This window comes from Malurus melanocephalus, unplaced genomic scaffold, assembly GCF_030028575.1.
Source record: "Malurus melanocephalus ecotype Western Australia unplaced genomic scaffold, MMel_1.1 scaffold_298, whole genome shotgun sequence".
Classification (NCBI taxonomy): Eukaryota; Metazoa; Chordata; class Aves; order Passeriformes; family Maluridae; genus Malurus; species Malurus melanocephalus.
In genome coordinates this window covers 212110-335498 of record NW_026623530.1, presented here as the reverse complement: position 1 = coordinate 335498, position 123389 = coordinate 212110, and the positions used below count along the sequence as shown (strand labels likewise).

Below are 123389 nucleotides of genomic sequence, written 5' to 3'. Positions count from 1 at the left end.
GTGGCTGGGTATGGACAGTCCAGTGGGAACGAGATCCTGCAGCTGATCCCACCACCAACTCTGCTGACAAAGGAGACCCAGGTGGGTGTTGCAGCCACGGTGGCACCAGACCTCTCTGACCTCTTTGGCCTGATATTTTCAGAGACTAAGCCAGGGCTTGGTGRCCTTTATGAGCTGTTTCCTGTTGCTGTGACAAGAGCGTGGCCAGGGATTGAGCAGCTTTGGTTGAAAGGTAAAGCACATAGATCACCTGRTTGTTGTCCAGTCATGTTATCCTGCAGCTGCTCTGCAGGCATCTTGGGTTGTGGACACTTTGTCTCCAGGTGTGTGAATSAAAGCACTACATGGGGAAAGAGGAGAGATGAAAAGAGCAAGGCAAGTGAAGAGGGGACTTGTGGAACAGCCAGGCCTGGGGAACCACTCTGCAGAGCACCAAGGCTGGCCCTTGGGTGGGTTACCCCCACACTAGAGTAGAAGGTGGTGTTGGTCACTGGGGAAGCAGAAAGCTCCCAAGCCAGATGTGCCACAAACAGATGGCAACAAACATAGGCAGAGCTCTTGGCAGCAGCTTTCTCCACTTTTTCTTTAACTATTTTGGGATCCTTCAGTCCTGTATCTCATGTACAAAAAGGCAATACTGGAGAGAGAAGAGCTATACCAAGCAAAAGTGTGTCCTGCATCTCCATTATTTTTTGGGATAACTGAGCACAAGTTGTGCACGATTGTGTGAAGAAATGGCTTTGCCTCTGATTTCTAGGGCCTGTGTCCAGAGAGAGATTTCAAGGTAGAATGTGGTGGATTTTCGAAGCGCCCAGTGTACAGCCTGAAATGTGTGCCAGACACSAGGTATGACCACAAGCTCCTTCCCAGGGTGTACTGGAGGTGGAGAGGGGACGTATGCACTGAGAGCATGGTCCTGTTCCATGCCTGCTTCYCAACTCAGCTGGGCAATCCTGCCAGCTCTCAGAGTAGTGTGAGTCTGGTYGGGAGTTGCTGACCAGTGACACACCAAGAACTGCTGCTGGCTCACCTGGGATCCCTCCCTACCCCACTCCTGAGCAGCAGGTCCTGTAGAGTTTTCCTGCTCTGCCYTCCCTTCCTTCTGCATTTGGCAGCGTGGAGGGGCTCAGCAGCACAGTAGGACACTAATAGCTGGTGTCACTGCTCTTCAAGACCTTGTATGTGTAGATTCAGAAGTTTTTTTTTCCTGCTCTGGATTTAGACTAAACAAAACCTTACCTGTGATTTATATCCCTCGTTCAGTCTTCCCTCCCACACAAATTCCCATTGGCTACTTAGGGGCTCTCTGCACCGTCTTAGTCTAGTCCTTCTGAAAAATGTGATAATTAAATCACAGAATCATGGAATCATTTAGGTTGGAAAAGCCATCTGAGACCATTGATTCTAACCATTCCCCTAGCATTGCCAAGCTCACCAGTAGCTCATGTCCCCAGGTGCTACACATGGCTTCTAACATCCCTCCAGGGGTGGTGACTCCAGTCTTGCCCTGGGCAGCCTGTGCCAAGGCTGGACAACACTTTCAGGGAAGGAATTTTCCCAATATCCAGTCTAAACATCCCCTGATGCAAYTTGAGGCCTCTTCTTGTTGTCCTGTCCCTTGTTCCCTGGGAGTAGAGCCTGACCCCCACCTGGCTGCACCTTCCTGTCAGGGAGTTGTAGAGAGCAAAAAGGTGCCCCCTGATCCTCCTTTTCTCCAGGCTGAGCCCCCCCAGCTCCCTCAGCCACTCCTCATCAGATCCTCATAAAATATCTTCATAAATACCATTCCCTGGGACTGTGTTTGCATTGCCTGTGCGGAGCATCTCTGCATGAGGAGTTYTGGGATTATGGTATTTCCAGCTACCACTCTGCTTGATGCAAAGGAGCTCCTGCTTACATGCCCAGCAAGCTAGTTTGTCCCTGGCTGGGAAAAACGAGGCTTTTCTCTGCTCCTGAGAAGTTGAGACTCTTCCTGTTTCCTCAGCTTGCTGGTAACAAGTGGCCCACCTGAGAGCTCCCTTGAGGTCTGGCAGGTGTCAGCAGAGGATTCTGGTAAGGGTTTCTGAGGTCAAGTAGTTTCTTCATGTTGCTGTTGCATCAAACATCTCTAGCTTCCCCTTCTTCCTGTGTGTCAAATGAGGAGTGCCACTTCCATCTCCTGAGWGACCACCCGTGTGTGGCATGGGCTGGAGATGGGTACAGGACAAGGGTCTACACCAATTTTGGTGGTTTGGACTTAACAGCACAAACCTCACCAGGGAATTAGTATGTTTAGGCCTGTCACAGCAGCCTTGTACAGCATGCAGTTGGCACAGTGTCCCCTTAGTAACCCAAATGGTTAGAAATAAAGGAGCACAGTGTCCCCTTAGTAACTCAAATGGTTAGAAATAAAGGAGCTCCATCCATTGCCTTTTGGGACAGACCGTGATCCACCTCACTTCTTTCAAAAAGGATCACCATTGTTGAGGTTGCTACTGGGAAATACCTGTAAACCACCAGAAAGGAAGTACAAAATGTCATTAGAAAAAGAAGAAAACTTCTTCACTGAACATAGAAATCTCAATTCACAACTTTCCATGCATTTTGCTCAGCTTTTTATCAGTCCTTGCTGGATGGTTGGAAAGGGGTTTTATCCTGGAGAGGAGGTTAGGCATAATTAGATTTCTTACTGGTATTGTAGGTCAGTTTTAGCTTTGTGGGGCATTGTTGTGAAACAGCTTAATCTGATGTATTACTTGGCTCTCTGTGTGTTTTACAGCTGTTTCTTTCTCTTTCTAATAGATGTTATTAAATTGGTAAGCACCATAGCAACAGAAAATGGCACTGGGCAATCCTGGGCTAAAATTGCCACCATTTCAGCCAGAGCCCCGTGGGTCCTTCATGGTTCAAGACTTGACAGAGTCTATGTTACAGAGGTTGAATCAAGGAAAAATGTCTACACARCAGGTATTCAAAGGAAGCCTAATGTCTGATATTTGGAAAAGTGGTGCTTGGGTAAAGCAAGCCTAACTGCTTGGGTAAGCAAATGTTTCACTGAGCACGTACTTTGAGACATGTGCCAGTGGTTATAAAGACATTTGCTGCAAGTACATTTTCTTGAGGAAAGAGGTGACAATGGTCAGGTCCATCTCCAGCTGCTTACCACTCGAATGACACCTATTTCTCACATTTCTTCCCCAAATCTGGGCACTACCAGAATGCTGTGCATAGTTTCAGTGTGGAGAAGCGGGTTCGCTGAGGGCTGGTGTGTGTGCTGTGCCAAACAAGGGAGGGGACAGCCTGGTTACAACAGGTGGTGGGTGCAGGTCTGGTTTGCTTGGGATTCTGGGGACTCTCTGCCTTCACTTACACAGTGACACTCCATCCCCACAGAGCTCATCCCTSTGGAGGGAAGAGGGGATGTGTGTGTCCAGTGGCAGTATCACAGTGCTGAGCAAAACTAAGGTCTGTCACTGTTGCGGTGCCACGGGGACTCACAGAATCTTGGAGTGGTTTGGCTTGGAAAAGACATTTAAAGCATTTGATACCAACATCCTGCCATGAGCAGAGATATCTTCCACTAGTTCCAAGCTCCAGCCAATTTGCAGGCAGGGGCATCCACAACTTCTCTGGGCAGCCTGTGCCAGGGCCTCACCACCCTCACAGCCTGGAACTTCTGTCCAGKATCCCATTTAACCCTGTCCTCTGTCAGTGGGAAGCCATTCTCCCTTGCCCTGTCATTCCAGGCCCTTGYCCAAAGTCCCTCTCCCACTCTCTTGGAGTCCCATTAGGCAGTGGAAGGGGTTTCTTCTCTCTGGAGCCTTCTCCAGGCTGAACACSCCAAGCTCTCCCAGCCTGTYACCAGGGCAGAGGGGCTGTAGCTCTGAGAACCTTTCYATGGCCTCCTCTGGACTCATTCCAGCAGCTCTACATCCTTCTGATRCTGGGGCATCTGGAGCTGGACACATTACTCCTCAGTGTACATCCTGCTTTCTTTCTCAGGCAATATTGCAGCACAGAAATCCTGAAAATGCCCCTCATTGGACCTGAGAGCTACCTCTTTTCCAGCTTCCAGAGACAGCGAGAAGCTCAGCRGCCTGGCCTTCCTGGACTGCAACACGCTGCTCCTGTGCTGCGCCACGGGCCGGCTGTGCTTGGCCGACATCCGGCAGCCGCAGAGTCTCGTGGAGGCTGTGTCAGTTCCCTCGGCGTCGTGCAGCGAGCAGTGGTGCATGGGCACCAGGCATGGAGCTCAGGCTTTGGAGCTGAACTCCCAGCCTGTGGCTCGCCTCTCCAGCCGGGGCCTTCTCACCCTGACAGACCTCAGGAAAACCTCTGAGTCCTTGGCCTCGGCAAAGGCCACGATCCCCTCTCCTGACACAGGTGCGGAGTTCCTGTGTGTCTCCTGGGCTCCTGCTCTRGAAAGCTGTCTTGCCATTTCAGGTAGGTGCTTTGGGCAGACATCTCTTTTTCTGGGCACTTTTTTGATTTATATTTTTGTCGAGGCCCAGTTCACTCCACCTAAAACCTCCCAGTGACAGAGTGGCTTTTCAGAACTGCCCCTGGAGCCAGTGATGATGCCAACTAATCGTCCTTTGCAGCTGCCTCTCWCCAGCAACTCCGGAAGGGGCCTGGGTGGGTTCTGGGAGATGCCTGCTGCCCTTCAGGGAAATCAAAGACCCCGAGCTGACCACAAGCACTGCTCTTATAGTGCCAGTGACAGCCTRGCTGCAGGGTACAGCACTGATAACACCAACAGGCAGCAAGGCTGCTTCTTGCCCAGAGCCTTTCACGTTCACATTCGTGAATCCACAAACTTTTGGGATCTGCTCCRGGCTCTCCCCAGCAGCTGTTTCCTTGAGACACACTTYTCAGAGGCAGAGCTGCTTGCTTCTCATAGGTTTCTAGTCTGGCTGTTTTCCCTTGTTCCTGCTGGGAGGTGTTCCTGCTGGACTGGAGCAAAGCAATTACTTTCTGCACTCTCTTAATTCCCTTTTATCCAAGGTTTTGATGGCACCGTGCACGTGTATGACACACAGAGCTGGGACAACTCTGGCAGGGAAGCAGAGCCCATCTTCGTTCACAAAGGCCATGCGTTTGGTGGAGCAGGTGGCAGCAGGGACCCTCCCCTGGTTACTGTGCACACGTGGCATCTGCAGAAACCCAGAACTTTGTTGTCAGCAGCGAGTGATGGTTCCCTGCATGTCTGGGACTGGGTTCAACCCTGTGGGAAGTGCGGRTAGATGGTGTTTTGGTGAGATGGGGCATTTCCTGCCTCTGCTCTAGTTTGCGTGGGCTGCAGGGTGTCTGTTTGCCTGCAGATACTGTTTGGAGATGGCTGTAGTGAGCAGAACCAACTGTAAAAYTTCTATTTTAACAATAGTAAAAATTTTGTTTGTGTTACTTGTTCTCCTGTGTACTAGCCTTCAGATGAGAGCTGTGCCTGTGGTTCTGACTATGGCTGCTGGCAGAAAACATCTGCTATTTTTTCATCATAGGCTTGTGTCATGCCTGCAGAAAGGGAGGACAAAAAGGAGAGAGACTTGACAAGGGCCTGGAGTGACAGGACAAGGAATGGCTTCACATAGAGAGAGGGTTAAATGGGATATTGGGAAGAAATTCTTCCATGTGAGGGTAATGGGGCCCTGGCACAGGTTGCTCAGAGAAGTTGCTGCCTCCCCATCCCTGGATGTGTCCAAGGCCAAGCTGGATGGAWCKTTCAGCAGCCTGGTCTAGTGGAAGGTGTCCCTGCCCATGGCAGGGAGTTGGATCTGGATGACCTCCGAGGTCTCTTCCAAACCAAACCATTCTCTGATTTTATGAAAAAAACTCCAGGAGTTTGAGGAAACAGGCTTTTCTGTGGGATGTTTACCCACTGTATTCCAGGCCCAGAGCACCAAGGGGAAGCTGCACCCTTGAGGGGTGTTGACATCACATGCATGTGTGTTATAAGCTGTGGCCTCTGCTCAGGAAGTCACAGTGTGACCACAGCCTGCTTGCAGCCTGCAAAAGAACAGGAACAACCTTTGCAGCCCTAGCCTGTCCCAAGCTCTGCCCCTCCTCTCCGGATCCTGAAAGCATCTGGTCTGAGACAAGGCATTGGTGTCCTCTGGCTCTTCCCACCAACTGCAAGTTTAGATTTGATGGATCTGATGTGATTTGCTTGGCTGAGGAAATAGGCAATGACTCCTGCAACACCCACGCTGTTAAACAARGTGTTTGGAAGTAAAACCCTGCCTGCAAAGGGCTCCCTTCTGCTTTGGGTGTCAGCTGAGGTGAGGGGTGGTTGAAGACAGGCAAGGTGGGATGAAAGCTATACTTCAGGAGCACCTGGGGAAACCTTACACTGGGAATGCAGTGTACTGACCCACTCTGTGCCATGGCAACAGCTGTCTGCCTGGCAGCTGAGCCTGGAACTGCTCCATTCTTCTCCCAGGACAAGCCATGTGGGTGCTTTCACTCCAGTCCCAAAACTTCCCCCGGCAGCATGTGAAGTAGGGACATGCCCTGCCCAAGGCTGGGGATGTTGATGCTTTGTCACCTACTAAACCCCATGGGTCTGTGTCACCACCATCAGCGAAGGAAAAAGCCTTTTTGAGTCCTGGAGGAGCTGAGCTCTCCTACAGGAGTGCCTGAGCCTCTTTTCCACTGCCAAGGGTCCACAGCAAAACCAATCCAGCTGATCCAGAGCCAAACTGGGGGAAACAGATTCTGACCAAGAGCCTGGGACCATTTCTGCCCCAGTGAGGCCACCAGGGAAGGCTCCTAGCTCCCTAGTCTCTCCATCTGCTCAAGTCAGTTCCTTCTGGCTGTGGCAGAGCCGAGCGTGCCCTTCCCCTGCTCCAAGATCTGCAGGTTCCTGCATTTAGGAARTGTCTTTTCTGCCCCATGATTGGGACCTGGAGCAGCTTCAGGAAGGGCAGTGTGTAGTACAAACACAAAAAGTTCCCAGAGGGATCCTGGAGCTTAGTAGGTTTTCCTCAAGCACCCCTGGGAGCAGGTAATTTGGAAAACAGAAGGTGCAGACTCACACTGTTGCAGCTCCTCCTTCCTGTGGGAAGCACCCACAGGGGGAGGATCTGGCCTTGGAGGAGGTGGGCTCTGAGGTGGAGAGAAGACCACTGGAGCCTTTCCAGAACCCCAGCTACCTCTTCCTCATTGCCTCTTTTGCTGGGACGCGTGGAGGAGCTGACCCCCCTACCACATCACAGTGATGCAGATAGTGCAACAGGGACAGGGAACCAAATTCGCTTGGCTTTCAAAATGGGGCTTAMGCAATAGCACAGTTTGTACACGTCYAAACTTCCCTTTTTYTCTAAAATAGCTTAAGCCTTATTTTCCAGCTTGAACCAGATTTGACAGACGACTGGAGATGTCAAAAATACTAAATACTCACAGATGCTGTGGGAAGGGATTAGGCACATAAGAGGGATCTGGAGAATTGTGGTGGGCAACAGGGACATTGCTCCCAGGAGTGCACCACGTGGAGYCTCTGGCAATGCCCGCGTGGGACCAGTCTGACTGTGTGACTGTGGAGGCTYTGGCTTTGCTGGAGCCACATTTGTCCTTGGAGGGGAAGGTTGGGACAGCCTCTGGCACAAATGTTGATACACATGAAGTGGACCAAATTAAGGACAGTGTCTCCCCGCTCCCAGCATCAGCATGGCAAGGGGAGCTCGAGCTGCATGGGACATGAATGTGTCCAACTACTGCTCTCCCTGGRACCACACAATGGTCATCCAGGCCTGTCTTCACTGAGGCCATAGAGTTTTAACCCCATGGCAAGGTAACACAGCTGGGGACATAGAATCATGGAATCATTCATGTTGGAAAAGCTCTCTAAGATCATGAAGTCCAATCTTTACCCCTACCACAGCCAAGCCCACCACTAAACCATGCATGTCCTCAATTGCTACATCTAGACATCTGTTAAATCCCTTCAGGGATGGGAACTCYACCACTGCCTTGGGCAGCCTGTGCCAAGGCTGGACAATCCTTTCAGGGAAAGAATTTTCCCTAATATCCAATCTAAACCTCCCCTGGCACACCCTGARTTTCTCCTTTGGGGTTTCTCCTTTGYCTGTGAGGAGACATGCCACAACCCTTCAATGAGGGACTGTCTCCAGATTCAGGCCCATAAACGGAGGTGTTATTTGGGTCATCCCCTAGTCCTGGTTCTGCTGCTCTCAGAGAAGCTCCCTGAAGTATTACCAGATGTGTGGAAGTAGCACTTGGAGACATGATTTAGTGGCCTTGGCAGGCCTGGGGGAACCACTGGTCTCTATGATTTTAAATGTTTTTTTCAATTTCCGTGATTCTGTGATCCTTAAACCCATCAGCCCTGAGCAGTTCCTCAGCAGGACACAGACTGGACATGGCTTGTTTAACAAGCAGCTCCTTAGGGCCCTGTGCTCATCAGGTACTGCATGGCCATGCATTTAATTTCCAAAATAATGCCCAGTCCCTGCTGCAGGATAGAGAATCCTTCATCTCCTCCTTGGCTCTTWGTGTGTCTCTGCACGGCAGGGAGGCTGTCATCAGTGGAGCAGTGAGGTGGCATGAGCAGGGCAGGTGCTACTGCTCTCTGGTCCTTGGGCAGGAGGGAAGAAATTCTTTCCTGTGAGGGTGGTGAGGCCCTGGCACAARTTKCCTGGAGAAGCTGKGGCTGCCCCATCCMTGGARGTGTTCAAGGCCAGGTTGGATGAGRCTTGGAGGTTGGAACTGAGTAAGCTTCAAGGTCCCTCCCAAACCCAAACCATTCCATGGTTCTGTGACTTTTTGCCTGAGCCAGCTCCCCTGTCCTTAGACAACAGAAGTGTCCAGGCCAGTGACCGGACTGTATTTTACTATTTTTTTTCTTTTTTTCTTTTCTGAGTTTAATAAACTAGAATAATTTATTTGACAGAACACAGAAACATCACGGACAGGGTGGAGAAACCAAAGCAGCCGGTATCAATGATCAGTACAAAGGAACCACTTTACAAAAAGAAGTACCACGCTGCCCATCAGCTTTACCCAAAAATTACGGGGGGAGGGGGGTGGGCTCAGCTCAGCACCCCACAAACCCRGTTGGGGGGATGAAGCTATCCCCACAAAATGCTCTCAGATGACAATGCTGACCACAACAGCACAATAAATAGTGGGAATGGCCTCGGGTGGTGGGAGACCAGAGACCATTGTAGGGGGGAGGGCAGTCCAGGCACCACCAACCTAGGAGGTACAAGCATCTGTTGAAACAATTATAAGGGTGCCAAATGCCCCACTTCTCCCCCACCCCCAAACAGGTGCTAGATCCCATGCAGGCAGAGAGAAACATCAACCAGGAGGACTTTGCAGCTTGACAGGACAAAAGTATCCCTGGCAACAGCCCRCTGGGGACAAGGCAGTTCCACCACAACCCTGCCATGGCTGTGAAGAGGCATTTGAGGCCTCTCCCAGAGCAAGTGGTTGTGGCTGATGGCACGGACCCACAGGGTCCCCTCTGCCACCTTAACCTGGCCCCAGCAGCTCCCAGCTCTGAGCTGGTTTCCTCCAGGAAGGTTATACTGATGTGRAAATGGATGCAGCTGGGAGGACCCATGGGGTTGGCCATTTTGGGGGGACTTGGGGCAAGAGAAGGGCAGGTGCTGCCCACCYGCTTTGTTTGGAGCAGCTGGGGCAGGGGCCGAAGTCAAAGCCAGGCTCGTGCATCCCAGGGAAGGAACACATGCAGCAGGGCTGGACGGAGGGGGACTGGCCGTGGGCAAAAGGAGGGGACACTGAGGTGCACAGGTGCCCTTTCCCATGAGAAGGCTGCCTAAAAAAGATACCCCCCCACTCTGCTGCAACCCCCCTCCCCGCAGCAAACTGGTGTTGAGACTGGGCTTGTATAAAACATGTAAAAGAGGCAGCTCATAGGAAAGGGCTCTGGTAAGTGGCAGGGGGCTGGACAGGGACAGGGTTATAGTGGGCCCCGCTGCCTCCAGCACTCCCCTGGCTGTGCCCTGCACGGGAAACAGCAGCTCTGGCAGCTGGATGAAGTGACAACACGGCACAGTTGGACGGTTATAGGTCCTGTGGCCATCGGGCGATCCGTAGGCTCCCGGTACAGGTAGAAAACAAAATTAATTAATTATAGAAAAGAGAAGCAGCCTAATGTAGGGGTGTCCCTGGGGTGGGGTGGCGAGCAGGGTGGGGCTCGCTTATCTGTCATTGAGCTGGGGGGAGTTCGTCCGCTCCTCCTCATCCTCCTTGTCATCCTTCATGCCTTTGAGTCGCTGGCGGGCAAAGTCTTCGAACACAATGTCATCATCGCTAGCGGGGACACAAGGGAGAGGGGTTTAGGTGGGGTGAAAGGTGAAACACCTCCTGACCTGCAAAGCTGTCCCAGCTTGCCCAGTGAGCTCAACCTGCGCTGCCACGATGTTCCAGCAGCTCAGGGGGCTCCCAAACCCCCTATCCCTCAGCAAACGGCCTCAGTTTTCAAAGTCTTGTTAAYACTTGCCCAATGCACCAAAAACAAAGAGACCCCAAGCTCTCCAACTGGTCAGCATTACCAAGGCCATTGGCATTTGCCCCACTCTGGGGGGACCATAGGTCAGYAGGGAATAGCTGGGTAGGTAAAGTACCCCAAAAACTTCCAAACACATCACCAGCCATGGGGAATACTGTGGCGACAACCTCTCCCACCCCCAACACACGATCCCGGCCGGTTCTTACTGCAGTTTCTCCTGTTTTTTGGAAAGCCATGCAGGGAAGGGCAAAGGAAAAGAGAAGAGAGAGGGGGACAGCACGCGTCATGCTTTACAGGTGACATGCGTGGGGTTAATCACATGCCAATCCCATGGCACGGCAGGTGTTAGCGGGTTAGGGGGGTGCCATGCAACCACCATGTTTCACATACCCACACGGAATGTGGGAATTGGGGGAGGGATGTATTTTAGTCTCTTACTTTGTATCGAGCTCTATCAGATTTGTATCTATGGGTGCTTCGTTCTCTGGAACTGAACAAAGGGATGACATAGGGTTAGTCACAGAGTGGTCACTGGCATCCCACCCTGACACGTTCCCCAGGATCATCTCTGCTCTCCTACCAGGGTGGGTGAGACCCCCATGCAGTCGTCACCASCACCCCACTGGGGTGGCTGTGATTCCCCTGGGGCCATCACCACTGTCCCAGTGTGTGGATGCAACCCCCTGGAGTTTGGCTGCACTGGGGTGATGGGGGCACCCCCCCRGTTTTAACGCTGGGACCCTGTTAACAGAGTCAATGGGAGCCCAAAACCTCCCTCCACACAGACTCACTGGCCCCTTCTGCCCCCAGCCATCCCCAGGGATGCTGGCCCCGTCACCCAGGGCCAGACACTCACTGTCCCGGTGTACTGGTTCCTCCCTGGGTTTGGGATGCATCAGCGTGAAAGGCAGCTCCACTGCAACATCGCTGCAAGAGACACCAGGGTAAAGCACAAGCCTGCCTGCACTCTGCGTGCAGATCAAGGCAAATTTGCAGAGAGGGAGCAGAGCAACACCCCCCACTACAGCTGCTGTAGAGACCACAAAGTGGGRCAAACCCTGTGTTATTCCCCATGGAGCTGCTCAGCAGCTCTCATGCCTCTTGGCTGAGCTTGACCCCAGSATGGGGGATCAGCACAGGCCCCCTGGGAAGTACAGGGGCACAAGAAGGGAGACCAGCATGGCAAAAATCTGTCCTTTAGCAGTCTAAGGAAGGAGGGAGGATCCCCTTGGGTTTAGGTTGCAGACAGTGCCATGGGAATGGCAGGAGGTGCACCAAGTTTCCCAGTGCTCAGTGGGCATGGTGGTGGCATCAGGGCGCAACAGCCCGAGCACAACTCCGTGCTGCCCAGAGGTGGGTAGGACAGAGCCYAGACAGAGTCCCCAGCAGAGGACAACATGTGGGAGGGGAGTGACGTGAGGATGAAGACCTGGAAAGTCCCAGAGACTTGCTTTCCCACATAGAGGGAGCTACCTCTGTGCCCTGCTCACTCTCCCCAGCAGCACCCACGGGSCTCTTGCTCTGGTCCAAGAAGGATACAGGATCAAACCCTGCCAGCATTCCCAGCCTCACCACCCTAGGCTCACCTTGACCTTGCTTTTGGCTTTAAGTGAGACAGCACCCCCAACACAGTGGCATCCCAAGGACAGGCATGGGGTCAGGGTGGTAGCACCCTGAGAGTGCAATGAGGGGGCAATGGGGGAATGCAGTGAGGATTGGGGGCRCTGGGGGGAGTGGGGTGTTACCTGGAGGCGAGGTCTCCCAGCAGGCTGGCATGAGTCAAAGGATACAACACATTAGTCACTGTCCCCTCCCAAGGACACACAACCCCCACACACCTTTTATCCCRCCCATGCATGCTAAGTCCCAGGGGACCTTTAAGAGTCTTGGGTCCCATCTGTGCTACAGACCAGTCCCAAGGAGAGCAAGGTTAGAAAGGAAGTGGGAGAGGGGGTCCCCAATACTCACCCTCCTCGTGACACCACCAGCTTCACCTTCACCTTGTAGGAGACGATGATGCCCAGGATCTCCTTGTTAGCTCCATCTCTTAAGCTGGAGGAAGGGGCAGGTGGGATCAGCAAGGGAACAGCTATGGGGACCAACCCCCTGTCCTCCTGAAGGTCCCCCCATGGGATGTCCTCCACCCCAAGCATCACCCTGGAGCACAGGCTGGATGCCCACCAGGGCCAGGTCCTGCCCCCACATTGCAGGGGGGCAGGGACCCTGGGGGGYGGAGGGGCTCACAGCGTGCTGGATGCCAGGTTGGTGTCCTCATGCTTGAGCTTCCCATCCAGCGCCAGCCCTCGCTTCTCCCGGTTGTTGGCAAGGAAGGGGGTGAGGGTGTAGACTTTGCAGAATGTYGAGCTCGGGGCCACCATGTCACTGGAGATGACAGCCACCATCAGCTAGAGTCCCAGCTCCCACAGCCCCACAGGCCATCCAGATATCTCCATCTCAGCCTGGTGAACTTCACATATTCCCATCCCTGCCCCAGCCTGATGAACATATCCTTCCCAGGGGATGCAGAGGGTGATGTCCCCAAGATGCCACCAGAAAAAAGGTCTCCATCTTCCTGTTCCTCCCACCAGTCCTTGCTTGCCGAGTGCAACATCCCACTGGGGTTGCACTGGGGTAGGAGACCTCCAAGGCTCCTCCAAGATCCCCGTGAGGTCTCCAKGGCTCCTCACAATGTCCTCAAGGAGCCAGTACTTACTCAGCATCCTCCACGGCCACYGGGCACTTGTACTGGGCAGTGTTGAAGAGGCAGATATCGGCATACTGGCGCACTGGCACGAGACACAGGGAGAATGGAGGTCAGGGTGGGCCCTCATGGGGATGGGGATGGGGACATGGACACCAGTGGAGTGGGGGATGCGGCCCTACTCCTCACCTGAGATTTTGATCTTCTTCACAGTCTTGTTGGTGTTGTTGGTGACATGCACGTTGACACTGATGGGTTCCCCGTGGTAGTAGATCTGCAGGGGAGCAGAGCACGGSTAATGGTGAAATCCCCAGGGTCACCATGCCAGTGTGCACTCCTCAGTACCCTTGCCCACCTCCTTGTCCAGGGATGCCTCGAGGTGCAGTGGTTTGTCTGACATGAGGAACTGGCGGGTGGTTTCTGCCATGGGCTGGGGGCCRGGTCGCTCTGGTGCATACTGGACCTTACGGATCACCAGGCGCACTGAGTTCCTGGGGCAAGACAGTGAGACAAGAACTCAGGCTGCCTGCTRGCTACCCTGTTTCTTGGCCCATTCTGGGTCAAATCCCTCTTTGCTTCTGGTCTGCTGGGTCAGAAGGATGCCATGGAAAGTCTCATCTGGATGCCCACCAGGGCTACAAAGGGGAAGCCCCATGGTGGGGCCAGGTTTCCCACAGTAAGTTTTGGGTTCCTCACACAGTGGTGGATGTCTCCATCCCAACCCCAAGACATTCTTTTACCCATCCCTACTCTGAAGAACACCTCCATCCTGGAGAACATCCCCATCCCAGCCGTATCCTGGAAGACAACTCGATCCCAACCTTGAGAACATCTCACCCAAGGCGGGTAACAAACTGGGGTGCCCCTTTCCTGCWGCCAACACCAGGAGGATACCACTCCCATCCAGGCTGGACAGATCCTCTCTGCTTACCTCTTGTGGATCTTCTCCTCCAGGTTCTCAGCACAGAAAGCTTTGACCTCGTAGTCCACYCCACAGGCCTGGAAACCAGGAATCAGGGAGAAGGAGGCAGGGAAATCTCTTTGCACTCCCCAAAGAGGTGACCCCAGCAGTGGCCACTCATCACAGCCTGGTGGCACAGGAATATGGYGGAGACCTTACCTTCCCTGTGTCCTCTGGGCCCGGCTGCAGCGTGACGGAGCAAGGTAAATTGGGGGGGATCTGGAAGGGAAAGAGGGGTGAAGAGCTTTTTGGGGGGCTACCAGCACTTCCCTTTCCTGTCCACAACGGAAAGTGTTTTACTATCCCATTTCCCAAATCCCAAAGTGCTACAAAAATACATTCTTTTAGGTTTTAATTAATATGGGGGATTTTGAGAAATCAGGGCATCACAGCCATTTTTGAGGCCATGAGATTGAGCCCTGTAAAATGTCACAGAGYTCTAGAGGGGGTGGCCATCACTGCCAAAGCTGTGCAGGGAAAATTGGAGGAGCGGATGCATGAAGCAGGTGGTCTATCCCCACCCCATTCCTTGCTGGAACTGTCCAGTGCTGGCATGGATCCCCAGTGCCAGCATGGACCCCCTGGTGCTGACATGGATTGGCAGTTTCCCTATTGGTGACTGCTTTCTGCTCACAAGTTTGAAGATCCACCACCAAAAGCTGAGTCTTGATGACAGACGGCAGCATCTCACCCCCAACCAGGACCCCACGGGGCCAGATGGGACCCTGATGTTCCTGTCACATGGGTCAGTGTCCCTTCCAGCACCCCCAGAGCAACTGCTGTCACCCTACCTCGAAGGTGAAGGGGTAGGCATGCTCGCCCAGCTTCTTGATGAGCCGCTCCTGCAGCCGCGTCAGGGGCTTTTTGTCCTCGGGGACTGGGGGGAAGGCCTGGGAGTTGGCCACGAACAGGTCCTTGCGGAAGGTCAGCCCCAGAACGTCCAGGTCCTCACGGCCATAGCGGAAGGCGCAGGTCAATGTCACAAAGACTGGAGAGGGTTACAAGGGGAGGTTGGTAGCAGGGTGTGGGTCATGGAATCATGGAGTGGGGGCACCAAGGCAAGGTGGCATCCTGGCTCATGCCAGTCCCACCTCAAGCACGGCTTGAGAACGTGCCATGGTGACAAGATGGGGATGCCCACCACAGCAMCCCCATTCTCCACTGGACAGAGAACTCACCGTGGGTACAGGGGGCTGGAAAATGTCACCAAAAGGCCCAGAGATGCCAATGCCTGGGTAGAACTACATGGGGATGCCAGCCACACCCTATGGCAGTCACTTCCTTGGCCCCAGGGATCCCAGGGGTAGCCATTACCTTTTCTCTCCTTCAGGTATTCGGGATCCACCAGCACTACTCCATCTGCAAGGGAACAGCTGGGTCAGAAATGTGTCACCAGGACAGGGGGACACACTGGCAGGGTCAGGGAATGTGATGGCAGGATTAGGGGACATGATGGCAGGGTCAGGGGACRTGCCACTGGGATAGGAGGACACCACTGGTGGGGGAACACACACTGTCAGGGTAAGGGGACATGCTGGTAGGGTTAGGGGGGAATGTACAGGCAGGGTTTGGGGTGACACCAGCACAGTTAAGGAGGGGATGTGCCCCCCTTTACACAGAGAGGCATCACCTCCAAGCTGCCAGCCATGGCTGGGGGGAACACACTGCCAGCAGCGAACAGTCTGCACCTATCACACCCAGAGCATATGCAAAGCCGCAACAGGACATGAACATTATCCCAAACTAAGTGTTTTCTGCTCCCCAAAATCCTTCCTCCCAGACAGCCCAGCCCACCCTGGCATGCATCTCCCCACAAGTGAGATCCCCTTCCTGCCACCACATACCCACGGGGTCCACCACRTCGATGTGGTCCACGAAATCCCTCTTCCCAAGGTAGACAGTGAGCTGCAGGGGGGAACAGGGGGTCAGGGGTACACAGAGCAGAGCCCCAGGGTCCCTCAAGTTGTCATCACTCGCTGGGGTCCATGTTCCTCATCATCCCCAGTGTCACCCTGTCCCTGTAGTACYCAAAAGCCAACCCCACTCCATTTCAGGCAAAGCCTGGAACCTTTCCAGATRTCCCCAGAGCTGGAGATGCTTTGCATCTGGGGACTCGGGTGGTATCCCAGGGGTTTGTACCCCACTTTGGGGCAGGGATGAGCCCCCCAGTGTCACCGTCTCACCTTTCTCCTGATGGGGAAACAGAGGCACAGGGCAGGCAGCTGCCAGGCAAGTTTTCTTCATCAGCTCCTGCTGCCAGACCCAAAACCCCCACAGGCAGGGTCACCCGCACCCCAAGCACTCCAAAACCCATCTGCTTGACCTCTGTCTGTGGGAAAACCCCCCCCAGCCCCACTGTGCCTCAGTTTCTCTTTCCACTGCTGTGGCAGGATGCTGAGGCAGACAGCAGTGTGCAGGGTGGGTTTGGGGTTCAGGGACAAGCCTGTTTCCCACTCCCAGTCATGCTTGTGGCCCCATGGCTCCCCCMATCATGTCCCACTTACCTTCCCATTAGGACTGGCTTTCTTAAACACCCTGCAAAACAGCAAAGGAGGARTGAGTGCTGGAGCAGGGGACACCCTTCACTCCTGAAGCCCCCATTCTGCTCCTGGCTGTCCAGAATGCCCATGGAGCTGTCCAGCCCAACCTCAGGAAGGGTCCAACCCTCCACACTCACTGCCAGGACCCGTCTTTGAGTAACAGAGGCATCAAGACCCCAGCCCAGCTCTTCACATGAGGTTGGTGCCCAGAGACCACTGTGAAGGGCAGYAGCACCCCAGGACCCAGCTGGCCCTAGGGACCAGAGTGTGGAACCACAGGGTCAAGGCACCCAGGATGGGAGCATCCCACAGGATGAACCCACCTCACCACCATCTCACATGGATGCATCCCAAAGCCACTGGAGAGGCAAGAAAAGTCTGGAGTGCTCCTGCCCCTGGGGCTTTMTATTCCTCCTCCAAACCATATGACTAGCCCCCAGATACCCCTCTCAATTCCCAAAATCCCTCTGGAAGATCCCATAGAGACAAGGGAAAAAGCACGTGGGTTCAACATGCCACTGCTGGGAAATGCCAGAACATTCCCAGCCTGTCTGGTGCAGGCAGAGAGCAGGCAGAGGCAGGTAGGGTGCCTGGCACTGCCAGATTTTTCAGAGCCTGCCCTGGCATAAAGCCACCCATAATGGGTTCTCTTCAGATAATCCYTCCTTGCCTTTAAATTCCATTAAAACCATCCGGGAAGATTAGTAGTGGTAGTTCAGGCTGGGAAAAAAACAATTTTCCAGGGCAGCTGCTTGGCTCTGCCAAAATGCCTGGGGCTGCTATGGGATGATGGACCCTCAGCCACACCAGGAGGAACCCWGGGCCACCCCGCTGCCTGCAGCTGCCCATACCCAGCCAAGGGGCAGGCAAGGAAGGCAGTAACCAGTGGATGGGTGCCTGCTTGGGACTGACCACCACCCCAGTGATGGGGTAGGATGCATCAGGAAATGCGTGGGCACACCCCTCACTCCCATACCCCTGAAAATCTTGTGTCCCCACATCCCTGTGTCCCTGCATCTCCATAACCCTGCATATGTGTGTCCCTGCACTCCTGCATCCCTGCATTTCCAAGTCTSTACATTCCACCCTCCTGAGAGCCATGGGGACCAGCACAGCCTGGCCAAGCTCTGCCCAGGAAGCAGGATCCAGCCTGGATAAGGGAGTGTGGGGGCTGGGGGCCCTCATTCCCCTGTCCTCAGACAAGCCCCAGGAACCCTCTGCCGAAACACAAAATGCTGGGGACATCCTTSTGGCTGTCTCAAGCCACTGGGAATGTCAAGAACATTCTGCTGGCCATTCCTGGGTGGCTCTTCCCTGTGGGGGTTGGGGGATTGACTTTTCCAGCTGAAATGAGAAAGCACTTCCACAGAAGGATGTTTGTCATGAGAGTTTGTTGGTGAGGGTGGGATCCTGCACTGGTACAAGGAAAGATGGAATTAATGGGAATAGTGCCCCAATTAAATAAATGGGGAAGATAAAGGCCCCAACTTGCCATGGAATGACATCAGCACCCCACAATTATTTGGGTTTGAAAGCTACGGGGGGATTGGTCTTGAATCAGGAATGGAGGGGCAATGGATGCATCCTCCTGAGAACCCAGAGCAACTAACAGCAGGATTTTCATGGGTAATTAATGAGGCATTACATAAAAGCAGGATGAGGAGCATCCCCTGCCAGTCTGTCTCCCCCTTGTCACCCCACACCCCACAGAGCAGCTCCCAAGGCAGACCCCAGAGAGGTATGCTGGGAAGCCACAGGAACGAGAGCCAAGGCTGGAGGCTCAGTGGGTGCCGCTGGCAGCCTGCCAGAACACGGTGATGGTCCTGCCCAGCCCTGGGGACACTAACAGAGCTGCTAATGAACCCAGCGAGAGTGAGATCGATGACAGGCCTGCGGGAAGCCACTCCTCACCACTCCACCTGGCACACACTCAGACTGGCCCCACACTGGGGCAGGAGCCCCACAGAGCCTGAGACATGTCCAGCCCCACACTGCAGGTACAGGAGCCCCATGTTATGGGTGCAGAAGCTCCACAGAATTCAAGACCCACACAGCCCCAMGCTGTGTGTGCAGGAGTGCGGGCTGGCTCCACGCTGTGGGTRCAGGAGTATGGGGTGCCCTCATCTTGTCGGTGCAGCAGCCCTGCCTGGCCCCACACCATGGGTGCAGAAGCTCACATCTCCCCAAATGCACATCCTGGGGCCAGCTCTCTCCAAAAGCACCAGTGGGAAAAGGGAAGGGGCATGTGGGGACACGGTGGCCTCTTGCTGCCAGGGGGCTGACCCTCGCCCAACACCGGATGTAGAGGGAGGAAAGGAGGAAGTGTGAAGCCTTCCCTCCCCCTCCAGCCCTTCCTGGTGTCGAAACACTGGAGACACGAGGCAGGAAGTGGCCTCTGCCGCTGCCCATCAGGGGCTTGGGGCCTCACGCCATGGGTTGGCAGCCCCAGTGTCCCTTATGCCCCTGTCATGCTGTCACAAAGCCAGATCCCATCTCTCCTGCCCTCTCCCTGCCATGGATCCCATCCCTTAATGAGCTTGTTAGGCAYCCAGCCAGGGCTAACGATGGATTTATTGGGTGGCCAATAATTGAATGGGGTCTGCTGGATCTCGTTTGGGAAGACTTATGAGGATTTGATTCCCCTGGGCATGGGAACAGGATCTGACGGCAACACCACTGATTGCCTTTGAACCTGGGGYGGAGGAGCCAGCTCTTGCACTAACAAGGCTGGCTGGCGGATCTAATTAGCTAGAGCCACGTTAGAAGGGACCTCCAGGGATAACGGAACCACCAGCAACCACATCATACGCTCCGGCACAACCCCGCGGTGGCGGCCAGAGGCTCCATGCCAGCTGTGCTGGGATGAGCCWGGAGCACCACGCCAGCCGATCCCAAAGCAAGAGCATCCCACAGACCCAATGCTGCATCCTGCATCCCTGCTGCATCCATCCATTTATCCCCTGCCAGGCTCAGCAGCAGCATCCCCCAGCCGGGTCAGAGCTCCACCAACTTCCTTGGCAAGGAAACGCCTTGGCTGTGGGATCCGGGATGTGTCTGGATCCTGCTGTTATTACCAGAGTTTGCTCTCCAAACAACATCCAGGAAGCGGGAGTCTCCCCTCCTGGGCCACCTTCCAGAGCTCTTTCTCCTCCCACTGGAGAACCCTGCCCTGCTTCCAGATCCCATGGCTTCATCCAGGGGGATGAATGGGATGATAAAGGGATTGGGAATCCCTGGCATGGTGGGCTACTATAGAAGGGCTGGGTGGGACTATGGAGCCAGAGGAAGGGTGCAAGGGGTGCTTAATGCCAGCCAAGGTGGGCTCTGGTGTACCAGGACCACTGCAGCACTTCCCAGTCACCAGGAAACCATCCTCAAGACACAGGCTRGGAATCTCAGTGTCCAGGAATTCTAGTAGCTGGGCATCCCATGTGGGGTTGCAGATGCCCTGGGGGGGTGCTGGGTGGAAAGAGCCAGGAAAGGCAATCGATGGGTCCAACAGCCACCAACTCAGCTGTTTCCTCCAGCTCTTCCCACTGCAGAGTTTGGTGACTCCCAAGAAAAGTGGGGTGCCGCAGCAGGAATCAGCAAAAGTGGGCTTTTAGGGTATCAGATGGTTAATCAGCTTCCACAGCTGAACCTTCTGATCAAACCAAGTGATTTTGGGTTTGGAGATCCAAACTGGAGAGGGAGAGAGATTTGTCAACCTAAATCTTCCCCCTCCCAGCTCCCTCCGTACACGCTGCGTAGGCAGGGAGAAGATCAGCTCATGCCTCTCCCGCCGGCACGCCTGCCGAGGGGAATGCCGCTCACCAAGCTCCCCCRACACCTGAAAACCTCTGGAGGCCAAACCAGCTGCAACCCAGGGATGGTACCCAGCAACTGGGGGAACCCAGTGGGTGCTCCAGCCCCCCGACAGGACTGTCCACCTGCTTCACGGGTGCAACCTGAATTCTCAAATTCAGGACACTGAGYTGGAGGGAAGCGGATGCTGTCAGCTACAGCTAGGGCACCAACAGCTGGGCAGGCTAGCAGCAGCAACAGTCCCTTTCCAAAATGCTAGGCAAGTTCTACAGGAACCCACAACTCCCATTCTGCCACCCCAAAACGTTGCAATGTTTCTGGAAGGTTCTGCCCAGACAGGGCCAGACCCCCTCATCCTTCCCTCCTTCCATGGCCAGGGCAGGGGCAGCAGCTGCACCAAAGCCCCCTGATCCTGATTCCAAGGGGACATGGGGGTGAGCAAGGAGATGGCAACGGTGCTGAGGGGTGAGCGGGAGCACTCTGAAATCCCTGGTCCTCCATGATTAATGGCCAAGGGGACAGAAAGGGATTGGGGTGAGGAATGGGAGTGTCAACCCCTTAACCACTCTGCTGCCACAGCCAGAGCCGGCCGGCAAGTGTGTGTCACAGGAGACCCTCCCGGCCTCCCTGCATGGGTTCTCCGTCATATGCTGACAGTTCCTTGCACGATATACAGCCTGGCAGGTCCCTGCCGCGCTCTGCACTGGGGAGCCCTGAGGAGAGCAGATGGGGTCTCCATTCCCCTCGGCACGGGGGTCCCCAAAAGACAGCATTCCCATGGGATGAAGGCGTCGCACGCTGTCGTGTCACCGTGCTCCAGGGCTGGCACGTGTTCACGTGTTCCCTGACACCCCCAGCTGTGCCGCATGCCGGGAGTGACATCAGGGCCTGGATCCCCTGGGGTCACCGGGGTGAGCACACTCTGCCCCATCACAAATCCATCGAGGCTCCAAATCTGATGGGGAAGGAGCAGTGACGGCGGCGAGAACTCCACGGGCCCTCGGCGGAAGCCCCCAAACACCCCCCTACCACTCCCAGTCTCCGGGTCCCCACTACCCTCCGGGGGGCACCGTATCCCAGCAGCGGGGCAACCCCGGGGGACCGCCGGCAGCCCCAGCGCAGAGCACGGGCAGCGCCTGTCTCACCCACCCACCCCCGCCATGCCCGGGGATGCCCCCCGGGATGCTCCGSTCTGTCCCGGTCGTCACTCACCGGGTGCCTTTGTCTCCCATGGCCCCGCCGATCCTGTGGGCTCAGCCGGGAAGCGCCGGCCGGGCTTTGGAAAATTACTGGCCGGATGGTGGAGGGAGCGGCGACAGGGCGGGCGCGGGGCCCGTGTGCGGCCCTGCTCGGGGCCCGCTCGGAACCGCTCGAAACGCTCGGGCAGACTCGGAAACACTCGGAACCGCTCGGCTCGGCCCGAGCGGACGCCGCGCCGGCCGGTTCGAGGTCGTTCGGAACCGCTCGGGCAGGTTCGGAACCGCTCGGAGTCGCTCGGAACCGCTCGGAGCAGCTCGGAGTCTCTCGGAGTCGCTCGGAGCTGCTCGGCCCGTCCCGGTTCCGGTGCGGGCGCTGCCGCCGCCGCCGCCGCCGCCGCCTCCGCTCGCCCCTGAGCGGCGCGGCCCCGGGGCGGGGGGCGGCGGCGCGCACGGGCCGCACGGGCGGGGAGAGGACACGGGTGGAGGATACGGGGAGGGGACACGGGGCGGCCGGACAGGGGGTGGGAAGGAAGGCGGTGAGGGAGTAGAGGGGTGTGGGGCAGGGAACGCGCGGGAACACACGAGCACACACACACCACACGCACATACAGAGCGGCGGGACGCGCGTACGGCGCGGGGCGCCCCCCAGCGGCTGCTCGTGGATGTACAGGGACGGGGAGAAACCCGTGTGATCATACACAAACACGTGTGTGAACATACGGACACGGGTGTGATCATACACAAACACGGGTGTGATCATACACAGACACGTGTGTGAACATACGGACACGGGTGTGATCATACACAGACACGGGTGTGAACATACGGACACGGGTGCGATCATACACAGACACGGGTGTGAACATACGGACACGGGTGTGATCATACACAGACACGGGTGTGATCATACAGACACGTGTGTGAACATAGGAACATGTGTGTGATCATACACAGACACGGGTGTGATCATACACAGACACGGGTGTGATCATACACAGACACGGGTGTGATCATACGGACACGGGTGTGATCATACACAGACACGTGTGTGAACATAGGAACACGGGTGTGATCATACACAGACACGTGTGTGAACAGAGGAACACGGGTGTGATCATACACAGACACGTGTGTGAACACAGAGATACGGGTGTGAACACACAGACACGGGTGTGATCATACACAGACACGGGTGTGAGCACAGACACAGGTGTGAACACACAGACGTGTGTGAACATACAAACATGGGTCTGATCATACACAGACACGTGTGTGATCATACAGACACGGGTGTGAGCATAGAGACAGGGGTATGAACACACAGACATGGGTGTGATCATACAGACACGGGTGTGATCATACAGACACGTGTGTGATCATACACAGACACATGTGTGAGCATAGAGACACAGGTGTGAACACACAGACACGAGTGTGAACACAGATACGAGTGTGATCATACACAGACACAGATGTGGACACAGACATGTATGTGATCGTACAAAGACACAGATGTGGACACAGACACAGGTGTGATCATAGACGTGTGTGAACACAGACACATGTGAACACACAGAAACGTGTGATCATATACAGATGTGTGTAAACGCACAGACGTGTGTGATCATACACAGACATGTGTGAGCACACAGACACGTGTGTGATCATACAGATGTGTGTGATCATACACAGACGTGTGGGAACACACAGAGACACGTGTGATCACATAAACATGTGAACACAGAGACATGTGTGATCATACACAGACCTGTGGGAACACAGAGACATGTGTGCGATCATACATGGACATGCGTGGTCATACACAGACACGGATGTGGGCACACAGAGACATGGGTGTGMTAATGCAGAGACATGATCAGAGACATGGGTGTGAACATACACAGACACACGTGTGATCATGTAGGGATGTGTGTGAATTCAGACATGTGTTATCATGCAGGGATGTGATCACAAAGACACGTGTATGATCACAGACATGTGGGAACACACAGACACGTGTGATCACGCAGACACGTGTGATCATGCAGGGACACGTGTGAACAGAGACCTTTGTGTGAACGGAGACATGTTTGTGAACAGAGACCCGAGTGAACACAGATATTGGTATCTGTGAACACACAGACACAACTTGCACACACAGCACACACACCTTCATAAAACCAYKCACCCACCCACAYGTGCACACACRCACACGTGCACACACACGCATGCACACATGTCCGCGCACATCCATGTACATACACACACACACGCTTGCGCACAGCCCGCCCCCGAGGTGTCCCTCCCCTGCTCCGATGGAACCCRTCCTTCCCTGCAGGAACTCGCCCCGCCCTGCCCGCCGCTGGCTGCATCCCCTCCGCCCGGCTCCTGCCGCAGAGCAGCCTTGGGGACACGGGATCCGCGCGATTCTGGTGGCACCGCTGTCCCCAGGTGGAGCGTCCCCTCCCTGTCCCACCCGCACCGCCGCTGTGGGGCGGATGGACGGGAACCAAGGGTTGACGCGTGGTGTCTCCTCTAYCCCATCCTTGGGGACACCTGCCCCCCATCTTAGGGATGAGGCAGGACAAAAGGACAAAAAGCAATGCGGGGCAGGCCGTGGCTGCGGTGAGGATCYGGAGGGGTGGCCGTGATACCCTGATGTATCCAGGAAGGGCTGTCACTAAGGGCACGGAGYCATCGGTGGCAGAGGCAGGAGTGGGGCAGCTGCCTGGGGACCATAGGCCCTATTCTGGGACTGATTTGGAGAATTAAAGGATTTAATCCCAGGATTTGAACCGGGGCATGGAGCAGGACGGGGGCATTTGGTAGTTGGGGCAGTTTTGCACCCCAGTTTTGGCAGTTCCTACAGTGCCAGCGCGTGCCAGCACCAAAGCCTCTGGGGACTTTTCCTCTGGGTATCAAATGCCACAGCCTAGGATGAAGCTGTCAGATTGGGCTGGGTTGAAAGCACTGCATTGATCTCAAATAATAAATTGCTCCTTAGCAGGACAGCAGGAATGAAAACCACAGCCCTGATGCAAGGATGATGGGCAGACTAGGGGGTCCCCTCTGGGGAGCCAGAGGAGCAGCTGGATCCCACCCCAGGCCCAGCTTCCCCCGCTGCCAGGCTGGATGGGTCCCAGCATGGCTCCTGTCCAGGCATGGGGGGTCCCTGCCTGGCAGATGGGGGTGGAAAGAGCATCCCAGGGGATTGGAGCATCCTGGAGTTCTGGAACATTTCAGGAGGGAACAGCACGCAGAGAGGAGACCAGAGCAACTGGTAGAGCTGGAGCACTCAGGGGGAATCAGTGAATCCTGGGGCAGTGGAGCATTCCATGGGAGTGGAACATCCAGGGAGGGGCTGGAGCTTCCTGGGGTGTTGGAGCTCCACAGCCTAAGCTGGATTCCCACCTGAGGGTGATTTTTGGGGTTCGTAAGTGTTAATTTGAGCTCCCCAGTCCCCAACAAGGCCACCCACCAACCTGTCACGGGGAGGTTGACATATGAAATTTATTTAGGAAAACCAAAACCCACAAAAAAAAGATAAATAATAATAAAGAAGAAGGAACAGTAGGGTGAGGAGGAGGAAGAGGAAGAGGGAGAGGGACAGGAAGAGGGAGAGGAAGAGGAAGAGGAGAAGAAGGAGGAGGAAGAAGGGAAGAAAGAAGAATAAGAAAAGGAGGAGAGGAAGAAAGAGAAGTCATCTCCTCCCCAGGCTCCGCTGGAGTCCAGAACAACCAGTGCTGCGAGACAGAAGGACAGAAAAGTGGGAGGAGGTTTGCACACCCATGCACACCTGTGCACACTTGTGGGTGAGCTGGGCTGGGTGCCAGCTGCACTCCCCAGTATCCAGAGGGGTATATACAGGGGCAGGAGATGGGAAAGCATCAACTACCTACACACACCAGCAGCAGGGGCTGGAAAAGTGGGGTACAGCTCGGAAACGGGYATCCCTGTGTGCCCCCACCATGGTGTGGTACCTGGGATGCAGAACCCAAGTGTAGGACACCCCTGCATCCATCGGATGGAGAGACCTCTGCACCGTCAGGCACCCCTGGATCAGCACTGGGATGCAGGGACTGTCTTTGAACAGTTGTACCTACTGGCACGTGCCAGGGCTGTGACAGTGTCGTGACAGSGATGGAGCGCTGTTCTCCTCTTGCAGCTTGGAGGTTTGCTGCCTGCTGGGACCATCCCTACTGCCTGTGGCAGTGTAGAGAGGGGGARAAGGGCTTAAGGGGGTCTTGGAGGCAAGGCCATGGGCCAGCAGCCAGACTCGGTCACCAGGTGGGTCCCACCAGGGATTGGGCAAAGYGTCTCACTGAAGGCATCTCCGAGTAGGTAAGGCAAAAGAAATTCAGGTCACTTCATCCGCGTGGAGCGGCTCAGCGTTGGGGTCTCTCATKGCTCCTGCAGACACACACTCCAGGTATCCCAAGAACGTAGGCAAGTCATCGCTTACAGACAAGTCAAGGAGAGAAGTGTAGCCCAAATCCAGGAGGGACCTGCTGCGGCACCACTTGGGATACTGCAGAGGAGTGGGGATGGGGCAGCATATGGCCCCGTGTCCGCTCTTGATCCCAGTGTGACCAACACCAATGCCAGCAGTGTCAGAATTTTAACATGCTSCCTTTCCCTGCTGTGGTGGTGGGCTCATCCAGCTCCCACAGGCTGCATGATGCAGCCTGGGGGCTCAGTGCACCTAAATCCCTCGAGGCTGCACCCTCATCCCCAGACCCCTCTCCAGCTCTGCCCSAGCAGGGCACCCTGCTCATGGGTGTTTCAAGTGGTTTTGGTGGGGTGACAGAGCCCTGGGTCACACACAGCTGGTTGGGCCTTGAGGCTGGGGGAGCCCCTGGGGCTGAGGGGGTCCATATGGGTTGTGTTRTGGGACTGGAGGGACCACAGGAAGGCCAGCAGGGTCCATGCATGGTGGCTCTAGGACAGGAGGAACCAGAGGAGAGCATCCAGGTCCATGCATGATGGTCTACAGGACCAGAAAATCCACAGGAGATTGGTGGGGTGCATGCGTGGTAGCATGAGAATGGAGTGGCAAGAGACCTCCAGGGTCCATGCATGACCAGAGTGACCATGAGTAGACCAACAATGTCCATGCATGGTGCCAAGTAGGACCAGAGGGACCACRGGAAAATGGCTGGGTCCTTGCATGGTGGTCTGCAGGATCAGAGGGACCACAGACCACTGAGGTTCATGTCCAGTGGTCTGCAGGACCAGAGGGATCCCAAAATGTCGGCAGGATGCCTGCACAGAGGTTGGTATGGCAAGAGTTGTGAAGCCTCTGTGAGCTAGGGATGCGCATATGTTTGTYACCAGGGAAGCTGCTTGCAGTGAGGAGGTTCCCAGGTGAACACCTCAGAGGAACACCCATGTAGTGGGGACACAACAAGGACACGTGTGGGACCAGWTGGACCCCCTGTGGAGCACAGCCTTCCCTCCATGCCAACCAGGAACAGGACCCCCCGCCTTGGCACATGTGTAGCCCTTGTAGGGGACGTGGTTGCGTGGGACTGGGCTGCGTGAGAGATGTGAGTCCTTCCATGGGTGAGTAGGTCCAGGGGTTCTCGGAGGTGGGGCTTTTAGCCAACGGATGCTCAGCAGTTGCTGGGAKGAGGCTGGAGCTGGTTCTCTAGTGTGGAACACAGCCGGGGATGCAGGCACATCCCCGTGGCCATGGCCATCCCACTCTGGTGTCTCTTCCCTCCTCCAGCTGGAGCCAACCTTCTGTGGACCTGATCTGTGGTCCATGGGAACACACCCCATATGCTCTACAGCCACCCCACAGCTCTCCCACTGCCCCTTGCCATCCTGCCCTACACCATCCCSCTCTGTTCTGCTGACACACACCCACCCATGACATGGCGACCAACCCCTCTAGGCCCCTCTAGGCCTCCACCAAGGACATCATTCCCACTGTCACCCCATGGGGACAGGACCTGCAGTCTTAAGGCAGTTGAAAGCACATCCATCCTCCAGCCCTGCTGTGTCCCTTAGTGCTCCTGACCACCAAGGCAGTGTCCCAGGGACCACCRGGTGGAGAGGACACCTGAACACCTACCCCAGAGGGAGGAGACAGTCACCCAGTGGTGGGGAAGGACCAGTGGTGGATGCTGGCAGCACACAGCCCTTGCCATGGTAGTTCAGAGTCAGTGATGTCCCCCCAGACCTCCTCCCCATGGGCTGGGGGACGAGGCTTGGGGATGCTCCCAGCCCAGCTATGGCTGTGGCCTCCCCATCGCCTCCTTCACTCGGCCCCAGCCTCAGGGGGCTGCCCTGCCTCAGGTTCCAGACAGCCATTGAGTTGGGGGTCAGGGGCCTGTGGGTCATACTCCTCATCCAGGAAGTCCAGGGAGTTGTTACTGGGCAGCCCCCGGATGGTGAATTTGTGAGAGACCTTGGTCCACTGCTCCCGGTTGCTGGCCACCCGCTCGTAGAGCTCCGCCGCCTTGGGGAAGAGGTCCTGCAGCAATCTGAGGAGTGGGGGATGCGCTCCATCAGCACAGGGCTGCACCCCCTTACTGCGCTGCAACCTCCTTAGTTGAGCGCAACCCCATCCCCACCACTTAGAACACCCCCAACATGTGCAAGACACCCCACACAGCACCCCCATCCCACCCTAAGAGAATGGGGGTGCAGGGGGTCCTCCCCATCCCAGAACCAGCCCTGGGGCTYACTTGTAGATGGGCATGGCAATGTGCTCCATGAAGCTGATCTGCAGCTCGGGGATGTAGGCTTTCTCCCGRTCCATCATCTCCAGCGGGCTGTTCCCCATGGCTTTTTCCTGCAAGGATGGTGAGGGGGATCAGTGTCAGTGGCACTTCCCCCCATTCCCGAGCAAGACCTCTCTGCTTGCTGCCCACATCCCCCATTCCATTGGTGCCAGGAGCATTTGGTCAAGCCCAGCCCTGCCAGGTGGTACCTACCAGGTCACCCTGGGAGAAGAAYTCCTTGTAGATCAGCTCCTGCAAGAGACAGGTCTCAGTGCGGGGGGTGCAGCCTGGGGTGATACCCCATGCCCCCTAYCCTCCAGACCCCTCCCCATGGCTCTGAATCAAGCAGGGACACAGTCCTGGCATGGAGGGACTGCTGCATGGTCCAGGGTCCTGCATGGAGGGACCCCCTCCATGAGGGGCAGGTGGATCCCTGGTGCCTGGGGACATGCAGGTGGCCTGGGTGGGTTATGAGATGGCATTCAGGGGGATTAGCCCCATGCTGTGGCACTCACTGCAATCTTCCTGGTGGTCTTCCAGCCCTTGGTCTGGTCAGAGAGGTCACAGGAGGTCATGAGCAGGCAGAGCAGCAGGCTGCGGTGCTGTTTGTTCTTGGGGTCATATCCCACTGAGAGCAGAGTGTGGGGCAGGGGTTGGGGTGGGGGGGTCTCAGGACAGAGCTTTGTAGCCCCCATCAACCCCCCTATGAGGACTTTGGGGACAGCCAAAATCTGCTGTGTCACATCCCAGCCCTCATCACCCCTGACAKAAGAACCTCTTGTGCCACCTCCTAGCTTCGGTGGTACCAACATCCCACCACTCCCTAAATCCCAATCCCAATCTCCATCCCAGGAGCTTCACCTTCTGCCATTTTCTGGAGATCCTTGAAGATGCGGAGGTGGTGGGCCAGATCRGTAGCCAAAATGATGTCCCTCATCAAGTCCAGCATGCGCTGGTAGTCCTGTGGGCAAGGCAGCTGCCATGACCAGCTCTGTGCCCCTGCCAGCTCCCACATTCCYGAGGATCCAGGGATGGGGAGCAGGGGGTCTGGAGAAGATGCAGGGGCTCAGCATGGGCAGGGGTTGGCCTGAGAGGGGGGTTAAGGTGGGGGGCTCACCTTTCGGGAGAAGTGGTCGAAGATGTTGCAGCCTTGGCTGTTGAGGATAGCGATGGCTTGGGCAAAGTGATGCCTCTGCGGGAGGAGCCGTGACCATGAAAGCAGGCAGGGAGCGGGCAGGGATGCTGCCACACAGCCAGAACCCAGGAGAGATGGGCACTGGGASACTGGGGGGATCTTACCTCCATTACAGAGCCCTCTGAACTGTAGAGYGCAGCCAGGACCGATTTCTACAAGGTACAATAGCCAGAGTGAAGGAGCTATGGGGGTGAATATCCCCACAGCTCTGTCCCTGTCCCCATAACCCCCACCCTTGCCCATCCCAGCGCTGGGCTCGGCTCACCGAGGCCACCTGGAAGGAGTTATTGGTGCCTCTGTGGTCCAGGTCATGGCACATGCAGGAGATGAAGAGGGCAAAGATCTCGATGTCTCTGGAGAGGGGGAGGAGGGAAACTGAGGCAGGCAGGAGAGCAGGGAACACCCCGGCCAGGCCAGGGAGTGGGGAACAGGGACAGGGATGGCGCCTGGCCTTACTCCAGGTAGTTAACGAGCTCCAGGTTCTTGTAGAGCAGGTAGCAGAAGTGGGAGACGGAGAAGGCGTGCATCCAGTTGTGGTAGGGAGGGTCACGGTACCCCTTCTTCACCATCAGGCAAAACCTGCAGTGCCAGGCAGAGCCATGCTGGGGTGTCTCACCCCACAAGAACCTCCACCTGGCCAGGCATCCTCCAGGCAGGCATGGGCATGGGGATTGGGATTGGGATGGGTTGGGGATGGGCAAGGGGACGGGATGGGGACAGGGAAGGTGGACAATCATCTGGATGGGAATGGGGAAAAGGACAGGAATGAGCATATGGACAGGAGACAGAGAAGGCAGTGATGAGAATGTGCATGGGGATAGGGGCGGGGATGTGGATGTGGATAGGGATGGGGAAGGAGACAGAGGAGATAGGGAGGGGGAAGGGAATGGGGAAGGTGGATGGTTGTGAATGGGGATTGGGACAGGAACAGTGATGGGAATATGGACAGGTTCAGGGAACAGGGAAGGGAATGGGGAAGGGAACAGGAAAGGGGATGGGCTGGGGATGAGGACAGGGAAGGTGATGGGGAAGAAGATGGGATAGGGACAGGAAAGATGGATGGTGATGTGGATGGGGATGGAGATGAGGATGGGGACAGGAACAGCAGACTCAGGGGACTCACCTGGTGAGAGTCTGACGATCCATCTTGTAGGTGTTGATGAAGTTCATGTCCTGCAGCATGCTCAGGATGGCCTGCAGAGGGGACAGGGTGGGTGGCAGGGAGTGACAATGCCCAGAAAGGTCCCCCATGAGCCACCCCTGCCCCTGCCCAGCAGGAAGATGCTCAGGATTGCAGCCACGTCCCTTCACCACAACACCCCTGCACCCTGGGGTTGAGGTACCTGACCTAACCAAGGCCAAGGCAGGGAATGGTGGCAGTTCAGAGTTGACCCCATGGTGCTCACCATGGAGGTGTCGTCCTCAGGCAGTGAGCGTGGTGTGTAGGTGAAGCTGGCAAAGTTGGGGTCGATGGTGGACACGGGCTGGATGCCCTCACTCAGCAGTTTCGTGTACTCATCATCTGACACCTGCAGGAGCCATAGCCAGTGGCCCACACTGTGACCAGGTCCTCAGGTGTCCCAAAGGCCACGTGAACCACAATGACAGCAGAGAGCCCTGGTGGTATCAGGCACCCAACTGTGCCACCACCCTGGGGTAAAGTGTGGGGGTACCATGCTGGCAAGCGGGGGTTCCCATCCCTGTCCCCATCCCTGTCCCTGTCCTCATGATACCTCACCTTCATGTGGTACATCATCATCTCATTGGCCAGGTGGCTCCGGTACTGTGCCTCATTCACCTTCTTATAYAGCAGGGACTGTGGGGCAGGATCAGAGTATGGAAGTGCTGGGGTTGGGCAGACACCCTCTGGCACCCCCAAGCCCACCCTGGCACCACAGCACATCCCTGTGCTTGTGAATTCCCTTCCCATCCCACTGCCACCATCACTTGTCCCAAGGAATGGGGACCGCACACATCCTCCAATCCCCATCCCTCTGTGCTGTGGCAGAGCCAGGAGCTGCCCTTGTGTGTGACCCCCTCCAAGTGGAGGATYCCCCAGCACGTACATGGGCGATGCTGATGCCGCAGTAGATGGAGAAGGCAGTGGCCAGGTCCTCGTCRAACTTGCTGAACCAAGGGCCATTGATCTTGTTGACCAGCTCTGCCACCCCAATGACCTCTGGAGCAGAGGGGAACAGCAAGGGTATCAAGTTCGTGTGCTGTGGACAGCACTGTGTCCCTGGGCTTAGGACAGGGTTGTRCCCAAGCAGCAGGGACAGTGCTGTGCCCAGGGGCTGGGACAGGCTCACGCCCATAGACAGCACTGTGCTCATGTGTTGGCGGACAGGACCATCCTCTGATGCAGGGTACGTGATCATTCCCATGTGTTCAAGGACAGTGCTGTGCCCATGCACTGGGACAGAATCATGGCCATGGGCTGGGGACAGTGCTGAGTGTCTGTGRGGGGACAGGATCATGCCCAGGGATTGTGTTGAGCCTATGGGCTAAGACAAGATCATGTCTGTGTGCAGGGGGAGAGGATCACACCCAGGAACTGTGCCCTTTTGCCAGGAGACAGCACTGTGCCCAAGGGCTTGGACAGGGCTGTGTCCATGGCCTGTGGGACAGTGCTGTACCCGCATTCATGGGACAGAATGGTGCCCTGATGCTGGGGACAGGACTGTGACCATGGGCTGGGGACAGAACAGTGTTCAGATGTTGGGTGCTGTGCTGTGCCCACAGACTGAGCCAGGATTGTGCCCCTGTGCTCGAACAGGATTCATGCCCATAGGCTAGAGATGATGCTGTGCCTGTGCCTGCATGCTTGGGACAGTGCCATGTCCACTTGACASGTGACCAAACCACCACGTGCTAACYGAGGCCCTGCTGGGCCAAACCTGTGCCCCCTCTTCCCAGAGCACCCCCCTCACCCACTCACCCTGGTTCTCATTCTTGATGGGGAAGCAAAGGATGTTGCGGGTGCGGAAGCCAGTGCTGTCATCTACCCCACGGTAGAAGAGTGGGTGTGAGTAGGCATCCTTGATGTTCAGGATCTTGCCRGTGGTGGCCACGTGCCCAGCAATGCCCTGGTCTGCCGGGATGCGGATCTCGTAGCTCTGCGGGCAGGGGGAGGGGATCACCAGCAAGGCCTGGAGGGAGGGACACACCCCCAGGGCCCCCAATGCCATCCTGGTGGCCCTGTGCTCACCTCRTCGTCCACCACTCCGCCATCGAACACCTTGGCCACCAGCTCATGGCTGAGCCGGTCCAGCAGGAACACAGAGCATCTGCAAGATGCACCACTGCCATTCGTACCCTCAGGGGAGCCCAGCACCAGTCCCCGTGGTGTCCCCTAATCCATGTGCCCCACCACTCACATCTCAGCGTTGCTGAGGTTCCGGGCCTCTGTAATGATCTCCTGGAGCAGGACAGAGACATCATCTGCAGGGGAAGCAGTGAAGGGTCAGGGACCCCCAGCCGGGCAGCACTGCCCCCTCATGCCCCCCTTGTGCAGTGGAAGGGGCTGGTTCAGCTCAGGGCCCTGGCAGGAGGGCAGGGGGCACAGGGGATGGGGCTGTGCTGAGTGGGGCATGTGTATGTGTGAGCAGCACAGAGGTTTATGCAGCAGTGCATGCAGCCACGCACCATCAGTGCATGCCAAATTCTGTGCCACCTCATATCAYCCTTCTGTAACCATTCCCCAGCAAGGAGACCAGAGACCCCAGTGCCACCACCCTCCAGGGCTGGGGACAAGGGAGGTCAATTCCCCATTCCACTCCCCCACCAGGGGTGCTCTGCACATACCCAAGTGGGTGAAGAGGTTCTTGGCCACCTGCAGCAGGGCCTGAGGGGACAGAGAGGATGCTGTCAGTGACCAGCACAAGATGGGACACATACACACACGCATGTGACACAGCCCTGCACGTGCTCACCTGGCACTCACACTTGAGCTTCTGCTCCTTCTGGAAGGCCAGGGTGCTGGTGAGCACTGTGGAGGTGTAGCAGAAGCAGTGCTGGATCTTGTGCTCATCCGTGTCTGTGTAGCTGGCGGGGGCACACCTCAGTTCTCTGTCCCCATTGGTCCCCCCCGTTCTCCAAAGCTCTGGCACCCCAAAAGAGAGGCGGTGCAGCCCCACAGAGAGTCCCAGCCAAAATGCTGCTCACCTCTCCCCACTCAGTTTGTTGAAGGCGCAGGCCAGTGCCACCACCTGGGAGGTGGCCCGGCTGATGACAGGGACACAGAGCATGGAGGTGACCTCGCAGCCCARCATGCTGCTCAGCTGCTTGTGCTCSTCCTGCAGGGAAAGGTGAGATGGGGCAAGAACAACACCCCTGCCCCCCTCAGGTGGCCCCATGGGACAGTGGCGTGACACTCATGTCACCAGGTGTGGGAGGGACACAGCCAGTACTCACTTCACTGATGTCCTTCAGGGTGATRGGCTTCTTATCCTCCACCACCTGCCCCAGGCGCCCAAAGGTGAGCTGGGGGGAAGGGGACATGTGAGCCCTTGGCACCAATCACCCACCCCCTGATCTCCCAACCCCTCAGCAGCATCCCCTGCTCACTGAAAAGCTGATCTCCTCATCCAGGACACGGTCCCCCACCACCTGGAAGAGATGGAGGGAAGGGGGTGCCCATGAGGATGACACCGTGTCAGGGGGTGTCAGGTAATCCTCTGTGGGGATCAGGGCTGGGGGAACTGGCCCCATGGCACCCACCTGGCAGAAGAGCTGGTGGTTGTCCTCAGAGACGAGCAGGAGGCAGCAGCATAGAGACTGGGTCTCTTGCTTCAGCTGGGGAGTAAGGGGAGGGTCAGCAYCCCAGCCCATCCCCAGCCTGTCCCRAGCATTCCCCAGGTAGGATCCGGCCCCTTCTCTGCCTYCCTGTGCCCAGRGCACCCACATGTGCCACAGGGAACCCAGAACCTCCTCCCCATGACTGAGCTGGTTCACTCTGGAGACTACTGACWGTCATACTGAAGTAAAGGATGCTAGAGACCAGGAGCAAAACCTGTMGGTTCTCTGACAGAGTTTTTGTTATGAGGGTGGCACTGTTAACTCTGGAGMTTATTGGTGGTTGTTACAAGGCTGCTCACTCTGGTCACTACTGATGACTGCACAGCTGATGCTTGAGGCTTTTCTTGGCTTTGGGGAATTTTCTTGTTTTGAAATAAAAGAGTCCTCCCTGGTGTGTCCTGGGGCTGGGGGCAGATGGGGACAGGGGGCCGGTGGAGCCACTACTCACGTAGTTGATGACCTTGAGCTGCAGTGAGGCGGCATCCAGGTCATACAGCTCACCTGCACGAGGGTCACAGAGCCCTGAGGGTTGAGCATGGTTTCACCCTGCCCACACTCCCCAGCCTTTCCAGTATCCCCCACTCACCACAGAGCTGCAGGATCTTGCAGTCCAAGTCACTGTAGCTGCTGTCAGGCACCTTCTCGGGCTTGGCCAGAGAGGTTTGGGAGGAGCTGGTGGAGAGGCTGACCTGGGGCCAGGGCTGCAGCTTCTGCAGGGCTTGCAGGCGCCGGAATGCCACCAGGGCCTGCAAGGTGGGTCAGAAGGGACAAGGAACAGCAGGGCTTGGGGAAAGGGTGACAGGTCCCCAGGTGGCGGGTCCCACGGTCCAGGAGTCACTCACATGTCTCTCTAACGCATGCAGGTTCTGCTCGTCTGTGTCACTCAGCTGGCCACAGTGTACCTGGAGCAGGGGTGGTGTCAGGACCCCCAGGCTCTGTCCCCGTCCCCAGAGCCCTGCCCATGTCCCCACACTCACCAGGATGACGCATACCACGGCCCCACTGTTCTTGTCCACCAGCGGGATGATGAGCACTGCAAGRAGAGAGGGTCGGTCCCGGCTGGGCCCCAGGGGCAGCCCAGAGCTGTGGAACTCCACTCTTGGGTGCCCATTATGTCCTGATGTGTCATAACCCAGCCAGCCAGCCGGCCATCTATCCATCCTCCCATCCATCCATTATCCATCTGCCTTCCTCCATGCTCACTCGTCCATGAGAACACCCCTCAGTCTCAGTGCCCATCTCAGTGTCCCTCACACCTCAATTCTGCTTCCACCCGCCTGTCTGTGCATCCATCACTCACCCACGCGCTGTTGTCTCAGCCACTACCTCTCACCATCCATGAACTGTCCATCCATCCATTTATCAATCCACCAACTCCTTTATCCATCCATTCATCATTTCATCCATCCTYACACCCATCCATCTCCTCACATCTCCATGCCTCTTCCCATCCCTCCACCTACTTGCCACCCAGCCCTATGCCCATGCCCCCATATATGTTCCCCAAGACCACCCCCAGAGCTCCCACCTTGTGTGCCGGGGGCCAGAGGTGCTGCCAGAGGTCCCAGGTGCTGGCCAGGGAGCTCGGCAGGGAGCAGCCCCCCACATTCCAGCCGCTTCTGCTTCTGCACAGCGTCCCTGGGGGGACAGGGATATCCTGAGCAACTCTCAGGGAGGGCATCTGGGAAGGAAAACCCCTCCAGGGAGGGGCAACCCTCTGGGCAAAGACACCCACAGGATGGGGACAGGCTCAAGGACATGTGCATACATGTATCCCTGCACAAGCAGTGCCCCTGTGCCAACATGTGTGTCCTGTACATACACATCCATCAGGATGGAGATGAGGATGGGAAGGGAAAGGGGATGGGCATAAGGATGGAGATGGAATGAGGATGGAGAYAGGGACATGGATGGGAGCCCTCGTGCCTTCCATGCACACTCCTGTTCCTGCCACACGCRTGTGCCCACGGCCAGGGCTGGGGACGCAGCTGAGCTCACCTGAGCTTCCCGTTGGGYGGCAGCTCGTGGGGGGGGTCATCGCAGAGCAGCCGTGTGTCCCCGTCCAGCAGGTAGATATAGACATGCTCCTGGGGGAAGGGGGAGGCACACGCGTGTGTGCAAAGATGCTTGCACAGCCACACGTGTGCATAAACACACATGTGCACACCCACATTCACAAACACAGCCCTGCACGCACACACACCGCTGTTCCTGGGTGTGCACGCTCTCCTGTGCACATGGGCAGCATTCACACCCAGCCCCACGGAGTGGCACTGCCACAGTGCCCAGCCACCAGTGTCATCAGGAGCAGGGCCACCAAGAACCCCCAGGGTCACCAGCACTCCGGGGACACCAGCACTCCGGGGACTCCATGAGCACCAGGGCCACCACCAGCAGCCTGGTGGTGACAGGTGGCCCATATAGGGGGACAACGCTGCAGTGGGCTGAGGATAAGGACATCGCACCCCAGGCTGAACCCCATCATCAACCAGCAGAGAATCCACTCTCTACTCCCTCCCAGGGCTCCCCCCAGCCCAGGGGGTCTCAGCAACCCCACAACTCCCATTCATCTGGGAGGACGCTCTGCTCCCCATTCCCCCCAGCCCCCCACCTACCACAGTGGGCAGCAGRGTGACAAGGGCATGGCGGAGGGCATCGCGCAGGGCAGCGGCATCAAGCGCAGCGCCCAAGCTCAGCAGAGCATCCTGCAGAGAGAGAAGAGCAGAGCAGGGGGTTACTGGGGGCTGACACCATGGGGAGGGGCACTGCAGCACTCACCCTCCCTCACCCCTGCCAGGCACGAGTCCTCCTGCCCCCAGACCTCTCATGGCTGCCTCCAGACTGCCTGGTACCTTTTATGGGGCCAAAMCCTCCTGTTTGGTCAATGAACATCATGTAGGGAGATGGGTGGGCCCCAAAAAGAGGGGGGAAGCTTYAGCATTGAGCCACACTGCCCTCAGTGCTAGCCATGCCACAAAGCACCAGTGGGAAGAGAAATGGGACACGGAGATGGATAAAAGCTGTTCTGGGATTTACAACCCCATAAGGGACAGAGGTGCTGGGATGGACACGTGGAAAAGTTAGGGGGCAGAGGAGGCTCTGTGGTGCGACCCTTCCAGCTCTGCTCTGCCTCCAGCCCTTGTCTGGGAGACTGGGATAAGGATGATGTTATGATGGAAATAGTACATGCTCCAAATCAGACACTGGATAATGCCTTCGGAATTTGCTCTTCCTCTGGTCCCAGCTTTGCCAGGTGGCTCCAGGCTCCATTCCTGAAAACCAGACCTGGGGACTGTCCCCARCCCTGCAYSCCATGACCCCATCCAGGACAGCAGGGCCGTGCCACCCATCCACCAGGGAAGCACACTCAGGATGGGGCCAGATCCACGTGGCACTGGGAGCGTGGCGGGCGGTGAGGGCGCTTCCAGCTGAAGACATGGGCACTGAATGTTATTCCAACAGGGCCGCATCTCCAGTCACTTACTCACACTGGAGACACATGCACTGTAGAATACAGCCAGGCCTCAGCCAGGTGCTGTCCTGCCATCCCTCTGTCCCACCAGATCCTCCACAGTGGCCCCCCTGSGGCAGAGCCTGAGCAGCTTCCTTGGGTCTGCTTGGGGCATCAAATGCCAGTGGCATTCTTGGTGTGGGGATGAATCAGTGGCAGCTGGACACGGGTGGTGGCTTTAATAGGGCTGGGAATACAGGTCCATCCCTGAATCAGTGAGGGGAAAGCTGCAGGAGGTAAAAAAAGATATTCCCAAGACAAGGAGACAGCAGTGGAGGCTCGCAGGCGGGTTTGCAGCCTAGAGAGGAGGCAGGGAGAGTGAGGGTGGGCTGGGAAGGACATCACACTCRTTCCACTCATCCCACTAAAACTGCTTGTCCCACTCATCCTGCTTATCCCACTCACCCTATTCACTGCATTAATCCAGTTCATCCAGCTCATCCCATTTGATGGCTCATCCCACTCAACTGCTTGTCCCACTCATCCTGCACATCCCACTCATCCCACTTGTCCCACTCATTCCCCTTACCCCGCTTACCCTGCTCGTTTCATTCATCCAGCTCAGCCCACTTATCCCACTCAATGGCTCATCCTATTCAATGGCTCATCCCACTCCTTCCACTTGTCCCACTCATCCTGTATATTCCACTTGTCTTGTTTATCTCACTAATTCCATTTGTCCCACTCGTCCCACAGCCAGTCCACATCCTCCAGAGCAGGGATTTACCCCAACACCCTCACCCCCTGTCACCCCATGTCCCTCAGCCCTGGGGATGCTGCAGACCCACCAAGCCAGGCTCACGCAGCTCTGTACCTGCACCCAGTGGGACAGGGGACCAAAACTCTCCCAGGGAGTGTTCCCAGCATTTGTTCTGCATCCTAGCTTCCATGGAGGGCAGAGCTATGGTAACACTTCCCAAGTGGGCACAGWGGGTTAATTACTTCACTAAAACAGGAGGAAGCACCGAGGGATTGCAATTCCCAGCAGCTGGAGCAAAGCTCAACACCCTCATGCCAGGTGCTGCACACCTCCAGCAGCTCTGGAGGAAAATGCTGCCTGGAAATGGGCATGGAGAGAGGGCTTTGGGGACAGGGAGTGGGCAGGGGATACAGGATGGCATCACTGACATCCCCAGGAGCTGAGGATGCTGCTCCTGGAGAGCAGGTGAACAGCACCCTGTCCCTGTCCTGTCCCCATGGTGCACACACATGACCCTGTTGTCACCTTTTCTCTGACCTGAGGACAAGGATGCTGGTCTCACCCTGCTGGACTCCTGAGCTGACAGGGTGACCCATGGGACCTTGATGCTGGCAGGAATTTTGCCAGCTCCCCTTGGCCAGYATCCCATGGTGAGGTGCAACACCAGAGCTGTGTCTGCCTCAACATTCCCACTGGAGCCGGTGGAAGATTAGTGACACCATTCATCTCCTTAGAGCAAGGATTTGTCTCTGCTCCAGCATGGACCCCTCCCTTTTCTAGCAAAGTCAAATCCTGCCACAGGCCAGCCTCCAGAGCACTACTGTCTCTTCCTCTTATGGAAAATGGCCCTTTCCCCTTTTTCCTGCTATTTTTTCCCCCTTTTTCCCTTTGGATAGCTGCAGCAGCATCCTGTCCCCAGACATGTGGTGGTGGGGACCCCGAGCACACGCTTCCCAGCCTCCAGCACAGACTTCCACAGATCCTGCTGAGATATAAAAGCAGCTTTTTTCAGCAGAGGAAATTCACAAGCAGTGAAAGCATAGCTTTTTTTTTTTTCAAGAGGATCAGCCACATCTGTCCCCTGCTGCCCCCAGCAGCAGCAGAAGCTTGGTTTGTCCCCCCCTGGCACCCTCAGCCTCTCTGGATGTTTATGAAATAGATAAATCCCATCCTGRCCAGCTTCCTCTCTGGAAAGGCTGATTTCACACCTGCCATGTGGAGGGTCAGGGACTGGAGGAGGAGGACACTGAGCTCACAGCRTCTCAGGTCTCTGAGCTTGCACCCCTTCTCCTGGCCTCACTCCTGGGAGATGAATGAGGAGAAGCCCCCTGGCAGCAGGAAGAGGCTGGATCCAGTGCAGCCAGGCACCCATTGGTGCTTGGCTCTGTTGGGGGTGCCTGGAGCTTGAGGTCTCTCTCTGAGGGGGGACACACCTGGGCACTTGGCAAGTAGAGTTTGCATGAGGTGGAGCTCCAAGCTGGGAGCAGCCACCAATGGATTCCTCTTTAACCATGGGGCGACTGTGGCACAGAGAGCCAGGAAGCAATAGCTGCTGTCTGGAGCATCCTACTCCTGGAGGAGTGCTGAGCAGGGCTGCAGGACCCTCACCCTGCCTTGCAAGGGGATCCTGGGCTGGGGAGACCCCAGATGGATCCTGCCATCGCTGCCAGAGCACCCATGGGTGCTCAATCCACAGGGGAATGCTGGCAGCAGCCCAGGCTTCTGTGGCAGACTYGGCCATATCCCTCCCCAAGGAACCTCGAGGAAATGAATCATCTCCCTRTTGAGCTTCCAGCCCAGCTTTGCTGTAAGAATTCCAAGTAAGTGATCTGCCAGAGCAGACCCCTTGAGCTTGAAGCATCCATCACACAGTGAGCCTTCAGAGCTTGCTCGGCTCCTGCCCTCCAATGGGACTTTATCCACCTGGGAACGCAAGGGAAATGAGCCAAATTAATTTTGGCAGTGGATTAGTCTATTAGCCCCTGCCTGAGCAATCACTTTKGGGATGGAGCTGGACATTGCTCCATCTGGACAACTTCACCCCCAGTTGTGGGCTCCAAATCAAATCAGAGCATCTGAGACGCTGAGCGTGCAGCTCTTGGTGCCTGTGGGCAGCACATCCCAGTACCCAGATCCCATGCAGATGCATCCCAATGGATTTGCTAGGCTCAGGTTACAAAGGGATTGGGATGCTTGGGAGTGCAGAATTCATCAAGGAGGGGTCTAGGGCAGGACCCCCCTGCAGCCCATCTCACCAGCCCTGATGTCTCTCACAGAGGGTTTGCACACTTCAAGGACAGAGGAGTCGCTCCCCAGGGAATTCCCTATGAGCAGAGCCCTGGATGAAGAGGGTGACCATGTGGTCACCTCGTTTCAAGGCTGACAGCCAAGGCTGGGGGTTTAGGGCTCCCTCCCACTGTGGACTCTTGAGATAGGATGCATTTTTAGCCACCAGCCTCTGGATCTTGTTACATCTGACAGGCAAAAAGCAAAATCCCGTTTGGATTCGGGGGAGGCAGCCTACCTCCACCCACACAGCCCCTCACCACCCCCTGTGTCCCAGCCTGGGTACCTGTCCTTGCCCCARCCCTGCAGGCAGAGATACCCACCCCCTCCCCCATGCCCCAGCTCCGCCTTTTCCCAACCCTTTCCCCTTTCCAGGGAWACTTTCCCCCCTCCTGCCTCCTCTTCAAGGGGAAAGATGCTGCTTCAGGACCCCCTTTTGCCCCCACCCATCGCACCCAGCGTTGTCTCCAAGTGCATGGGGACAAATGTCCCTGCCTTTGTCACCTCTCCAATGCATGGCTGCAGGGTGACAGCACCACGGGGAGCAGCTGATCTCCCCAGGCCCCCCAAGCTGAGCCACAGCTGCCAGCAAACACCCAGCCTGCGCCCGCACCGCCCTGCCCAAGCATTTGCCGAGCAATCTGGCGGCGTTAAAAATATCCCAAAATATCCCTGAGCCGTGATTCATCCTCCTCTCCCGCCTCCGGCGAGGCTGAGCCCCCCCAGCCCCGCTCCCCTCCTGGGGGGCTGCTCCCCCCGGCTGCTCAGCCTCGTGCTCTGGCCGTGTGCTGGCAACGCAGGGCTGACAACGGGCAGGAGATCACCAGCTTCTGACACCGGGCTGTGAGCGGGGAAACTGAGTCACAGAGCAGGGGAGCAGCAGGTTACAGCTGTGCTGTCAAGAGCTGCACTGCGGGCAGAGTGACACTGCTAAAACTCTGTCATCCTGTCCTCCACATGGCTCCTTCCCCCTGTGCCACAGCCACAATTTACCAGGGAATCGTCTCCACAGAGCTGGGGAAGTAGAGGCAGCATCCCTGCTCCCCCCTCTCCCCAGGAGCATCCCTGATGTGCCTCAGCTCTGCCATGTGCTGAGTGACACYGCTGACACCCTGTCACCCTGTGTGTGTCACCCCTCACACTGCTTCAGGCTCCTTCCCTCAGCTTCATAGCCACAATTCCCCAGGGAATCCTCTCTGCAGGGGTGAGAAAACACAGGAATTGTCCTTAATCCCACAAAGCAACATCCATGATAACGCTCCAGCAGTGTCCCTGGAGCAAGGGCAGCAGAGGATGGAGGGGTGGATGGAGGGGAGAGCTGGCAGCTGTGCCCAACTCCAGACGGGAAGCCATCCATCCACTTCCTCCAAGCCCYGCTCTCAGTCCCAAATTACATTGCTTTAATCTAATCAGGCAGCAACAACCTGTAACACGGTAGCTCCTTAATTACCTCATCTTTTCCAGGGGGATAATGATGGCAAACGGGAAGGAAACACTTTTGGGATATCTCTTGTCTCCTCATGGTCACTTGCCTGGGCTCCCGATGCATCGTATGGATGGGAAGGGCTGGGGTGCAGGACCCTGTCACGGAGCTACCCTGGCACCCAGCGATCACACTGAGGCTCCCAAGGGCTGGAGGATGCAAATCTGTGGAATCAGCCATCCCAAAAAAACCACAGAAGGAGCCCTGCATGTCTGTGCCTACCTCAGTTTCCCTGTCTGCGGAGGTTCCCTATCTCAGTTTCCCCACCTGCAAGGGGTCATGGCCATGCAAGACCTGCTCTGGGTGGCACTAGAGCTCAGTCCTGAGCCATGCTGAGCCCAATGTCTCCGCAGAGCTCAATGCATCCCTCAGCCCATCCTCCTCCTCACCCATACATCAGCCTTGCTGGAGCCTGGCATGCTCACACTTTGCACAGACCCTTTGCAAGTGGAGTTTCTACAGCCTGGAACCACTCCCTGAGGACCCCACACATTCTCAGTGGGACGTTTTTGCTGAACCAAGCARATTTCTCAGCCTCTGGCAGCTCCCAAGCCCTTCTGGTGCTCCCAGTCTGTGTCCCCACAGCCCAGCCTGGCCTCCCGGGGCCAAGAGAACGGGGCCAGAGTCAAGGTTGCTTCCTGTTGATGTCCCTTTGTCGGGCAGGACAAATCGGGACAGCAGCCACACTCCTCAAGGATTTCCGTCCCCAGAACATCGTGGCCTTCTTGGAACAGCCAGCTCGGCCACTAGCCTAATGATCTGTCACCAGTTTGTCACTAATTAGTTCACTGTTCTAGGAAAGAAGGTGATGAGGGCTGGGGGTCTCACCACTGCCACTTGTCTCTAAACCGTGACAGAAGGGGGACACGGACCTCACTCAGCACTGTGTCACTTGTCAGGGAGGGGCGCACGGACTCTCCCACAGCAGCTGCAGGGAAACTGCTCCATGGTTAGGAGCATTCCTGGTATTCCTGGTGCCTTCACCCCGAAGGACAGAGACATCCTGGCACTCAGCTGGCACCAAGCCTTGAGAGCTGGCACGATGTGCATTCCTGGGACRTGGCACTGCTGGTAAAATTTCCCTGGCACACAGTCCCCTTCCCATCCACACTGGCAACCCAGCTGGCTTTCCAGGACTTTCCTAGATGTTTTGTGGGGGATTAGCCATGCAGGGGTCTCTGAGCCTGGATCTGCTTGGGAGCATCATGGCAAAGCTCTGGGTATGCAGCCAGAGAGAGAGGCTTGGGGGGCATCTAGGTCCCATGGGGGGATAGCAAGCAGCGGGATGGGAAGGGGGATGCCGCATTTCCTCATTCAGCCCTGCATCCCCTCTTGGTATGGCTGGCACTAATGGGATCTTCACAGTGATTAGGGGCCTCATTTATCAGCCCCTGATAGGATCTGGGAAAATTGAATTCCTGGCCATCTGCAGCTGGGAAGGAATTCGATTTGGGGCAGYGCTCCGGAGCAGGGTGTGGAGCCTGGGGGCTGGCAGAGCTGCCTCTGCAGGGCGTTCCACTCTGTCTGTACAGGGACTGCTCTTGTTTTCCATGTCTAACAGGGTCAGGTGGTGGGATGCTGCTCTCAATTGCTGGGAAGGAGTCTAGGAATTGTGGGGGTCTCACTGCTCAAATGGCAAAATCGAGGCATGGTCAGGAGAAGCCCAAAACCAGTGCTGGTGTTGAATAGGTCAGCAGCCAGCCGGGGATCTGGTCTCCAGCTCCTCTCGTCTGTGGGGGGCTCCAAAGCTGTGTCCAGGGCATCCAAAGGTGCCAGACACCCTGCATCTGCCAGAGCTGTGCTGCGAGCAGCGATCTCTCCTGCACCAAGAGGAGAGACACTCAGGAGCAACTCTGCCCCCTGGCATTTTCCACCCCACGGCTCCCTCAGGCACGTCTCCCCCCTCTTCCACATCCTCTCCCCCACTTCCAGGGGGTGGCCAGGATGSGGGTGCAACTGCAAAGATCCAGCTGTGATCCAGCTGCAAAGATCACAGCCCAGTCCACAAATCCATGGACTCAGTTCCCAAGGCGYCGCCCTCCAGACCCAGGTTTGCAGGGGATCCCAGCCCATCACCTCCCTGCCAAATGTCACAGTTCAACTCCAAAAAGCCAAGGTCACCCCCAGGGCCCGTTCCAGTCAGAGAGAAGATGCCACCATGTGATCCTGCAACAGAAAGATCCCGATCCCAGCTTCTCACTGCCCAGGGTGCAGCAGGACCAATTTCCCCCAACTCYTCCTGCTTGGGGTGCAGCAGAAACACTCCCATCCCAGCTCTTCCTGCCTGGAGTGCAGCAGGGGACTCCCACCTCAGACCTCCCTTCCCGTGTGAGGTTATGGGGCAAGAGAGTGCCAGGACCTGTATCCCAAACACCCCTGCCCCTCAAAAATCAGCACCAGGGTTCTGCAGTGCCAGCACAGGGTGATCCCACACCCGCAGTCACTCCCTGAATAAAGACCTTTGGCCTGTGGGGACCACCAGGATGGGAAATACTGGGGTGCACCCACCCATCCCAGCTTGGGGGTCTCACTCTAGGCCAGGGGCAGGAGTGCAGGAGGAAGTTAGCCCTGCCCCACGTCATGGAAAGAAGCCGCCACGGCCCTTTCCTCCCCTTTATTGCCCTGCTGATGTGTTTGTGTCCGCCGGAGGAAACACAAGGACAAACGCCTGCACACGCACKCATGTCGCCTCGCTGCTCTCAATGGGTCCTCAGCCCACTGAGCATGGCCAGTCCCACACAGAGGGAAACTGAGGCAGKACTAGCCCCCTGATCCATGGCAGGTCAGTAAAGGTGCCCTAATGTAGTTCCCCACAGCCACCGGGGGCATCGGGCTCCCTCCCAACCCCTGGGRACAGCAGGGCCCCCCCCAACCCCTCCTGCTTCTCCAGGCTGTGAACATGTATCAATTAGGGCTTGATTCATGATCCAGTCTGTGGATAATTGCATTGGAGCTGGTGGCAGAGAAAGAGAGGAGGAACAGACATTCTTAGCCTCACCCTGCTACAGGGTGTTGAGAGCTAATAATGCCCTAAGTCCTAAATACCCACCATATGCCCCCCCTAGGATAGGAAATGGGAGTTCCAGATGCAGTCAGCACCCAGGACAACAATGGGRACAGGGGTTCTGTGGTATTTTGTGGGCGATGAGCTGTTCCTCACCCACCCTGGGCTGGGATGTGCTGGAGAAGGGGCAGGATCCATCCTCACCACTTACCCCTCGCACWTCCCGGGTCACATGCCATTGCCACTGTAGTGTCACATGCCAGGGATGGCTGGGGCTCCAGCTCTGCCCCACCATGTGACCCAACCACTCTCCTCCTTGGTGCCACCCCAGCAGCCCCCASACCAGACTGGTGGTTTGGCTTAAAACCAGTCTGCCCACCACCACCCCATATATGGGTGGATTTTATACCCCCCAGGCTGGGAGTTGTGGGTCCCTTCCCTCCACACCCTCAGATYTCCTTGGGAGCAGGGAGGTTCAGAGCCTGCCCGGCTGTCAGCACTCTCCTAGGCTGGGTTCTGGGGGGCTGGRTCCGAGAGGGATCACAGGGACCCCCACAGCACTGCACTGGCCGGTGACGAGCCTCACATCCCACCCCCATGCCGGGTGACGGTTCTAATGTCCTCAAGCCGCCACCTTCCCATCCGGAGGGGGAGGGGGGGCTCATTTCCCCCCCGCCCGGGGCACACTGGCCCTGCTCAGCTCCTTTCTCTCCGTCAGCAGCTTTCGGCAATTTCCCGGAGAGCGTTTCCTTCCCTTCATTTCCCAGCTTGAATCTCCGGGTCCTCGCTCCTGTCTTGCACCCTGTCTTGCACCCGCAGCCCCCTGCAGCCCCCCAAGCCCCCCAGGCACCTGTATCCCCAGGGGCCACAGKTCTCACACCCAAAACCATCGGCACACAGGTCAGGGATCCATCCACGCAGACAATCACAAGAGGGAAAGAACGCCCCCCAAGTCACCCCCTCCCCTAATTTGGGTGTGCTCKAAGGCGCAGGAGCACGAACGACCAAGTGTTTTCCCACCCACATACTGGAATGCAGCCTCCATCTGCCCAAAATGTGCAGCTGGTGCAAGGAAGGTGGGGGGCTCAGAGCTGGTCCCGCTGGGGGTGCTGCAGTGGCTCCCTCATTCCCAGCACACCCACCCCGAGGTCTGGCCACAGGATGGAATCGGCAGCCGAGCTTTTGGGGCTCCCACTGCCAGCGGGGCAAGGGGACATAGGGAAGGGGGGACTCCAACCCCCCCCAGACAAACGGAACCCCCAGGCACTCCCAAGCACATCGCACCCCCAAACGCCCCAGGACACCAGGGACCCCCAGCCCGAGGCCACCGATCCCCCGGGATCCCCTGGGTACCCCTCTCCCCGGGGTGGCTCACAGTGTCCTGGAGAGTCCCCATGGCGTGGCTCGGCTCCTGGCGCGGCTGCAGGAGGGCGTGGGGGTCCCCCCGGGACCGGGCTGCCCGCCCCCCCCCCGGTCCAGCCCATTTCCTCCCGGGATCCCGCCGGGATCCGCACCACCCCAACCCGCCGCCTCTCTCCTACGCGGAGCCCAGGGTGTCCCAAGCCTCGGGTCCTCGGGGGGACCACAAAACGGCACCGTCGTCCCCCACGCCGGCAGCCCCATTCGAGTCTCAGTTTCCCTGTTGGGCTCTCCCCGTGGGGTTCAGAGCCCCCCATCGGAAAGGGGGATACAAGAGGGTGCAAACCTGCTCGGGAAAGCCCCCTCGGCTCCTGGTGCGGGAAGGGATGGGGATCCAGCAACCCCGGGTCCCGTCGCACCGAGCACGGCGAGTCRGGAGCCCCGGCTCCCAACCCCGCCCCACAGCATAAACACGGGGAACCCCACCACCCTCGGGACCGAGTGGGAAGGGAGGACGTGGGAATGGGGGTCCCGGGTGGGAGAGGAGGGGGTCGCATGTCGTGGNGAGGAGGGTTGGCGATCCCGGGTGGTAGGAGAGGTACTTGGGGTGGGGTCTCCAGTAGCAGGGCAGGTGAATCGGGTGTCCCGTGTGTCAGGGGACGTGGGACGGGGGTCCCGGGTAGGAGCGAAGGCGAGTCGGGATTTTCGGGGGGGAGGGGTGGAGGGGTTGAGTGCCCCAGGTAGAACGGGAGATAGTTGGGATAGGGGTCCCGAATGGGAGGGGACGCGATTGGGGATGGAAATCCCGGTTGAGAAGGATCCCGAGTGGGAGGGGGTGCGGAAGACCCCGACGTCCCTACCTGTAGCGCCTCGGGGCCGGGCGCGGCGTCCCCTGCCCGCAGGAACCCGCGGCTGAAAAAGCGAAGGAGCGCGATGAGGAGCCGCGGCACCATCGCGGCACCACCCCGGCACCAACCCGGTACCACCCCGGCACCACCCCGGCACCACCCCGGCACCATCCCGGTCCCGCTCACCCCCGCATCGCCCGCGGGCGGCGGGCACGCCCCCGTCACGACACGCCCCGTCACGACACGCCCCGTCACGACACGCCCCGCACCTGCTATGCGGGGCAGGGGCTCCTCGGGGTTCTGAAAGGCGACGATGGGCGCGATGGTGTGGAATGGAGAGGGGATCGGGTATTATTCTCCAGTGTGGGGTGGGGGTCCCCGGTGTGCGGGGTCGAGAGGGTGGTACAGATGTGGGAAGTGGGGCGGGTTATCAGTCCCCGGTTTGGGGAGGKGGTCGGGGTGGGAGTCCCAGTGTGGAGTGGTGAAGGGTAAACATGGGGTGGGGCACATGTGAGGAGGGGATCAGGGCATCGCTCCCCAGTTTTGGGTGGCCCCGCTCTGGAGCTCGGGGCTGGCAATGCTCGCCTATGGGGCAGGTATCGGCTGCGCCCTCACGGGTCTGGCACCTGAGGGGCATCAATCCCCCTCCTTTTTAAACCCCACCCTCGTGGGAATCGGGCCAGGAGTTGCCCCCCTGCCTCTTCTCCCTTCTGGGGCAGGTTTCACCTCCCAGTCCGCTCCCCCGCCCCRTGCAGTCTCCAGATAAAGTGACCCCTGCCCCCGTGAAGTCTGCCCCTCACGTTTGGATTGGGACGGTATTCCCTTCATCCTCCCTGACGGGGGGGGGGCCGAAATCTCACCCCATCCTGTGCCCTGGGGTAACTCTGATGCAGGGCTCAGTGCAGAAATTCTTCCTTGCCCCCCAGCCCGTGGGATACTGAAGTGGGATACTTACCCAGCATCCCTCTCTTGGATAGGGAGGGATCCCCATCTTGGGGACCCCTCATGGGGTCTCTTCGCCCACATCCTTCTATATAGCCCTTATTGCCTTCAGTGAGGAGTGACACCTCCCCCTGCCCCCAACCCCTTCTCCCCGTCACGTCTCCCACCCTGTCCCAGAGACAAGTACCAGCATTTCGGGATGCTGCCCCTACCCCAACGGCCCCAGGGAATCCACATGGAGGATCGTCGATCTCAGCCGTCACASGATGGCCGCATGCCACACGGTGAGAGGGACACCGGCAGCGCGACAATCTYCATCCCTCTTCTGGTCTGGGGGAGTATGGCCCGCTCTACCTCCACATCCTGGGACTCCCCTGTCCCCAGGCACGGTCGTGTGTCTGCATCCCTATATCCTTGCCTCTCCATGTCCCCGTGTCCCTGCAGTCCTGTGTCCCACTTCCCTGTACCCAGGTACTACTGTATGCCCGTGTCCCTATCCCCAGGGTGTCTGGGGTTTGGATGGTGGCTCATAAGGGCTGTGCTTTCTCGCATCGCCTCGCAACCCTCGTTAGGACAGGGCGCGACAAGGAAATGCCAAGGGAGGGTTTAGGGACACCTTGCACGCTGCACCCCCATGTCGGTCCCTGCACCCCGACCCCCGGGATGCCGGGCCAGGGGTCCCGGAGGACGGTCAGGGTGGCCAATGGAGCCGCGGGGCCACCTAGTGGCCAGAGCCACCGAGGGGGGGCCCCGGGTGGCTGATCCTGGGCACCGCGCCGCAGTGCCGAGGGTGGCACAGGATCACCTCAACCCGAAGCAGCCCCCCCAGGGCAGCGTCTCACGGTGCCCATCATCCTGACCAGGACATCACCAGAGCCTCCAGATCTCCCAAGATCGAGGCATGGAATCCCCAGCTATGGGGACACCCTGCTGCAGGGACCAAGTGTCACCCCAGCCTGGACATGTTCTGATGGCACGGATGTGGGTCCAGGACTTCATGAATAAAKCAGATGCCCGGTGGGAATAGCGGATTCCTTGTGGGGCTGGCAGTGGGAACACCCTGAGGAGCTGGGTTCTGGCAGGATCCACGCTGAACCTGGCACATCCCTGTCACCAGAGCCACCCACGGAGCAGGTCACAGCCAGCACAGTTGCCCAGGGAACGCAGCCACTGCTGGGCACAAGGACACAGCACGGAGCTGTCCCCGCATACCTGTCCCTAACTGCTCACCCAGGGGTGCCTGGGGGCAGGGGGTGGGACACCGGGATACAGGCACAAAGGTCTGGAGACAGAGAGTGAGACACAGGGCAATGGGACACGGGGACAAGGGACATGGGGGTGGAGGGACACAGGAGCAGAGACAGAGCAACATGGCAGTGCAGGGACACAGGGGCACCTGGGTGCAGGGACACAAAGGTGCAGGGATTCGTGCTGCAGCAGCGCCGTTGCATTCATGCGTCATTGCTCATCTTGCGACCAACTTATTAATGATCATGGGGTAATTAAGAGCGGCTCCCTGGCTCCTCTGTATGCCTCAGGAACGGCATCCCTTGGATGGGAATATCACAGCAGTCAGATGGACACATACAGCCTCAGAACGCAGCCCTGGAGCTGCTGGGGACTCATTGTAGGTGCGGAGGAGAGGCAGCAGTGTGGGCTTCCCAGGTGGKCTTCCCACATTTCCATCCACTCTGTAGTCTCATCTTGTTCCCAGTCTGGGGTGGATCAATTGGCGCTGTTCGTCCTGTCTCTTCCTGAGAACTTGGGGAGCAGCCACCCCCGCATCCAAGCTGGAGGGTGTCTGATGGCATCAACGGGAGCAAAGTTCATGTAGGCAAGTAAATATTAACCCTTACCCCATGGCGATGGAATATTCCACACCAAAGACACTGAGATAAACCCCACTCCAGCTATTCCTTGGGAGGTGYTGCCAGCAAATGGTATCAAACTCCCAAAGCTGAAGGATTTTGGGAGCTTAAGACACCAAGATGGGCTTTCACACCCTGTGTAAACCTGAAATCCCATTTCTCCCCACCCCTAGCAACTACAGCAGCTTGCTCCCAGAGCAGCATCTGTAGGGATGCTGAATAAACTGGGAGCACTGGGATGAGAGGAGAGTGGGACAAAAGGGCAGCATGGCTGCTGGYTCCCAGCTGCACGAGCACTGCTGTAAGTCATGGAGGATCAGCARTGCTCCATTAAACTGTGGCACTGGGATGGACCCAGGGCTGGATCCTGGCTCTGGGGAGGCACAGGRCTGTGCCACCCTCTGGAGCATCCCTGTCCTCCTGGGAAGGAGGGGACACACAGTGGCCAATGCGGGTGGCAATGGGGCTGGGGTCCTGCCCATGGAACAGAGGTGACTCGGATCTGCTGAGCTTGGGGGACATGGCCACATGGAGCTGCTGGATCCACGAATKAATTGGGGTGTTGTTACTCTGGAGCTGCTAATCCAAGGTACACTGACAGCTCTAAATCCCATCAGAAATCAATCCATCTGCTCTTCCGCTCGGCACTAATCCTCACAATGGTGCCTGATCAATATCCCATTTACTGCTCCGTGGTTTCCCCATGGATAAATCTCACATGGGATGCAGCTGCAGYGCCCGAGTGGGGCAGGGAATGCTGCAGGGCAGGGAATGCTGTGGGATGGGGAATGCTGCAGCACAATGCTGCAGGTGCAGCGATGCCAGGCACAATGCTGGGRGTGCTGGAAGGCTCCATGGCACTGGGTGGAATCACAGCACAGACCTGCTGGGAGCAGCAGGAGAGTTGGGAATGTGTGGAAGCAAGGAAGATCTGTGCTTGCAGCTGTTGATAGGTGAGCATGTGTGTGTGTGTGCACCACTGTCACGTGTGTGTGTGTGTGTGTGTGTGTGTGTGTGTGTGTGTGTGTGTGCACCACTGTCACCCCCAGGAACATCCAGCACCCCAGCAGGGTGGGATCCAGGATCCAGGTGGATCCACCACAGGAGCTACAGCCCAGAGTGATCTCAGACTGAGCAGGGATGGGGGTGCCCTGGCAACCAGGGATGGCCCCCAGGGGTGCCAACTGCAGGGATCTGGTTGAATCAGSTCTGGGGCCTGAGCTATCATTGGATTCCAAGCAGGATAACAAAGAGATGAGGAAGTCCTGTGCTCTTCAATATCTTTGTGAATRACTTGGACACAGGACTGGAAGTTCAGGCTAAGCAAGTTCACAGACAATAAAAAACTGGGGGAGCTGTTGACAAATTGGAGAGTTGGACAATCACCAAGTGTGTGAAATTCAACAAGGATTCTGCACCTGGGATGGGGCAACCCTGATGTATGTACYCTGGAAWGAGATGCTGGAAAGCAGTGTCATGGAAAGGACCTGTGGGTGCTGGTTGAAGGTAAGTTGAGCATGAGTTCCATGAGTCACACCCCTGTCCTGGGCGAGCATGAGGCACAGCACTGTCAGCTGGCAGAGGGGGGGGATTGTCCCACTCTGCTCTGCACTGGGGCGGCCTCACCTCGAGGGCTGGGGGCAGCTTTGGGCATCAGGAAATAAAAAAGACATTAAGCCATTAGAGATGGTGAAGGGCCTTGAGATGAAGCCATGTGAGGAGAGAATGAGGGCACTTGGTCTGTTCAGCCAGGAGGAGACTGAGGAGACCTCCCTGCAGTTACAACTTCCTCATGAGGGGAAGAGGGGCAGGCACTGATCTCTGCTCTGCGGTGACCAGGGACAGGACCCGAGGGAATGGTCAGAAGTTGTGTCAGAGGTGGTTTAGGTTGGATATYAGGAAAAGGTTCTTCCCCCAGAGGGTGGTCAGACCCTGGAACAGCTCCCCAGGGCAATGGTCACAGCATCAGCCTGACAGCTCAAGCAGTATTTGGACAGTACTTTTGGGTACATGGTGTGACTCCTGGGGAGGGTGCTGCACAGGGCCAGAAGWTGGACTTGATGCTCATTGTGGGTTCTGTCCAACTGAGCAGATTGTGTGGAGGGATGACAAAGGGATAAGGAAGGGTGCAGCTGATCAGGTGATGCTGCTGATGGAAAAGTGACGGAGCTCTCAGAGGGTCTCTGTGGAGACAGTTCAGAGCACGGCAGGGGCTGGGGGCCACCAGCAGCCTGCACACCCCACAGGGCTAATTAGGAGCATGAATGTGATGCAGAGCCCTGCTGGTCCCACTAGGGTGGTTGGGAGATGGGTCTGGGCTCTGTTTCCACACCTCTCTCCCCATTCTTTGGCTGCTTTCCCAGCTGGCTCAGACAGTCCTCATGGACMAGCTCTGGCCATGGTGGCCACCAGCATCTTCAGCCTGCCCAGTGGGCTCTCATCCTCTGGACCACACAGCCCATGAGAGTGTCCTGCATGGGCAGGGACAAAGCACACCCCAGCTGCACCCTCAGAGAGGTGAAGGAGAGGGGACACCCATGGGGACAGTCTGCATCCAGGGGGTCACCATGTGCCATGGTGAAAGAATGTGTCCAGCGGGGTGACAGTGTGCGTCCAYGGGGACAAACTGAACACAGAGGCACAACATGTACCCAAGGGAACAGTGTGTGTCCATGGGGAGAACATGCATCCATGGGAACAGAGTGTGTCCACGGGGAGAGCGTGTGTCCATGGGGACAGCGTGTGCCCAAAGGGACAGTGTATATCCAAAGGAACAGCATGTATCCATCAGGACTGTGTGTATGCACGGGGACAGCATGAATCCACAGGGACAAGGGTGTCCATGGAAACAGCCTGAATCCAGGAGGACAGCGTGTGTCCATGGGGACAGCCTGAACCCAGAGGGACAGCGTGTGTCCAGAGGGACAACCTGCATCCAGGGTGACAGCACATATCCGTAGGGACAGTCCAYATTCATGGGACCAGCATGTGTCCAGAGGTACAGGTGAAATCCCTGGAGACAGGGTACATCAGGGGGATGCCCTGAGCCTGAAAGGACACCACACACCTGCAGACAGCATGTGTCGTGAKGGAGAGCAGGTGCCTCAAAGGACAGCATGTGCACAGAGGGACAGCACGTTTGACAAGGGATGGCACGTGTCCATAAGGACAGGGGTTGCCTGGAGGGATAGGATGTGTCTGGAGGGACACATGGATTTTGGGGAAAGCACGTGCCAGAGTGAGAGCATTGCRGCAGGAGGAGGCACAGCAGTGCCTGCGGGGTACAGCAGCCCCTGGACATGCAGTGCCATGCCACTGCTCCAGGTGGCCCAGCAGCAATAAGGAAGATCCCAGCCCCGCCCAARCATATGGAGGACAGGAATTTATTGTCAGATTAAATAAAAGAGGAGGACATGACATCCACTGGCCCTGGCTGTTGCTCTGAGGTGACCCTACTCCAGCTGCAGAACATGAGGACTTGGCCACCAAGCTCCCACTTGCCCTCCTTGGCCCCGTGTTTAGGGGTGGGGTTGCTGCCAGCTGACAATGGAGTGAGGAGCCACCATGAGAACCCAGGGATCTGCTCAGGGASAGAAAAGCAGGCTTGGTTTCCACCAGCTTGGAGACCCCAAAAAAATACGGCACACAAGGATTAGGGTCCCTGTCCCTGCACTGGTACCTGATTCCACAGGGTTCTCAAAAGCAGGCATGAATGATAATGTCACTTAATTAAGRGATGTTCCAAATCCTGACTCCAGGGATGCTCCAAGTCCAAATCCCAGGGGTGCTCCATGCCTCAATTCCAAGAACGTTCTGAGCCCTCTTCCTAGGAGTGGTCCAAGCTCTGGGACCCTGAGGATGTTCTGAGTGCYGATCCCTGACCCCAGGATGCTCTGAGCCTCTCTTCTAGATTGCTCTTCCAGCTTCCCACTGGTGTCCCCAGGATTTTTCTCCTCCCTCAGGACAGCTCCCCACGGGCATCCCTTGACACCTGGATGTTTGCTGCCACTGTTTCGCCTGGCACCTGCCTGCTCCAATTCTCCCTTGTCATCTCTTCTGTTAACAAAGCAATCACTCCCCAATTTAACCTGGATTAAAACAGGATTGCTCACTCGCTCCCTCGCTAGTTCTCTTCCAATTAATTTGTTCCTCGCTTTTATTTCCAAATTAATTCTTCAGGCTCTTTGGCAAGTAAACAACAGTGGTGCCCAGGGTCTCGGGAAGGGATCAGGATTAATTATCCCAGTGGGAATGAGCAGATGGGAAGTGAAGCAGGGGCTTAGCCCAGGATGGGGGCACGCATCTGGGGTGTGCAGTATTCCCTGGACCACCCATAAGCATCCCACACAAAGGAGGGCCATGGGATGAGGGACCCACAGTTTACATAATTTCCACCTTCCCWTGGGAATGTCACAGGGACAAAATCCTCAGAGACACCAATGTGTTGCCTCTGGGGGGGTCACCCTGGGAGCAGGTTGACATGGAGGGGCCAAGTCCTGCAAGGGTTAATGCATGGTACAGCACAGGGTGTTAGAGCTAAAAATACTGTGCCTTTCTTGGGATTTGCTCCAATGACTCATTCCTTTCCGTAATTTATTGCTCGTTACATAATCACTTTCATTTTCAGCTGGAGAAAAATTGAATTTTTTCCCCCTTTTCTTCTGTTTTTTTAAAATGAAAAGGGCATTTAGCACATGAATGCCAGCCATTTTCCCAGTTCTTCCTGCCATCTTCCTAACAATGGATTRGGACGCTGCAACCTGCTCCAGCCTTCATCCAAAGACTCCCAAGAGCGTGGTGGGCACTAGGGTCAGCTAAGAAGGGAATAGGAGGTGAGGGATCTCTGGGTACCAGGAGGGTAGAGCACCCCAGGGGCAGCTCAGAGGGAGGGTCCATTGCCCAGCCACGGTGAGTGCGGGGCTCCAGCCGTGTCCCAGCAAACCCAGTGCTGCAGCCCAGCAAGCCCTGATCTATGTTTTAGCAATCCCAGTGAGGCATCCCAACGAAGGCAGTGCTGTATCCCAACAATCCCAGTGTCTGCCAGCACAGCTGTCCCAAACCAGGGCAGGGCACTCCAGTGGGGAATGGGGGGCTCCAGCTCTGGCCCCGGCTGGAACTGGGACAATCTTCTGGCAGGGAGGTGAGAACCCCACCCTCTGCCAGCCCCCCTGCCACCTCCACGGCAGGGCCAGGAAGCCTTGTGTTTGGAGCTGCAGCCTTGGAATTAACTGCGCCAAATGTTTTATTTGTGTAGAAACGCAATTATGTTAATTAAAGCATATCTGTAATTACAGCACTTAGTGGCCTATAAGTGCACGAGTGGCTGGTGACTTTGGAGGAGCTGCAAGGCTGGAGGGTGGCTTGGCCCTGGTGCCACAGAGCTCTGCAGCAGGGCAAGCAGCAGCATCCCCATGGGGTGATGGGGGTGACCCCAATACGTGTCTGCTCTGCTGGGAACAGCACAGCAAGATGGGGTGCTCGGTACCCACAGTCACATTCTGACCAAGCCACAGTCCTGCTGCTCTGGGAGTGAAGGGAAAAGGAAGGATATGCTCCAGCACCTCAGAGATGAGGGAACAGGAAGAAAATGGGTCCCTGAGGTGGACACCAGCACCTGGGTAAAGGGGGTGTCCTAGTTCTGCAGGCAGTAGGGTCTCAAGAGTGTTTCAGTGAGGGGAAAATAAATGGGAAGCAGAGAAAGATGACAGCTGGAGCAGCAGCCAACCAGCCCATGAAATGGCTGGGATGACATCCTACAGTCTCCAGATAAAGAGAAGGGGGARGGTGGCATCTGTCCCCACCTCAACAGACCCCTCGTTGTGGGCAGTGTGTTGTGGGGTGATAAGGTCCCCAGGGGAACATGGTCTGGGGAACGAGGGGCACAGGAGAGCCTGGAGMAAGGGAAGCAGCAAGGGCAGGGCATGGTGCTCTGGCACGGACAGGGTGCTCCAGGATCCCCACACACCCAGACACCTTCCCTCYATCAGCAGAGCAGCCACCCTCCCAGGCCAACACCTGCCAATGCAGTTTTCATCTTCCCGAGCCTCCAGCAGTGACAGAAAATTTCCTGTTTCCTGCAATTGCTYGGTCCAGAGCCAAAATATTCCAYTGGAGCCAAAGGRTTCCACCCTCACATCCACAGGACAGACCCCAGCATGGGCACACAAGGTTAAGCATCACCCTTCCATGGATGGGCAGGACAGGCAGGGATGGCTGCTGAGCTGCCGTGTTTAATTTGGAGCCATCAGGAGCCCRGGGTAATTCCAGACCTGCACAATAATGGGCAGGTGTTGCAGGATGCTGGGCAGTGACAGAGCAGCTGGCAGGGGCATGGTGGAAAGGGGACCGGTGGCACCAAAGCTTTGCCGGGTGGGATTTATTTGCTGAGCAAATGTGTGGAGGCTGTTGATCCGGCTGCAGAAGGCTGAGCCCTGTTTGCTTGGCAAACACACTGCTCCGGGTGCTCCCAGCCCTGGAGCATCAGGTCCTATGCAGGCAGCTGCTTCCACTGCCAGGCTGGAACCTCCCAGGGCTGCCCGGAGCCACAGGAATGCAGCTGGAAATGGGGCTGGAAAGCTTGGCAGCTCTGCAAGGCTCCAAATCCCKGTCCACATTGCATGGCAGCCCTGCAAATCCCCATTGTATGGCATTTCAGTAAATCCCATTCCTGTTTCACAGCATCCCTGCAAATCCCCATCTCCACTCCASAGCATCTCTGCAAATCCTCGGGGCTGCCTGGAGCCCAGGAATGCACTGGCCTCAGTGACAGGGCTGGAAAGCCTGGCAGTCCTGCAAGGCTGCAAATCCCTGTCCCCATTGCATGGCAGTCCTGCAGATCTCCATCCCYGCTGCATGCCGTGCCTGCAAATCCCACCACCACAGGGACCTCCAAGCAAAGCCACCAGCACTCCGAGGGAGCCAAACTCGGCAGGAGCATAGCAAGACGAGAGAGAAAATACACTGTTACCCTGAATCCCTGGGGAATTGTCCTTGGRTAAATGCAGCACTACAGATGCTGCCAACTCATCTTTCAATTACTCCATTTAGTTGATAACTAGAGGGGAAAAAAAAGCTGCCATTAATGGTAGTTCAGCATGTGTTCGTCATCTAGTCTTTGCTGTATTTTTCCTTTCCTGCATTTTTGTCCCTCACAAATACTGGAAAAAGAGCAGGACCCAGCATCCTGCCTCTGCTTTCCATGCCCCATGCTTCCCTGGAACCACACACTCCAGGATCAGGGATCCTCTCCCAAGCAACACCACAGATTTCTCATTGGATCCTCCATCTGTGAACATGGCACAAGTGGGAGCCAATCCCTGGGCCAAGACCTCTTCCCAAATATTCCCCTGAGCCAGAGTTAGTGCAGGGAGTGGGGACCATTTCTGGAGGGACGGGAGAGGACACAACTCAAAGCCACTCATGCCTTGGAGACTCAGCAGGGTGAGAGCTGATCTGTCTCACACTTTCAACCCTGCTGAATTCTCAGAGCTGAGTTGAGTTTTTAACTTCTGAAGCCTCAGCTTTCCCTGAGGAGAGAGGGCAACTGGGGATGGGATTGGCAGTGGGAGCTGCTGCTAGGGGGGCTGGTGTGGGAACTGGGGGGAGATGGAACCAGCACAGGGATGCAGCTCAGCCCTGGGACAGGCACRTGGAATCATGGAAACAGAATTGTTGAGGTGGGAAAAGCCCTGAGACCATCAAGTGCAACTTGCCAAGTGGTGCCAAGGCCACCACTAACCCATGTTCCCAGGTGCCACACCCACACAGCTTTTAAATCCCTGRGGATTCCAGCTGTCYRGGGCAGCYTGTGCTGCAGCCTTTCCAGGAAGGAATTCTCCCTAATATCCAAACTAAGCCTCCCCTGAGATGGTCCCTGGCACAGCCAAGATCCCACTGGTACTGGGACCAGTGCCGGAGCACGTTAGGCTTTTAATCCTCGATCGCGCTTTCCAGTAATTAATRGCTTTTCTGTGGTTGAACTGCTGGCTCCAGCTTCCCTGCCACACTGTGCCTGGACAGAGCACTGGGGGAGGGCTGGCAGCCAGGTGCCACCYGACRAGAGTCCCCAGCATTGTCCTCTTCSCTGTGTCACAGTCCCCATGACAGGGCTGGTTCAGGAGCTGGGATCCACCTGAGTGGCACAGGTAAGGACAGAAAGAGGGCTCCCAGAGTGTCACAATGGTCCCTCCTGGGAGCCCAGTGGCTCTCTGCTGTGYCTGCAGATTTGGGGTTGCAGGAGGAAAGGGACTGGGGGGCATAAATGGGGTCCCCCTGCCCACACTTGAGCTCTCTGCACGCTCGGCTGGCACACGGAGCTCCCTCCAGGCTTTGTGCGTGGCAATGCACAGCGTGCCTGACTCTGCACTTCTCGCCAGCCCACGGACCTGCTGTCCCTGTCCCTGCCCGCACGGCGGGGGAGAGGGGTTTCTCCAGCAGTGCCAAACCCCCACCTTCGCACAACCCTCCATCTTCACCAAAACAGCACACCCACACGCCTCAGGAGCCAGCTCCCACGCTATTCGTGGGGGATGAGWCCTCCTTTCCATCCCTGCAATTCCCACGGGAGCAGCACAGTGGGCCTGGCTGCTTCATCTTGAAGAGAGGGGGATAATCACAGMTGGACATGGCGGGCCCCAAAGCCGTGTCTCTGGCATTACCCTGATCCCTGGGTTCCCAAACTATGGGGAGCCACTGGCACTGGTGCCTCTGCCCCCAGTCCACAGCCTGGCACAACACAGGGAAAATCCCACCCCAGGCAGTCCGGGCGTGTCCTGCTGATCTGGTAGGTGCAGGATCAGAGACAGGAGCCTGACAGGGACCCACRGCCATTCCCAGGAACATAATTTCCCTGGGGACAGCCAGACCCAAGAGCAGCCCCCCTCAAGCTCTTGCTAAGCGTCACAGGGCTCAATATGCCCAGCTCCCACCGTCACCAACTCGTTTTCCTGCTGCTGCACCCACCTGCAGGTCTCRGGTCTGCCCAAAGGAAACCAGCACCCAAAAGGCACCATGGCCCCTTGGGCTGGTACTGGGGAATGCTTGGCCATCAGCACTTTGGCTGGTGTTTCCACATGGACACTTCTCATGCCATAAAACCTGTTTTGTCCACACCCAGGACTGTTTTTCCTCACCTGAGCTTTAGCAAAACACTCCAGTTTTGGGGGTTTCATCGAGCTGTGTTGCTGACTCAGCATCTACCCCACTCCCCAGTGAGGCCAGGACATGTGGGAGACAAAACCAAAGGCATAACAGGTCTGAGACAGGCTCTGGCTCAGCTGAAGGGGGAAAATCGTGGATGGGAAGGCCACAAGGCTGTGCTGAYGGGGAAAATGGAGCACATTCTAAGGGAGCATGGGGGACACCACACGCCTTTGTCCTGGCAGACGCAACACTAAGTCTAGTCTAGCATTGACCCTAAGGCTAGTCGTAGACCTAACCAGAAACCTACACCTAGCCACAGCTGTAACCCTTAACTTAGACCCAGCCTAGCTCTAAATCTAAATCTAACTATAACCCTAACACTAAGCTAAGCCTTAAATCCAGCTCTAACACAAATGAGATAACAGTAAACTGCAGCACAGCTCTAATTCTAGCCCTAAATCTAATCCCAGCCTAATGATAGCCCTAAACCTAAACTTAAACCTAAACATAAGCAAAAACCTAATGTTAATCCTAACCCTAATACTAACCAGAGCCCTAAACTTAGCCATAGACCTAACAGCAGCCCTAGAATTAACCCTAGCTCTAACCCTAATCTAACTAGAGCCCTTTACCTTACTCCTAGATCTAATTTAACACTAAATTTAGCTTTAGTCTTAACCTTAAACCTATCCCTAACCAAAAGACTAGCCCTAAACTTGATTGTAGCATTAAACCCAGACCTAAATTTAGCCCAAACCTTAGCACTAGCTCTGACCCTCACCCTAGCCCTAATCTTAGCTCTACCCCTAGCCCTTAGCTCTGACCCTCACCCTAGCCCTAATCTTAGACCCACCCCTAAACCTTAGCCCTGACCCTGACCCTAATCCTAACCTCAGGCCCAGCCCCAGTCCCTCATCAGCCAAACTCCACTTCTGAGGTGCTGCAGAAGGACCAAGGGGGTCCCCACATCCTGCAGCTCCTCAGGATGTTCACGCTCAGGATCCAAAACCCTCCTCCCAGAACCCGCAGGTCCCATCGCAGAAGTTCTTGCCTTGAGCATCTGACAATCGAATTCCTGAAAATTGCCCTCACCCTGCTTCAGTCACATTAGGGACTCTCTGGCACTGGTACTGTTTCCCATCACTAGCACCACCTTCCTTGACCCCAATCTTTTACTCAAAGCCTTCAAGGCTTCCACTTGCCTTTTCTATGCAGGAAGGATGCTGCCATGCACCCGTCTGTGATCACACCAGTAAAAAACACAGGGAAAGACCCCATTTAGAGGGGAGCAAGGGAACACACAGCAACACCACGGCTTGTGTCCTTCCAGCCAGGCTCGAGCAAACTATTGGCTTGAGGATAGGGCTGAGGAGCCATCTTCACTGCAGGAGGTACCCGGGACAGCTCCCGAGTGAGGATAAACCCCAAACCACCAAGAAGCTGCACAGACATCCCGGAGCATCACCACCGTGCAGCAACATCCTCACCCAGCTGATCGATGCCACTGCTTGGCAGGGCTCCATGCCTCAGAGCCAGGCTGGGGACCATCAAGCCAGCTGAGGCTGCACATCCCTGTATTCCCAAATCCTGGCAGCCCTGCCTGGTTTAGCCCTCGCAGGCAGTAGCAYTAGGGCTCTGCTGCAATGGGGTGAGATTTAGTGTGCCTATCAACAAGGAGGGGTATGCTTCAGCATCCTCACCCCACATCAAGCACTGAACCTCAGGGGACACAAACAGGTGCCCCTCCAGACACCACTCCACAGCCAAACAAAGCACAGCCACATTCAGCTGGCAACAGCTCAGGAGAAGAGAAGGGGGTAGAAAATCTGCTCCAGTCTCTGCCTTTCAAATGCTTCTTATAAATATCTCGGTGTCTTCTGAGTCACTCAGCTGAAACATGCGAGTTACTAAAAGCCTGGGAAGGGGCTGGGAAGGAACTGGGAGCCAGGGGAGGCTTCTGGCTAAGTCAGCACTTTGTGCCAGGGCTGCACCGGCAGCTGCTGGTTGCTTTTTCCTCCCTGGCTGGAGAGCAGAGGGCTTTGGGGATGCCGAATCACATAGCAAGACTGTTCTGATGGCCGCAGCGCTCAGGCTGAGCCCTAACCCAGCTCCAGCCCCAGCCAACAGAGTCAGGGTTTAGTATTTTCAGTGGGAAGTGCACCACACCCCACTTCCAAAACCCCCTCCTTGTTTTATTTGATATAATATAGAAAATACAAAAATACTGGTCCATTGCCCAAGGATGTGGTGTGAATGACAAGGTTTGGGGACAGCTTCCTACAGGGCGTTCCYAAGCRCCTTCCTACACCTGTGTAGACCTACCTACAAGGCCAGATYGGATGGGGAACAAYCTGGTCTAGTGGAAGGTGTTCCTACCCATGGCAGGGACACTGGAACTGGATGGGYTTTAAGGTKCTTTCCAACCCAAACCAATCCATCCYGCAACCCAGACTCCAACCCCCCAAATGTCAAATCTCACTGTCATCACCCATTGCTGCAAGGCAGCTGTGATCCCCCCCACCAAGCATCCAAGCTCCAGGCTACCTGTTGCCCACACTCAGCAGCCCCTCCACTGCCTGACCCCACTGCTGCTGCTGCTTCTGCTGCTGCTGTGCAGATGGAGCCGTGGTAGCAGACAAAGCATCTCCCAGTGCTCTGTATCCCACTCACTCCCCCCTCCAGACAGGTCCATCCATTAAGGAGGACAGCAGAAAGCTGGACAGACAGAAAGTCCCAGGCAGCTCCAGACCCTGCCGGCATTTCTGTCCACAGCACAGCTCCCGCTGAGCCACGTGGGAGCCAGGAAGGAGACAAAAGCAAAAGCGAGGACCAGGGTCAGAGAGGAGCAGGAAGAAAGAGGGATTCCCAGAAATTGCTGCTGCATCCATCGTTGCCCCTGGGGAATCCTTCATTCAGCCCTAGATAAATGCTCAGCCTCCCACAGCCCCCAAAGCGGCACAGCTCACAGGGAATGYGCAGGGCTCTGCTGGAGATGATGGCCAGGGCACACTTGGTGGGAGTCCTCACTAATAGAGACAGAATCTGGCCCAAAAATCAACAATTCCAAACAACTGGCTATTCTGAAGCTGAAGATGCTCGGGGAGACGCCTCGGGATGACATAGGGGAAACTCCTGGCTCACCGTGGAGACACCCCACGGATAGGTGCAGGGTATTGGGAAGCTCCTGGTATATGCAGAATGTAGGAAGCTYGCAGCCAGGAGCTTTCCTTCCATTTTCCCTGCCAGGCACCACCGGGCTCCAGGGCTGGGTGTCCAGGCAGGTGGGTGATCCTGAAGAGGGCCAGTTAGGAGATTTTGAAAAACCTTGGTAACATCACCTAAGAACCCCAGCTCTGGGGGGACCAGGTTAACCTCATTCCACTGAACCCCTTTCCCTGGCAAGGAAGTGCCTGGGGAGGAGCAGAGCCATCCTATCCCGACGGGACAATGGAGGGTGTTTTCCATGGCACTGTACACATGCAGCCCAGGACCAGCAATAACCATGAAGGGTCTGGGGGCTTCTCCARGGGGTTTGGCAGCCTGCCCTCACCTTTGCAGGTGCTCCAAGGTCTCCAAAGGGTGGCTGAGCCCAKCTCATGCCCCTGCATCCCAACCAGTGTTGTGCCCCGAAGGAAGCCCTGACCACTCTCAGGCTCCGCTGAGCTGGGTCCTTCCCGCAGGGATGCTCAGAGCACCATCTCCTCCTCTGTGCTTTCCATCTGCAGAGCTCAGTGGCTTTTTCCCCAGCCCCAGCTGCTGTCAGATGCTGTGACAGCAGCAGCTCCGGGCACCCTGACATCCCACCCACCGCTAACCAGGTCAGCGTCCACCCACCCGGGAACAAAACACGCTTCCCGGCAGGAGAAAAGGAGGAAATGGGTTAAAACGTGACCTGGACAATACTGCACCTGCATACTCTTGCAAAAAAATGCACCAYGCACGTGGGAGAGCTGGGCCAGCGCTGGATCCCCACCTCACACAGCCCAAATCGAACACCACGGGTCTGGAGCGGGGGCAGGGAGCAGGCAGCACCCCTCACCACAGCAACCTCACCACTGCAAGCCCCCAGGGAGCACTGCAGGGTCAAGGGCATCATCCTCTGACAGCTCATGGGAGGCTTTTCCACCTCTTTATATCCCCTGGAGTATACAGGAACAGGGACAAATATCTATGAAGGACGTATCCGGGGTAAAAGGGGAAAGCAGCTGGGCTCACCATTCCTACCTCACCTGCCCAAGGCACCTTGGGGGGCACAGTCAACCCAGCTACACCAAATTTTAATGTCATCTATTTCTTTAAAAAGCCTTTAAACAGCAGCAGAGGCAGGAAAGAACATGGGGATCGCATGGCATTTCAAGACCTTTGTGTGTTTTGCTTAAGGAAAAGGGCACGTGCACATGTTCAGGCAGCGCCAGGGAAGGATCTCTGCAGGGAACAAAGCACACACAGCGCTAGGGAGTGAGCCAGGAGAGCTGAGGGAAGGATCTGCCTGCAGAGACAGACCCAGCACCCACAGCAGCGTGGGAGGATCGGCACCTACTGGGTCCTTGAGAAGACAGATCCGAGCCACACACTGCATGCAGGCAAGAGAGGTAGATGCTGGAGGGTGTTTTCTGTGAAGCGGGATAAAGTTGTCATCTGAAGGTCACCTCATGAAGGTGTGAAAACCCAGTGATGCTGGAGGAAAATGTGTAGCGCTGAGGAAGGAGTGGGTGGCAGCTTCCCTGCACCCCAATACTCCTGTCATCACCTAAAGCACCTGCTCCAGGAGACCTGAGGCTGCTCCTGGGCAAACCYCAGTGCAGTGATGTGCCCCCTTGTTCTGGTGTGAGCTGTGGAGCCAGGCAGCTCGGCCAGAGCCTGAGCATGTGGAGCTGGCACTGCCAGACAAAGGAATCCGAGCACTGAGAAGCCTTCCTCCTCATTGCCCTAGACATGTATCTCTTTTCTGTGGTTCAGCTCACTCTCTGGCAATGTGGGACCTGATCCCGCTGGAGTAGGGGGAGAAGGGATTGGGAGCACCCCAGATCTCTTGGTACCCAGGAGCCAGAGCACCTCTGTACTGTGAATCGCCCGTGCACAGCCTGCTCCCCAGCAGCTGTGGAGCCTCGTGAGCGCTGCACATGCGTGTGCACAGACACAGGGGTCTCTGCCAGCCCCAGCCGAGCCCACGGGCAATGGGAATTGAGACACCGCAAGCTTCCCATTAGCCAGCTCAGCCCCATTTCCCACGTGGGCGCTTCAGAGCATGACCCTTCCCTGCTTCCAGGGAGCACTGTCATCCCTCAGCAAGGTCACCTCATGCTCTCGTGCAAAGCCCCTTGTGTCTGCGGCAGCATGAGACCACCGTGACCCACAGAGCCCCATTCCCACCTCACTACATGCTGTGACACCGGGATCCCCAAATCTATTTGGTGAGCGGGTGGGTGTGCAGGGGGTGGCTTCTCCTGCCTTGCGTGAAGCTGCCRAAATGACAATTCAGAGGCCTGACCTGAATTTCACAAAGTCACCCGGGCACCCCCTGCAGCCCACCACTGGGCCAGGAGCCTTCCACCCTTGCAAGAAATCATCATGGGGTGATGGGGAAATAGGGAGATTCTGTTCACACCAGCTCTCTGGCACAGAAACACCAGTGATGACCTGCCCTAGGCTAACATAGGTGGCAAATGGGGAACAGGGAGGGGTCGCAGTCTCTTGTCATTTCCCCGCCACCCCGTCCCTGACAGCTGTCATGCAGGAGGAACTTTTTCCTGCGTCCCCGACGCCTCCTTCGCTCCTTTGCCCAGYATCACTTCCCTCCCTCCCGGCGTGGTCCCCCATCCCCAGCGCCGGCGGGAGGAAACTCACATGTCAGATGTGGCCGCCTGGTACGGCTGGCTCCGGCAGAGGATGGAGTGTCCGCAGCCCTGGCCCATGGCTCCGCATGCTTCGGCAGCCCTTCCAGCCCCGCCGCCGCCGCGCCGGACTCTCGGTGCTGGCTGGGAGCGGAGACTCCCGCCGTGCTCAGCTTCGCTGCTGTCACCGAGCCCGATGCAGCGCGCCGAGGCGTGCGGGAGGGGAGGACGGAGGGGGGGGCGACGCTGATTGACGGCGCTGCTGCGGCTCCGCGGGGCTGGGCGGGGGCCGAGCCGCTCCGCGGAGGGGCTGAAGGGGCCGCACCTGCCGCCCGCCACCGCCCACCCCGGTCCGCGCCCGGCCTCKCCCGTGCGCCGCGCCGCGCCGGGAGTCGCCTGCCTTTGTCTAGAGAGTGCCCGCGGGCCCTGCCCTCCCCACGCTCCCCGCGGGGACAGACATCCCACCCGGCACCTCTGGCCCTGCTGGGACCGCAAGCCCCGTCTGTTCGCTACAGCCCCGGTGGCATCGGCAGCACACGGCAATTCTGGGCAGCTCTGTTCCCACTTGTCCCTGTCCCGAGGGTACCGAGCAGCGCGGGTCCCACAGGTTCCTGTCCCGGGGGTACTGAGTTGCTCTAGGCARTACTCGATCCATAGGCAGGTTGCTTTCCCAGGGGCACTGAGCAGCACTGAGCAATATGTTTTTTTGTTTGCCGTAAGAGGARATGGCCTCAAGTTGCATCAGGGGAGRTTTAGATTGGATATAAGGAACGATTTCTTCCCCAATATGGTTGTCAAGCCTGGGGSGGTTTAAAAGCCRTGTAACTGTGGCAYTTGGAGRCAYGKTTTAGTGGTGGGCTTGGTAGTGCTGGGGGAATGGTTGGACTYAGTGGTCTTAGWGGTCTTTTCCAAATCRCTGTTCTGTGATTCTGATAACACTGAAGAGCCCTGACCCACAAGCAGGGCCCTGCCAGAGAGTGGAGCCCCTGTAAACAGGTCCCAGCCACATGAGTGATCCCCAGCTTGAACCTGGTGATCRCCTACCCTGGGCCCATGGGCTGGGGTCCGGCAGGGTGAGCTGTCAGCAGGGTGGGACATTGTCAGAGGGTGGCTGGAGAAGGGTAAAAGTTGCTGCAGTGCCAGTGCTGCCTGTGCTCTCCAGCCAAAGAGCCGGTGCATGGCAGCTACACTCCCAGAAGGGATCTTGGGGAAGGACATCTGTCCTACGCTGAATTTGGGTCAGAGGTTTCTATAAAACCTCACACCATCCAGCACAAGGGGAGAGAAAAAAACAGAAGGAGCAAGAGCAACCTGAACTTTTAAAGATATTTAAACATTTCAACTTCTTCCAGCGCAAGCACTAGAGACAAAAGGGGAAGCTACTAGGGATCAGATCCTGGGCAAAGACTGGGAGGAGATCATCCAGCTGATGAAGGTCTTGGCTCAGGATCATGTAACTATGGAATGGTTGGGTTGGGAGGGATAYTTAAAGCTCCTCTAGTTCCATTCTGMTGCCAGGGGCAGGGACATTTTCCACTAGACAAGGTTTCTCCAAGCCCTATCCAGTCTAAATGCTTCCAGAGAYGGGGCAGCCACTGYTTTTCTGGGCAGCCTGTGCCAGGGTCTTACCACCCTCACAGCCAAGAATTTCTGCCCRTTATCTGATCTAACCCTGCTGACCGTCARATTAAAGCCATTCCCCATTGTYTTGTCATTCCAGGCCCTTGTCCAAGCTCCAGGTCTCTTGGAGCTCCTTTAGGCCATGGAAGGGGCTCTAATGTTTCCCTGGAGCTTCCTCTTCTCTAGGCTGAACATCCCCAACTCTTTCAGTTGTAGCAGGGGTGTCCATAGCAGATGTGTTCCAGTCCTCAGACATGCCCTTCTCTGGACTCCCTCCAGCAGYTCCATGCCCTTCTCTGGACTCCCTCCAGCAGCTCCATGCCCTTCTGATGCTGGAGGCCCAGAGCTGGAGGCAGCACCCCAGGTGGGGTCTCACCAGAGGGGAAGAATCCCTTCCTTACCTGCTGCCCACCCTCCTGGGGATCAGCCAGGACACAGGGGTTATCTGGGCTGTCAGTGCACATGGCCAGGGCATGCTGAGCTTTTCATCAAGTCTTTTTCCCCAGGGTTGCTCTCAATCCATTCTCCACCCATCCTGYRTTTGTGCTTGGGATTACCCCAACCCAGGTGCAAGATCTTGCGTTTAACCTTGTTGAACTTCATGAGGCTGTCACAGTCTCCCCTCTCCAGCCTGTCYAGGTCCCACTCAATGCCATCCCTTCCCTACAGCATGGTGACCACACCACAGAGCTCGGTGTSGTCAGTGATCGTGCCAGGGATGCCCTGAATCCCGCCGCCTGTGCTGCTGACAAAGGTGCATGACTTAGCCCTGGTCTTTCCTTCACCTTTGGTATCTCTGGGCAACTGTCAACACGCAGTCATGGACCTTTGATTTGAGCCAGCACAGCCACCCAGGTGAGCCCAGGAGCATCTCTGGGGTCTGCAGGCTCCCCTGCATTCCCCTGCAGGTAYTTGCACCCTCTGCACTCTCCCTGTGCYGTATGCTKCWCCACAGGACCAACCTGAAACTGCARCCTTGCTTAGTGTATTGARATTTTGCACCAAAMMSAGCKATTTTGGTTGCTTCTTCTAGCTTTGCAGGCCTTCATGTCTTCAGGGTCATTTGCCTGTGGGGAGAAGAGAGGAATGTGCTTCAAAGTCACCATGAATGGGCTCCATCATGAGGATTGCCTGCTCCATCGTGAATCCACCAGCTGCRGTGTTCAGAGCAGCAGTAGATATTAAGAGATTAGCACTCAAATCGCATCAGTTCCTGTCAAATTCACCGGGGTTGATATCCCCATGGTCTACAGATACAGGCATTGGATTGTATCAATTACACAAGATCCTCTGCCTTTGTTATCTACAAGGGAAAACTGCAATTACTTCCCAGATTTTCCACCTAGAGCTGAGAGTAGAGCCAGGACTAATTTGAGCTTATTTTAAAGACCRTTACTTTAATCCAATCCCTATTTCCACCCTTTCTCGGGTTTAATGATCCAGGTTTTCATCAACTGGATGAGCTCATATCCTGCACTCCTTTGGGGAGGGAACCTGCTKTGGGGAGCCATGGGATGCCCTGAGGACTGGGAGCAATTCCAGTGCTCACCCCATCTTCTCCCACCAAAGTGACTGGTGGCCAAATTGGTCCCTACACCCTTAAGTGGTAGTGGTGGATGCTGGGAGCAGGGTGGGTGCCATRTAGGGGCCACCCCACACCCAGTGAGCTTCTAACCCCCATCATCTTGGTATGAAGACATCTACAAGGAGTTCCCTCTTTCCCAGAAAAGGGCTCCCATAGTTGTTTATCCCAGCCTCTCTTATTCCCAAGAGATGTTTTTGTCTTGCAGTGGCCCCCAGGCAGAAGCAGCTGAGAAGATCAGAGCAGATTTGGGTGCAAGGACCATCAGAAGGAACCATCCATCCCCAGATACCAGGCAAGGACCATCATGTCTGCCTCTTACCATGGAACCATGGCATTTGTGTGGGAAAAGCCCTCTCAGACCATCARGCCCAATCATTCCCCCAGCACTGCCAAGCCCTGCACTACACTGTGACCCAAGTGCCACATCCACACCTATCCCCACCATCCAACCTTCTCCCAAGCCCCTGAGACTCCTTTCATGTAGTTGGTGTGATGCCTAGATCTCACCTCATATTCCCCTCTCCCAATGTGATTCCTGGCATTTAAGAGACACGTTTTTCTCAGCTCCACATCTCTCTCTACTATTTYCTCCTCAAGAGAAAACTCAGCCCTATATCCAAGCAGCTTCTGCAAATGGCAGCAGTGTGTGAAGCCCCAGGAGTGTCATAGAGGCTGAGAACTGGAAAAACCCTGACGGAATACTTCTACTGCTCCTGGAGTGTTTTGGTGTGTCTCATTAAAAATGCTCAGTTTTGAGGTTGATTTTGGTGSGTTCTTTTTCAGATAAATCCCTGCTAATTCTTGCTTGGAAGCACACAGGGTATTTCCAGGTGGGCACTGCTGCATGAGTATTGCTGGCTGGGCATTTCTGGGTGGGCATCTCTGGGCAGACATCTCTGCATAGCCCCTCCACCTCGTGGGGAGAAGAAGGAATGTGCCTGGTGGAGGCCATGCTGGCTGTGGTGCCCCATCCCCTCCCTGTGATATTCCAAGTCTAGAGGGGTTGCTATAGAGCATGGACTTTCCTGGTCCAATCTCCTGCTGAAAAGCAGTCAAACCAGGGCTTCATTGCTCCATCTTGCAGGAGCGAGGTCCCAGTGATGGCCAGCGAGATCAACCAAGAATCTTTCTGCAGGTATATCCGATGGGGGCACCTTAGCCTGACCTCCTGGCTGCAGGGAGAGGGTCCTGGGAGACTTGACAGCAGTCAGGAGTCCTGACACAATGTCTCCTACAAATCTCTCTTGTTTCACTTTGCTGGAGCTGCCGGAGATCYTGCGCTGGGCACCAACATGAGCTGTGTGTCTTTATTTACTGCMGGGAAAATGAAGCGATGCCAGCGTTGCACAGGCAGTGTTCCACCTCTGTGCTCCCACACCGATATTTGTGTTGTGAATACCAAATGAGCCTTGCTTTGCTTTCTGCTGAGACTCCTCAGCCACACGATTGAATTCAGTGAGCTCTGAATAGCCAGGCTTTGTCCTCGAGCWTGCATTGTGCAGGATACCAATTCCAGCGCTAATGGAGATGTATTTGCTGATACAGAGCAATTTGCTCCTTGAATACTTTCCCTRCAAATAGGCTCTACATCATGCTCAGAGCTGTGAGCTCCCTTGCTGTGCGTGCAGGGAGACACCTWCCTTCCTCTGAAGACACCCAGTCCAGCTTGCTGGGATGGTCCGAGCCATGGTACACCTTCCTACTTTGAATCATGGAATCACAGAATCATTGGAAAAGCCCTCAAAGACCATGAAGTCCAACAGTTCCCCACCACAGCCAAGCCCACCACTAAAATACATCTACAAGTGCCACATCTACATATCTGTTTAATCCCTCCTGGACTTGCCATGTACATAGAAATATCCATGACAAAGTTCAATTTCAGCAAGTTTTGGGTTTTTTTTTCCCTTTCTGATTTTTCCATCATTTTCCCTCACAAACCTGAGAATATTTCAGGGAGGCAAGAAAACAGCAAAACAGAGAAAAGCTTTTCCATTTCCATTGACATTTATCAAGGGAACAGATAAAGAACAGAAAAAACCACACAGAAGAACCTGGAGCCTTGTTTTTATTGTGAAGTTGGTACAAGATGTTCTCAATGAAAAAAAAAANAAAAAAAAAAAAAAAAAAAAAAGGAGATAAATTTACAGTGATGCAGAAAATTATTCCCTGTGTCCACAGGTCCAATCGCTCACCCGTGATGGGGTCAGAACAGGTATGTTTTTGGGGTGGGGATGGGGGTCCCAGGGAGCTRTTTGGGGGCTGTTGGGGTTCAGAATTCCCACCACTTCCCACACCCCACACTACGGCAATGCCGTCACCAGTGCCAATCCATTCCATGCTGGAGCCATCCAGGTTTGGTGCTSCTGGCTGGAAAGGTGTGGGAGYTGGGATGGAGCTTCTGAACAACACGGGAAGGTGCTTGGGTAGCWTGAGGAGGCAAGGGCTTTCCTTGGATTTGGAAATGAGATTTTGAGAGGGAAGGGGAAAGAAGAAGAAAAGGAAGGATAGTGAAGGGGAAAGAAGGTGAAGGGGAGATTGGGAAGGGAAAAGGGAAGAGGGAAGAGGAAGAGGAAAGAAAAGACAAAGGGGAAGGGAAAAGGGAAGAGGAAAGGGAGGAGGAAGGGGAAGAGATGTGAGTCAGCCACCTTCTCCAGGGCTGTTTCACACCATCACAAGCTGGTCTCAGCTGCACTCCCCAGCCTACAGGTTCCCCCTGCAGCCYCCTCAGCCTACAGCCCCTGGCATTGACAGGGCAGCAGGAGGGTGCCTGGTACCAGCTCCTTCGGCCCCATCCAGCACTTGTCACTGAACCTGCCCTCTGGCCTCTCCCAGCGTCCCCTGCCTGGTCACATCTGTCATCTGGCTGCGGGAGAGGACAGGGACCCACCGGCTCTGTCGCACTCAGGACATCATGCAGGTGACCTTCCCTAGGGCTGAGCCAGGGGAACGAGGTTTTCATGGACAGGAAGGAGCATCATGGGGGTGTCCCCACGTTCCAACCTCAGTTTTCATTGCCCCTCAAATATTCCCCTACTCCCACAGTCTCATGTGTCCCTGGGACCAAAGAATGGAGCAATGTCCCTGTGGTGCCATTCTCCAGGTGGCACATACGTACCTGGGCTGAACTGGGAGGGACACTCAGCACGCAGGCAGTGGGAAACAGAAATTTAAACAGGGCTGTAGGATCAGACCCTGGTACTGGGAACTGTCAGAAATCATAAGGATGCCCCCAGGATGCTCCCAGAGTTCTACCAGGTATCATGGCACTGGTCCAGGCACCATTCCTGTAGTCCTCACCCACACCAAGGACCCAGACCTGTGCCCCTCCACTGATGCCTCATTCCAAAGAGATTCGAGGTTTTGGAAATCTTTGTTGCCACACCTGAGCCTTTCCCAGCTCTCACGTTGCTGCCTGTGGAAGACGGCATGGGGGCATGAAGGCATYCAGTACTGGGGTGGCACTGGGGTGCAGACTGAGCCCAGAAGTCCCAGATCCCCTTTTCCCCATTCCCATCACCCAGAAGCAGGGGTCCTGCTTTGGAGGTGATAGGAAGAGTGGAGGGGCTTTTCCTTGCACCCAACACTCCTATACCCCCAGGGTGGGTGGGGGACAGGGGACAGGGCAGGAATCAGGCAGCCTTGATGACTCAGGAAGAGTAGGATGGAGGTCTGTTCCCAAGAGAAGGTATSCCAGTGTCCTGCCTTCCAACAGTTCTGGGCAGATGAGAAGAATTTTCCCTGCACCTTCAGTAGGGTCAGGGTCAATCAGTGTCCCCTTGTCATGGCCCATGGGTGGGGCAGAAGGGGGGATGGGGGTCCCATGGAGAGGGGCTGCCTTTGAGATGGTCCTTCGGGGTCACAGAAGAGATCCATGTGAGTGCTGACCTGGGAACCCTCTTGTTCCTGCACATTATCCCACCAAACCCAGCAGCAGCATCTCCAAGASATGGCACAAGGCTCCAAAAGCTCCTTCCCAAATATTTCCCAACCTCCTGCCTCAAACCACGGCTGGTAAGCAGGAAAGAGAGGGCTCAGCCCCTCCAGGGTGGTGCTAGCAWGTCCTCTGGATGACAGCCCTGCTCCCCACCATGTTCCAGGGCTTCTTGAGGGATGATGCTTCCAGGGGCGAAGGGGGAACTCCTCAGCACTCCTTTGGGCAGCAGAAGTGCCTTGAGGAACCCCTCCCTCCCAGATGGGGGCTCAGCTCTGCTCCCCAGACTGCCCAGGGGGCTCTGCAAGGATACCTCCTTCCCCCCGTGCCTCCACTGCCAGCCTCCAGTCCCTTGGGCATCCCCCCAGGTGGGTCCCACCCTCAGGACACGGCCTGCAGGGGCAACACCCCATGGTACCACTGAGGCAATGGCACCGCTGAACAGCAGCAGCASCATCRGGCACCGCTGGTGCGGCACAAAGGTTTGTGCCTGGGGGGACCGAGGGGACACACGGCAAGGCACATGGGGCTGGCATGCTGCCACTCCTGCTGCTGGCTGCCAGGTAGCCATGGAAACCTCCCGGCGGGATGCTGCACCGATAAATAGCCAATTTGAAGTGATTTTCCTCAAAGAGCTTTTTCCTTCCCTGTATTTTCAATATATAGAGTCTCGGTGATTTTTTAGGTTTACCTTTACTTTTTATCATCTTCCCTTTATTTTATTGTTTCTCTTTATGTCCTTATTTTTCTTTGTTATTTGTTTCTTTCTTTTATTTTTTCTTTATTATTTTCCCTTTGATTCAATACCTGACCTCCATATTTTTTCTTTATTATTTTCCCTTTGATTCAATACCTGACCTCCATGGCAGGTCAAACTCAAAGACTGAGGTTTGTCATCTTCCTTGTCTTCAGTGAGCCAAAGCTCATTCCTGTTTCAGCAAGTGGGGTGACAACACTCAGGGGGGTCAGGGCCACACGTTCATGGAGCTGCTGCTCACATGGGTATTTATGTGGGATAAATACACACATGTGCACCTGAGTGTGTGTGCATGTGTTTGGATGCTTGGTCACACATGGAATTGCAGATCCAGGCACACCATGTCAGTGAGAGTGTGTGGGATGCTCATACACGTGTGAGGGTCCAGCATGGGCTTCTCAGGAATCTCCCAGCAAGTGGAGCAAGGGGAAACAGGTTTTGGAGTCCTGGTGAACCAGAGGCAGATGTCATCCATGAGTGGATGGGCAGAGCTGTGTCTGCTCCTCTGTCTGCACCCAATGTCTGGTGCATCTGGGTGCAGGGCTGGGCTGGGGGTGGGTGCCCAGCCTGCGGGACTGGTGGCACATCCACGTGACTGCTCGGAGCACTGTGGTCATTAAGCCACAGGGCTCCAAAAGATTGATTCCACAGGGATTTTACAGCCTTAACCTGCTGAAGAAATGGCTGGGGTGTTGTCTGGAGCTTGGGGAGCAGCACTGAGCCTCCACCTGGGGAAGGATGCTCTAGGGAGGCTCTAGAAATGCTTCAGATCCCTTCTGTGACCCTTCTACAGCCCAGGGAGACACTGAGTCCCCCCACCATCCCTGAAAAACTCATCCCTGCTTCTCCCCACCCCAAGAAGATTTGGGAGAACAGAGAGGAGCARGGCAATCACCCAGGGGACACGCAGAAGCCAGGATGCTGACAAGGCAGCAATTCTGTCTATCCGCCTGTCCCACATTGCACACATCTCCCTGGGGATCCTATCCTGCTTTCTCAGCTCTGTGTCCAGCCCCAGCATTAGAGCTATCTCTGGGCTGACAAGCCCAGAGCATTGCTGCTCTGATGTTAACAAAAGATTGAAAGCCTGTTATTTTTAAATAAATGCAAATTACCATCTATTTAATGGACAAGGACAAACCCAGCTCCTCATCGGAGGCAGTACCRTGACAGTGACAGATAAACAGCCATCAGCCACAGCGTCCTTCTCCAGGTGCCAGAGCCCCATGCTCTGGGATGCAATGACACGATTAGCCTTTGCTGGGCAGAGGGTTGGCAGTTGGCTGTGCCCACTGCTCCCTGTGCCCACTGGAAAAGTCCCCCTRACAGGGAAAATCCCAGTTTAGCTCTCACCTCTGCCACCCATCATCTTGCTTTAGTCCTGTCTCCTTGCATCCCTTCCTAAACACCTTTTCCAGTGCCCCAAGACACCAAACTCCCAACACCTATCACCTGCCATTGAATCCCTGGCACTGCCAGCACTCCATGGGATTCGGGAGAGGCAGATGCCCCATCCCATGGGACCCTCCTAGGCACAATCCACCTCTGAACCCTTCCATCCCCCCACACCAGCCCAACGTTTATCTAGCTACTTGAATTTCCTTTATTTTTCTTATAAAGCCAGTGGTGAGTGGGCAGCTGCCAGGGAGGAAGTTGTGAGCAGGCAGAGCAGGGGGAGGGGGGAGAGCACTGGGAAGCACAAAAGGCTTCAAGCAGCTGGGCTTTCCTCTGCCCTCTCACTTTCTGCTTTTAAAACCCTCCTACGGACTCTTYTCTTCCTTCCCCAACATCCAGAGCCCCTTCTCACCACTACACCAGACAAAGTGGAATGCGGGGTGTCTCTGTGTCAGTTTGGAGAGTGGTAGATTTTGTCAGATTCCTCCCCAGCCTGATCCCATTTTCTCAATGGGTAAACTGATAGCAGAGGGAGGTGGTGAACCCCTTGGGAGCATCCTGAGTGTGCTGGCAGCCACATGCTCTGATAAAAAAAGCATAGATGGAGAAGAGGCAGGAGGCAAGGACAAGGAAAAAATAATGGGAGAAAGGCTGGAAAATGCCAGTGACAGTTTAATGGGGCTGTTAATGGAATAATGACTGGTTTAAAGTCTGCTGGAGTGTGGCTGCTCTCGAGTTCTGCTGAGTTCGTTACCGAGGGGGGGGAGATGCAGGGAATGCAGGGGTAGAAGCCACTCAGTGGGATGGAGAGGGCTCTGCTGAGCTGCTGTGGGTGTGACATGCAGGAGAGGACCCATGGTGGGAACCCGTCCTGGTGCCATGGGGTGATTGTGGCATCATGCCGGGCTGTCCAGCCACCACTGGGATCCTCCACAGGGTACCCAAGATGAGGACAGTGATTGTGGGCTGTCCCTGCCCCCACAAGACACAATACCCAGGAATGGCAGCACTCAGGACCGGCAGCACCTCAGGAATGGCAGCATGCAGGAATGGCACAACCTCAGGAATGGCAGTGTGATCCTTGGTGGCACCGTGACCATGACTCAAGCGTGGCATTCAACTAATTCACGTGTCGGGCACACAAGGTTACTGATGCTCCCATCACCACCACCAGACCATGGGCARTGGCAGGGACAGTGCTGGCTCTGCCATGTGCCAAGGGCCCTGGCACTCCAGGAAGAAGCCATGGGTCCCAGCCAAGTGCCAGCCCGTGGCTGTGGCAGAGCCAGCAGACACCCTCACGTGCCCAACCCCCACCAATGCCAATTTATTAAGTTGTTTGTAAATGTCTCTGCAATTAATCACTTGCCGATGTGGGGTGTCACATGGCACTCGCCTCCGCAGCACTGTGATAGTGAGAGCTGGAGAGAGGCTCCATGCATCCCACTCTAGAGTGACAGGCTCCTGCCTGGATCCACCCCTCCACAGGGCAATGCTGTTCGAGCTCAGTGCAGCAGTGCTGCTGGTGCTGCAGTGTCCTGACCCTCTCCTGCCTTCACTGGGCTTGAGGACATCAGGGCACAGAGTTCCCAGTACCACAGCTGCATCCTGGCTACCCTCAGATGGGCCGTTGGCAGCTCACTGCTCTCTTCCCCTAGAAAATAGTATGAAGGTGAGCGGAACCCTGAACCTCATGCTTACGGGATCCAGGGGCTCCCAGCACCACCAGTGCATCCCTCTTGCCCACTCCCAGATTCCCTCAGGTGGGCCACCAGCAGCTCCCTATCCACCCCTTCCCCAAAGAACACGGTTAGAGATGAAGGGAACCGCACATCTCATGTTCATGGGATCCAGAAGGGTTCCCAGCATCCCCTCCTGTACCCACACTCAGCCCCCCATCTGTTGGGGGTGCAGGGAGGGCAGACCCAGCCCTGGCTGGAAGTTTGGCTGGTTGGGAGCCACAAGGAGTTTGTTCATCTCCTGGAACAAGGCAAGATGAAGGGTTGGGTGTTCTGGCAGTGCAGGAGTGGGAAGAGGGTAAGAGGGACAATCACATGGCCAGAGAGACAGGGAGGCTGCTGAGGGAGGGGGGGGATTGAGGGAATGGTGGTGGCACGGGGGAGAGATAGAGGGAGGGAAGGAGGGAGGAAGAAAGGGAGGGGTGAATGGAGGGAGAGATGGATGGATGGATGGATGGATGGATGGATGGATGGATGGATGGATGGATGGATGGATGGATGGATGGATGGATGGATGGATGGATGGATGGATCTAACAAAGCTGAGCACTAACAGCATTTCTTGGCACATCCCTGTGGTTTGGTGCCAGGCATCTGCTCCCGGCCCACAGAGTCCTGGGCACGAGAAGCCCCATGGGAGAGCCTGGCACAGCACAAGGGGAGAGGGGCCATGAAACCAGGGGTGCTGCAGGCTCTTGCCCTCTCCCAGCATTATTGTTGCCACAACAACGAGCGGCTCGAGCCCTGCACTGGTGTAATTGAGGCTTGCTGGCTGCTGTTTTCAGGGGGCGATGGGGGCACGGGTCCCTCCCCTCTGTCTCCCTCTGGCTCCTCCACCCCTTCCACACTGCGGGTGACACGGCCAGCACCGCTGACACCATCCCGCAGCACCGGCAGCGTCTGCAGGTGATTGACATCCCTCCTGCTCCCACGCATGACTCACCACAGCCCCCGTGGCGGCTCAGCACGAGGAGGGGGCGTGGGACACCCCCACCCGGGGCTGCTGCAGACAGCTCAGCAGGGAGCGATGCTCCCAGCCCTGCAGCTACACACAGCCCCCTACATYCCTGGGGACCAGCATCTCTGCCTCCCATCGCCCCTGCATCCCCACAGCTCTGGGGATTAGTATCCCCACATCCCTGGAAACAAAACAGAGACCCAGCTACCTTCTGCCACTCAGACTGAGCTCCAAGGATGCTCCCCACCATGACGGCKGTGAGGCGAAGCTCGAAGGGTTTCCATGGCAAGTTCCAAGGTCACAGCACCGGCAGGCAGTAGCAGTGCACAGCATCAGCCATGGGCTGTGGGGAGCATTTCTCATGGCTGCCACGATCCAAGGAGGCAGCTACCAACCTCTGGCTTTGAAATGCCCACACTGCAGGGGCCCAGACCCTGGAACACAACTGCACACGTGTTTGTTGGTAGCTCCCACCCAGTCCCGGTGTCCCACCGTGGCAGTTCAGCACAGACCCCAACTGTGGCATGGGCACAGTGTCCTGGTTGCACTGGCAAARCTCAGCAATCCTGGCAGAGGATTGTAGGACTGGGATGCCACTGCTCTGCTCCCAAAAGGGCAGCTCACTGCTTTCACCATGGCACCCACTCTCTGGTAAGTACCCAGCAGACACCTGGAACCATCCCTCTGCACTCCCAGCTTGCCAGCTCCCAGTGCTCCCTGCCCTGTCCGGCTGGCAGAGACCTGGACACTTCCACTTTGTTTCTCAAGACCTTTAATATAGTCCAGAGGTGGCAGCAGGAAGCAGAAGCTGCTCCTGCCATCCTCACCCCGATGGATGGAGGACAGAGACCAGGGGCACCCCCTTCCCAGTTTTGGGTGAGTACTGGGGCTCACCCTGCTCTACCCGACGTGGAGGGGACCCTTCCCCCAGGAGTGATGGCAGTATGATGATGCCAGTGCCYAGGGCCAGACATGTATCCCATGGAAAGGAAGGGCAGCTCCTGTGCCCCACAGGAAGGGCAGCTCCCACCCACATTGTCATTTTAGAGGAAAAAGACTTAARAACAGGGGATGGAGAAGGAAACACRAAAGCCCTCGACTGCAGCTCCCAGCCAGGCTCTGCTTCTCCTCCCAGAGCTGGGAGATGAAGCGGTAGCCAAAGGCAGCTGGAGCACAGAGCAGGGGGGCTGGCACCCCATGGGCTGCCTGGCAATGGCTTCCAAGCCCAGCTCTGCTGGGGGGTGGTAGCCCTGCTGCCTTCTCCCCTCCTGGCTGCCCGTGGTCCCTGCARTGGAAGGTGAGAGGGCCCAGTGGAGGCTCTGAAGACAGCAGGACCYCTGGCAGGTGATGGTGCAGGGCTGGCACAGGACCCTGAAGGCCGCCCCACTTGGAGATGAACCTGCGGCACAAGTGGAGAGCAAAGAGTCAGCAAAGGGGACAGAGCAGGCACTTCCAAYCCCTTTCCACCTTTGGGGCCATGTGCCATGTCCCCAAGCCAGGATGGCAATAGGGCAGAGCCATTGGCTCCCACTGCCACCAGGTTTGAACAGGGGGTGCAGRTAGGGGGGAAACTCACTGGCATGTCAGTTCTCCAGCTCAGACATTCCGCAGGAGCTGGGGACAAAGGGCAGACAGATCATCTTTCACCCTCAGCCTTCTCCTCCTCTGTGTCCGGGCATCACTGGCAGCGTGGCACCCAGGGGGACACAGGGGAAAGCCCCAGCAAGAGAAATCATAGTCCCTCCAGAGTTGCTGCAGTCCCAGCACCCCTTCCCATGCTGGCCCCGTAGCAGGGGACACTCACCTACTGTCCCCTGAGAGCCCTGGTGTGCTGGTCCCCTGCACTGGACCACACCAGCACACACACACTGCTAAGCAAAGCCCACAGCAAAGCCCCTGGAGGCTTCCTTGCTCCCCCCGTTATAAACCTGAGCCTGCACAGGGGCTCCAGGGCAGCAGTGATACTGCTGTCTGCCCTTGGCACCCACTGGTGATACACAACCAATGCCAGGGTGATCCCCCCGGCACGGCCCTGTGCCCTGGTTTATAACAGCAACGAGGGCCTGAGCCATTGGCTCAGAGGCAGTGGGATTGTCCCTGTCCCACCGCCWGCCCCGTGGCTGGGCAAGACTCCAGCATCAGCACCCACATGGCTGRGGACACCCGATGGGTGACAGCCCCCACACAGGACAGCTGGTGCAGACAGACAGACAGCAGGATAGGGAGCTGATCGGTGACCAGGACAGAAAATCCACCAGTTAGAGGAAAAATCAGGAGCATGGCAGCATCCCCTCTTCTTGCATCACATGGTTTGGGAACCCCTTGGATCAGGAGACCCCACCAGCCCCCAAAGGATCAGCTAGCCCCCCCAGATCCATCACTGGAGATGATGCAGTACATAAAGAATGGGAGCGGGAATAGGAGCTGGGATATCCCCCACCCAGGTTGGGAGACCAGGACCCCACCATCATGTGATGCAGGGGTGATGCAGCCCTGCACAGAGGGCCACCCAGTGCCCCCAGATCACTCACAGTTAGAGGGTCAGTAGCAAAAGCAGCCACACTGTTCCTCATCTCGCTCTCATTGCCCCGCAGCGGGATGAGGGAGATGTTACCCAACCTGGCATCCTGCTGCGGCCGCGCTGCCCGCATCTTGGGACGCTCTGAGGGCCACAGGACTCCCCCATTCTGCAGACAGAGGGGACAACGATGGAAACCAGAGACTCACCCACCCCAGGACCTCTCTTTTGCCCTGGGTGCCGGTTTTAGGGATGCTTGAATACCCCAAAGAGTTTCTGCTGGCCTGTCCCCCATGGGAATGCTGACCCGGCCCACTCCCTACCTGCACCTGGAGGAAGGTGGCGAACCACTCCCGCAGATCAGCCTGGGTGTCACAGCACAGGTACCTGTGGGAATACAGGGTCAGCAGCCAGAGGAAGTGGTGGAGGCAAGTAAGATGTCCCCTCTGTCCACTCTGGGGACACCCTCCTGCTCCAGAGACCTCAGCTGCTGCTCTGCATGAAGCCCCAGGGGACTGAAGGGGATAGTCACAGGCCCCAGCAGGAACCCATATGGGGCCATGGGTGCTCAGACAGGCTGTCACTACACATATAATGTCCCTGCCAATGTCAGGCACAACTGGATGATCTTCAAGGTCACTTCCCATCCAAACCATTTCATGATTTCTATGATTCCCCATCTCCCCCACCCACGGCAAAGGCTCCAGAGAGCTGCCACACCCATCTGCCCCAAGCATAAGTTTAGTATCCCRTATCACCTTCCCTCACCATTGCTGCTTCTCGTGCTTCTCGTTTTCATAGAACACTGTGAAGCCCCAGCTGGAAGAGGGAAATGAAAACATGAATCCCAACAGSCCACAAGGCTGCCCACTGCTGGCCAAACACCCCAACAAACCGCTCTCATCCTTGCCAACCCCCATCCCTGCAAACCCCCCACTGATCCTGCAAACACCCCCTCCAGCCCCAAAAACCCTCCCCCAGCTCCATAAATCCCCCCAGCCCCACAAACACCCCTGGGAACAGGGCTGGGAAGAAGGACAGGGCAGGGACAGCGCTGAGTACAGGGTTGTGGACAGTGCCAGGGACAGCCCAGTCCCTGATGGTTGGACCAGGCTGCAGCAGCGTCCTACAGGGCTGTTCTGACACCTGGTGGCAGGAGGCCTGGCCAGCAGTGGATGGGTCCAGCAGCCAAAACTATTCCTTGTCCGTGTCCCCCTCTCCACTCCTACCCTCATCCTTCAGCCCCACAGGCCACCCCTTTGCTGCTCACCATGTTGGGGGTCGAAGCTTCCTTTTAACACCCARGTAGACCTTCAGGTTTCGGACAGGCCACTCCTTCTCCGGCTTGTGACTCTGAGGGAACAGGGAACCAGCACCGGGTTGGTGGCTGCCAGACGGGTCCCCCTCCACCACAGTCCCTCCACTAATGCTGGGATGGGAGGAAAAGCCGTGGTGATGTGGTGACAGGGATGAGGATGAAGCCCAGCAYAGAGCAGAGCATGCGTGTGTCACCCATAGTAAGGGACACAGGTAGCAGGAAAGGGACACGGGTGGCCTGTCCCCTGGGGACGGTGCCAGTTGCCTTCAGAGCCGAAACCAGCAGTGGCACGTTGTGACAGGGTCTCGAGAGCCTGGCACCAGACCTCTGCCATGGGGATCACACCTCACACCCCTCCTCAGCATCACGGCCACAGCCACGGCATTGGTGGGCCCAGACCCACTCTGGCCAGAGCACATTCCTAAATGTCCCACTGCCATCATGGCACAGCATGAGGACCCTTCCAGCACTGGCTGTGCCTTGCCATGACCTGGCAGCGAGTGCCACACTGGGGACCCTGGGGACCCTCCATCTATGTTCACATGCAAGCAATGCTGACTTACAAGAGCCCGATCCAATGCCCGCAGGATGGGGAAGCAGCTCAGCCCATCCCCATCCTCTCTGGTCCCCTCCCCACACACAGCTCTGGCTGCCTGGACCGAAGGACAGTGGGACACCCAAGCTAGAGGGGCCAAATAATGCCGGGGGCTAAAGCAGTGAGATGGTAGCATCAGGGACAGTTCTGGTGATTGGCACGTGTGCTGCGGGATTGGATTTGGGACTGACCCCGGATTGGATCTGAGGTCAGCCCTGGGCAGACTTGTAAGGGCAGAGGGCATGGGAGCCCAGCAGCCCAGCCAAGCCCCCTGTTCCCCTCCCTACTCACGCTCTCCAAGGGGGGACTCCGCTGCCTCAGGCTCTGTTCAACAGAGGACAGGGGTTAAAGCAGAGGTKGGGGAGCTCTCCCTGCAGCCCCCCTGTGCCTACGGGCAGGGCATGGGCATGGAGTGGTGCCAGGGTGTGKTGTCAGATCAGGGCAAGCAGGAACTGGGGGACAGGGAGTGGTTGTCCCTGCACAGCCAGTATGCCAGCATGTCCCTCCTCAGCCCTGGCACTGACCAGAGCTCCAGGATCTGCTCCAGGTCTGGGTGACAGCACTGCTGGGGCCAGCTCTGGCACTGCCCATTGGTGCCTGAGCTATGCCAGCCCATGTGGATCCCATGGCCTCAGGGAATCCCCATGGAGTCACAGAAGGGAAGGGAAGGGAAGGGAAGGGAAGGGAAGGGAAGGGAAGGGAAGGGAAGGGAAGGGCTCACCCGCACTTCCTTGTAGAGGCGCAGCCAGGAGTGGTTGAGGATGAAGTAGCGATCGTGGAAGCCAGTGCTCAGCCCAAGCCCCAGCAGGTTCCTCTCCTCCCGGAATTTCATCATGCCATGCTTGCAGTCACCCACTCTGCTGGCTGCAGGCAGGTGCCTGAGTGGCTCCGGTCCACCCAGGGTCCAGCCCACCCCAAGAAGGGTGCAGCCAGACCCTCCCCCCTGTCACGGCAGCCTTCTGGCTGCTGCAGAGCCCTGGTACTGCCCCTCAACTCCCAGCCCAGGCAGGTCAGGCAGGATCAGCTTCCCCACTGCATTGGGCAAAGCATTTGGCCATGACACTGTATCAGGTGGCCACAAGCCATGTGCTAACTCAGCTGGTGCCTACTAGCATGGATCCCATCCCATCCTCTTCCCGATTCCCATCCCCTTCTCTATCCCCTCCTCTCCACTCCGCAATCCCATCCCCATCCCATCCTGTCCCGTCCCGTCCCATCCCATCTCATCCCATTCCACCCCCTTCCTTCTCTCCCTGCCCAGACCATGGCCCCTGCCTCTCACCGAGGTAGATGAGCATGTTCTCCATGGACATCTGCTTCTTCACCACCAGGTAACTGTCTGTCCCCAGGCAGTGCAGGATGGGCAGAACTTTCTCCGAGTAATGCAAGGGCCGCTCTGTCAGTTTGGGGACAGGCAGTGTACCCAGGGCCAGCTCCCATCCGGACAGTGTCACACTTGTGTCCTGAGGGTCTGCTATGGTCCTGCCACTAAACTATGTCCCCAAGTGTCACATCTGCATGTTTTCAAACCCTCCAGGGGCAGTGAATCCACCACTGCCCTGAGCAGCCTGTGCCAGGGCTGGACAACCTTCCCCTGGCACAACTTGAGGCCATTTCCTCTCATCCTGTCCCTTRTTACCYWGGAGAAGAGACCGACCCCCACMCACTGGCAACAGGAGCTTGAGGCACCAGCAGGCAGGACCAGGGTCTCATCTGGCTCTTGTTGATCTCTCCCCTGCTGCTGCCTACAGGCAACATGGGGCCAGAAAACCTGGACACCGYCCCCCACCAAGCTTCAAAGGCACTTGAACCCCTAAGGATACTGACAAATACCCTGTCCCAAACTCCAGCCCATCTGCAGTACTTGACCATGTGCAAGCTGGATGTGGTGAGCAACTGTCCCACTTGAACACCTGGAGCTCCATGGTGCAATCCCAAGGGGAGATTTTTCATACCCATCCCTATATCCATTCCCACCTCTACCTGCATCTCTATCCTCACATCCATCCTTACTCCATCTGCATCACCATATCCATCACCATTTCCATCCTCATCCCCACCTCATTCCCATTCTCATCTGCATCCCCATCTTCATCTCCATCCCTCTTCCCCTCATCACCATCCTCTTGGCCYGGCACCAACCTGCCTCTTCCCTCTCATTCACTTCGAAGCAGCTCCAGTAATCCTTCTCCTTCATGACAATTTTCCGCCGGTCCAGGATCTCGAAGGTGAGCTCCTCAGCTGTCATGGTGGCTGGGATCTGGCAGGGAGGGGGCAGGTCTCCATYAGCCACTGCCCAGGGTTCTTCCATCCTCACACCACAGAGGTGCTAGCTCGGTGTGAGTCCCCATGCCACCACAGAGCCTTGGACATACAACAAGGCGATCCTTGTCCCCTCTTCACTCTCTGCACCCTCCACCCCACTGCTCACCTTGACATGCTGCTCTGTCTCTGTCTTCTTCTCCTCCAGGTAGACAGTGCAGATGAAGTCCCCAGCTTGCTGGAGGGCAACAGTGAAGTGCTTCAACCTACAGCTTCCCATGTCCACCAGTGTGGACATCCCCTGCCCAGGGCATGTCTAGGAGATGCTACAGTAGGCACCAGGGGCCCCAGGAGAAGAGGTCCCCATGTCCAGGACCCACCTGTGTTCCACTGGATGATGCCTCCCGCATCTTCATGATGGCTGTGATTTCATCCTGCTGCTTCTTCATCTCTTGGTCATTGACCTGCCAGGGAAGAAAAGCCATCAGRGCTGACCAGACCATCCTGGCTCCAGGCCTGGGGTTTCCAGGGTCTGAAAAGACATGGTCCTCTCTCCCATTGTCTCCAAAGCAAGATGTCTGCAGAGAGCGCAGACCCAACTTCCTCCTCTTTCCACCTCTCCATTCCCTGTAACTGTCCACACATTGGGACCCAGGGGTGAACCTACATTAAAGATCTCCACGTAGTGGCTGATGAGGTCCTCCACCACACGTCCTGCCTTGTAGTCCTTCCCATCCGTCTGGAAGAGCGTGGGCCCGAAGACAATGGCCAGGTTGTGTGTGTTCATCTGGTTTTCCCCAGAGAAGCACTGGACCCTGTGGGAAACTCTGTCAAGATTCCTGCCCCAGAGCCCCCCGGTACCCCTCCCTCCAAGACCCATGCAGGACACAATGCTYGGCATCAGGCATAGCTTGACCCCAAATTCCTCTCCTTTCCTTGCTGGGGACATGAGGCAAAGGACAAGGGCTCTCCCACACCCCAGAACTCCCAGGTCCCCACAGGGGAGATGTTGATGCCCAGCGGGTCAATGCCATACCGGAAGAGGTGATTGATGAGCGCCTTCAGCGTGGCCCGGTTCACTGCGGGGAGGGCAGCCAGGAGCTGCCGGTACTCGCCAACCTTTGCCTTCTCATCCTCCAGCGCTGCCAGAGGGACAGAATGAACAGATTAAGGCTCAGGACCTCACCATCCACTGTGCAGACTACACCTCTCCCTTCTGTCCCACTGTGGGGATTGAGCACCCCAAATCCATGAGACCAGAGAGCATCCCAGGTCTGCAGAGCTGGAGCATGCCAGTGCTTAAGCATCCCTGAATCATGGGACCGGAGGAACGCAGCATCATGGCACTGAAACATCCCAGCATCATGGAGCCAAAGCACTCCAATTCCATGYGGCCAGAGCATCCCAGCTCCATGGGGCTGGAGCAACCTAGCTCAATGGGGAAGAGCTACATGGGGCTGGAACCTGCCAATTCCAAGGGGTYGGAGCATCCTAGGGCTGCAGAATCCCAGGTCCATGGGGCCAGAGCACACCTACTTTATGGGGCTGGAGCATCCCAGACCTGTGAGGCCAGGGCACCCCAGCTCCATGGGGCCACAGCATCCTAGCTCTGCAGGGTTAGATCACCCCAGATTCATGGGAACAGAATATCTCAGCATAATGGAACTGGAGCATCCCAGCATCATGGCACCAAAGCATCACAAAGTTAAAGCATCCCAGCTCTCTGAAGCCAGACCGTTCCAGCTCCACGGGGCTGTAGTTTGTGTCCGTTTTTCTGCTGGGTGCATCTATCCCCATTGTCCACTGACCAGATCCAGAAGGGAAGGGAAGGCAGATCTGGCTGTCTCCCCTGGCTCAGCCCCATCCTTGCCAGAGCACGAGTCTGCACAGGAGTAGGTGAACACACTCCACTCCCCACCCACCACTTGAGACCCCAGCACAGGGGAACATGTGGAGCCCAGACACATTTCTCCAACCCATGAAGGGGACAAATAGGCTGCACAAAACTGGGAAGGCCATACCCCTCCTCTGCTACCCCCAAGCAGCGCCCAGGGCTCACCTGTGGCCCACAGCCAGTCTTGGGCCCACCGCCGGGTGAAGAGCCCATCCCCAAGGTCACGGAAGAAGCGTTTGAGGGTGTTGGCCACATCRTCCACCTGGTGCTCGCCCTCCTTCAAGCGGACACGGCGCGCATCCCKCTGTAGTGCCTCCAGAAGGCTGGTGGTCTTGGAGTTCTGCCCGCTCTTGCGGTAGATTCCCTCAGATGTCAGCCCTGTGATAGAGTCCGTGAGGATGAGACCCTCTCTCCAGCAGACAGATCCCACTCCTGGCCCACCAGCTGCCCATCAAATACTGCCAGGTGCCACAGAGTATCCTTTCCTGCAGGTGTTCCTGTGACTGGAGCCAAAGCCCTGCTACAGATGGAGCCCTCCCTCCCACAGAGCTGGAGCAGATGTTCAGAGAGGGAGCAAAACACGTATCACAAGCACATCAGGTTCTCACCCTGCCACAACACAGTARGGTGACCCAAATGCTACACTTCTGTCCCCACCAGCAGCCCAGGACCTGTCTCATACCGCACTGGGTGATGTAGTCAATGCAGCGGTCCACCAGCAGTGGGACGTCTGACTCTGTCAGCTGCTGCTCCGACAAGGTGTCCCCCGAGCTGCCTGCAGCCTTCTGGATGGCGTGGACCCAGCCCAGGAAATCCAGCTTCCGCTCCCCTTGGATGTACAGAGTCCTGCCAGCACATCTGGCCTTAGCAGGGGGCTAGGTGSCCCCCCAGACCCCACTGCATGTCCACAGCCCCCAGGAAGGCTGGCCCTGGGAGCCTGCAGGTGATCCCAACTCTGTTTTAGGGGTCTGGAGCCAAGTCCAATAGGGTAAAGACACTCTAGAACAAGGAGGGGTATTTTGCTGGGGGGGGCCCCCTCTCACCCACCCTCCACGCTTACCTCCGTCTCTCCACCAGCACCAGAACCTCATGGTCCCCCTGGATGGCTGGAAAGGAAGGCAGGGAGCCCATCACCTATAGGAACATGGGATGCCCCAGCCCCCTAGACCCACATGGTGCGAGAGGCTCTGCCAAAAACTCCAGCTCCAGTCCAAATGGGACAAGAAGGATTGGGGAAGAGGATGGAGAGGGGGAAGGGGGTTGAAAAGGATGAAGTGGAAAAAGAGCAGCTGCATTCCCTCTCATTCAAGAGACCCTGATTTCCATAGGAGCAACACCCACCATACTCCCACCGAAGGTTAGGTGCACCCTAGGGCAGGATTTGGGGGACACCTCCTCCCTCCCAGCCACGGGGTCCTGCCAGCAGAGCAGCAGCACTCACAGAGCTCCTGCAGCTTGCGSAGCTGGAGAGGCTCCTGCTGACGGCCATCCTCAGAGCAGACATGGAGCACTGAACCGACCAGAGCGAACCAGCCCTCCTGCGCACGCTCCAGGGTGAGACCCCCCTTGTAATGCAGCCGGCCAAGCCGTTCAAAGTCCAGTGTCAGCAGCTCCTCGGCACGGGGATGGACAAAGGACTGAGCCAGGGAGGAGAGAAATCCATCAGCATCACCGCATCCGGTTGCCTMCAGCACCCAGGGCCACCCCAGGTCCCTGCATCCCACCTTGGCAATAGACTTGAGCCATTCCCGAGCAGAGTCGGGGCTCTCCAGCCCAAAAAGGTAGAGACGCTCTGCTTCRGTGTACACCTCAAACGTGCTCTCGATCCTTCAGAAGGGAGGAAAAAAGGAGCCTGGGTGCCCACAGGAGTGCGACAGAGCTGTGTGGGTGATAGGGGTGTTCCAGGGGTGGGAGCATCCCACTGCATGACTGTTGATGACTCTGACAATGGCCGATCTAATGTGGGATCCCACTGCCATGGACCCAGGCAATCCTGCATCCCTGTGCTGCTAGAACATTCCAACAGGTGACACAGGGCCTGCACAGGGGCCACAAAATGGTTACAGAGGAGTTGGACCAGGGTTACAGMGGGATTACAAGGCAGCTGCAAAGAGGTAACAAAGGTGTTGCAAAAGGAATGCAAAGGTTTCACAAAAGGATTGTAAAGAGGCTCCAAAGGGGCTGCAAATTATTTACAAGAAACATTGCAAAGCGGTGTGTTCAGGGGCCATTGGTGGGTTTGGGGACTTCAGTCCCCTAGTGCCATCCCTCGTGGGTGCCACTGGAGCTGTGCCAGGTCCTGCAGGAGCAGAGGGGCTGTTGGGGTGCTCCAGAGGAGTGCAGCCTTACCCATGGGCATGGAGAGGGTTGTTCACCAGGCAGACGATCTCCTCCACCCTGATCTCGCCATTGGGCACAGTATTGCGGTCGTTCTCATAGTAGCTGAGCACACCGTCCTGCAGCGTGCACCACCTCCGGCTGAACTCTGCACGGCACAGGAGAGCACTGAGCAGTGCCCCTGAGCTCCAGCCCATCCCATAGCACTCAACAAACCAGCCTGAGCATTGCAGCAGCACCCACTGGGTGCCCATCAGATGCAACCCCCCATCACCCCATCAGGCTAACAGGTGCACTTCCCCATCACCTTTTCAATGCCTGAGAGAACAGGGAGAGTGCCATTTCCCATCTCAGAGGGAACTGGTCTGAATCTCCCAGCTCCCTTTTCCCTGTCTCACATGTACCTTCCGGGCCCTTTCGCTCGCAGATGGGCTTGGCCATGGAGGCAGTCTTGTAGAGGAAGCCATTGTGGGTGATGGAGGGCAGGTGCACAGAGTAGGRCTTCTGCTCACTGCCCACCATCTCCAGGCGTGGTGGCTCTGCAAGCARGGACAGCAGTTTGTCACGGGGAGCTGCCCTCCTCCCCCAGCCCTCACTGCGAGGCAGTTTGGTTTCCTCCATCTCAGCACAAGGAGCACCCCACAGGCTGCASCCCGAGCCCCTACCACAGCACAGCTGGGGTGCAAGGAGCAATGCTGGTCTCCAAATCCAGGGCTGCCTGGTAGTCATCCCACATCCTGAGTCCTCCCTGGAGCCCCTCCCTAAGCACTGAGCTGGGACGGGATGGGGACAATGTGGGGAGGTGGGGACCAGGTTCCCCCACCACKAAGATCYCTCCCAGGCTGTCCCAGSTCCCTGCTGCTCTGCAGGACATGCAGGGCAGAACATCACTGTCCTGCAGCTGAAAGAACAGCCCAGGGSTCTGTCACTGCCTCCTCATCTGATCACAGTCACGTCTCCTGCCTTGGCTTCCCTACCTTGCCAGCAAGAGGCAACCCCCACTTCCACCAGGATGAAGAGAGACAGGATGCAGGGACACCCCTAAACCATGCCTAGGTCAGAGCATAGGGTGCCTGGAGCTCTAGAGACAGGGAACCCAGGATGAGGCAGGTTTCTGTTCCCCCAGTCCAGCCCTGCTTCACACAGTGTTGGGTTCATCCACCACACCACAGGACACTGGAGATTGCTGGCCCCAGCAGTCGRGGGAGCCAAAGCTTTGGATTTTTCTGGCTCACTGGGATGGCTGAGAGGCCTCACAGCTCTCCCCGACCCCTTTAGTGCTGACACGTCAGGAAGAGCTGGGCCCAGACCTGGGCAAATTCCAACTTCCGCCGGAGACTTGGCTGCCGAGGCGGGGCGGGAGGTGACGGCTCTAGTAAGCACTGGCCAGCCCCCCACACCTTTGCTMCCCCTGCCAAAGAGTTCCTGCCCACCCACCCAAGGCCAGAGGTTGACCCTGCATTAGGGTGCACATCCCATGGGAGCCGTCAGCCCTCCTGGAGCGAGTTCAGGGGTGATCACAGGCATTGGCACACATTCAGCAGAATAGGATGGGTCATTAGGGGGTCAGCCCTCCTACCCCAGGGGCATGCTGGATGTGGGAGCTGCCAATCTGACAGGGGAATGTCCCTTGAAGGTGCCTGGAAAGCCCACAGCATGCCAGGATGGCGTGGGAATACTCTCTCCTATCCTTTCCGGTGCCTGCAACACCAGCCTGCATCCCCAGCTGTGCTCCAGACCTGTGTTCCCAGCTGGGATGGAGTCCTCAGGGGGTACAGGGATTTCCCCAAAGCCTCTCTTCCCTCTCCTGGGTTGCACAGACCCTCACAGTGCCAGCAGACGGAGAGTCCCCTGCCAAGAAGCTGYTGGGCAGGACACAGRGCTGGCTCAAAACACCCAGAAYACCCCAGTGGCAACTCCAGGAATGATGTCAGTGGGTGTGAGCCCACGGTGGAGCTTCAAGGGGGTCAGCCCTTACCTGAGGTTTTGTTGTGGAGCAGGAACTCCATCTGCAGCCGCTGCCCACTTCTCTCAGCCAGAGCCAGGGGCGTTGGGCACTGRGGGTCCCCGGTGTCACAGGTCACCAATGCCCCACAGAAGAGCAGAGCCTGTGTCTCCGCCAGGTCACTGGTGGTGACAGCCGCACACAGAGCCTGCAGCAGAGCCAGGAGGCCAGCAGTGAAGCTGATGGCTCCCAGCGAGGAGGAGGAGACCCCCAGCCAAAGGAGCCGGGTGAGTGCAGCGAGCTGCCGGACCCCCGGCTGCCTCCCGGCYGCCTCCCAGCCGCCTGGTCAGAACAAAGGAGGCTCAAACTGGGAGAAAAAGTTTGGAGCCGGCAGTGAATCCCTCCCTTAAGGAGCCGGGGTGAAGTCATACGGCAGCGGGGCGGGCTGGCTGAGCCGGAGTAGGAAAACAAACAAGCCCACATGCGAATTCCCGTGGCTGCCTGGGCCCCCCGCATGCTCCCAACTCTTGTGCAAACACCGGCAAAGCCATGGCAGGGGCGAAGCCAWGGCAGAGTGGGAGGCGAAGGTCAGCAGCCATAGTGCCAGGATGGCATTCCTTGTGTGACAGTCCCTGTGCGACAGTTCCTGTGTGACGCTCTGGTCTGGCACCCTGCCAGCAGCCAGCACCGGGAATGGGTGCCATGGCTGGAGTTTGGGGGTGTTGGCCAGGTGCTCCTGAGAAGGGATTTCAAGCTGCTTGAACTGCCGTGTGCCTCCAGCACCAGCCCCCCTAAGCCCCATCCAGCCCAGAGATGGACTGCAAAACTGTTTCCAAGCCTGGAAGAGGTAAACTGTGGGGCTGCCTGGCTGTGATGGGGACATCGTGCCTTGGACAAGGTTCTTATGTCCCAGTGCAGAGATGCCATCCTGTCCCCASAGCTGGCTCATCCCTCCTGCAGACCCTAGGCTTTGGCTTGGGCTGCACAGTAAGGACAGAGGGTGTGGCGAGTGGGGGCTGGGGGGATACAGGCAGGGACAYAGGCAGGAAGGGATGGTGGGCAGTCTGCTTGGCACAGACCTCACTCCCAAAAGAGCCTCAGGACCCCAGCTCAGCACCACTTTGCACCCAGGCAGACCCCCCAAGTGGGTGCTCATCCCTGGGGGCCACTGACCCTGTCAAGCTCCTCCTGGTTGCCGAAGAGTGGGTGGTAGTGGCGGTACTTGCCCTCCCGGTATTTGGCGATGAGGAAGCGCCTCCTGTCCTGGCTGCTGCTGGTGGGGCCAATGGCCTCACTGGGAGGCACATTTGCAGCCCAAAACTGGTTTGCCATCATATTGCCAAACTGCTGGAAGAGCTGTGGGGACAAGGACAAGCCACGGTGATAATACTGGTGAGACATGTGAGAGGGCTTTGCTGGGGGCGGGGTGCTGCCCAGAACAGTGGGGTGCATGAAGAGCATGGGTGGTACAGGGGGAGTGGGGAGGGGGAGTGGGGAGGGTGGGTGGGCAGGGTGCAGGAGCACCCACCCACTGCAGGCACGCAGCATCTGAGAGCCGCCATAGCCACCAACTCCCCTTCCTGCCCCGGAAAATCACATCTGGAATGCAGCACCCAGCTGTGGGAGGTGGGGTGGTGCTCAGCATCCATGGGGACAAGATTCAAAGTCCTTTTGGTGGCCTCTTGCCATCCCATTATCCACACTGAGCAATGCCATTACGAGGTTTAGCCCGGTGTCAGGGAGACCCACACCACCTCAACACCCACGGGAGACTGCCAGCACCCCAWAGTTTTTAGGGGTGGAATGGGTGCATGCGGGGGTTAAGGAGGGGTGGTGCAAGCTGGGGACCTGGGGATGCTGGAGTGGTTTCAGGCGGCGTTCCCAGAAAGGGGAGGGGAAAGGGAGCAGCCGCAGGCAGCAGCTGGAAGCGTTTGGGAGCTCGGGGAGCAGGCAACGCCGGAGGCGGAGGCTGCGCGGGTGGGACGCCAGGCAGGAATGCAGGATCTGAGCAGGATGGATGGGAAGAACGGAGCCAGACAGGCTCTGCCGGCAGAAAATGGCTGCCAGGTTAAGTCTTGAAACGAATCCCAGCTCCYCCCGCCCACCCATTCCTGGCCCTGGCTGTGCCGACACATTCCTCCTTGCCGGCAGCAATAGCACTTGGGAGGACTGCTCTGCCCTTGGCCCCGCGCCAATCCCACAGCCATGGCCCCACAGCCACTCCAGCCACTCCAGAGCCATGTCCCCACAGACAAAAGAGACATCATCTGTCTGTGGCATGGACACATAACTGCAGCTTGTCCTCACCGGCTGAACTGGGTGCCAGGGGTTCACAGGGACAGAATAAAAAGCTGCTGRGGGTCCTCTCCCCAGCCAAGCCACACCGTGGTGTGCCCCCAAGGGGCTGGAATCAGCCTAGAGGAACCCTCCAGCCCACACTGAGCAGCTCTACCGTGCAGAGGGAACAGTGTCACCCCTCAAAAGGGCATTTGGGGACTGGTCTGTGCCAATACCTCAATCAGGTCCAGGGTCCACACCTTCCTGTCCATCTTCAGGCTCCGGACTTTGGTGATGGCAGGACCCAATCCTCGGTGTTCCCCTGACAGAGATGAGCCATTAGGGACTCACTGTAGCRTGTGAAAGGTATAGGGGTGCTCAGAGATCCCCATTTGTGCCCCTCTGGATACAGGTACCTGCACATCTCTTGCAGATGACAACACAGAGGTTGATGGAGGCCCAGTCGGGTTTGGGGGAGCCGCAGTCGGCACAGAAGCGGTTGGACTCCACTGCCCAGATCTTCTCGGCCACCTCCGAGTTGGAGAGTGCCTCAGCAATGGACTGCTGCATGGCCTCTACCCATTCCTCCTTCTCCTGCTCTGAGTCAGCAGAGAAGCTGCCGGCAGGGATGGGGATGAGGTATACCGTGGATCAAGGTGGGCAGCACCCTCAGCACCYACTCCCCACCCGGGCTCACCTGAAGGTCCTGTATGGTGTGGTGAGGTCAAAGCCCCGACGATCCACCTCCTTGACATTCCCCACATTCATTTCAATGTAGGTGATGCCAATCCCCAGCTGATAGTCCTGGTGAGGGGGGCAAGGGATAAGGCAGGGGATGGATGATGGGATCCAATGCCTGGGAGCTGGAGTCCCTTCTCTGCCCAGCTCTCATCCTGTGGGTACCTAGGGCACCACAGACTCTGGAGCACCCACAGTGGATGTGATGCTCCTAGGAGAACCCAAGGCTCAGAGCCAGCAGAGAGAGAGGGCTCCAGCTCAGACATCAGCACTCAGTGGCTTCTGTGCTGTCTCCATTTGTGGGGTGGCAGGCCTGGGTGCCCTGGCTCACTGCTGCTCTGCTCAGGTTGGGATTGCAAAGGGAAGGGGTCCCCTTTRGAATGGCAGCAGGGTCCCTCATAGTGCCACAGCCCTCCCAGTTACCCACCTCTSCATTCTTGTAAAGGAACACTTTGTCCCCAGCCACCACCACAAAGAGCTTGTGCTTAAAGCCTCGCAGCTCCAGGAAGCCACTCTTGTCAGCTAGCTCAGTGGCACTGTCAGTGGCTGAGGACATCAGTGTCCTCTCTGGAGCTTTGCTCTTCCGCTCCTCTGCAATCTGCTGCAGGGTCTGTATCCACTCGTTGCGGTCCACTGTGGGGCCGGAGGGGAGACAGGTCAGGATAAGCCCGGGCCCGGGAGCCAATGGGACTCATCCCATGGGCTGAGAAGGGACAGCAGCTGGGGAACAGGGACCCCTTGTCRCTCACCATCACTCTCAGCCCGGAACACGAAGTTGCGGTTGTTGGTGACRACCTCGAATTTCTGGTCCCCGACGCTGGCGACGCGGGAGATGGAGGAGACGGGAATGAGCCGCTTGGAGTAGGTATCCTGGGTGAGGGAGTGGGGAGACGGGCTGCTCATGTCTGTGGCCTCAGGGAAATGGGGCAGTTAGTGGCCCTGTGACCAATGCTCCAACTCCCATGTCCAGGAGGCTCTGAGCCTCCCACATCACAGCCCAGCACCCAGCCATGGCTGCTCCCTGGGATACTGCCCCTTGGCACAGCCACATCTCCCAGCTGCCCCAGAAGGATCACCTCCTCTGCCACCTTCTCATTCCAAACCCCCAGATTCATCTTCTCCACCCACCTTTTCACTGTCAAAATAGCGGAGGTAGTCAGCATCAAGCTTCACCCAGCGCTTCTGGTAGATGTAGGACCTGGGAGGGGACCGGAGGGATCCGTTGGAGGGGATGCCCTTGAACTCGCGATGATTCTGCTTGYGTGTTCACGCCCCAGTTGCCAAAAGCCTGGGGCCACCTTACCATTGATCCTGCCCTGTGTCCCCAGCCCTCAATGTCCCCAATCCTCCATCCTGTGCCGTGTCCCCAGCCCTTGATGTCCCCAGCCTTCCATTCTACCCTGTGTCCCCAACCCTTGATCTGGTGCCATGTCCCTATTTCCTGTGCCATGTCCCCCAGTCCTCTATGCTGCACAAAGATAAGAGGTCTGTCTCAACCAGTCCTTTAAGTCCCCAGCCCCTGATCCTGTGCCCTTATGTTGTGTTGGGGACAGAAATGGGGACTTCATGCTTTCCTCCAATTAAAACATGGAGCTGAGAATGAGGGCTGCCCCTAAAAGCTCCCCCAAATCCCTATTCACTGCTCAGGACCTAACAGCCAGGCAGGGTTCAATCCAGGAGACACATTCCAACAGGGGTCAGCGGCSCTGGAGCACAGGGAGAATCCGGGCATCTCTGCCAGGATGGGGATAAAGATGGCAGGACCCTGGGGCTGGAAGAGAGCCCACCAGAGACCCCTTTGCCCGCCCCAGCCCAGCATGCAGACCAACCATGCACCACAGGGAAAGTCAGGACACTCTTCAGCCCATCCCTTTAGCATTAGGGCTGCAGAAGCCAAGCCCTTTCTGAAATGGCTCCAGCAACAAGCCCTGCCATGCAGCCCCCTACCARCACTGAACCCCCAAGTTCCCCTCTGCTGATAGGGCTGGGGGAGCTGCAGGGACACAGTGGTTGCTTAAGGGCTTGTTTACTCAGGAAAGGTTTGCTGGAGCAGCTTCCCAGGGAACTTCCAGCTGCTCTCACTTCCCCAGCAGCACGGCTGCTCCGTTGCAAACAGCTGAGCTTCCTCCTCCTCCGCTGGTGGAACTGCTGCCTCAGGGCTTCCYCAGAGCCCAAATTAAGAAGCCCCCAAATATCCATCACATCTCCTGCTTGATTGTTGCCTCCCAGCTAGTGCAGGGGCTCTTTGAGTGGGCTCCCTGTGCACACTGTGCTTGCTGTGCTCACTGGGCTCTCTATGACTCCCTGGCTTGCTCACTCTGGAGCACACAGACACACACACCCAGCACTTCCCCTGTTTTACTCCTGCACCACTCTGGCTTTCCACCATGAGATTAGAATTTGGGGCTGCTATCCCATGGGATAGGGGCCATCACCACCTCCTCCTGCAGCATACCCAGTGATCCCAAATGCATGGGTCAGCCCAGACCCCCCACCTCATCCCTGACAGCTTCTCTTGCGGTCACCACTATTCCAGGGCTCCTTCAGAGGAAAGRCAGCTCTTTTCCCAGTGATGCAGGGTCTGGGAGAAAGCTTGAGCTGCAGGCTCCCTTCCTCGTCAGCCAAGTCACTACAGCCACTGGTGGCACCCGCTCTGAGAAAGGCTCTTTCATGAAAAATAGATGGCTCTAAGCTAAATCACAGGTTAGAAGGCAGTGGAAGGAACACATCCCTAGTGGTGGATTTTCACCAAAGCAAAAGTACACCCCCTCAAGCAGGAATTACAGATGGGAAAAGGAGGGGACAATCACCCTTCCATGTCACACAGGGACCCACAGTACATCACTCACCCCTGTGGCGGGTTCTTGTCCAGCCACCCCGCTCTGATGGTGGGTGACAGAGTGGTGGTGGCACTCATGCCCTCCATGCTGTCACTGAGTGTGCTGGGGCTGCTGCCAGGGAAGGTGTCGGCTGCAGGCAGGTGCAGGCTGGGGTCTCTGTCACTCCAGCTGCTGCTGCCACTGGGGATGAGGAGCCGAGGGAGGGGGTTAAGAGCTGGCAGGTCCCGGGAGGGGCCGAGGCTCTCCTGCACAGTTCAGCCTCCCCGTGACCTTCCCTGAGGCACAGGCAATGCAGGTCAGCTGTGTGCAAGCGGGTACTCTGGGGACAGTCCTCTCAGGGRGATCCCAGCACATCCCCCAGCTCCAGGGACAGCCCAGGCCTGAGTCCCAGCTCTGTGAGGGGGACAGGGGCAGCCCCAAGACCACAGCCCAGCCCAGCGATGTGCAGAGCTGCTCTCTTCTCACACACACACACACACACACATGTGCTCCCATGCACAGGTCTCATGTGCACACGTGTGCATACTGTGCAGCTGTGCACACACAAGAAGCCCTGAGCTATGCACTCACCCACCCTGCCATGCACAAGAGCTCTCTGCCTGTGCTCACACCCAACATACACACAAGCACCCCCTGGTACATGCACACATATCCCTTGGCTACATACACACACACAGCGTGTCACCAGCTGCACACACATGTCCCCTGCACACAGCATGGCAGCCGAGCTCGTACTTGGCAGGGGGTGCATCAGGGTGGTCCTCGCTGAACTCGTCTTCACTGAAGAGGCTGTTGAAACGCAGGGACCGTGGTCTCCCCATCCTGGGCTCAGCATCCTCCTGCAGGGGCACATATGGATGACATGTGGGATCTCCTTGGWGCCCTGAGTGCCCGTGAGGGTGCAGGATGGATGGAAGGAGAGGGGACACGAAGCTGTGTCACCAGCCCATACTCAGCTAAGTGGGTGCCCACAGTGTCAGGGTGTTCAGGAAGAAGCATGCTGAAGCTCGCAGAGAGAGGGAAGTGCAGTCAAGGGAGGAGCTGAACACCAAGATGGTTATTTACAGCAGCTAAAAATGTCAGAACTTCACGAGAAATCTGGCATCATCCCCTTAGTCTTGGTGTTCACAAGCAAAGCCAGATGGGGGCTTCAGGTGCTATGGGGGCTCTGCAGCTGATGGGACTCCTCAAATCCATCCATTCCCACCCCAGGGAGCAAGGGAGGCAGACAGAAATTCGCAATCCAGGGATTATATTCAAGRTGCAGTGCTGGAGGTGTCCACTAGCACACACCCTGGGCCGGGGTGCTGCACAGCTGGGGGTGCTCCCAGACACCCCAAAGGACGCAGTGAGTGCTTCCTGGGAACACTGGGGTGAGACCTTGTGGGTGCTCCCCAGGGACCCTCATGCTCCAGCACCACTGAAAAACCTGGTGGGTACTTCCCAAGGACACTGAAGGACCCAGCTGCAGCTCTGGGGTTTCAGTCCCCACGGGACACTCAGGAGGTTACTCCCTATGAGAGACCCAGGGGGGGGGGGGGCTCAGTGACCCCCTCTCTAGTCTTTAACACGCTCCTCCAGCTTTAACCAGTATCTCTGGAGCATCCCAAGGCCAGCACCAGTCCTCAGGGCCAGTCACCCTGCCAGCTCCTACCCTCCTCCAGCCCCATGGTGGGACCAACCTTGGCCATCTCCCCCGCCGGTCTGGCTAATTCCTCCTCCCACGCCGAGTCCTCGTAGTCTGAGTCATCTGACAAAGGAAAGGGAATCATCTGGGGTGGAGCAAGGGGTCCCAAATCCCCCTGCTACCCCAGAGCCTGTGGGGAGGATGAGAATGCACGCATGGCTAGCTTCCCCCCCCTTGCTTTGCCCCTGGCAAATAACCACCCCATCCCTGCGACAACAAAAGTTTTATCAAGGAGTTTGGAGAAGAGCAGGAAAGGGCAAAGTCCTTCTAGTGGCACCTCCCACCACAGTCATGACATTCCTGGCCTCACCAGAAGGGGACTTGCTGACACCAGCCCCAGGACCATAGCTCCAGCCAGGCTTTCCCATCTCTGCCTGGGAGCTCCTGCTGCTGGGGTTTTCCAGGGTGGATTCCCCTCCCTCTTCTTCCATTCCTTATCAGCTCCCATGTGCACCATGGAAATGAGATCCCAGAGGACAACAGGAGAGAGAGATGGTTCCTCCACACTCTCAGCCAGCACTCACATCAGCAGGAATCCTGGTCAGGATTGTAACTTCACAGGGAACAAGTGGTCCCAGACTGCCTGGCCCTGGCAGATAACCACTCCCAAATCCCAGAGAATCTGGAGCAGATTCCTCCCAAAACCCCAATCCAGATGATGCTGTTTGGGCCCTGGCAGCAGGCAAGGATGCTCCCAGGCTGAAGGGAGTTGAGGAATGCAGGCAGATGCTCACCTTGGCACCAYGGAAACCCCCTGCAGACTCTGCATCTCAAACTCCTCAGGGTGGGAGCAGCTTTCCTCMCTGCACCCCCCAACAAACAGATAAGCTCCCTGTCCATGGCTTCTCCCAGCTTCTGAAACACACCCCAGCTCCCAGTTAAACCAGTGCTACTTCCTACAGGGCTGCTGGCCTTGAAAGACACCCAGCACCCCACAGAACTCAGCCCTTCCTCTTCCTTCCAGCAGAGCTATTCCAGTTGAATTATAGTCCAGCCAGGGCTGCACCCCAAGACCAGACCTGCAGCCCTCCATGGGGGTCCCCAAAGCAGCATTGCTCACTGCAGTTGGCCTAGCCCCATGGACACCCTGAGAAAGGGGCTGGGGGGTGCAAAGGCATGGTCCTGGGACCCCAGAACCAGGGATATCTGCATTTCACCCCCCTCATAGGTACACTTTTCCTCTGTGAGTGCAAGTGGATGCTTCCAGCAACCACAGAAACCTTTGCTCTGCGCTAGGAGAGGCTGGACCCAACTCCCCAGCCCACATCTTACAWCCCCTGAAACTCCCAACCCAGGGCTTACACCCCTCCCGTGAAGGCCCCAGCTCAGATCTCACACACTGTAAATCCCCTGACCTAGATCTTGCACTACTAACACCCCCAGCCCAGAAGGGAAGGAAGGGGATAGAGAAGAAAGGGAGACCAGCAAGGACAGAGGAACAAACTGGCAAGAAGGAAGGCACAGCACCCACAGCACAGTGGGATGGATATGGCAGCCAGATATCCCAAGGGAAGATTTGTGACAGGGGAACACAAATGCACAGGGCCCCGCCTTGTACTCACCGAACTCTGGCACGAAGGGAAGGGTGGCCTTGGATGGCAGCTCCGGTGGTGGTGGGGGTGGCAGCTTCGTGCAAGGCACGGGAAACAGCGGGGACAGGGTGACACCGGGCGCTCTTTCCGTAATGGGGACTTCCTCTTTGGCAGGGATGCTGAGGGAGACAGGAGCACGCACTGCCTTATGCCAGCCCCTGCCCCACTTCCCAGCCCTTATACCCTTCAGGGGCAGACCACAGAGTGCAAGAGGACCCCCAAAAGGGATCAAACCCCAGCAGACCCAAACCCACAAACCAATTCCTAACAGACTCCACAGCAAAGCCTTTCCTGTGCTTGGGTTATATGACTAGTTTCTAGGCTGGAAATGTTTTCCTGGCATCCAGCYTCACTCCCCTGTGTGTGCTCCACGGCTCAGGATCCTTATCTGGCTCTGGGACACCCCAAGCCACCCACAGCCTTGAAGCCACATCCCAGAGCAGGTTGTTTTTTTTCCTCTAGTCTAAACAACGGCAGAGCCACTTCATTAGCTGATTTGCAGGTGGCCACAGGGCTCCCTGAGCAGGATGGGGGCCCTAGTGATGCTCTGTGCCAGCAGCTTCCTCACTGTGGGGTAGACACTGGAGATCCAGGGTGACTGCTACAGTAGCAAGAACTCCTGGAAATGGAGCTTCTCCTGGGTCAGTGAGCCATGCCCCCAGCCCCAAAATCCTGACCAGTGGGGAGAGGGGCCATRGGGACTGTCCTTCTCCCCACAGACCCCCTGAGCAGCCGAGCTCAGCTGCTCCTACCTCTTGTTCCTTGCTTCCTGCCTTTCTGAGGCTCAAAGGCAGCAGGCAAWCAACAGAAATTTCTGGGGTAATGGTGTTTCCTAGGGCAGGAAATTAAGAGGACGTTTCTCCAGGATATAAAAATATAAGGCACCATTGGAACATCCCTGAATCAAAGGGCAGGACAGAGTTTTCACTTCAAGCCCTGGGTAGGTGAGCCCCAGGGGATCTGCATACTGGTACCAGTTCCACCCTTCCCCAGCTACCTCTCACCATAGCCACAAGTAGGAACARCTGGTTAGACTGGATATTGGGAAGAAGCTCTTCCCTCAGGGTCATGAGGCCATGGCAGAGGCTGTCAAGAGAAGGYTGTCAAGGAAGAGACTGCCCCATGCCTGGAAATGTTCAAGGCCAGGTTGGGTGAGGCTTGGAGCAACCTGCCCTAGTGGGAGGTGACCCTGCCCATGGCAGGGGGGATGGAACCTAAAAGAACTTTAAGATCCCATCCAATCCAAACCATTCTGTGATTCCATGATTCCATGGCCAAGGCTGCCATCAGCACCCCCTGTTTTCTGGGGATGTGCCTCCCAGCACCAGGGCTCACACACAAAAGATTTACCTTAGCTTGGGATGAGCTGGAGAARAAACTTCTCCCTGGCTGGAGCAGGAAGCAGGGGAAGACGGGAGTGCTGGCTCTCCCTGGGTCAGCCTGACCTCATTTCTCAGCAGCCATTTCCATGGTAACCAGCCACAACCATCCATACATTAGGGAATGCTGGCAGGGAAGGAGGGGAGCATGGGCAGAGGAGCGTGGGCAGGGGAGCAGAGCAGCACTGCTACCAACACCACCAGGCAGGAGCTGCTGGGGCACCCAGGTGTGCAGGGACCCGAGACAGGAGGTGACATGGAGGTGACATGGAGGTGACAGTGCACAAGCCACAGAGTCTCCAGCAAGAGCCTGGCTGGGTCTGCATCAGTGCAGCCACCCAGGATGACATCTGCCTCCTGGGCTGTGATTGGGGGGCTGCAGCACAAGCCCCATGGCCAGCAGGGAGATGACAAGCCTCAGGCCAAGACAAACCCCATCTCCTGGACAGGCACTTCTCAGGAGAGTTTCTGGCCCAGCCCCAGTCCTGCCCAGCCCCCAGCCCCACCATCCCAGGGGCCAGCAGGATAGGCACCCACAGAGTTCAGGCACAAATGGCATCCCAGCTCCCCAAAACACCCTTGCCGCTRCTCTCCATGTCATCACCTTCTGCTGTAGCATCCCTGGGCTTCATGTACCCCTGTGGCTCCATGGGGCAGTATGGGTACACTATCACCCCCTGCACCCCCTGCCCCCCAGTGTGGAGAGGGGGTGCCCTCACTGACAGCCTCATCCCATGACCAGAGTGCAGACATGAGCACCCACTGCTGCTGAGACTATCCATGGGGTGTCTAGGCATGAGCTATCAGCAGCCAAAACTGGAGAGCTCCCAGCCCTGCTGCTGGCATTGGGAGCGGCACATCAAATCAGAAACTGGTGAGGGAGAGCTCCCAGTGTTGAACATAGTTGCTGCCATCAACCTATCGCAGACATCCCACACCCAGCAGGGCTAGGATAATCCTATTATCTCCTTGGGTGCTTGGGGTGGCCCAGGGTTTGGGGGGATGGTGAGAACCCAGAGGTGAGCATGGCCTGGAGGAAACCACAATATGGTTCTGCAAGCAGCTAGGAGGAAGYGCTGGGGACCACGGCAGCACAGCCGGAAGTGAGGGGAGATGGGGGGGTGGCGTCACCCCACAAGTGCCAGGTCACTTGCTCTGCTCCTGGGCAGAGCACAGGCACAGGCAGGGGTACTCCAGCTCTTCCTCAGCCCTCATCCTTGCAGGTACCTCCCCTGTGGGCACYCCCACCTCCACAAGGGGTTATGGTGGGGGCTCATCTCCACCCAGAGACAGRGCCAGACCAATGCAGCTGCCTCACTGCTGCAGGCAAAGAGCCACAGCCCCAGCCTGGATGAAGCAAGCATCACCCCGATGGGGGCAAGTACCATCCAGACCTGGGCAAACCCACCCTGGTGTGGCCATCATCCARCATGGGCAAGGATCATACAGACACGAGCAACCATCAGCCCCAACATGGCAAGCATCACCCACTGTTGCTGGTCCTTGGGCAGCRCAGCAGTATCCCCACCCACCCCCAGGCCTTTCACGTTCATTGGCTGCAGCCACCCTGGGCAGGTCCCCCCATGGGAGCAGGATGGGGTTTAGGGCCAACAGCAGCACCCTGCAGCTGTGGGGCTCCCTCGTTCCCAGCRCAGAGCACTTTAGCCAGGCATCCATCACTCCAGGGATTCCAGRGAGCCCCAGTGTGTGCAGTTTCCCAAGCTCCCAGCACATGCTGCCCTGCACGCAGAGCCAGGACCCAACACTTGCCCTAGTGTGACTCACACCCTCACCCTCCTGAATACACCCCTTGTCCATGCCAGCTGTCCTGCACCACAGCACCTCCTCTATCTCCAGCAGGCACCGGTGCTGGCCAAAGAGTCACAGTATCATGGAATGGTTTGATTGGGAAAGGCCTTTAAAGCTTATCTCATACCATGGGCATGGACGCCTACAATCCCAGTTTACTCCAAGCCCTGTCCAACCCAGCTTTGAACACTTCCAGGGATGGGGCCACAACTTCCCTGGGCAGCCTGTGCCAGGGCCTCACYACCCTCAGAGGGAAGAATTTCTTAGGAGATGAGAGCTCTTTATTTTTAAAATGTTCTCAAAACAAGAACTCACCTATAATACATCCCGGGTCATACAATTAAAGTGACTTTTGTGATAAGGGTTTTGGGGTACAACTGGTTAGTTCTGAACTCCCCAATATATCCATATAAGACACATACAACATATATATATAGATGCAGATACATTCCTGTGTATATTCACTACAGCATCAAGTTCTATGTGAGAAATACACACACACACATAGACACACATATATATACACATATATACACCCATACATATTCCCTTTTGTTGCTATCAAGCACCAACCCATACGCATAATCTGTATGTTATGTGTGCATCAGGGCACACCAAGTGTGCCCTAAGGCCACCCACCTGTCCCACATTGGCACAGCCCCCAGGGCTCTGCCATGGAGACCCCACAGGTCCCCAAGCCACTGGAACACCCTTCTGTCCCGGGGGTGCTGTTGAGCTTTATGCACCCCGAGATGCCCCGGGACAGCTCCAAGGGGGAATCCGAGCCCCCGAGCTCCAGCGCACAGTCTTGGGGGTGCCATACCAAGGTGGGCAGCCCCTGTTCCGCGGTGGAGCGCCCATCCCCCAGGGCAGCAGGCACTGGGGRCCAACAATGCCTGTGCGCACACAGGCCAGGGCAGGAAACAGCCGCTGGAGCCGGCAGAGCCACACTCGCACCCGGTAGTGCCGGCAGCGCTAGATCCCGTCCCAAAAATCCCTCCGCCCCGAGCGCCGCCTGCCGCTGTGCAGCACGACTGGCACTGTGCCAGCCGTGTCCCCCTACCTGGGCAGGTGACAGGAACCCCGGTGGCACCGATCGGAAGCACGGGGAGGGCTGGGGGAGGCCGGCGGGGAGCGGAGCTTCTCACCGCGGCACTTCCTGCACTGCAGCAAAACTTCCTGAGCTGGCCGAAGCAGCGGCGTGGCCGGCACCAAAACCTCGGTGCGGCCAGTGAGAGCCCAGGACATGGCCAGCAAGAACCCAGGRCATGGCCAGCAAGAACCCAGGGCATGGCCAGTATCCAACTCAGACATGGCTGGTACCAAACTGGCGGCACAGATGGCACTAAACCCATGGCACAGCTGGCACCAAACCAGCATGGCAAGCACCAAACCCATGGCACGTCCAGCACCAAACTAGCACAGTTCGCACCAAAGGGACAGTCATCGGGGGCTGTCTGGGTCTGGTCCCCTTTGTCTGGACCAAGGGGCACTGGGATGGGAAGCTGGAGGGGGAGCCCTGCCACCAGCCCTCCCATTCTCATCCTGACTACACGCGTGATCCCATCCAGCACCATCACTCCGGACAAACCCAACCCCATTCCCAGGACCCCACCTCAGGGGACCAGCTAGACACTCCAGCGCCAGGAACAGATACCTAAGAGTGTTGGGAAGTCTGTGGGTCGCCCCCTCCCCGGGGGTGCCACACAGGCTTGCTGACATTCCCCCACCTCACCTCAGGAGGGTGCTGGCACCTCTGTCCCCTCCAAACACCAGTTGCACTGCCCGTCCTCACTCCACACCTACCCGCGCTCTGCAGGATTTGGGGGTGCACTGGGGGATTTGGGACATCAAAGCAGGGGCTGCAAACGCTGTTGTACCCAAACTCCAGCCTGCTCCCATGTCATCTAGCCACAGCAGCTGGCAGCAGCTTTGCCCCACTCCCTCTGTGCTGCAGCTCACCATCTTGCACTCCCTGGTATGGAGAGTTCACACTCAGGCTTCAGCACTGCCTACATTGCAGGTGGGGACAAAGCAGGGCTCTACATTGCTGCAAGGACTGAGWCCCAGCCCATGACAGGCTGGGGTGACCTGGGTGACTGGGGTGAACAGGGTGGACACATCCAGCCACAGTCAAAATAAATATCTCAGCCCACCCAGTGATGGGCAATGTAGGAAGCCCTGGGAAATACTGTGGCCTGAGGCAGGGGCATCCCCCGAGTATGTGCTGAGGCTGGGGGAGGGTTAGTACCCTCATGGGATGTGCTGGGGCTGGGGGTACTCTCAGGAGATGTGCTGAGCTCTGGGGTGCGGGTATTTCCAGGAGATGTGCTGAGCTCTGGAGAAGTGTAGGTCCCCCAGGCAACCCATGTCATGACCCCAAGGGTCTCACCCACATCACAGTAGCCCCCCACACAGACCCCAATGCCTTGGGGCACCCCAAACCCATGYCCCTGGCACCCCCTTACCTCCTGTGGGACACAGCCCTGGGGGGGAGCACAGGGGGGMGGTCAGTCAGCGAGGGGCCCTTCAGGCTCTGGCACTTGGTTTCCAGTTGGTGCCGCTTGGCTGGCAGCGGTGGCAGTGGGGGTCTCGCCCTGCTGTCAGCAGGGCCTTTCTCTCCAAGGGCTGGTGGTGAGGGATCCTCCAGGGTTGGGAGATGGCTGCAGGGTGCAGGGCAGGGCTCGGGGCTGCTCCCYGATAGTGATGAGGAGAATTTGAGGGGGGGGCGGCAGCCCATCCTGGGTGGGATGGGTGGGGGCAGCTGGGCAAAGCTTGCACCCCGCTCCAGCTCCAGCAGCGGGGTTCCACCGGGCACTGGTGGGCACTGGGGCTCCAGCTGCTCCGGCCCTGTYGAAGCACTCAGGCGGAAGATGTGGCGTTTCATGGGGACAGGTTTAATGGCAGGGGGCTGGTGAGTCCCGGCGGTCAGTGGGGCCTCAGCAAAAGCTTTCTGCAGCCCCAGGAGGATGCGGCGGCGGTGGCCAGGCAGCAGCACCCCAAGGTGAGTAAGCCTCTCATCTGTCAGAGCCCGGCAGTCCCACACTGACCACAGCTCGTTTTGCTGGAAGGTCTCCACGTACTGGTCAAGGTGGAGGGCAGACAGCCAGGCTGCCACCGGCAGAGATCCCGCCTCCTCCATGGCAGGGGCCTGGCCACAGAGATTTGCACGAYTCAGTTCATCTCCAGCAAGGCTGCCAGCAAGGCTCAGGACGACATCAGGACCTGGGAATGGAGACAACAGGATCACCGTCACAAAACACATACCAGTTGAAGCCTGGAGTCCCAAAACCAACATTCCCAGTGAAGCCACCTGGTTTTCCTAGGGCCTCCAAGCACGCTTCCTCCCCAGGATCACCCAGTCCTGAAGCAGGGGGCTGCAAGAATGTGTAAATGCTGGGGGGTCCCAGTTTAGGCATCAAAACATAAAGGCCGTCCCCACTGAGCCTTACCTGTGATGGCATCATGGGGCCTCAGCATGGTTTCAGGGTGTGACATTTGGGCTGGGGGGAAAGGGGGTCCCACATTGTGGGAATCAGGGAATATGCCTGAGTATGCCTGATTCAAAGGCAGGGGAGCTGTTGGCTGCACCTCAGGGCTGTCACCTGTCAGGGTACAGCTCCCCCAGTTTACAGCAGCAAGCCAGGAAGAAGTGATACAGACAGTTGGATCCAGAAGGCTGTCCCCTCTCCCAGGCTGCCCCCATCGCAGCAGTGGCAGTGCTGCTGCTGGAGCCCCCAGCCCACACCACACCAAACCGCTCCTTACAGACCATGTGCCCACCATGTGCTGGCATTGCTCCCAGCTCCAGAAGCCTGTCTGTCCTTGGCATTGCTCCAGCATGGCACCCTGGGGTGCTGGCAGAGCACCTGYACAGCACCCTCAGTGCACACACCTAGYCGAGTGCCCTTGTTGCACCCATAGCTTGGAACATGGGGACTTGCTYGGTGTCCCAGCTCCTGCAGCAAAACACCCATCCCACACCATAGCTGTTGGTGGGGCAAATCTCTGCTATCCCAACAAGCAGCAGATGGGATACCTTGCCCTTCCCACCCACCAGCATCACAGCCTCAGCAGGCTCCAGGCGGAAGGCAGATCTCATCAYGCTGGCACATGCAGCACTGCTAGTGACCCCAGCACCATCTTATTTTGGGTTTGCTGGAGATTTTTTTAGACCTGCTAAGAACGAGCCAGAGGATTTCCTGGAGCTGTAAATAGGCCGWTCTGATCTGCCATCAGAGTCACATTTTCTGTGACTCAGGCATGTCCCAGTCCTCGGCAGTGCTTGCGGTTTCGGTGCAAAGTGCACAGCTCAGCAAGGCTTATCCTCGACCTGGCACTAACTGGACACTGCCGAGCCTGAGGCCCCACGGGGTCCCCACAGCCAGTGTCCCCTACACCTCCAGACACTGGCATCCCAGTGCTGCTGCTGGGCTCTGGCCACAGTGCGGCTGCCCTGGCACTTCCTGGCACAGTTTGGCTTTGCTTCAGGCTCCAAGGACCAAGCRTCCAAGGAAGGAGCAACAGGGACCTAGGGCTGGCTGACTCCTGTGGCTCCTTGCTGGCAGCACCAGAGAAATCAGCAGCACCAGAGAAACCAGCAGTACCCAGGACCTTCCCACTGGCCCCAGAAATCCCAACCAGCAGCACCAAAATCCCTGAATCAGAATAAAATTGTGTCTCCCACCTCCACACCTAGAAAGCCCTCATCTATTATTGAAAATGGGTAAGTGATGGTGCTGGGTGACATTGCTGTCACCAGATCTCAGTGACACCGGCACAATCCCAGCTGGGTGCTGCCTGCAGAGGCAAAACACCAGGGAGGAGCAGAGGGAAACACGGTGACACCAGTATGGAGCTCCCACAAATGTCACCCCTCCTGGCCAGAGCMGAGGAGTCACCACCAGTGTCACCYATTGACACCAGTGCCAACATCCCTRGTGCTGGGCCAGGACATGGACGCAGTGGTGGGACAGACCTGTCAGGAAAGGACRGCTGCACCAGCGCTCACCACTTGCACTGTCCCAGCACTATTTGGGGTGGCTGAGGGCCTTCCTTGGTGCTCACCAGGGACAGGGATGGGATGTTCCTTCCATCAGGGACTCCGCTGATGGACGTGCAAGGTCCCTGGTGTGGCAGGCTGGCAGCTCCCCGTTGCTGTCTGGCCCTTAGCCCTCACCAAGTAAATCATTCATCAGGCCCCCAGTAGGTTTCCTTCCCCAATCATTAATCATTTAACCTCTGTCCTAAACAAGATGAGGATATTCCAGAAGCACAATCAACCCAGGAAGACACCGTAACCCAGCTGGCTGCTGGGGATCAGGGGGTAACCCTGGCCATGGCCCCTGCCAAGCCCCAATCCTCCCAGTGCTGACCCACTGCATTCCTCCCTGGGATTAGGCAACACCACAGGGGTTGTTTTGTAAGAGACTTAAAGGCTGGACAAGAGGCGTGAAGAGGGAATGGCAAAGGCTATGGTGATCAGCCGGCACTGTGGCACTGGCATTCTGTGGGGGATGAGCTGGGATGCCAAAATACATRAGGACCAGACCCTCAGCCCCATCCCAAACCCATACAGACCTCACTCTCCCAGTGCTGGGGAATGAAGGATCTGGGGGTGCCTGGGGCTGGTCCCCTTTGTCCCTGCCCCCAAACTTGGGTGCTAGCTGCTTTTTTGGGGGCTCCCCCAGCCACCCCAGCCTGCCTTGGATGCCCTCAGCTCAACAGAGGGTTTGGGATGCACCTCTTTCCCCAGCAGAGSTGAGCATCCTGGCACAGGAAGGAGCCCCCCCTACTGTGAAGGTGTTCCTACCCTTCCCCCCTGCATCCTTCCACTGCTCTCAGGCTGTGGGTTTCCCACCCCTCATGTGGGGCACTAATGAGGATTGGGCTTGTTCTGTTAAGGATCTGTGTATGCCATGGGGGTGACTATGGGCTCTGACTGGAAGTGACAGGAGAGCATGCTCCCTCCACCGGCCCCGGCTTCCCCCAGGTAATCAACATTACCCCTAAAAAGTTGCCACGGATCAAGTAGTGGGACCAGGGTCATCAATATGTCAATGACAGAGCTGCACTCAGCACCCAGACACCAGATAGTAAAGTGGTGGCCATTCCACAGCTCTTCCCTGCCTGTCCCTTCGATGGCACCCAGGATAGTGGCWATSAGCCAGGAAAATCCAGCATAGGAGMCCTGTTGGGTGTCTGGCACCTGCTTGAGGGATCTAGTTCCTATTGCAATTCCTCCTCCAATGCAGGCAAACCCTGCCTGCACCCCATGTTCCCCTTCCCCAGGTCTGTGGGCTCATTAATCAAGGAGAGCTAATTACCAGCACAGTCCCTCGGCTCAGCAGCAGGAGGTGGCCGGCGTGCCTGCGGTCCAGCTGGTGCACTGAAGGTTCGCCAAGGGGTCTCTGCCTGCCCCAGGACTTCCTCAAACTCCACCTCAGGGATGGGAACTTTCCAGAAAGCCAAGCAGAGTTCTGAGCTGGGACATGGTGCAATAAGCAGCCCAGGCCCCAGCGGAACTGTGGGGCCTCCGTGCGGTGATGCACCGACCACGGGGACAAGGAGGCCGGATCCTGCGGCCGTTTGTGCCCTGGGTGACACAAGGACGGGGCAGGGCTTTCAGCAGGAGAGGAAGGAAGAGCCGGGCCGGGTGATCTCTGGGAAGTGAGGGTTTACCAGCACCACGGCAGGAACCAGGCACTAAATACGGGGCTGTGTGGGGCAGCAGGACAAGCTGAGCTCTGGCCCCTGGACAAAAAGGGATGAACAAGCATGTGGCTGCCAYGTCCCACAACCTCAGGACCCCTGTGGATCCCCAGGGAGGGCAGTAAGCTGTTCCCCACCAGGGTTCCCATGGGCACAGGGGACAAAGCCAAGTGGCAGAAGGATCTGTGGGAAGAGGGCTGGCCACCAGTGGGAAGGGGGTTCCTCAGCCACTACACACCAGCAGCGCTGGGCAACCACTCTCGTACCACAATGATTTTTACCCTTTCCTACCAAAATTAAGAAGAGATCCTCAGCCAGGGCCCGTGGCCAGCCAGAATGAGGCCAATGTCCCCAGTGTCCCTGCTGGATCTGGGGGGTGAACCTGATGTCCCCAATGGACACGCCAGAGTTACCGCATATTGCCAGTGCAGCTGGAAATTCAAAACACCACATCCTCACCCTGAAACTGCCCAAGTAGAATCCTCAGCAAGCAGAGAGTGCTCCTCTCCAAAGCAAACAAAGGATCCCAGGACAGCACCCAGCAATCCATGGACCCCTCCCACCCAAACCCTCCATACTCCACCTCAGTGGATGCCCATCTGCGCAGCAGCTCCCCAAGTCTTTCCTGGGAGGATGAAGCTTTTTCATTTTCAARATCTTCTCAGCCAAAAAAAAATTGCAAATTATATTCAAACCTCCCAGGTGCTGTTCAGGTATCATGTTCAGGCTTGCCGATCCAGGGGTGGAATTGCTTCTCTGGCGCCTCCTCCCACTGCCRTGGGTTGCCATTTCTCGGTGGTTCATGTGGAGCTGCCAGAGGGTGCCCAGCCCCTGCTCAGGGCCCTGAGGGCTCACACACACCCCAGGGTGTGCCCCAGCATGGGAACTGCCCCGAGMCAGCTCTCTGTGGAGATGGRGGGTATGCAYAGAGGTGGAAGGTGGGCAGTGATGAGGTGGGTGAGAAGTCAGGGATAAGGGGGCAGGAAACTGGGAGGTTCATCATTTCCCCAAGGTCCTACCTATGTTCCCCTTTTCCCYTGGCGGTAAAGGTGAAGATGAAACATGTCCCAGGCTGTGGCATCAACAAATAGACAAGATTGACGGCATTCCCCTCTGGAGCATTGCTGCCTGCCTGTCAAATSCAGCCAGGAAAGGGGCAAATACAGCCAGAAATTAGCAAATCCAGTCAAAAAAAAAGGATAAATCCAAACAGAAATCGGCAAATCCAGCCAGAAAAAAGGGTAAATGCATCTGGCAATGTTGTCACTACCCACTGAGTYCCACTAGAATGCTCTCAGCTCCTGACACACTTTATGGAAGCTGCCAGTAAACTAGGTCAGGAAGCCAAACCCCATGTGCACAGCCACCCTAGAGAAACCCCAATGTCCCAGGGTCTGACAATGGCTGCAGAGGAAGGGTCCCTGGTGGGTGACCCTGGAAAGCACGACACCTCCTTCCTCCATGGGAAAGCAGCCCCATCACCCCACACCCAGCATCGAAACCACGCGAGTCCCTCTTTCACCTTCCCAAAAGTGGGAAGTGAAAGTCTCATGGGGAAGGGATGACCCCTCCAGATGTAGAAGGGCTATGCCCTTTTCCAGCCCTGATGCCCTCCTGCCTCCTCTTCATCCTCATTGGGGYAAAACACTACCCTATGCACAGGCCCTGTCCCCAGCTGCAGGGTGTCACCATCCTTGGGCCACACCCTGGAGCCCCCTGGCCACCACGGCACAGCAGACAAGCCAAGACAAGCCAGGGGTGCCTGCCTGCAGCAGGGATAAAACAGGGACCACCACCTGCATTCACCCATTCCCACCTTGCAAAAGCATTTCTACACAGCCAGCCCCCAGTCTCCTGTAGATTGGGGGGTCCGTCTGCAAAGCTTCCCCACACATCAACCCCCCTGCAGTCACAGGGTCCTGCCACAGGAGCTGCAGATGCTGGGAAGGGGGAGCATCACTCCCTGCCTCTGCCGAGACACCCCTAAAAACCGTGTTCTGGGGTTTTCTAGGTTCTGGCAGCAAACGCATCCCCAACATTGCTCTAAATATCCCCATCCCTGATGTCCTCGCTGTGGCCCATAACAACCCATGGCTGGTAGCTGCTGGAGCACCCCCAGAAAACCACTGGCAGCTCTTGAAGGAACATTCCTTGGCACCCTCCTCCTAGCACCCCAGAACAGCCACCCACCCCCAGCACTCGGCTCTGTGCCTCCAAAAACTGGCTTTTTGAGCTGAACTCACAAATTAAAATTGCTGGCCCTGAAATGGTGCCAGACCTAGGAATCCCCCRTGCAGGTGCAGCCCCTGGGCACCCCAAACACCAACCCGATGGCTCTAGCAGTGTGAAGGTGTCCCAAGGAACTAGCTGGACATTACCAGAGGACGAAGCTATCGCCATCTCAGCTCCAGCTGCGCAGCGCTGGTAAAGCTCCAGGCCTTGCCAGACAGACTGGGAAGCAGCAGGGAAGAGGAGGAAGAAAGTAAGGGAAGCCCACCACCAGCATCACCTGGCATCTGGGTGCAGTTGGTGATGGTCGGTGTGGCATAGGCACTGCTGGCAGGGGACCCAGCACAGCCGCAGCTGACACTGTTGTTCAGCCATTAACAGGGACGTGCCAAGTCTCCAGCAGAAAATATACCCACCAGCTGGGCCCTTGGGGTCTCCTTTTCCCAGCTTCACCCCCAGCATTGGCAGCACCACCATGTCCCCAGTATCCCCCAACATGTCCCTCATCCCAGCCAGGCAGTAGGACCCCTGCAGTGGCACAGGAATGAGGGCTATTGGCAATCTCAGGGCCCCCTGGAGACTAGGAGCTGTGTTATACTGGGGTTGAGCTGGGGTCTGCTTAGGGGAGCTGGGATATACTGGAAGTGAACTGGGAAAGGTGGGGTTAAGCTAAGATGTGCTGGTATTGAGCTGGTATGTGTTAGATGAATTGGAATACACTGGAGAGGAGCTGGGATGTGATGGGGAAAGCAATGGGATCAAACTGGGATGAACTGGGTTTGAGCTGGGAGGTGCTGAGCTGAACTGGGATATACTGAGGTTCAGTGGGGGTGTGCTGGGGATGAGTTGGGGTCTGCTTGGGGCAGCTGAGGGGCAACTGGGGAATACCAGGGTTAAACTGGAGTGTACTGGGATTGAGCTGGGRTGTGCTGGGGATGAGCTGGAATCTGTTGGGGGTGAACTGGGGTCTGCTGGGGGGAAGCTGGAGCATACTGGAATTGAACTGAGGTTGAGCTGGGATGTACTGGGATTGTGGTGGGGTGTTCTGGGGGTGAACTGGAGCATATTGTGGTTGTGCTAAGGTGTGCTGAGWGTGAGCTGGGGCATACTGGAATTTGGCTGGGGAGTACTGGTGCTGATCAAGGGTATACTGGGGTTAATCCGGGGCATGAGTACTCAAATCGGGACAGGGAGGGGGGTGGGGGGAACAGCGCTGTCGCAGCTGATCAGGGAAACAATCCATAGTCCCCCCASCGCCCCAGCAGCTCCCAGTACCCCCAGTGCCAGCCCCCCCAGCACTGTGTGCCCAGGGACCCACAGCAGCACGTGGAAAGAAGCACGACCCCCCTGAGAAAGCGCGGCTGCGAAGGCGGAGTGACCCCAAGCCCCCAAGGTGGGGTTGCCCCTCCAGCCCCCCGGAGCACCCAGTACCTCTGTCCGGTGGCGGCGGCARCTCCGAGAGGATGCTGGGGCGCTTCCCGGGGCGGAGGCACTCAGGGCCCCCCTTGCCAGGCCCGGGCTTGTTCCCGCACGGAGCTTTGGCTGCCGCATGGAAACAGGATTCAAGGGGAATACTGCCGGGACTTTCCCCAGAAAAATAATAAATGGGTTGTGTGGGGAGTTCTTGCCTCCGCACACAATTCCCAAGGTCTAGGTGGGGAGCAAGAAGGAGAGTGGGAGGGTTTGGGGACACAGAGGGGACGTGGGGTGTCCATGGCCAGCCCTCACGGCTGCCCAGCCCSGGACAATGGTCCTTTCATCCCGGCGCTCAGGGAGCGAGACACGCTGGCTGCCTGCTCCGGGGGAGGGAAGGCCCTCCCGCTCGGCCCCTCGCCCACGCGAGGCCACGGGCAGGAGGGGCCATGGCTCAGCCCCACAATTAGGGGATGATGCTCGGTGGGGCTCAGCCAGGGGGACAGTGTGAGATATCCCAAAAAGCTCCTCTATTGCCTGCATCCCCCCTATTCCCAGAATTCCCACTCCCCCCGTCTACCACATGCCCCCACTCCCCARAGCCATCACACCCCCACATTATCCCATCCGACTCCCCAGAACCATCACATTCCCCTGCTCTCCTGTACTGAACCCTCGGGTCCATCCTGGGGGATCCCCTCCCASTGGGATACCCTCTCAGAGCCTTTGGCAGAGGATAAGGGTGCCATGGCCTTACCCAGGTTTGGGGGGTGTCACACAACCAAGTGCTGTTTGAGACCCTAGGGACCAGTGGCAATGCCCAAGCCTCATCCTTAGAGGGCTGAAGCCTTGCAGCCCTCTGCAGCAGCATTTCAGGGATCACCCAGGTCGGCATCCAGGGATGTCCCCTGCACCGCGCAGAGATCACTGCCCCCTTCACATTCCTACCTGAGCCCCTGCTCTGCTCAAACCTCCCGGCACCAGACATGTGCCAGAGCATATTCCACTTCTCTACAGAGCCATCTTCTCTCTCCAGTGCCAGCTCTGGGTCTTCGGCTGTGCCTTCCAGAACCAATGGACCTAAATGCACCCCACAAGAGGTTTCACCCCATCACCAGCCCCCTCACATGTGCCCCTACCTCTGGAGCTGCTGCAGTATGTCCTGTCTCCCGTTCGGCTCCATTTTCACCCTGCCAGGGGGGTGGTAGGCAGGTTCCTTCTTAATTGGGTTCTATTTTTAATTGGGATCAGTCCGGGGGGGCGGGGCRGGCGGAGGGCGTGGTGGGTGGAAATTAACTGGAGAAATGGGAAGCAAGTCCCCAGTGCCCACCCCAGCTCCACAGGTGACAGACATGGACACAGAGAATGGCACACGCTGGACAATGGCACCAACSAAGACCCTGCTAGGGTGCAGAGAAGGACTGGGGCCTGCTGAGATGTTGGGGTGCTCAGTGCACTAAGGGAGCAGAAGTGGGGTACATGAACAGTTTTGCCAAGTGCACACCAGGAGGAGACGAGTCCCAGGGCTCCACACAGAGCCCACAGTGCCTAGGAGTATCAGCTCTGTTTCCCAGAATTCTCCTCCTGGAGAAGGCAGGATGTACCCTCAAAGAGTGCCCCCAAAGTTCAGTACCCCGTGTCTCCCYTCCCACAGGTGCTTTTGGGGAAAATGTACTTGGCTGGTGCTGTGGGAAAACCTGCTGCAAGAGCGTGTAGCCCAGCACAAATTCAGTTTAGAGCTCTTTGTCCATCACCCTTTGGTAGCATTGCCATCACCCAGAGCCCCCCTGGAGGGCCCCACAAACCCTGAGGGTCTCACCAGCACCCACTATAAACAGGGACCCCCTGACTGAGCCCACTRTGGGGACAGGGATGGCTCCCAAAGGACTGAGGCAGGACAGAAGCTGAGTCCCTCCCATGCCAGATTTAATGATTTTATTCCTAAATAATCAGCTCTGGTACAAGGTACAAAATATCCCTCCTCCCCGTGGACCCCCAGAAAAGGGGGGGGCAGGAGCATGGCCAAAGACCAGCTCCCAAACCCCCCATCAAGGCCTCAAATTCCAGTGGAGGAAGGGTTCAGGCACCCAGCTTGGGGTCCCCATCCTGGAATGGGGGGAGGGACGGACAGGAGCTTTCAGAGACCCGCAGAACATCTGGAGGTGCCAAGAGCCCCCCCAAGTCCTCTCAATGTACCTGAAGATGCTGGGATCCTCAAGAGACACCCAGCACACCTGGAGGTGTAAGCTTACCCCAAAGCTTCCCCCAAACAAACCTGAAGATGCTGAGAGCCCCCAAGACCCTCCCCAACACGAATTGAGATCCCAGGAGCCCCCAAAAGGCCCACCACAGCACATGTGGAGGTGCCATGAGCCCCTCAACTCCTCCCACGTGCCTGAAGGTGCTGTAAGACCCCAATATCCCCTCCATCATGCTGGAGGTGCTGGGAGCCTACAAGCCTCCCCTCTACATGCTTGGAGTTGCCCAAAAACCCCAAAGGCCCTCCTTCCCAGCATGCCAGGAGGTGCCAGGAGCCCCCCAAAACCCCTCTGCATGCCCAGAGGTGCAGGCAGGTGCCCAAGGGTCCACTGGGGGTGGGGGTCCCATGGGATGAAGGCAGTTCTGTTGGACCATAACAGAGATGGGGAGCAGGGATGGGGGCAGAGGGGAAGTGCAGTGGGAGGGTCTCTGGGGCTCATGAGCAGGCACAGGGCCCCCCTTTTCCTCGGCCCCCCCAAAAGCTGAAGGGCACTTTGGGTTTGCCACCAATAGGGACAACACTGGTGTCCCACAAGGGCTAAGTGACCAGACAACCTCCAACTTCCCACCCTGGGGGACCCAGTATGTCCCTGCTGTCCCCAGACAGGGGTACAACAGTGGGGGGGGGTCCCCCCGAACCCAAAGTGGGGGTGCATGTGTACAGGTGTCTGAGACAGAGACACAAATCAAGTTGGAAGTGGGGGGACAGGGAGAGGAGCCCCCAGGGGAGTTATGTCAGGCTGTCCTAGCCAGGGGCAACAAGGAGAGGAGCTCCTGGAGGAATCAGGTCAGGCTGTCCTCATCACTGCCCTCGCCACGGTCCTCCTTGCTCTCRGCCAGGGAACTCTCATCAATGTTTTCCAGGGAATCCGCATGCTGGAGGGAGAGCTCRGAGAGTGCCAGGGCTGGGAGCCGGCTCTGCTCAGGGAACAGCCAGGGCTTGAAGTGAGGATCATGCTTCTGCTTCCACTCAGGATACTTGAGGCATGCCTTGTACATCTTCTTCATTGCCTGGGAGGAAGAGCAAGATGGGCACAGGGACCCCTCACCCCCACACCAGACCCACCCCAGTGCCACAAACTCACCTTGGGGGCCAGGAACTGGGAGGATTTGTTCACCACCCACTTTGGTAAAGAACCTGGAGAGAAGGGAGGGGCAGCTGGGAGTGGGACCCCCAGCATCCCCCAGGTGCCAGAAAACCAGGACCCCCCACTTGGGACCCCCCCAGGCACTCTCACTGGGACCACGTGGCTGAAGAGAGGGAACAGGGTTCAATTCACGCTGCTCTGTGCTCTTGCAAAGGTCAAAAACAGTGATTTCAGCATTTTGGGTCCCTCTTTGACCCCCAAAATGAAAGATTTCAAGAGAACTGATCCAAGATGTCTCCTAAAACTGCTCCATGCTCCGTGTCTAGCCCGGGCTGCATGCTGAGATGCTCCTCCTGATGAGCCCTTCCTTGAGCACATCCAGAGGCCCTACTGAATCCACCCTGAGTCTCCCTGAGCTCAGCCTGAGACTTCCCTGAAGCCCTACTGACCCTGCCCCGAAGTCCCAGAGCCCCAACTGAACCCCCACGAGCCCCCTGAGCCCAACCTGAACTCCCACTGAGCCTCCATTAAGCCCAAGTGAGTGCCCATTCAGCTCCCCCCAAGCCCACCCTGAGCCCCCACTGAGCCCAAAGCCCCCATTAAGCCCCAACAGGGACCACCCTGAGCTACCAATGAGCGTAGACTGAGAACGCATGAGATCCCCTGTCCAAGCCCACTCTGAGCTCCCACTAAGCCATCCCTGAGTCCCCAATACCCCACTGAGCCCCTCCTACGCACACACTGACATGAGGGAAAGAYTTGGGTGTGCTGAGCCCCAGGGCACAGAGCTAGTGATCCCTCTCTTACCTTTGGGGTCCACCTGTGCCAGGTAGGTGATGGTGCAGCTCTTGGCACCCGTCCCCTCAATCAGGTAGCCCGTCTGAATGGAGACTGCCCGCACCATGTCCTTGCGGGGGGGGTACTTCTGTGGTGAGGGACAAGRTGGGGACATGAGTCAGTGGCAGGGCAGGTGGGGTGCAGCAGGCACCAGTCACAAGTAGGGCTGTCATGACCCCCCAGAGTAGCCCCCCAACCATTCCACCCCATTCCCCCAAGCTCTRAGTGAGCCCCAGCCCCAGCCCAGCATCACAGGACCACTGGTGCTCCACTAAACTCACAGGATGCTTGACAGAGTAGTTCATGATGATGTAGTCAGAGCCCATGGGAAGCCAGGAGCGGAGTGTGACCACATCCCGATTCTTCAGGGGCTTGGGACACCTCCCTGGGGACAGCACCGGGCAAGGGATGTTCCAGAGTGAGACACCCACCTCCAAGTGTGGGGTCCCCTCCTGCCCTCCAAATCCCCCCAAAATGGTATCCAGGCTCCTCCCTTCAATGCCAGACACCATGGATCCCMGGGATGCCAAACCCAGGGGTGGAGTGGTAGCAGCCCTGGGGTTCAGCCCTCCCCCAGGACCCCCCAGATCCTCCGGCCCCCTCCTCACAGGCATAGTAGCCCACATCAGAGTTGGCCGTCAGCCTCCCGATGTCAAAGGTCTCGATGACATTGGTGTCCCACTTCTTGCGGTAATCGATGTCATGGAGTACGTCGTACAGCGTCTCCGCCGGCACGTCCCTGCACTCCATCCTGCACTGCAAGGCAGGAGGCATTAGAGACCTACCAGGGGCTGCCAGCGTGGGACAGTGCCCATGGGGACCCCTGGGCAGGAGGTTACCCATGTGGACCCCGAGTAGGATGGCAATGGGAACCTCATGGGGGAAGGATGGCCATTGGGACCCCTAGGTGGGAAGGTGGCTGTGGGGAACTCCTAAGAGGATGGCAGTGGGGACCCTCAGGTGCGAAGGCAGCTGTGGGAAGCCCCAGAGAGCGGTGGGGGGGAGGGGGATAGTGTCTCCTCTCCAGTTCTTAAAAAACAAATCAGTGCAACTCCCTCCAAGAAGACCTGGATCCCAACCAGCARCTCAGATTGCCACCCAGAGCCACACTGTAGCACAGACACGCAGGGCCTCAAGGCAGTGTGGAGCTGAGCCCCGGCTGCTAGAGGACCCTTTTTCCCACCTGCCCCCTCATCATTGTGCTCCCCACAAAGCGTCATCCCTGCACAGGGGAGCTGGGGGGAGCCAGTATGTGGGGCTGTGCCTGGTGCCTTGGGGCAGCATGGGTCACACGGAAGGGGATGGGGGGCACAGAGTGGGGAGCTGCCCCATGGCAGCCAGATCCAGGAAAGGGAGGCAGACAAGGACAAAGGAGAAGGTGAGGGCAGCCAGCCCAGTAGCAGGGATGTTATCTGCAGAGGTCAAGTGTGCTAGAGCCAAGTGTGGGGCAGGGAGAGSAGCCAGTGCCTATCCCTGGGAATGCCACCAGCTCCTGTTTATCCTCATGGATGGCACCAGCCCCTCCTGCCCCAGACYGTGGGGTTCATGATTTAGGGATGGACCTGTGGCCCCAGCACAATGGAATCCCCCAGCCCTGGGAAGCAGTACAGAACCACCCCAATGGGGCACGGCCCCACATGGCCCTTGGTGGGACACAGCCATGGAGCCTGTTTCTCCATAGTACTCATCCTCAGTCCYGTCTGTCGTGGTTCAATACTGGCCAAACTGTCTCCTGAGGGAGGGACCCCAYGGCRTAGMAGGGGAAGGGGTTATATTCATCCATTGCCATTGTTTCAACATGTTCCCAAACTCAGAAAAATCAAAATAAGCGGCGTGGCTGCTAAATGCTGTGTGCCACACAGGAGCTTACTAACTTCAGAACTAATATTGACAATTACTAGAGCATGCAATATGTGTGTGTGTCTGTGTGTATCAATATGTATGTGTGTCTGTGTGTATATATATATATATATAAACTGCTATTAACTTATCTTAATTTGGGCGCCAAAATGACTGTAGTGGGTTGACCTTGGCTGGTGCCAGGTATCCACAAAGCCACTCTATCACTCCCCTTCCCAACGGGACAGGGGAGACAATAAGATGGAGAAAAACCAGCAGGTGAGGTAAGGCAGTTTTTCTAGCCAGAGAAGAGGAGAAGGCGGGAACATGTGAGGAACAACATGGAGACACCAAGGTCAGTGGAGAAGGTGGGGGAGGAGGTGCTCCAGGCAGCAGAGCCGAGATTCCTCTGTAAGCCATGGTAAAGACCATGGTGGAGCAGATTGTGGCCCTCTAGCCCATGGGGTTCACGGGGGATGCAGAGATATAGCCCATGGAAGTCCCAGTGGAGAGAGGGCCCTGCTTCCAGGCTGGAGCAGCCTGTCCTTGGAGCACTGCACCCCATGGAGAAGTGACTCACATTGCAGCTGTTTTGGGACAACAGTCTGCATGTGCAACACTCACGTTGCAGCAGTTTTGGGATGACTGCTACTTGTGAGATGGACCCACAGTTCACAGAGAACTGTCTCCYGTGAGAGGGACCCCACGGTRACATAGGGGAAGGACTCCTCTCCCTGAGCAGTGGAAGAAGATCCTGGTGATGAACTGACCAAAACCCCCATGCCCTGTCTCCCTGTGCTGTCAGTGGGAACGAAGGAGGAGTTGGGGGGAAAAAGGTGTTTTTAAGGACTTCTTTTACTTCTTATTTTCCTCTTCTGATTTTGTTAGTAAAAAATTCACTTTATAACTCCAAGTTAAGCCTGTTCTGCCCTTGGAGTGTTTGCTCCCACTCCTTATCTCAACTCATGACCCTTTTATTAAATTTTTCTCTCCTCTCAAGCTGTGKCAGAGGAGAGCAAGTGAGTGGCTGTTGTGGGTACCTGGCATTTGGCCAGTGCCAAATCACTACACCTTCCTTGCCCCACAGACCCCAGCCCCACCCCTACAGTGGTCATCCTCAAGCCCAGTGACAAATCCCCGACTCACGGAGCCCATCCCCAAAACCATAGTGCTCATCTCCAACTCCAAAGACCCATTCCTTGATCCACAGAACCCATCCCCATCCCCAAGGAAACTTTCCTCAACCCCACAGATACATCCCTGCCCCATGAAGTCTGCCCCCAACCCCACAGAGCTTATCCTCAATCTCAGAGATCCATCCCTGCTCCACAAAGCCCATCTCCAGCCCCTCCATTCACCCAAAAACCTGTCTGGGAACACCCACCCCTGCAGGGCAGTTTTGGGGAGAGCCTGCCTGGATGACTTGCTTGGAGAACCCCTGCTCCCACTTGCAGCCAGGCCAGCCCRGCACCGTGCTCAGGTGGATTATTCCCAGAGCAGCGAGGCTGTCAAGCCAGTAGCACAGGACCTGCCCTGCAGGTGAGTCACATCCCAGGGGGTGCCGGGGGGGCACAGCAGGAGAGGGGATGGTGCCACCTGGGAAGCGCCCAGAGCCRCATGCCCCAGCCTTGAGTCAATATTGACTGACAGGGCGAGGAGGAGGAGGAGGAAAAGAGAGGAAGTCCCCAGGGCTGGGGTTAAGCTGGGCCCGAGGGAACACAGAATGGGTGCTGGACTGTGGGACAGGAGCAGATCCAAATGGGAGATCTCCCACCCCTGCCTGAGGGGAACACTGAGGGCTGCAGCTACCAAGGGGGTCCCCAAGCTCAGCCACACTGGCGGCTCCACCAACACCCCGGATCCTTCCGCTACATCCCACAGGATGGCTCCCAGCCATCCTTTGGGAACAGCCCGTTTAGAGGGGAAATCATCTTCCCTGGAAGATCTCAGATCCACAGGCACCAACTCACTGCCCCACTGGCTAGGATGGGGTGTCCTGACTGGGGTCCCCCAATCCATAGCCAGTCCCAAGGCCACCAAATGTCCCGCTGATGAATCAGCCACAGCACCAACTTGTTCCCAGACTCCAGAAAACAGGTTAGACGGGAGCTGCATCCCTAATGGAGGGGGGTGGAGGGGAGGGGGGCGGCAGCCTCAAAGCAGGGCGAGACCTTCAGGTTCCACTTAATTAGGCAAGGAATCCAGGAGGAATCCAGGATGAATTCAGGGAAAACCAGCTCCTGGAAGGCTGCAGAGAACCCCCAGCACCCATGCAGAGACCCCCAGCATGAGGGGCAAACTCCTGGGCTGCACCTTGCTGCACCATGTCAGCAATGCCACGTATGTCCATTGCTCCAGAACCCAGCAGGAGCATCTGATCCGGGGTGGAGTGGTGGGCCTGGGTGGTGCTGGAGGCCACAGGGTGGGGTAAGAAATGTTACCCCACAGGATCCTCAATACCCAGTGGCACACACGTGGAATCAACACATGAAAACCCAGCAGGATCTTTCCAAGCAGGATCCGTCCAGGAGGGCGTGGAAAGGGGCAGGACCTGGCTAAGGGACCCTTGCAGGCAAAAGACAGCTCCAGGTCCTGTGGCAGGAACAGCTGTGCCAGGACATCCTGGAGTGGGCTGGGTCCCTGCCATGCCAACGTGGCACACTGGGATTGTGGGACAGGTAGGGGACGCACCCTGCGTCACCTCAAGACCACAGGGGAACGTTTCGGGATGCAACCCCCCAAGAGCAAGCAGCAGGTCTGGGGCACACAAGGAGCTTGGGAATGGGGGGTGGGTCAGGATGCATTGTCCCACAGACTCATGCCCACGCCACCATGCCCAGACACCACAGTGATGGGCGCTCCACATCCCACCCACCACGGGTCCCCACCGCTGTGGGGATGGGGTGGGTGCAAGTGGCAGCGGACAGTTTCCTACACCCCAGAGACTACCATCCCCCCTGTCAGGGTTCACTGCTGCTACCAGGGCACTAGGAGCACCTGTTCCTGGGTCACAGCAGCCCAAACCCCTCTGACGTGCTACAGTGGAAACAACCCAGTGGTTCCATGACAGGAGCTGGGCACAGGCAGGGCCAGTGCCCCAGGGACAGGTTTCCCCAGCAGCGCCGGTGCCAGCTGCTCGCACGGCTGCTGCAGACTGGTGTGTGAGCAGGCCGCATCGTCACTGCTGCCATCGTCACTGCCACTGCCACCWTCCGTGCTCCGCACTGTTGCAAGGGCAGTGCCACCCACAACACCAGGATAACTTCATGGAGGTGCCACCAGGGACACAGACACCAGCCAGAAGCTCCAGTGTAACCCCATCTGGACACTGCTCCTGTCTCATGTTGTTCCTTAGAATCCCAGTGTCCCCGCTTTGCCAGAGGGATGAGCCTGGATGAGTGTGCACCTGCCTGTGCTCACTGGCACCGAGGGGAAAGGGACACATTGGGAAATGCAGTGGAGAYGAGGGGGAGCTCTAGGCAAGGGGGACAACCCCAGTTGACAGCAGGCTGGTGRCCACAGCCTCTAAAGGGTCCCCCAGCCCAGCCCTGGTGTGCTGCAAGCATGGGAGGAGCGTTCCCATGGGAGAATGGGGATAGGCAACACTCAGGACCCATGGCCCCATGCACCTTGGGGGTTCTTGTTWATCCCTAGGTGAGTCCCCAGTCCTCCCTGCACAGCCCCTTTTCCTCAGGGGTGTCTACGTGTCCCTGGCTCAGCCCTGGAGTTGTGCTTGTCCTGGGGTCCCCACTTCCCCCAGTGTTCACTTATCCTGGTGTGCCAGTTAACCCCACCTGTTCTGGGGTCCCTGCTTGCCATCGGGGGCCAGCTCAGCCAAGTCCCCACTTGTCCCAAGGAGCTACGCCACCTGAGGGACCCCACTATTCCCTGGGATCCCTGCTCATCCCTGGGTAGTGGTTCACCTTTCGAGTTCCCACTCACTATAGGGTCTCCAGGGGTTCCCGCGACCTCCCCCCCAAGCCCAAGGCGCAGCATCGCTCCAGGGTCCCTCCCGTCTCCAGGTCCCCCRCGGGGTCCCCGCGCCACCCCCGTGCCGCTGGGTACCCCGGTCCCGGGGGATGCCGGGGCGGGAGCGTCTCACGGTGGACCGGGGGTGCCGGGGATGTCTCACCGTGCACCGGGGTGCGCCGGGCGGGAGGTCTCACCTTGATCTTGTGGAGGGCGCGCTCGGGCTCCAGCAGCTGCACCCAGACCCCCACTCCGCCCTTGYTGTAGGTGAGGCTCCAGCCGCGCTCCGACTCGCACTGCGCCCGGAACGCCCCGAARTCCCGGTCGTCGGGGATCTGCACGCTATCACGACCCGACATGCCGCTGTCGTGACCGGACATGGCCCCGGAACGCCCCCACCCAGCCGCTGCCGGTGCCGCGGGAGGCGGCGGCCCCTACGGCGGCATCGCGGGGCGCAGAGCGCGATGGGACCGGGAGAGGCGGGGCGGGGGCGG

General features: G+C 57.2%; 5 protein-coding genes across 6 annotated transcripts in view; 1 reads left to right on the top strand and 4 right to left on the bottom strand.

Annotated features, from left to right (window-relative positions):
• WDR73 (WD repeat domain 73) overlaps positions 1-5575 on the top strand; it is a 6189-nt gene extending 614 nt beyond the window's left edge. Inside the window, exons 3-8 of the mRNA XM_057377031.1 lie at positions 1-81; positions 758-846; positions 1985-2052; positions 2782-2946; positions 4048-4422; positions 4984-5575. Of these exons, the coding sequence (XP_057233014.1) occupies positions 1-81; positions 758-846; positions 1985-2052; positions 2782-2946; positions 4048-4422; positions 4984-5222 (1017 nt within the window). The 3' untranslated portion in view covers positions 5223-5575. The remainder of the gene's footprint in view (positions 82-757; positions 847-1984; positions 2053-2781; positions 2947-4047; positions 4423-4983) is intronic.
• Positions 5576-8831: 3256 nt separating this feature from the next.
• ARRB1 (arrestin beta 1) lies at positions 8832-22125 on the bottom strand. 2 transcript variants are annotated; one of them, XM_057377029.1, is made up of 16 exons: positions 21690-22123; positions 16638-16668; positions 15978-16038; positions 15448-15492; positions 14925-15121; positions 14293-14352; positions 14104-14171; positions 13528-13663; positions 13362-13446; positions 13185-13257; positions 12716-12853; positions 12440-12523; positions 12217-12240; positions 11328-11398; positions 10910-10961; positions 8832-10272 (listed from the first exon to the last, which is right to left on the bottom strand). In XM_057377029.1, the coding sequence occupies exons 1-16, from the start codon at positions 21707-21709 to the stop codon at positions 10161-10163; spliced, it is 1257 nt and encodes a 418-aa protein (XP_057233012.1). In that variant the 5' UTR covers positions 21710-22123; the 3' UTR covers positions 8832-10160. The 2 variants fall into 2 exon arrangements, with proteins under 2 accessions (XP_057233012.1, XP_057233013.1); XM_057377030.1 differs by lacking the exon at positions 12217-12240 and having other exon boundaries at positions 21690-22125.
• Positions 22126-25238: 3113 nt separating this feature from the next.
• Positions 25239-65536, bottom strand: PDE2A (phosphodiesterase 2A). Its single transcript, XM_057377002.1, has 31 exons — positions 65386-65536; positions 47600-47651; positions 37012-37101; positions 36395-36483; positions 35925-36034; positions 35374-35429; positions 35239-35298; positions 34983-35142; positions 34845-34897; positions 34319-34393; positions 34166-34207; positions 34013-34081; positions 33764-33894; positions 33532-33643; positions 33404-33443; positions 32977-33040; positions 32808-32886; positions 32538-32715; positions 31666-31778; positions 31338-31415; positions 31006-31128; positions 30723-30793; positions 30056-30178; positions 29865-29952; positions 29704-29751; positions 29522-29596; positions 29266-29365; positions 28920-29032; positions 28618-28656; positions 28369-28475; positions 25239-28164 (listed from the first exon to the last, which is right to left on the bottom strand). The coding sequence occupies exons 1-31, from the start codon at positions 65451-65453 to the stop codon at positions 27939-27941; spliced, it is 2832 nt and encodes a 943-aa protein (XP_057232985.1). The 5' UTR covers positions 65454-65536; the 3' UTR covers positions 25239-27938.
• Positions 65537-78714: 13178 nt separating this feature from the next.
• On the bottom strand, positions 78715-113309 carry ARAP1 (ArfGAP with RhoGAP domain, ankyrin repeat and PH domain 1). Its single transcript, XM_057377001.1, has 35 exons — positions 112922-113309; positions 105019-105775; positions 99333-99481; positions 97766-97833; positions 96819-96922; positions 96093-96263; positions 94372-94441; positions 93993-94113; positions 93671-93876; positions 93203-93309; positions 92922-93121; positions 92742-92827; positions 91402-91584; positions 90262-90436; positions 88688-88822; positions 88296-88431; positions 87671-87773; positions 87388-87583; positions 87007-87052; positions 86629-86792; positions 86112-86324; positions 85089-85194; positions 84720-84867; positions 84433-84516; positions 84222-84290; positions 83933-84050; positions 83073-83186; positions 82512-82654; positions 82082-82114; positions 81148-81230; positions 80646-80696; positions 80201-80264; positions 79891-80046; positions 78936-78973; positions 78715-78758 (listed from the first exon to the last, which is right to left on the bottom strand). The coding sequence occupies exons 2-34, from the start codon at positions 105690-105692 to the stop codon at positions 78956-78958; spliced, it is 4494 nt and encodes a 1497-aa protein (XP_057232984.1). The 5' UTR covers positions 105693-105775; positions 112922-113309; the 3' UTR covers positions 78715-78758; positions 78936-78955.
• Positions 113310-114823: 1514 nt separating this feature from the next.
• Positions 114824-123345, bottom strand: STARD10 (StAR related lipid transfer domain containing 10). Its single transcript, XM_057377000.1, has 6 exons — positions 123093-123345; positions 117696-117843; positions 117369-117472; positions 117058-117175; positions 116248-116300; positions 114824-116173 (listed from the first exon to the last, which is right to left on the bottom strand). Exons 1-6 carry the CDS (start codon positions 123273-123275, stop codon positions 115946-115948), a joined length of 834 nt encoding a protein of 277 aa, XP_057232983.1. The 5' UTR covers positions 123276-123345; the 3' UTR covers positions 114824-115945.
• Between the last annotated feature and the right edge of the window lie 44 nt (positions 123346-123389).